General features: G+C 44.2%; 14 protein-coding genes, 1 long non-coding RNA gene and 6 pseudogenes across 15 annotated transcripts; all 21 read right to left on the bottom strand.

Moving 5' to 3' along the window:
- Nucleotides 1–16,273: 16,273 nt before the first annotated feature.
- Nucleotides 16,274–17,982, bottom strand: LOC117194820 (protein regulator of cytokinesis 1-like). The gene is made up of 2 exons (XM_033399302.1): nt 16,638–17,982; nt 16,274–16,287 (listed from the first exon to the last, which is right to left on the bottom strand). The coding sequence occupies exons 1-2, from the start codon at nt 17,980–17,982 to the stop codon at nt 16,274–16,276; spliced, it is 1,359 nt and encodes a 452-aa protein (XP_033255193.1).
- A 476-nt stretch (nt 17,983–18,458) lies between these two features.
- On the bottom strand, nt 18,459–19,571 carry LOC117194821 (probable cytochrome P450 12a5, mitochondrial). Its single transcript, XM_033399303.1, has 2 exons — nt 19,049–19,571; nt 18,459–18,478 (listed from the first exon to the last, which is right to left on the bottom strand). Exons 1-2 carry the CDS (start codon nt 19,569–19,571, stop codon nt 18,459–18,461), a joined length of 543 nt encoding a protein of 180 aa, XP_033255194.1.
- A 5,680-nt stretch (nt 19,572–25,251) lies between these two features.
- LOC117194822 (probable cytochrome P450 12a4, mitochondrial) lies at nt 25,252–26,246 on the bottom strand. Its single transcript, XM_033399304.1, has 3 exons — nt 26,120–26,246; nt 25,568–26,055; nt 25,252–25,507 (listed from the first exon to the last, which is right to left on the bottom strand). Exons 1-3 carry the CDS (start codon nt 26,189–26,191, stop codon nt 25,342–25,344), a joined length of 726 nt encoding a protein of 241 aa, XP_033255195.1. The 5' UTR covers nt 26,192–26,246; the 3' UTR covers nt 25,252–25,341.
- Nucleotides 26,247–26,433: 187 nt separating this feature from the next.
- On the bottom strand, nt 26,434–28,909 carry LOC117194823 (annotated as a pseudogene).
- A 362-nt stretch (nt 28,910–29,271) lies between these two features.
- LOC117194824 (probable cytochrome P450 12a5, mitochondrial) lies at nt 29,272–30,362 on the bottom strand. Its single transcript, XM_033399305.1, has 3 exons — nt 30,331–30,362; nt 29,823–30,270; nt 29,272–29,766 (listed from the first exon to the last, which is right to left on the bottom strand). The coding sequence occupies exons 1-3, from the start codon at nt 30,360–30,362 to the stop codon at nt 29,272–29,274; spliced, it is 975 nt and encodes a 324-aa protein (XP_033255196.1).
- A 31,933-nt stretch (nt 30,363–62,295) lies between these two features.
- Nucleotides 62,296–62,901, bottom strand: LOC117194483 (protein regulator of cytokinesis 1-like; the record flags this gene model as incomplete). Its single annotated transcript, XM_033399046.1, has 1 exon — nt 62,296–62,901. A coding segment is annotated over one exon (606 nt), but the record flags the coding sequence as incomplete, so codon positions are not given.
- A 1,163-nt stretch (nt 62,902–64,064) lies between these two features.
- Nucleotides 64,065–64,891, bottom strand: LOC117194825 (probable cytochrome P450 12a5, mitochondrial). Its single transcript, XM_033399306.1, has 2 exons — nt 64,484–64,891; nt 64,065–64,427 (listed from the first exon to the last, which is right to left on the bottom strand). Exons 1-2 carry the CDS (start codon nt 64,889–64,891, stop codon nt 64,065–64,067), a joined length of 771 nt encoding a protein of 256 aa, XP_033255197.1.
- Nucleotides 64,892–65,258: 367 nt separating this feature from the next.
- LOC117194484 lies at nt 65,259–65,468 on the bottom strand. Its single transcript, XR_004474839.1, has 2 exons — nt 65,377–65,468; nt 65,259–65,312 (listed from the first exon to the last, which is right to left on the bottom strand). It is a non-coding gene; the product is annotated as an uncharacterized LOC117194484 (long non-coding RNA).
- A 645-nt stretch (nt 65,469–66,113) lies between these two features.
- LOC117194826 lies at nt 66,114–66,802 on the bottom strand (the record flags this gene model as incomplete). Its single annotated transcript, XM_033399307.1, has 1 exon — nt 66,114–66,802. A coding segment is annotated over exon 1 (669 nt), but the record flags the coding sequence as incomplete, so codon positions are not given.
- A 709-nt stretch (nt 66,803–67,511) lies between these two features.
- LOC117194827 lies at nt 67,512–72,035 on the bottom strand (annotated as a pseudogene).
- Nucleotides 72,036–72,245: 210 nt separating this feature from the next.
- LOC117194828 lies at nt 72,246–77,074 on the bottom strand (annotated as a pseudogene).
- A 440-nt stretch (nt 77,075–77,514) lies between these two features.
- On the bottom strand, nt 77,515–78,159 carry LOC117194829 (probable cytochrome P450 12a4, mitochondrial). Its single transcript, XM_033399308.1, has 2 exons — nt 78,088–78,159; nt 77,515–78,023 (listed from the first exon to the last, which is right to left on the bottom strand). Exons 1-2 carry the CDS (start codon nt 78,157–78,159, stop codon nt 77,526–77,528), a joined length of 570 nt encoding a protein of 189 aa, XP_033255199.1. The 3' UTR covers nt 77,515–77,525.
- A 734-nt stretch (nt 78,160–78,893) lies between these two features.
- On the bottom strand, nt 78,894–82,330 carry LOC117194830 (annotated as a pseudogene).
- Nucleotides 82,331–122,209: 39,879 nt separating this feature from the next.
- Nucleotides 122,210–122,830, bottom strand: LOC117194831 (annotated as a pseudogene).
- LOC117194745 (probable cytochrome P450 12a4, mitochondrial) lies at nt 122,810–124,148 on the bottom strand. The gene is made up of 4 exons (XM_033399241.1): nt 124,027–124,148; nt 123,473–123,963; nt 122,967–123,414; nt 122,810–122,907 (listed from the first exon to the last, which is right to left on the bottom strand). Exons 1-4 carry the CDS (start codon nt 124,096–124,098, stop codon nt 122,830–122,832), a joined length of 1,089 nt encoding a protein of 362 aa, XP_033255132.1. The 5' UTR covers nt 124,099–124,148; the 3' UTR covers nt 122,810–122,829.
- A 4,055-nt stretch (nt 124,149–128,203) lies between these two features.
- On the bottom strand, nt 128,204–131,247 carry LOC117194832 (protein regulator of cytokinesis 1-like). The gene is made up of 2 exons (XM_033399309.1): nt 129,903–131,247; nt 128,204–128,223 (listed from the first exon to the last, which is right to left on the bottom strand). The coding sequence occupies exons 1-2, from the start codon at nt 131,245–131,247 to the stop codon at nt 128,204–128,206; spliced, it is 1,365 nt and encodes a 454-aa protein (XP_033255200.1).
- Nucleotides 131,248–131,408: 161 nt separating this feature from the next.
- Nucleotides 131,409–133,277, bottom strand: LOC117194833 (probable cytochrome P450 12a5, mitochondrial). The gene is made up of 3 exons (XM_033399310.1): nt 132,810–133,277; nt 132,128–132,753; nt 131,409–131,433 (listed from the first exon to the last, which is right to left on the bottom strand). The coding sequence occupies exons 1-3, from the start codon at nt 133,275–133,277 to the stop codon at nt 131,409–131,411; spliced, it is 1,119 nt and encodes a 372-aa protein (XP_033255201.1).
- Nucleotides 133,270–133,951, bottom strand: LOC117194796 (probable cytochrome P450 12a4, mitochondrial). Its single transcript, XM_033399283.1, has 2 exons — nt 133,870–133,951; nt 133,270–133,805 (listed from the first exon to the last, which is right to left on the bottom strand). Exons 1-2 carry the CDS (start codon nt 133,939–133,941, stop codon nt 133,308–133,310), a joined length of 570 nt encoding a protein of 189 aa, XP_033255174.1. The 5' UTR covers nt 133,942–133,951; the 3' UTR covers nt 133,270–133,307.
- Nucleotides 133,952–134,186: 235 nt separating this feature from the next.
- LOC117194834 lies at nt 134,187–135,219 on the bottom strand. Its single transcript, XM_033399311.1, has 2 exons — nt 134,589–135,219; nt 134,187–134,200 (listed from the first exon to the last, which is right to left on the bottom strand). The coding sequence occupies exons 1-2, from the start codon at nt 135,217–135,219 to the stop codon at nt 134,187–134,189; spliced, it is 645 nt and encodes a 214-aa protein (XP_033255202.1).
- A 1,715-nt stretch (nt 135,220–136,934) lies between these two features.
- On the bottom strand, nt 136,935–138,763 carry LOC117194835 (annotated as a pseudogene).
- On the bottom strand, nt 138,752–141,136 carry LOC117194836 (protein regulator of cytokinesis 1-like). Its single transcript, XM_033399312.1, has 2 exons — nt 139,036–141,136; nt 138,752–138,798 (listed from the first exon to the last, which is right to left on the bottom strand). The coding sequence occupies exons 1-2, from the start codon at nt 141,134–141,136 to the stop codon at nt 138,752–138,754; spliced, it is 2,148 nt and encodes a 715-aa protein (XP_033255203.1).
- Between the last annotated feature and the right edge of the window lie 541 nt (nt 141,137–141,677).

Genomic DNA, 141,677 nt, shown 5'->3' on the forward strand with positions numbered 1-141,677 from the left:
CTGGTTAAAACCCCCAAAAACTTTGCTCGTTGCAATTTTAAATTCCACATTAAAATTAATACTTCCCGTCCAACTACTGTAACGGAGGATATTGATGGAATTTTGGGTTTAAGATTCTGAGTTTCGGAATACCTAACCAAATAGAATCCGCCAGGTAGCAAGGGATGGAAACTGATATTTTTTTTTTGTTACCAGAATTAATTTGCGAATATACGACAGCTATTCACAAAGGCGGATAGGTCGGCCAAATTATAATAGGATAACCCCAAAAGAGTTTATGAGGAAAGAGTATCGATGGCTTTCGGAAGTCTAATTTTCTAGATATAGATTTGGAAATTAGCCATTGCCAAGGTTACTGACCACATAAACATACCATAGACCAAATTAGATTTCATTGAGGTTATATTCCGGCGACAAGAGAAAGCGTATATCGGACGGAGTCAAGCTCGAAAAGGACAAATATTGGGTATTTAGGAAAATTTTGTAGAATTTATTGAAGCTTTGGTCCTATAATTAGGGATTTCCACATTTAGTGATCAGAACTCGTATTACTGGGTTACCTTAACATGTCACCAGTACAACGTACCCCAGGGGGCAAGGCGTCGGGTGACGTGGACGCCCAGATCTGTGGTATATGTCAAGAAGCCATAAGAAGAAGTCAACTAATATGTACTGCATCTTGTGGGCACAGGTATCATGATACTTGCATGAAAGAATTCGTGAAAAATAACAGAAATTGCCCCGTATGTAGGGCGGAGTTGAATCCGGAGGAACTTTCGTTTGATGAGAATACTCTAGCAGCCGAATTACCACCCGACATGGGTTCGGGTATAGTGCCGTTAGAAGGGGGATCCAACCCGGAGTCAAACGCTTCAGAGAGAGGACTTCAAAAGTCAAGAGGGGCTAGGCCTAAACAGGGACGGGGAACTACATCTCAACAGTCTCAACAATTTCGGGATAATTCTTTGGGCAGTATCAGCCATAGGTCGGGCGAAGGAGATATGTCGGAAAGAACCCTTGAGGTTATACAAGCCCTGATAAAAGGTGAGCAGAAAGATATGATGGTGGAGCTAAGTTCATTCGTTAAGAATTTGATCGAAGAAAATCTACGCGGACAATTAGGTAGGATGACTATAGCTTCAGATAGCACGCCTGTGCAAGCGACAAGGCAAAATCACGAGCCTAATATAACAGGAAACTCGTTGTCTTCAGAAAATGGAAGGGAAAGGGGATTACCACATCCAAATGTCTCTAACAGGGCAATAGCTCCTGGGAAGGCCGCTAATATCTTAGCCAGTTGGCGACTAAAATTTGACGGATCCAAAGACGCTATGCACGTCGACGAATTCCTGTACAGGGTTCGTTCACTTACATCCTCCACTTTAAATAACGATTACGAATTACTCTGTGACAATATGCATCTGCTTTTCTCGTCTAAAGCCAGCGATTGGTTTTGGAACTTCCATAGAAAGAACCCACAGTTTTCTTGGCAAACTTTTTCTGCCTCGTTCAGACAACGATTCGATGATGCTAAAGATGATTTCGACTTGTGGGAGTTGATTAGAAAACGCCGTCAGAGAGAGGGTGAATCGTTTGACGATTACCAGACGGCCGTCGAAGAATTAGTGTCCAGGCTCTCACACGAGGTTAGCGAAAATAAGTTAGTAGACATTTTAAAACGTAACGCAAAAACGGCCCTCAGATATGAACTCTTGCATCTCAAAATCAGCGATCGAACTGGCCTGAGAGAAGAAGTTCGCAAGCATGAAAACTTCTGTAAAGACAACCATAACCCTTTTCCACGAGGTAAATTCAGCAAACCGAATGTAGCAGAAATACTTACGGACAATGAAGATATGGAGGAAGAAGACGTTTCGCAGATTTATCGTAAGAAACTAGTATGCTGGAACTACGACCAGGAAGGGCATCGTTTTGATGATTGTTTAGGAGAAAGGCGAATTTTCTGCTATGGGTGTGGTGCTAAGGATATTTATAAACCTCGAAGCGTCAAATGTAACCCAGCGAAAAACTTGAAACGGGATGTACCGACCGGAGCCCAGTCAGTACATCCGACCAAGCACAGCAACTAAACGAAAGTAAACCAACTACCTTTAGAGGGCTTTCCGAAGGGGTAGTTGACGTAAAACCGGATATGATACCACACCATATTTGTACAGGTATAGATGTAGCGACTCAAACGATGGAGAGCAAAGAGTTAGATTCAGAAAATGTGAATACGTGGTTTAAATTGATAGTTAAGCCCAAACGATCGACGGTCCGGAGACGAGCGTTCTGGAAAAAGGTCCAATCTGTTCGAAAACGTTTAGTCTCAGCAGTTATTCTGAGTTCAGATAACCGATTGTACACGGAGGTAATGATCGAAGGGCAAACTTATAAGGCTTTGCTGGATTCAGGAGCAACCATTAGTTGTTTGGGTGGGAGAGCAGCAACCTTTTTAGCACATCACCCACAGTCTCAGAAGTGTTTGGGAACCATACGCACTGCCAGCAACGAAGCTTGTACCGTAGTGTCCAAATTGGTGGTCCCGATTGAATTCCGTAAAATAGTTAAGGAAGTAGAGTTCTTTATCATACCAGATTTAAAGCAAGATGTTTATTTAGGAGTTGACTTTTGGAAAGATTTCGGTCTTCTATCCCAATTATTGACCCGAGAAGGAACTGTGAGCTGTTTGGAGAATAGAGACGACACGATTATGAACGAAACGCCTAAAATGCATTCCCTAAATGAAGAACAAAGGAACCAATTAGAGGCGGTAATAAGAACCTTCCCGTCATATGAATGCGACGGACTAGGTCGTACACACCTAATACAACATTCTATGGTAATCAATGCCGAAGTACCCGTCAAACAACGACATTGGCCCATTTCCCCCGCGAAAGAGAAAGTGATGTTCGAAAAAGTAGAGAAGATGATTAAGCTGGGCGTGATAGAACCTTCAAATAGTCCATGGAGTAGAAATTGCGTCCTAGTAAAGAAAGGGAGCAAGAATAGGTTATGCCTTGATTCTCGAGAGATCAACAAATATACCCGAAAAGATGCATACCCTCTTCCCCACATAGATGGGATACTCAGTCGATTGCCACCTGCCAAATACATAACGGGACTCGATATGAAGCATGCTTATTGGCAAATTCCCATAGAGGAGTCTTCACGCCAATACACCGCGTTTACCATACCTAACCGACCGCTGTATCAATACAGCAGGTAATACCTGCTAACTTGCGTACGAGAGTGTTTGTTTACCTCGATGACTTACTAATTTTATCAGACGATTTCGAATCCCATTTAATGTTACTGAGAGAAGTTGCAGTACACTTACGAAAGGCTAATCTTACGATAAACATTGCCAAATCGCACTTTTGCATGCGTGAGATTAAGTATCTGGGGTTCATCATTGGATACGGACAGGTAAAGACGGATCCGAGTAAAATTGAAGCTATTAAAGAATTCCCCGTTCCCAAGACGGTGAAACAATTGCGACGATTCCTTGGTCTTGCTGGGTGGTACCGTCGTTTCGTCGACAATTATGCAACGGTAAGTTGCGCCCTCACAGAAAGCGTATGCGTGGAACCCTTTGGCCAATCAGGCATTTGAAAAACTTAAACAGTGCTTGACGTCAGCTCCCATTTTGTCTACTCCTGATTTCTCAAAACCCGTTTTGCTGTTATGTGATGCTAGTACTGTAGGAATTGGTTGTGTGTTAGCTCAGAAAAACGAAGAAGGAGAAGAATTACCCGTAGCATTCATGTCCGAGAAGCTATCTAAAGCTCAGAAAAACTACTCAGTCACGGAATTAGAATGTTTAGCGGTGATAAAGGGAATTAAAAAGTTTCGTGCTTATGTAGAAGGTCAGGCATTCGAGGTGATAACCGATCATGCCTCATTACAATGGCTTATGCGTCAGAAGGAGTTGTCTGGTAGATTAGCTCGATGGGCCATAAAACTACAGGGATTCTCTTTTGAGATAACGCACCGGAAGGGCTCACTAAACGTGGTAGCGGATGCCCTATCGCGTAAAGAGGAAATTACTGTTTCTGAAATGGAAGAGCAGGGTCCGATAGTTGATCTATCTGCCGCAGAATTTAAATCACCAGAATATATGACCTTAATTGATAATATTCGCGCTAAGCAAGACAAATTACCAGACTTGAAGATTCTCAGTGATTTTGTCTACAAAAGAACCGAACCTGATCAGGGAAATAATGGTGTAGATAATCTATCTTGGAAATTGTGGATTCCTAGGGAACTCACCCAAGGTGTAATCTCACGGGCCCATGACCCGCCCAATGCCGCCTACAGTGGAGTAGGGAAAACCATCGAAAAGATTAAAAGATATTTGTTTTGGCCAAAAATGAACAAGCAAATACGTGAGTATGTAGCTCATTGGCAAAGACTATGAGTTGCTTCGCCACTTAAGACTCTTATCGGAGGATAGCCGCATTAGTTATCCGGAAGCACTACAATTTATTTGCGAATCGGCAAAGAAAAAGGTGAAAGAGTCACATGAACAAAATGCTAGGCGATATAATCTACGCTGTCGGAAAGTAGAGTTTAAGGTTGGAGAGCCAGTACTTGCCCGCAATTTCTGCCAAAGCAATGCTATTAAAAAGTTCAATGCAAAGTTAGCGCCGGTTTTTATTTCAGCCGTGGTATCTAGACGAGTTGGCTCATCCTATTATCAAAAGAAAGAACGAACAGGGTAAAAACTTAGGAATATTTCACCTCAAAGACATACAAGTGAAACACTAGGCAACTGTCCTTTTTCCGTTTAGGCTTCGCCAGTTAAAACTAGCGCTTCCTCAACTGTGGTGTAGTGGCCAGTTGTGACTCTAAAACTCCAGAGAACAGCTTGGGAAGTACGGCCCTCGCGCTTAACATTAACTCTGCTCTTTACAAAAACAAGATAAGAGATCAATTACAAGAGAGCAGTAGTTAAAGCTTCCATTGAAGAGCTTAATGTCTAATTTAGAGAAGCAGCGTGGATCTGTGGGAGTTATGTTTTAAAGCTTTACTAGAAATCATACGATTACTCCGTTAGTCGTGGAAGCTATGTGTAAGCTTTGCTTAGCATCGTACGATTACTCCGTTATCTAGGGAAGCAAGGTGTAAGCTTTGTCTAAAATCGTACGATTACCCCGTTGGTTGTGGAAGGTAAAGTTCCGATCGTAAGGGCTAATGCAAGTAATAGAACTTCTGGCTAGATCATTGCTATAGTGAAGCTGTGCGAATTCGGATGTGTCTTTTTATACAAATATATAGATCCAAGTGAATTTGAAAACGTTGTGCAATCAAACACGTGCCAAGTAAATTGAAGTTCTGGTGGACTACATTATTCCTTTTGGATTAAGAAAAAATAAGAGGTATTTGGACCTTACAATAGTGACACAGCTTTAACAGTCTCGTATCATAGGGCTGGAAATCTTACTACGTTCGACACTGGGAAAGAAAAACCAATTGACCCCCCCTCCAAGAACGAGGTCGTCAAAATCCATCGATTTCTTAGTAGATCTGGGAAAGACCTCGGATTTCCCAGGAACCAGCATCTACATAAACCAACGATAACTACAACCAAATAAACCAGAAAGAGCCGTCCGAAGATATACTAGAGTGAAACCCGAAGTTATGTGGAGGCATACTTGAGCTGAAGTACATTTTGGAGTAAGACGAGAAGAATGGTTTTCTTGCGAATTCGGAGAAACTAATATGCCGCGCTCGTCACCCTTCTCGCTTATGAATTAAGCGCGCGGCTAAGGCTTTCGCATGTAGTTCTTCGCAGTGTGTGGAGTGGTTCTCAAACTGTGAAAATAAAACATCATTCTGCGGCGATCCACACTGCCGTTTAATAGTCGTCGTGTGAAAATGTACCAAAGTATTAGTTTTGAGTCTCGTCATGAGATTTTCCATTTATTAAAGATTAGGCTACGCACTAACTATTTTTGTATTGTATAGATTTAAAAAGAAAAAAAAATCAATAATGTATATAATTACCCATAATTAGAAATTAGCGCAAATGAAAACCACATTTTTTTTAAGATCAGCCGTTGAGTGGCAAATCGTCGTCGTACGGGTATGGAAATGTAAAGAAAATCGGTGTTTCATCCGAATTAGAAGTGTATATTCATAATGTTTCTCCCTTCCTCAGAATATGTTCCTACGTCGCCCCTTGAGCTCAACGGACACGCCGGATAATTCGTATAAAGTATGAGTGAGTTACGAACTTCCTTTAACGGAATTCTCGAGTATTTTCGAAATGTATATCTGTCTTATAAAACTTCTATTCCGGTATATGAAACAACCATCTCCGTGCCATAATTTAAAGCGGCTACTAATTTTTCGTTCTCGTTTGCCTTCTAGTTATATAATTATCATATTTTTCTCTTCTTTCCAATTTAATTTCTTTTACGCCATATTCTCTACACATAAGTCCTATATACATATACACATATAACTAGGTATAACTGGATACTATTTCCTCCTTCTTTATTTAATTACTTTATGCTAAGTTTATACTTATCTGGAAAACCATGAAGTCCAAACCCTTAAATTTTGAATTATTAAATAATAATTAGTAGATAATAATGGAACATTAAACCTTTCGTGTTTGTCCTGAGTAGAGCATGAGGAAGTCCGATGATCAAATAGAGATGCGCTCGATTAGGGTTATGCTGTCGATTAAACGGCATACAAAGGTAGGGAGGGTAGAGAAGGGGTCAAAGTCATCTGAGTTCCCCAAGAGCGACGGAATATAGCCTGACTATTTGTCGGTAGTCGATTAACCAGTTAGTTAAAATTCACATTCTTTTCTTTTTGATTTCTTTTGTAGAGTTCCTTTTGAACATTAAATCAAGTGTACCTAAAACATCTTTGCGAATGTGTTCGTATAGCAGAGAGGAGAGTAGGAAAGATCCCACGACATTCCGGCGAGCTAGTTAGAGCATAGCTAAAGGTACACGTTCCGAAATCCTGCTATAATATTGGTGTCTGACCGTCAAAAAAAGTATGTACAACCTCCATCCGTACATACAATCTCACACCTCTACGAATATGAATTTCTGGCACATTACATAGATTGGCGCCCAACGTGGGGCCAGAGTACGAGTTACTACTGGTTAAAACCCCCAAAAACTTTGCTCGTTGCAATTTTAAATTCCACATTAAAATTAATACTTCCCGTCCAACTACTGTAACGGAGGATATTGATGGAATTTTGGGTTTAAGATTCTGAGTTTCGGAATACCTAACCAAATAGAATCCGCCAGGTAGCAAGGGATGGAAACTGATTTTTTTTTGTTACCAGAATTAATTTGCGAATATACGACAGCTATTCACAAAGGCGGATAGGTCGGCCAAATTATAATAGGATAACCCCAAAAGAGTTTATGAGGGAAGAGTATCGATGGCTTTCGGAAGTCTAATTTTCTAGATATAGATTTGGAAATTAGCCATTGCCAAGGTTACTGACCACATAAACATACCATAGACCAATTTAGATTTCATTGAGGTTATATTCCGGCGACAAGAGAAAGCGTATATCGGACGGAGTCAAGCTCGAAAAGGACAAATATTGGGTATTTAGGAAAATTTTGTAGAATTTATTGAAGCTTTGGTCCTATAATTAGGGATTTCCACATTTAGTGATCAGAACTCGTATTACTGGGTTACAACGTACCAGTACCAGTACACCAGTACAACGTACCCCAGGGGGCAAGTCGTCGGGTGACGTAGACGCCCAGATCTGTGGTATATGTCAAGAAGCCATAAGAAGAAGTCAACTAATATGTACTGCATCTTGTGGGCACAGGTATCATGATACTTGCATGAAAGAATTCGTGAAAAATAACAGAAATTGCCCCGTATGTAGGGCGGAGTTGAATCCGGAGGAACTTTCGTTTGATGAGAATACTCTAGCAGCCGAATTACCACCCGACATGGGTTCGGGTATAGTGCCGTTAGAAGGGGGATCCAACCCGGAGTCAAACGCTTCAGAGAGAGGACTTCAAAAGTCAAGAGGGGCTAGGCCTAAACAGGGACGGGGAACTAAATCGCGCAGAGGGATGCATACTAGGTTGCAGTCTCAACAATTTCGGGATAATTCTTTGGGCAGTATCAGCCATAGGTCGGGCGAAGGAGATATGTCGGAAAGAACCCTTGAGGTTATACAAGCCCTGATAAAAGGTGAGCAGAAAGATATGATGGTGGAGCTAAGTTCATTCGCTAAGAATTTGATCGAAGAAAATCTACGCGGACAATTAGTTAGGATGACTATAGCTTCAGATAGCACGCCTGTGCAAGCGACAAGGCAAAATCACGAGCCTAATATAACAGGAAACTCGTTGTCTTCAGAAAATGGAAGGGAAAGGGGATTACCACATCCAAATGTCTCTAACAGGGCAATAGCTCCTGGGAAGGCCGCTAATATCTTAGCCAGTTGGCGACTAAAGTTTGACGGATCCAAAGACGCTATGCACGTCGACGAATTCCTGTACAGGGTTCGTTCACTTACATCCTCCACTTTAAATAACGATTACGAATTACTCTGTGACAATATGCATCTGCTTTTCTCGTCTAAAGCCAGCGATTGGTTTTGGAACTTCCATAGAAAGAACCCACAGTTTTCTTGGCAAACTTTTTCTGCCTCGTTCAGACAACGATTCGATGATGCTAAAGATGATTTCGACTTGTGGGAGTTGATTAGAAAACGCCGTCAGAGAGAGGGTGAATCGTTTGACGATTACCAGACGGCCGTCGAAGAATTAGTGTCCAGGCTCTCACACGAGATTAGCGAAAATAAGTTAGTAGACATTTTAAAACGTAACGCAAAAACGGCCCTCAGATATGAACTCTTGCATCTCAAAATCAGCGATCGAACTGGCCTGAGAGAAGAAGTTCGCAAGCATGAAAACTTCTGTAAAGACAACCATAACCCTTTTCCACGAGGTAAATTCAGCAAATCGAATGTAGCAGAAATACTTACGGACAATGAAGATATGGAGGAAGAAGACGTTTCGCAGATTTATCGTAAGAAACTAGTATGCTGGAACTACGACCAGGAAGGGCATCGTTTTGATGATTGTTTAGGAGAAAGGCGAATTTTCTGCTATGGGTGTGGTGCTAAGGATATTTATAAACCTCGATGCGTCAAATGTAACCCAGCGAAAAACTTGAAACGGGATGTACCGACCGGAGCCCAGTCAGTACATCCGACCAAGAACAGCAACTAAACGAAAGTAAACTAACTACCTTAAGAGGGCTTTCCGAAGGGGTAGTTGACGTAAAACCGGATATGATACTACACCAAATTTGTACAGGTATAGATGTAGCGACTCAAACGATGGAGAGCAAAGAGTTAGTTTCAGAAAATGTGAATACGTGGTTTAAATTGATAGTTAAGCCCAAACGATCGACGGTCCGGAGACGAGCGTTCTGGAAAAAGGTCCAATCTGTTCGAAAACGTTTAGTCTCAGCAGTTATTCTGAGTTCAGATAACCGATTGTACACGGAGGTAATGATCGAAGGGCAAACTTATAAGGCTTTGCTGGATTCAGGAGCAACCATTAGTTGTTTGGGTGGGAGAGCAGCAACCTTTTTAGCACATCACCCACAGTCTCAGAAGTGTTTGGGAACCATACGCACTGCCAGCAACGAAGCTTGTACCGTAGTGTCCAAATTGGTGGTCCCGATTGAATTCCGTAAAATAGTTAAGGAAGTAGAGTTCTTTATCATACCAGATTTAAAGCAAGATGTTTATTTAGGAGTTGACTTTTGGAAAGATTTCGGTCTTCTATCCCAATTATTGACCCGAGAAGGAACTGTGAGCTGTTTGGAGAATAGAGACGACACGATTATGAAGGAAACGCCTAAAATGCATTCCCTAAATGAAGAACAACGGAACCAATTAGAGGCGGTAATAAGAACCTTCCCGTCATATGAATGCGACGGACTAGGTCGTACACACCTAATACAACATTCTATGGTAATCAATGCCGAAGTACCCGTCAAACAACGACATTGGCCCATTTCCCCCGCGAAAGAGAAAGTGATGTTCGAAAAAGTAGAGAAGATGATTAAGCTGGGCGTGATAGAACCTTCAAATAGTCCATGGAGTAGAAATTGCGTCCTAGTAAAGAAAGGGAGCAAGAATAGGTTATGCCTTGATTCTCGAGAGATCAACAAATATACCCGAAAAGATGCATACCCTCTTCCCCACATAGATGGGATACTCAGTCGATTGCCACCTGCCAAATACATAACGGGACTCGATATGAAGCATGCTTATTGGCAAATTCCCATAGAGGAGTCTTCACGCCAATACACCGCGTTTACCATACCTAACCGACCGCTGTATCAATACAAAGTTATGCCTTTTGGTCTAACCAATGCCTCACAAATCCTCTGTCGTTTAATGGATAAGGTAATACCTGCTAACTTGCGTACGAGAGTGTTTGTTTACCTCGATGACTTACTAATTTTATCAGACGATTTCGAATCCCATTTAATGTTACTGAGAGAAGTTGCAGTACACTTACGAAAGGCTAATCTTACGATAAACATTGCCAAGTCGCACTTTTGCATGCGTGAGATTAAGTATCTGGGGTTCATCATTGGATACGGACAGGTAAAGACGGATCCGAGTAAAATTGAAGCTATTAAAGAATTCCCCGTTCCCAAGAAGGTGAAACAATTGCGACGATTCCTTGGTCTTGCTGGGTGGTACCGTCGTTTCGTCGACAATTATGCAACGGTAAGTTGCGCCCTCACAGAACTATTAAAGAAACCGAAAGCGTATGCGTGGAACCCTTTGGCCAATCAGGCATTTGAAAAACTTAAACAGTGCTTGACGTCAGCTCCCATTTTGTCTACTCCTGATTTCTCAAAACCCTTTTTGCTGTTATGTGATGCTAGTACTGTAGGAATTGGTTGTGTGTTAGCTCAGAAAAACGAAGAAGGAGAAGAATTACCCGTAGCGTTCATGTCCGAGAAGCTATCTAAAGCTCAGAAAAACTACTCAGTCACGGAATTAGAATGTTTAGCGGTGATAAAGGGAATTAAAAAGTTTCGTGCTTATGTAGAAGGTCAGGCATTCGAGGTGATAACCGATCATGCCTCATTACCATGGCTTATGCGTCAGAAGTAGTTGTCTGGTAGATTAGCTCGATGGGCCATAAAACTACAGGGATTCTCTTTTGAGATAACGCACCGGAAGGGCTCACTAAACGTGGTAGCGGATGCCCTATCGCGTAAAGAGGAAATTACTGTTTCTGAAATGGAAGAGCAGGGTCCGATAGTTGATCTATCTGCCGCAGAATTTAAATCACCAGAATATATGACCTTAATTGATAATATTCGCGCTAAGCAAGACAAATTACCAGACTTGAAGATTCTCAATGATTTTGTCTACAAAAGAACCGAACCTGATCAGGGAAATAATGGTGTAGATAATCTATCTTGGAAATTGTGGATTCCTAGGGAACTCACCCAAGGTGTAATCTCACGGGCCCATGACCCGCCCAATGCCGCCCACAGTGGAGTAGGGAAAACCATCGAAAAGATTAAAAGATATTTGTTTTGGCCAAAAATGAACAAGCAAATACGTGAGTTTGTAGCTCATTGGCAAAGACTATGAGTTGCTTCGCCACTTAAGACTCTTATCGGAGGATAGCCGCATTAGTTATCCGGAAGCACTACAATTTATTTGCGAATCGGCAAAGAAAAAGGTGAAAGAGTCACATGAACAAAATGCTAGGCGATATAATCTACGCTGTCGGAAAGTAGAGTTTAAGGTTGGAGAGCCAGTACGGCCCTCGCGTTTAACATTAACTCTGCTCTTTACAAAAACAAGATAAGAGATCAATTACAAGAGAGCAGTAGTTAAAGCTTCCATTGAAGAGCTTAATGTCTAATTTAGAGAAGCAGCGTGGATCTGTGGGAGTTATGTTTTAAAGCTTTACTAGAAATCATACGATTACTCCGTTAGTCGTGGAAGCTATGTGTAAGCTTTGCTTAGCATCGTACGATTACTCCGTTATCTAGGGAAGCAAGGTGTAAGCTTTGTCTAAAATCGTACGATTACCCCGTTGGTTGTGGAAGGTAAAGTTCCGATCGTAAGGGCTAATGCAAGTAATAGAACTTCTGGCTAGATCATTGCTATAGTGAAGCTGTGCGAATTCGGATGTGTCTTTTTATACAAATATATAGATCCAAGTGAATTTGAAAACGTTGTGCAATCAAACAAGTGTACCTAAAACATCTTTGCGAATGTGTTCGTATAGCAGAGAGGAGAGTAGGAAAGATCCCACGACATTCCGGCGAGCTAGTCAGAGCATAGCTAAAGGTACACGTTCCGAAATCCTGCTATACTATTGGTGTCTGACCGTCAAAAAAAGTATGTACAACCTCCATCCGTACATACAATCTCACACCTCTACGAATATGAATTTCTGGCACATTACATATTGGGAGTGATCAGCTGGATTGTTGGGGTCTTGCGCAACGACATTGTCGAGGTCGACATTGAGGACATGCTCTTCAAAGTTCGTGGCGTGCGAGGGGCCGTTGAACCGGCAGTCGGCGGTGGCATCATTAATTTGCTGCTGCTGCCCGTCCTCGTGGTGGGCGGGGCGTTCTTGCGGGCCGAGCTCTGCTTGGCCTGCTGATAGTTCTCCCATTCGCCAGCCATCAGCTCCAGTATGTTCTCGCCATAAACCAGAAACGGGCCATGCGATTGCACCTCATAGGCGTGCACCAGATCAGTGATCTGCTGCTCAATCTTGGGCAGCTTCGAGGTGATGGCCTTGCGTTCCTTTTCCTCTTTAAGGAACTGGCCGCCACGATTGTTGAAACGATTCGGCTCGTTGGCCTTTGCGTCGAGCCTGCATGCGGGACCAAAGTTCTGCACGGCCCTCGTACAGATCGAAAATCTCCTTGTTGCACGTGTAGAAGCTCTTCAGATCATCCAGCTCAAGCTCGTGCAGCTCCAACAGGTCTTCGTTGTAATACTTATTGTAGTAGTTGGAGAAACGCTTGCGCTCCTGCTGGCTCTTGAGCGTTAGATCCCACCACTTGCTTATCTCGACGCGCAGCTGCTCGATGAACGTCTTGAGATTCTGGCTGCGCAGTGCCTGGCAGCGCTGCAGCTCCGAATGGAGGATGTCATAGGTGCGCTGCGTATTCTCGGTGCACTCGCGCACTCGTCGCATGGCGCTCTCGTCCGTCTCCTGGAGGCGATCCCACAGCACGTAGATCTTCTCGCGCATGTCATGGATTTTGGAGCGCAGCTCCTGGATCTGCTCGGCATAACTGTTGCGCATCTGCCGCAGCCGCTCTAGTGTCTCTGGTGTTAGATTGTGGCTCAGATCGTTCAGTAGGCGATCCTCTGCATCGGTCTGGGGCATCAGCTCGAGCATCTTCATGTCATGCTTGATGGCCTTGCGCAGCTGGTCCAGCTCCGTCTGGCGCACTGCGCGCTGAGAGCGCAGGTTGTCGAGATGGTCGCGAAAGCCGTCCATCTCATCGGGCAGGGGCAGCGGGTCCGCCAGTAGAGGGAGCGGCAGTGCGCCCAGCTCTTCGCAGAGCTGCTCCTGCTGGAGCAGCAGCTCCCCGATCTCCGTCCGACGTTTCGAGAGCTCCTCGCGCAGATGCTCAATGCTTTTGTCCAGCTTCAGCTGCAATGTGATCAGTGGCACATCGTCGGGCCTCTGACCAATGTCCACCGTCTCATGGAGGAGTCGGGTGAGGTCGCTGGCCTCGGCTCGGAGTGCGGCTATGTCATCCAGGATGGCCGCCTGCTTCTCCCGCGACTCGGTCAGCAGATCCGTATAGAAATTATCCGCGTGCGCCTTGAGTTTGTGCAGAAAGTCCTCGCATGTCTTCGGCTCGAGCATGAGGGACCACATTAAATGGAGCTGCTCCACATGCTCGCCAGTCATCTCAAGGATCTCTCCCTTGATGGAGGTTGGGTCAACCATAGCCAATAGGAATGGGTCTTGTATTCGCGAATGGAAGGAATTTATGTGATGTGTGCAGGATTTCGATTGCACAATGTGTTGCTCAAGGAAAATGCCTCCGCACAGATAAGTGACGCCTCTCGTGTTGGCACAAATTGCACAATGAAAATTTTGTGTGCTTGATTTGCCTCATGCCTCAAAGCACAAAACAAGTTGATTCTGATTGACGTGCGGCCAAAAAAACACCTACTTTATATTGCAAATAAGTTCCTTCAAGGTTTTCCAGTTGTAAAGATAATTTAGGATGAGAAATGTGTTTACTGTTGGGCAAATTGATCAGGGAGGAGCGGAAAGCGTTCTCCGTGGGATGATTGAACTCGATGCTAAAGTTCCGAATGAGTCGAGCGATGCCCAGCTCGAGCTCCATGTCCACGATGCGCTTTCCAACGCACATCCGGGGTCCAAATCCGAAGGGCAAGAACACAAACGGATTCTTCAGCTTCAAGTCATTTGCCGGGCATTGCCCGTTGGAGTCTGTGGCGTTACGAATCCAACGCTCTGGCAGGAACTCAGCAGCCTTGGGGAAGTGCTCCTCGCTTGATAGCAAGCTCAGGGGAACCATCGACACACAGGTACCAGCTGGCACTTGGTATCCGCTCAAAACGCTGTCCCGATTGAGAAATCGGCCATTGCCGATGACCAAAGGATAGATCCGTTGTGACTCTTTGATGCAGGCACGTAGATAGGGAACGTTCTTCATCGATGCCTCAGTGAATTCGGAGTCCTTCTCGGGTAGAACCTTCATCACCTCTTCTCGGAGTACGGCCTGCTTCTCCGGATTCTTGGCAAGGCACAGCAAGGCCGCTGTAAAGGTACTTGAGGTCTGGAAAAAAAGGATGTATGAGATAAGGGTAAGTATAAGAACAACAGACTATCACGGTATCCACTCCGGCCATTAGCATGTCCATGGCCATAACCGTCGCCACCTTTTTGTCGATCTTGAGCAGCTTTTCCAGTACACTCTGCTCGCTCTCAGGGCGGACAACACCCTCCTTGGCCTCTTTCTCTAGACGCTCTATAGCTTCGACTACATACGCTGAAGTTATTTCTTGAACGCCATCTAGGGACTTCATTAGCTTCATTAGCTTGGGTGTTTTAACGTAACTCCAGATGGGCTTCATCTCCAGATCGGCTGTTAATTCAAAAAAATCGTCCAGGTAGTTGAAAAGTAACACAGCCTGGTCGTTATCGCCCGACTCTTTGAGCAGTCCCAACTGCTTGTCCAGAGCCACCACAGAGACTGACTCGAGGGTCCTCCGATTTATAACGTTTAAGAAATCATCTGGAGCTTCCTGGGTATCGATATCACGGAGTGCTTTAATACTGTGAAGGGGGGAGAACATACTTGAGCGTAAACAGGGATTTATTATCAGTCATACGCACCGTTGCACAAACTCCTGGTTCACTTGGGACATCTTCTTATAGTAAAGCCGCACGTTCTTCGGCTGCATTAGGACAGGATTTACAGCCGATCGAAAGTCGCTCCAGGTTTTTCCTTGTGTGGGTAAAGCTCCCTCCACTCCCTGGCAGAAATCCTTTCTATGAGTCTTCCGATGATAGCGAAGAGTATCGCTGCCAGGCCGATGCGGCCACACTCCTTCGTTCCGGAACACGACCTCGAAGTCCTTGGGATTGTGAGTCATCAGGTATGACGTACCTCCCATCATACCTGGTAAATATAATATGTTTCCATAGTCGTCTTGCAAAGCTTTGAACAATTTCACAATGTCCGGTTTGCTATATTTTCCTCCAGGCATTAAATTCCGAACAGTAGACAGAAAAGTTGTACTAGGAATCTGATCAAAGGGACGAGCTTGTAGCCACTCTGCATCATTTCTGGGCTCTGCTACAGCTGCTGTGGTCTGCCAACGCTACAAGAGATTTAAAAACGTATATCACTGTGATATCGGATCTATATGTATACTATATATTTACCAGCGGACTGCTGACAGAGAGGGCTGCTTTTTGCGCCTGAATTATAGATAGACCGCTGCGCACTTTCAACATTTTGCTTGTTAGGAACTTAATTCATTCACTGCCAGAGCTATACTGCTAAATCATTCCATTAGCTAGCTATTTGAAAGGCCTGCGAGAGCTTTGTTGCAAAAAGAGCTGACCGATAACAGAGCACAAACAGAACAAGAGAGAGAGAGAGTGCCAAAACACGTTCGCGGGAGCGTGCGAATGCCAAACAGAAATAATTGTAAACATTTGCCATATTTTTTTAATATAGACTGCTATTTGATCGACTATGTTATACCTTCTACGGAATATTTAGGAATATAGTATTATGATTGATCTGACTCTCAATGAAATGAAACAAATAAATCGCCATAATTATGGCATCAGATTTTTTGGCCAAATTTAATTTATTGGGCATGGAATGGTCGGTAGACTGCCGAAAGTTTTGGGCCTGATAATAATATAAACAAGCTAATCTTTAGCGCTTTTTTATATCTTATTTTTTTTTTTGGTTCGGTTGTCCTTCTTGAAGGTAATTTAATTTTTATTGGGCCAACATCGAAAATAAATGAAACAGAGATAAACAGATAAAGGTACAAAAAATGAAATCAACCATAAAACGCAAATAAAAATTCCAATAATCTCATCGTGGATTCGGCCACATGCGACTTTCACGTGGCGATGGGAGCTTCAATTGATTGCCAAATCGAGGCCTCTCCTCCTGATTGACCGCCTGCTTTGACGGTGTGTTGGCGGCCAACGCCACCGAATTGTGGTTTACGAGGACATGGCGAATTCGTGGCATAGCCACGCGATTGCGCTGATGCTGAGCCCCGCCGACGGGCAGCACTGAGGAGCGACTCGTGGGCACCAATTCTTCATAGGAGATCCCGGCTTCGCGGTCATTTTCAGTGGTCTCATCGGTCATATACTCGGAATCGCTGGGCGATCTTGTATCCGGCACCGCTGATTTTGTGCGTGGCTTCTTGTTCGAGCGTGTGCCAATGCTGCGTCTGCCCAATCCCCCGCTGCAACGCAATGTGTTGTCCAGGACGCGGACCCGCTTTAGTGGCGACTTGGACGCCTTCAGCTGGCTGTTGGCCAGCCGCTGTGCGGTAGACGGCGACGGGCGTATCGAATTCAGAGAGCTCATGAGGCTGCGCTTGGCGTTGGGAGTCCGATACCCCGAAGTGCTGGCGGCTGCTGATGGATTCAGTCGCTTGTGCAGGTTCCCAGTGCTCTTGGTCATATTGGGAGTGATCAGCTGGATTGTTGGGGTCTTGCGCAACGACATTGTCGAGGTCGACATTGAGGACATGTTCTTCAAAGTTCGGGGCGTGCGAGGGGCCATTGAACCGGCAGTCGGCGGTGGCATCATCAATTTGCTGCTGCTGCCCGTCCTCGTGGTGGGCGGGGCCTTCTTGCGGGCCGAGCTCTGCTTGGCCTGCTGATAGTTCTCCCATTCGTCAGCCATCAGCTCCAGTATGTTCTCGCCATAAACCAGAAACGGGCCATGCGATTGCACCTCATAGGCGTGCACCAGTTCAGTGATCTGCTGCTCAATCTTGGGCAGCTTCGAGGTGATGGCCTTGCGTTCCTTTTCCTCTTTAAGGAACTGGCCGCCACGATTGTTGAAACGATTCGGCTCGTTGGCCTTTGCCTCTAGAGCCTGCATGCGGGACCAAAGTTCTGAACGGCTCTCGTACAGATCGAAAATCTCCTTGTTGCACGTGTAGAAGCTCTTCAGATCATCCAGCTCAAGCTCGTGCAGCTCCAACAGGTCTTCGTTGTAATACTTATTGTAGTAGTTGGAGAAACGCTTGCGCTCCTGCTGGCTCTTGAGCGTTAGATCCCACCACTTGCTTATCTCGACGCGCAGCTGCTCGATGAACGTCTTGAGGTTCTGGCTGCGCAGTGCCTGGCAGCGCTGCAGCTCTGAATGGAGGATGTCATAGGTGCGCTGCGTATTCTCGGTGAACTCGCGCACTCGTCGCATGGCGCTCTCGTCCGTCTCCTGGAGGCGATCCCACAGCACGTAGATCTTTTCGCGCATGTCATGGATTTTGGAGCGCAGCTCCTGGATCTGCTCGGCATAACTGTTGCGCATCTGCCGCAGCCGCTCTAGTGTCTCTGGTGTTAGATTGTGGCTCAGATCGTTCAGTAGGCGATCCTCTGCATCGGTCTGGGGCATCAGCTCGAGCATCTTCATGTCATGCTTGATGGCCTTGCGCAGCTGGTCCAGCTCCGTCTGGCGCACTGCGCGCTGAGAGCGCAGGTTGTCGAGATGGTCGCGAAAGCCGTCCATCTCATCGGGCAGGGGCAGCGGGTCCGCCAGTAGAGGGAGCGGCAGTGCGCCCAGCTCTTCGCAGAGCTGCTCCTGCTGGAGCAGCAGCTCCCCGATCTCCGCCCGACGTTTCGAGAGCTCCTCGCGCAGATGCTCAATGCTTTTGTCCAGCTTCAGCTGCAATATGATCATTGGCACATCGTCGGGCCTCTGACCAATGTCCACCGTCTCATGGAGGAGTCGGGTGAGGTCGTTGGCCTCGGCTCGGAGTGCGGCTGTCATCCAGGATGGCCGCCTGCTTCTCCCGCGACTCGGTCAGCAGATCCGTATAGAAATTATCCGCGTGCGCCTTGAGTTTGTGCAGAAAGTCCTCGCATGTCTTCGGCTCGAACATGAGGGACCACATTGAATGGAGCTGCTCCACATGCTCGACAGTCATCTCAAGGATCTCTCCCTTGATGGAGGTTGGGTCAACCATAGCCAATGGGAATGGGTCTTGTATTCGCGAATGGAAGGAATTTATGTGATGTGTGCAGGATTTCGATTGCACAATGTGTTGCTCAAGGAAAATGCCTCCGCACAGATAAGTGACGCCTCTCGTGTTGGCACAAATTGCACAATGAAAATTTTGTGTGCTTGATTTGCCTCATGCCTCAAAGCACAAAACAAGTTGATTCTGACTGACGTGCGGCCAAAAAAACACCTACTTTATATTGCAAATAAGTTCCTTCAAGGTTTTCCAGTTGTAAAGATAATTTAGGATGAGAAATGTGTTTACTGTTGGGCAAATTAATCAGGGAGGAGCGGAAAGCGTTCTCCGTGGGATGATTGAACTCGATGCTAAAGTTCCGAATGAGTCGAGCGATGCCCAGCTCGAGCTCCATGTCCACGATGCGCTTTCCAACGCACATCCGGGGTCCAAATCCGAAGGGCAAGAACACAAACGGATTCTTCAGCTTCAAGTCATTTGCCGGGCATTGCCCGTTGGAGTCTGTGGCGTTACGAATCCAACGTTCTGGCAGGAACTCAGCAGCCTTGGGGAAGTGCTCCTCGCTTGATAGCAAGCTCAGGGGAACCATCGACACACAGGTACCAGCTGGCACTTGGTATCCGCTCAAAACGCTGTCCCGATTGAGAAACCGGCCATTGCCGATGACCAAAGGATAGATCCGTTGTGACTCTTTGATGCAGGCACGTAGATAGGGAACGTTCTTCATCGATGAGGTCTGGAAAAAAAGGATGTATGAGAACAACAGACTACGTACGGTATCCACTCCGGCCATTAGCATGTCCATGGCCATAACCGTCGACACCTTTTTGTCGATCTTGAGCAGCTTTTCCAGTACACTCTGCTCGCTCTCAGGGCGGACAACACCCTCCTTGGCCTCTTTCTCTAGACGCTCTATAGCTTCGACTACATACGCTGAAGTTATTTCTTGAACGCCATCTAGGGACTTCATTAGCTTCATTAGCTTGGGTGTTTTAACGTAACGCCAGATGGAGGGCTTCATCTCCAGATCGGCTGTTAATTCAAAAAAATCGTCCAGCTACTTGAAAAGTGACACAGCCTGGTCGTTATCGCCCGACTCTTTGAGCAGTCCCAACTGCTTGTCCAGAGCCACCACAGAGACTGACTCGAGGGTCCACCGATTTATAACGTTTAAGAAATCATCTGGAGCTTCCTGGGTATCGATATCACGGAGTGCTTTAATAATGTGAAGGGGGGAGAACATACTTGAGCGTAAACAGGGATTTATTATCAGTCATACGCACCGTTGCACAAACTCCTGGTTCACTTGGGACATCTTCTTATAGTAAAGCCGCACGTTCTTCGGCTGCATTAGGATAGGATTTACAGCCGATCGAAAGTCGCTCCAGGTTTTTCCTTGTGTGGGTAAAGCTCCCTCCACTCCCTGGAAGAAATCCTTTCTATGAGTCTTCCGATGATAGCGAAGAGTATCGCTGCCAGGCCGATGCGGCCACACTCCTTCGTTCCGGAACACGACCTCGAAGTCCTTGGGATTGTGAGTCATCAGGTATGACGTACCTCCCATCATACCTGGTAAATATAATATGTTTCCATAGTCGTCTTGCAAAGCTTTGAACAATTTCACAATGTCCAGTTTGCTATATTTTCCTCCAGGCATAAAATTCCAAACAGTAGACAGAAAAGTTGTACTAGCATCATTTCTGGGCTCTGCTACAGCTGCTGTGGTCTGCCAACGCTACAAGAGATTTAAAAACGTATATCACTGTCATATCGGATCTATATGTATACTATATATTTACCAGCGGACTGTTGACAGAGAGGGCTGCTTTTTGCGCCTGAATTATAGATAGACCGCTGCGCACTTTCAACATTTTGCTTGTTAGGAACTTAATTCATTCACTGCCAGAGCTATACTGCTAAATCATTCCATTAGCTAGCTATTTGAAAGGCCTGCGAGAGCTTTGTTGCAAAAAGAGCTGACCGATAACAGAGCACAAACAGAACAAGAGAGAGAGAGAGTGCCAAAACACGTTCGCGGGAGCGTGCGAATGCCAAACAGAAATAATTGTAAACATTTGCCATATTTTTTTAATATAGACTGCTATTTGATCGACTATGTTATACCTTCTACGGAATATTTAGGAATATAGTATTATGATTGATCTGACTCTCAATGAAATGAAACAAATAAATCGCCATAATTATGGCATCAGATTTTTTGGCCAAATTTAATTTATTGGGCATGGAATGGTCGGTAGACTGCCGAAAGTCTTGGGCCTGATAATAATATAAACAAGCTAATCTTTAGCGCTTTTTTATATCTTGTTATTATACCCGATACTCAAAATGAGTATTGGGGTATATTAGATTTGTGGTAAAAGTGGATGTGTGTAACGTCCAGAAGGAATCGTTTCCGACCCCATAAAGTATATATATTCTTGATCAGCATCAATAGCCGAGTCGATTGAGCCATGTCTGTCTGTCCGTCTGTCCGTCTGTCCGTCCGTCCGTCTGTCCGTCTGTCCGTCCGTCAGTCTGTCCGTCCCCTTCAGCGCCTAGTGCTCAAAGACTATAAGAGCTAGAGCAACGATGTTTTGTATCCAGACTTCTGTGATATGTCACTGCTACAAAAATATTTCAAAACCCCACAAAGGACGAAAATCTGTGGCATCCACATTTTTAAAGATACGATAAAACCAAAAACGCAGAATCTTAGAGGATGACTATATGTTTTAGAATGTAAGATCTCAACCAGATCGTATAATTATTATAGCCAGAATCAAGAAAACAATTTCATTCTTACTCGCTCTGTCTCTCTCTAACACACAGGTTTCATGGTCGGTTTTGGCCAATTTCAAAATATGAGTTCAAAGATCTCAGAACCTATAAGAGCCAGAGCAACCAAATTTGGTATCCACACTCCTGTGATATCGGACCTTGACCGTTTCGTGTCCAAATTTCGCCACACCCCCTTCCGCCCCCGCAAAGGACGAAAATCTGGGGCATCCACAAATCTCAGAGACTATTAAGGCTGGAGTAACCAAATTTGGTATCCGCACTTCTGTTAGACCTCACTATAAAACGTATATCTCAGAATTTCGCCCCACCTCCTTCCGCCCCCACAAAGGAAGAAAATCTGTTGCATCCACAATATTGCACATTCGAGAAAACTAAAAACGCAGAATCATAGATAACGACCATATCTATCAGATTGCTGAATCTGGACCAGATTTTTATAGCCAAAAGGAACAAATCCATTTGCACTGGCTACGCAGCGCCCGACGTTACGCTCAGACTGATTTTCTGTCTCTCTCGCACGCACTCTTTGTCGTGTCGTTTAATATTAGCGGCGTCTGCCGGAGGAGAGCCATACTGACTTAGTATCGGGTATAACTGTAGAGTTGCGGTGTCCGCAGCAACTCACAACGTTCCACCTCGTTTTTTTTTGGTTCGGTTGTCCTTCTTGAAAGTAATTTTATTTTTATTGGGCCAACATCGAAAATAAATGAAACAGAGATAAACAGATAAAGGTACAAAAAATCAAATCAAACATAAAACGCAAATAAAAATTCCAATAATCTCATCGTGGATTCGGCCACATGCGACTTTCACGTGGCGATGGGAGCTTCAATTGATTGCCAAATCGAGGCCTCTCCTCCTGATTGACCGCCTGCTTTGACGGTGTGTTGGCGGCCGACGCCACCGAATTGTGGTTTACGAGCACATGGCGAATTCGTGGCATAGCCACGCGATTGCGCTGATGCTGAGCCCCGCCGACGGGCAGCACTGGGGAGCAATTCGAGCGTGTGCCAATGCTGCGTCTGCCCAATGTGTCTGCGACGCAATGTGTTGTCCAGGACGCGGACCCTGTTGGCCAGCCGCTGTGCGGTAGACGGCGACGGGCGTATCGAATTCAGGGAGCTCATGAGGCTGCGCTTGGCGTTGGGAGTCCGATACCCCGAAGAGCTGGCGGCTGCTGATGGATTCAGTCGCTTGTGCAGGTTCCCAGTGCTCTTGGTCATATTGGGAGTGATCAGCTGGATTGTTGGGGTCTTGCGCAACGACATTGTCGAGGTCGACATTGAGGACATGTTCTTCAAAGTTCGGGGCGTGCGAGGGGCCATTGAACCGGCAGTCGGCGGTGGCATCATCAATTTGCTGCTGCTGCCCGTCCTCGTGGTGGGCGGGGCCTTCTTGCGGGCCGAGCTCTGCTTGGCCTGCTGATAGTTCTCCCATTCGCCAGCCATCAGCTCCAGTATGTTCTCGCCATAAACCAGAAACGGGCCATGCGATTGCACCTCATAGGCGTGCACCAGTTCAGTGATCTGCTGCTCAATCTTGGGCAGCTTCGAGGTGATGGCCTTGCGTTCCTTTTCCTCTTTAAGGAACTGGCCGCCACGATTGTTGAAACGATTCGGCTCGTTGGCCTTTGCCTCTAGAGCCTGCATGCGGGACCAAAGTTCTGAACGGCTCTCGTACAGATCGAAAATCTCCTTGTTGCACGTGTAGAAGCTCTTCAGATCATCCAGCTCCAGCTCGTGCAGCTCCAACAGGTCTTCGTTGTAATACTTATTGTAGTAGTTGGAGAAACGCTTGCGCTCCTGCTGGCTCTTGAGCGTTAGATCCCACCACTTGCTTATCTCGACGCGCAGCTGCTCGATGAACGTCTTGAGGTTCTGGCTGCGCAGTGCCTGGCAGCGCTGCAGCTCTGAATGGAGGATGTCATAGGTGCGCTGCGTATTCTCGGTGCACTCGCGCACTCGTCGCATGGTGCTCTCGTCCGTCTCCTGGAGGCGATCCCACAGCACGTAGATCTTCTCGCGCATGTCATGGATCTTGGAGCGCAGCTCCCGGATCTGCGCGGCATAACTGTTGCGCATCTGCCGCAGCCGCTCTAGTGTCTCTGGTGTTAGATTGTGGCTCAGATCGTTCAGTAGGCGATCCTCTGCATCGGTCTGGGGCATCAGCTCGAGCATCTTCATGTCATGCTTGATGGCCTTGCGCAGCTGGTCCAGCTCCGTCTGGCGCACTGCGCGCTGAGAGCGCAGGTTGTCGAGATGGTCGCGAAAGCCGTCCATCTCATCGGGCAGGGGCAGCGGGTCCGCCAGTAGAGGGAGCGGCAGTGCGCCCAGCTCTTCGCAGAGCTGCTCCTGCTGGAGCAGCAGCTCCCCGATCTCCGCCCGACGTTTCGAGAGCTCCTCGCGCAGATGCTCAATGCTTTTGTCCAGCTTCAGCTGCAATATGATCATTGGCACATCGTCGGGCCTCTGACCAATGTCCACCGTCTCATGGAGGAGTCGGGTGAGGTCGCTGGCCTCGGCTCGGAGTGCGGCTTCTCCCGCGACTCGGTCAGCAGATCCGTATAGAAATTATCCGCGTGCGCCTTGAGTTTGTGCAGAAAGTCCTCGCATGTCTTCGGCTCGAACATGAGGGACCACATTGAATGGAGCTGCTCCACATGCTCGACAGTCATCTCAAGGATCTCTCCCTTTATGGAGGTTGGGTCAACCATAGCCAATGGGAATGGGTCTTGTATTCGCGAATGGAAGGAATTTATGTGATGTGTGCAGGATTTCGATTGCACAATGTGTTGCTCAAGGAAAATGCCTCCGCACAGATAAGTGACGCCTCTCGTGTTGGCACAAATTGCACAATGAAAATTTTGTGTGCTTGATTTGCCTCATGCCTCAAAGCACAAAACAAGTTGATTCTGACTGACGTGCGGCCAAAAAAACACCTACTTTATATTGCAAATAAGTTCCTTCAAGGTTTTCCAGTTGTAAAGATAATTTAGGATGAGAAATGTGTTTACTGTTGGGAAAATTGATCAGGGAGGAGCGGAAAGCGTTCTCCGTGGGATGATTGAACTCGATGCTAAAGTTCCGAATGAGTCGAGCGATGCCCAGCTCGAGCTCCATGTCCACGATGCGCTTTCCAACGCACATCCGGGGTCCAAATCCGAAGGGCAAGAACACAAACGGATTCTTCAGCTTCAAGTCATTTGCCGGGCATTGCCCGTTGGAGTCTGTGGCGTTACGAATCCAACGTTCTGGCAGGAACTCAGCAGCCTTGGGGAAGTGCTCCTCGCTTGATAGCAAGCTCAGGGGAACCATCGACACACAGGTACCAGCTGGCACTTGGTATCCGCTCAAAACGCTGTCCCGATTGAGAAACCGGCCATTGCCGATGACCAAAGGATAGATCCGTTGTGACTCTTTGATGCAGGCACGTAGATAGGGAACGTTCTTCATCGATGAGGTCTGGAAAAAAAGGATGTATGAGAACAACAGACTACGTACGGTATCCACTCCGGCCATTAGCATGTCCATGGCCATAACCGTCGACACCTTTTTGTCGATCTTGAGCAGCTTTTCCAGTACACTCTGCTCGCTCTCAGGGCGGACAACACCCTCCTTGGCCTCTTTCTCTAGACGCTCTATAGCTTCGACTACATACGCTGAAGTTATTTCTTGAACGCCATCTAGGGACTTCATTAGCTTCATTATCTTGGGTGTTTTAACGTAACGCCAGATGGAGGGCTTCATCTCCAGATCGGCTGTTAATTCAAAAAAATCGTCCAGCTACTTGAAAAGTAACACAGCCTGGTCGTTATCGCCCGACTCTTTGAGCAGTCCCAACTGCTTGTCCAGAGCCACCACAGAGACTGACTCGAGGGTCCACCGATATATAACGTTTAAGAAATCATCTGGAGCTTCCTGGGTATCGATATCACGGAGTGCTTTAATACTGTGAAGGGGGGAGAACATACTTGAGCGTAAACAGGGATTTATTATCAGTCATACGCACCGTTGCACAAACTCCTGGTTCACTTGGGACATCTTCTTATAGTAAAGCCGCACGTTCTTCGGCTGCATTAGGACAGGATTTACAGCCGATCGAAAGTCGCTCCAGGTTTTTCCTTGTGTGGGTAAAGCTCCCTCCACTCCCTGGCAGAAATCCTTTCTATGAGTCTTCCGATGATAGCGAAGAGTATCGCTGCCAGGCCGATGCGGCCACACTCCTTCGTTCCGGAACACGACCTCGAAGTCCTTGGGATTGTGAGTCATCAGGTATGACGTACCTCCCATCATACCTGGTAAATATAATATGTTTCCATAGTCGTCTTGCAAAGCTTTGAACAATTTCACAATGTCCAGTTTGCTATATTTTCCTCCAGGCATAAAATTCCGAACAGTAGACAGAAAAGTTGTACTAGGAATCTGATCAAAGGGACGAGCTTGTAGCCACTCTGCATCATTTCTGGGCTCTGCTACAGCTGCTGTGGTCTGCCAACGCTACAAGAGATTTAAAAACGTATATCACTGTGATATCGGATCTATATGTATACTATATATTTACCAGCGGACTGCTGACAGAGAGGGCTGCTTTTTGCGCCTGAATTATAGATAGACCGCTGCGCACTTTCAACATTTTGCTTGTTAGGAACTTAATTCATTCACTGCCAGAGCTATACTGCTAAATCATTCCATTAGCTAGCTATTTGAAAGGCCTGCGAGAGCTTTGTTGCAAAAAGAGCTGACCGATAACAGAGCACAAACAGAACAAGAGAGAGAGAGAGTGCCAAAACACGTTCGCGGGAGCGTGCGAATGCCAAACAGAAATAATTGTAAACATTTGCCATATTTTTTTAATATAGACTGCTATTTGATCGACTATGTTATACCTTCTACGGAATATTTAGGAATATAGTATTATGATTGATCTGACTCTCAATGAAATGAAACAAATAAATCGCCATAATTATGGCATCAGATTTTTTGGCCAAATTTAATTTATTGGGCATGGAATGGTCGGTAGACTGCCGAAAGTTTTGGGCCTGATAATAATATAAACAAGCTAATCTTTAGCGCTTTTTTATATCTTATTTTTTTTTTTGGTTCGGTTGTCCTTCTTGAAGGTAATTTAATTTTTATTGGGCCAACATCGAAAATAAATGAAACAGAGATAAACAGATAAAGGTACAAAAAATGAAATCAACCATAAAACGCAAATAAAAATTCCAATAATCTCATCGTGGATTCGGCCACATGCGACTTTCACGTGGCGATGGGAGCTTCAATTGATTGCCAAATCGAGGCCTCTCCTCCTGATTGACCGCCTGCTTTGACGGTGTGTTGGCGGCCAACGCCACCGAATTGTGGTTTACGAGGACATGGCGAATTCGTGGCATAGCCACGCGATTGCGCTGATGCTGAGCCCCGCCGACGGGCAGCACTGAGGAGCGACTCGTGGGCACCAATTCTTCATAGGAGATCCCGGCTTCGCGGTCATTTTCAGTGGTCTCATCGGTCATATACTCGGAATCGCTGGGCGATCTTGTATCCGGCACCGCTGATTTTGTGCGTGGCTTCTTGTTCGAGCGTGTGCCAATGCTGCGTCTGCCCAATCCCCGCTGCAACGCAATGTGTTGTCCAGGACGCGGACCCGCTTTAGTGGCGACTTGGACGCCTTCAGCTGGCTGTTGGCCAGCCGCTGTGCGGTAGACGGCGACGGGCGTATCGAATTCAGAGAGCTCATGAGGCTGCGCTTGGCGTTGGGAGTCCGATACCCCGAAGAGCTGGCGGCTGCTGATGGATTCAGTCGCTTGTGCAGGTTCCCAGTGCTCTTGGTCATATTGGGAGTGATCAGCTGGATTGTTGGGGTCTTGCGCAACGACATTGTCGAGGTCGACATTGAGGACATGTTCTTCAAAGTTCGGGGCGTGCGAGGGGCCATTGAACCGGCAGTCGGCGGTGGCATCATCAATTTGCTGCTGCTGCCCGTCCTCGTGGTGGGCGGGGCCTTCTTGCGGGCCGAGCTCTGCTTGGCCTGCTGATAGTTCTCCCATTCGCCAGCCATCAGCTCCAGTATGTTCTCGCCATAAACCAGAAACGGGCCATGCGATTGCACCTCATAGGCGTGCACCAGTTCAGTGATCTGCTGCTCAATCTTGGGCAGCTTCGAGGTGATGGCCTTGCGTTCCTTTTCCTCTTTAAGGAACTGGCCGCCACGATTGTTGAAACGATTCGGCTCGTTGGCCTTTGCCTCTAGAGCCTGCATGCGGGACCAAAGTTCTGAACGGCTCTCGTACAGATCGAAAATCTCCTTGTTGCACGTGTAGAAGCTCTTCAGATCATCCAGCTCAAGCTCGTGCAGCTCCAACAGGTCTTCGTTGTAATACTTATTGTAGTAGTTGGAGAAACGCTTGCGCTCCTGCTGGCTCTTGAGCGTTAGATCCCACCACTTGCTTATCTCGACGCGCAGCTGCTCGATGAACGTCTTGAGGTTCTGGCTGCGCAGTGCCTGGCAGCGCTGCAGCTCTGAATGGAGGATGTCATAGGTGCGCTGCGTATTCTCGGTGAACTCGCGCACTCGTCGCATGGCGCTCTCGTCCGTCTCCTGGAGGCGATCCCACAGCACGTAGATCTTTTCGCGCATGTCATGGATTTTGGAGCGCAGCTCCTGGATCTGCTCGGCATAACTGTTGCGCATCTGCCGCAGCCGCTCTAGTGTCTCTGGTGTTAGATTGTGGCTCAGATCGTTCAGTAGGCGATCCTCTGCATCGGTCTGGGGCATCAGCTCGAGCATCTTCATGTCATGCTTGATGGCCTTGCGCAGCTGGTCCAGCTCCGTCTGGCGCACTGCGCGCTGAGAGCGCAGGTTGTCGAGATGGTCGCGAAAGCCGTCCATCTCATCGGGCAGGGGCAGCGGGTCCGCCAGTATAGGGAGCGGCAGTGCGCCCAGCTCTTCGCAGAGCTGCTCCTGCTGGAGCAGCAGCTCCCCGATCTCCGCCCGACGTTTCGAGAGCTCCTCGCGCAGATGCTCAATGCTTTTGTCCAGCTTCAGCTGCAATATGATCATTGGAACATCGTCGGGCCTCTGACCAATGTCCACCGTCTCATGGAGGAGTCGGGTGAGGTCGCTGGCCTCGGCTCGGAGTGCGGCTATGTCATCCAGGATGGCCGCCTGCTTCTCCCGCGACTCGGTCAGCAGATCCGTATAGAAATTATCCGCGTGCGCCTTGAGTTTGTGCAGAAAGTCCTCGCATGTCTTCGGCTCAAACATGAGGGACCACATTGAATGGAGCTGCTCCACATGCTCGACAGTCATCTCAAGGATCTCTCCCTTGATGGAGGTTGGGTCAACCATAGCCAATAGGAATGGGTCTTGTATTCGCGAATGGAAGGAATTTATGTGATGTGTGCAGGATTTCGATTGCACAATGTGTTGCTCAAGGAAAATGCCTCCGCACAGATAAGTGACGCCTCTCGTATTGGCACAAATTGCACAATGAAAATTTTGTGTGCTTGATTTGCCTCATGCCTTAAAGCACAAAACAAGTTGATTCTGATTGACGTGCGGCCAAAAAAACACCTACTTTATATTGCAAATAAGTTCCTTCAAGGTTTTCCAGTTGTAAAGATAATTTAGGATGAGAAATGTGTTTACTGTTGGGCAAATTGATCAGGGAGGAGCGGAAAGCGTTCTCCGTGGGATGATTGAACTCGATGCTAAAGTTCCGAATGAGTCGAGCCCAGCTCGAGCTCCCTGTCCACGATGCGCTTTCCAACGCACATCCGGGGTCCAAATCCGAAGGGCAAGAACACAAACGGATTCTTCAGCTTCAAGTCATTTGCCGGGCATTGCCCGTTGGAGTCTGTGGCGTTACGAATCCAACGTTCTGGCAGGAACTCAGCAGCCTTGGGGAAGTTCTCCTCGCTTGATAGCAAGCTCAGGGGAACAATCGACACACAGGTACCAGCTGGCACTTGGTATCCGCTCAAAACGCTGTCCCGATTGAGAAATCGGCCATTGCCGATGACCAAAGGATAGATCCGTTGTGACTCTTTGATGCAGGCACGTAGATAGGGAACGTTCTTCATCGATGCCTCAGTGAATTCGGAGTCCTTCTCGGGTAGAACCTTCATCACCTCTTCTCGGAGTACGGCCTGCTTCTCCGGATTCTTGGCAAGGCACAGCAAGGCCGCTGTAAAGGTACTTGAGGTCTGGAAAAAAAGGATGTATGAGTTAAGGGTAAGTATGAGAACAACAGACTACGTACGGTATCCACTCCGGCCATTAGCATGTCCATGGCCATAACCGTCGCCACCTTTTTGTCGATCTTGAGCAGCTTTTCCAGTACACTCTGCTCGCTCTCAGGGCGGACAACACCCTCCTTGGCCTCTTTCTCTAGACGCTCTATAGCTTCATCTACATACGCTGAAGTTATTTCTTGAACGGCATTTAGGGACTTCATTAGCTTCATTAGCTTGGGTGTTTTAACGTAACGCCAGATGGAGGGCTTCATCTCCAGATCGGCTGTTAATTCAAAAAAATCGTCCAGGTACTTGAAAAGTAACACAGCCTGGTCGTTATCGCCCGACTCTTTGAGCAGTCCCAACTGCTTGTCCAGAGCCACCACAGAGACTGACTCAAGGGTCCACCGATTTATTACGTTTAAGAAATCAACTGGAGCTTCCTGGGTATCGATATCACGGAGTGCTTTAATACTGTGAAGGCGGGAGAACATACTTGAGCGTAAACAGGGATTTATTATCAGTCATACGCACCGTTGCACAAACTCCTGGTTCACTTGGGACATCTTCTTATAGTAAAGCCGCACCCTTTGGCCAATCAGGCATTTGAAAAACTTAAACAGTGCTTGACGTCAGCTCCCATTTTGTCTACTCCTGATTTCTCAAAACCCGTTTTGCTGTTATGTGATGCTAGTACTGTAGGAATTGGTTGTGTGTTAGCTCAGAAAAACGAAGAAGGAGAAGAATTACCCGTAGCATTCATGTCCGAGAAGCTATCTAAAGCTCAGAAAAACTACTCAGTCACGGAATTAGAATGTTTAGCGGTGATAAAGGGAATTAAAAAGTTTCGTGCTTATGTAGAAGGTCAGGCATTCGAGGTGATAACCGATCATGCCTCATTACAGTGGCTTATGCGTCAGAAGGAGTTGTCTGGTAGATTAGCTCGATGGGCCATAAAACTACAGGGATTCTCTTTTGAGATAACGCATCGGAAGGGCTCACTAAACGTGGTAGCGGATGCCCTATCGCGTAAAGAGGAAATTACTGTTTCTGAAATGGAAGAGCAGGGTCCGATAGTTGATCTATCTGCCGCAGAATTGAAATCACCAGAATATATGACCTTAATTGATAATATTCGCGCTAAGCAAGACAAATTACCAGACTTGAAGATTCTCAATGATTTTGTCTACAAAAGAACCGAACCTGATCAGGGAAATAATGGTGTAGATAATCTATCTTGGAAATTGTGGATTCCTAGGGAACTCACCCAAGGTGTAATCTCACGGGCCCATGACCCGCCCAATGCCGCCCACAGTGGAGTAGGGAAAACCATCGAAAAGATTAAAAGATATTTGTTTTGGCCAAAAATGAACAAGCAAATTCGTGAGTATATAGCTCATTGGCAAAGACTATGAGTTGCTTCGCCACTTAAGACTCTTATCGGAGGATAGCCGCATTAGTTATCCGGAAGCACTACAATTTATTTGCGAATCGGCAAAGAAAAAGGTGAAAGAGTCACATGAACAAAATGCTAGGCGATATAATCTACGCTGTCGGAAAGTAGAGTTTAAGGTTGGAGAGCCAGTACTTGCCCGCAATTTCTGCCAAAGCAATGCTATTAAAAAGTTCAATGCAAAGTTAGCGCCGGTTTTTATTTCAGCCGTGGTATCTAGACGAGTTGGCTCATCCTATTATCAAAAGAAAGAACGAACAGGGTAAAAACTTAGGAATATTTCACCTCAAAGACATACAAGTGAAACACTAGGCAACTGTCCTTTTTCCGTTTAGGCTTCGCCAGTTAAAACTAGCGCTTCATCAACTGTGGTGTAGTGGCCAGTTGTGACTCTGAAACTCCAGAGAACAGCTTGCGAAGTACGGCCCTCGCGTTTAACATTAACTCTGCTCTTTACAAAAACAAGATAAGAGATCAATTACAAGAGAGCAGTAGTTAAAGCTTCCATTGAAGAGCTTAATGTCTAATTTAGAGAAGCAGCGTGGATCTGTGGGAGTTATGTTTTAAAGCTTTACTAGAAATCATACGATTACTCCGTTAGTCGTGGAAGCTATGTGTAAGCTTTGCTTAGCATCGTACGATTACTCCGTTATCTAGAGAAGCAAGGTGTAAGCTTTGTCTAAAATCGTACGATTACCCCGTTGGTTGTGGAAGGTAAAGTTCCGATCGTAAGGGCTAATGCAAGTAATAGAACTTCTGGCTAGATCATTGCTATAGTGAAGCTGTGCGAATTCGGATGTGTCTTTTTATACAAATATATAGATCCAAGTGAATTTGAAAACGTTGTGCAATCAAACACGTGCCAAGTAAATTGAAGTTCTGGTGGACTACATTATTCCTTTTGGATTAAGAAAAAATAAAAGGTATTTGGACCTTACAATAGTGACACAGCTTTAACAGTCTCGTATCATAGGGCTGGAAATCTTACTACGTTCGACACTGGGAAAGAAAAACCAATTGACCCCCCCTCCAAGAACGAGGTCGTCAAAGTCCATCGATTTCTTAGTAGATCTGGGAAAGACCTCGGATTTCCCAGGAACCAGCATCTACATAAACCAACGAGCCGTCCGAAGATATACTAGAGTGAAACCCGAAGTTATGTGGAGGCATACTTGAGCTGAAGTACATTTTGGAGTAAGACGAGAAGAATGGTTTTCTTGCGAATTCGGAGAAACTAATACGCTCGTCACCCTTCTCGCTTATGAATTAAGCGCGCGGCTAAGGCTTTCGCATGTAGTTCTTCGCAGTGTGTGGAGTGGTTCTCAAACTGTGAAAATAAAACATCATTCTGCGGCGATCCACACTGCCGTTTAATAGTCGTCGTGTGAAAATGTACCAAAGTATTAGTTTTGAGTCTCGTCATGAGATTTTCCATTTATTAAAGATTAGGCTACGCACTAACTATTTTTGTATTGTATAGATTTAAAAAGAAAAAAAAACCAATAATGTATATAATTACCCATAATTAGAAATTAGCGCAAATGAAAACCACATTTTTTTTAAGATCAGCCGTTGAGTGGCAAATCGTCGTCGTACGGGTATGGAAATGTAAAGAAAATCGGTGTTTCATCCGAATTAGAAGTGAAGACCTGTATATTCATAATTTTTCTCCCTTCCTCAGAATATGTTCCTACGTCGCCCCTTGAGCTCAACGGACACGCCGGATAATTCGTATAAAGTATGAGTGAGTTACGAACTTCCTTTAACGGAATTCTCGAGTATTTTCGAAATGTATATCTGTCTTATAAAACTTCTATTCCGGTATATGAAACAACCATCTCCGTGCCATAATTTAAAGCGGATCGGCTACTAATTTTTCGTTCTCGTTTGCCTTCTAGTTATATAATTATCATATTTTTCTCTTTTTTCCAATTTAATTTCTTTTACGCCATATTCTCTACACATAAGTCCTATATACATATACACATATAACTAGGTATAACTGGATACTATTTCCTCCTTCTTTATTTAATTACTTTATGCTAAGTTTATACTTATCTGGAAAACCATGAAGTCCAAACCCTTAAATTTTGAATTATTAAATAATAATTAGTAGATAATAATGGAACATTAAACCTTTCGTGTTTGTCCTGAGTAGAGCATGAGGAAGTCCGATGATCAAATAGAGATGCGCTCGATTAGGGTTATGCTGTCGATTAAACGGCATACAAAGGTAGGGTGGGTAGAGAAGGGGTCAAAGTCATCTGAGTTCCCCAAGAGCGACGGAATATAGCCTGACTATTTGTCGGTAGTCGATTAACCAGTTAGTTAAAATTCACATTCTTTTCTTTTTGATTTCTTTTGTAGAGTTCCTTTTGAACATTAAATCAAGTGTACCTAAAACATCTTTGCGAATGTGTTCGTACAGCAGAGAGGAGAGTAGGAAAGATCCCACGACATTCCGGCGAGCTAGTTAGAGCATAGCTAAAGGTACACGTTCCGAAATCCTGCTATACTTTTGGTGTCTGACCGTCAAAAAAAGTATGTACAACCTCAATTCGTACATACAATCTCACACCTCTACGAATATGAATTTCTGGCACATTACATAGATTGGCGCCCAACGTGGGGCCAGAGTACGAGTTACTACTGGTTAAAACCCCCAAAAACTTTGCTCGTTGCAATTTTAAATTCCACATTAAAATTAATACTTCCCGTCCAACTACTGTAACGGAGGATATTGATGGAATTTTGGGTTTAAGATTCTGAGTTTCGGAATACCTAACCAAATAGAATCCGCCAGGTAGCAAGGGATGGAAACTGATATTTTTTTTTGTTACCAGAATTAATTTGCGAATATACGACAGCTATTCACAAAGGCGGATAGGTCGGCCAAATTATAGTAGGATAACCCCAAAAGAGTTTATGAGGGAAGAGTATCGATGGCTTTCGGAAGTCTAATTTTCTAGATATAGATTTGGAAATTAGCCATTGCCAAGGTTACTGACCACATAAACATACCATAGACCAAATTAGATTTCATTGAGGTTATATTCCGGCGACAAGAGAAAGCGTATATCGGACGGAGTCAAGCTCGAAAAGGACAAATATTGGGTATTTAGGAAAATTTTGTAGAATTTATTGAATCTTTGGTCCTATAATTAGGGATTTCCACATTTAGTGATCAGAACTCGTATTACTGGGTTACCTTAACATGTCACCAGTACAACGTACCCCAGGGGGCAAGGCGTCGGGTGACGTAGACGCCCAGATCTGTGGTATATGTCAAGAAGCCATAAGAAGAAGTCAACTAATATGTACTGCATCTTGTGGGCACAGGTATCATGATACTTGCATGAAAGAATTCGTGAAAATTAACAGAAATTGCCCCGTATGTAGGGCGGAGTTGAATCCGGAGGAACTTTCGTTTGATGAGAATACTCTAGCAGCCGAATTACCACCCGACATGGGTTCGTGTATAGTGCCGTTAGAAGGGGGATCCAACCCGGAGTCAAACGCTTCAGAGAGAGGACTTCAAAAGTCAAGAGGGGCTAGGCCTAAACAGGGACGGGGAACTACATCGCGCAGAGGGATGCATACTAGGTTGCAGTCTCAACAATTTCGGGATAATTCTTTGGGCAGTATCAGCCATAGGTCGGGCGAAGGAGATATGTCGGAAAGAACCCTTGAGGTTATACAAGCCCTGATAAAAGGTGAGCAGAAAGATATGATGGTGGAGCTAAGTTCATTCGCTAAGAATTTGATCGAAGAAAATCTACGCGGACAATTAGTTAGGATGACTATAGCTTCAGATAGCACGCCTGTGCAAGCGACAAGGCAAAATCACGAGCCTAATATAACAGGAAACTCGTTGTCTTCAGAAAATGGAAGGGAAAGGGGATTACCACATCCAAATGTCTCTAACAGGGCAATAGCTCCTGGGAAGGCCGCTAATATCTTAGCCAGTTGGCGACTAAAGTTTGACGGATCCAAAGACGCTATGCACGTCGACGAATTCCTGTACAGGGTTCGTTCACTTACATCCTCCACCTTAAATAACGATTACGAATTACTCTGTGACAATATGCATCTGCTTTTCTCGTCTAAAGCCAGCGATTGGTTTTGGAACTTCCATAGAAAGAACCCACAGTTTTCTTGGCAAACTTTTTCTGCCTCGTTCAGACAACGATTCGATGATGCTAAAGATGATTTCGACTTGTGGGAGTTGATTAGAAAACGCCGTCAGAGAGAGGGTGAATCGTTTGACGATTACCAGACGGCCGTCGAAGAATTAGTGTCCAGGCTCTCACACGAGGTTAGCGAAAATAAGTTAGTAGACATTTTAAAACGTAACGCAAAAACGGCCCTCAGATATGAACTCTTGCATCTCAAAATCAGCGATCGAACTGGCCTGAGAGAAGAAGTTCGCAAGCATGAAAACTTCTGTAAAGACAACCATAACCCTTTTCCACGAGGTAAATTCAGCAAACCGAATGTAGCAGAAATACTTACGGACAATGAAGATATGGAGGAAGAAGACGTTTCGCAGATTTATCGTAAGAAACTAGTATGCTGGAACTGCGACCAGGAAGGGCATCGTTTTGATGATTGTTTAGGAGAAAGGCGAATTTTCTGCTATGGGTGTGGTGCTAAGGATATTTATAAACCTCGATGCGTCAAATGTAACCCAGCGAAAAACTTGAAACGGGATGTACCGACCGGAGCCCAGTCAGTACATCCGACCAAGAACAGCAACTAAACGAAAGTAAACCAACTACCTTTAGAGGGCTTTCCGAAGGGGTAGTTGACGTAAAACCGGATATGATACTACACCAAATTTGTACAGGTATAGATGTAGCGACTCAAACGATGGAGAGCAAAGAGTTAGATTCAGAAAATGTGAATACGTGGTTTAAATTGATAGTTAAGCCCAAACGATCGACGGTCCGGAGACGAGCGTTCTGGAAAAAGGTCCAATCTGTTCGAAAACGTTTAGTCTCAGCAGTTATTCTGAGTTCAGATAACCGATTGTACACGGAGGTAATGATCGAAGGGCAAACTTATAAGGCTTTGCTGGATTCAGGAGCAACCATTAGTTGTTTGGGTGGGAGAGCAGCAACCTTTTTAGCACATCACCCACAGTCTCAGAAGTGTTTGGGAACCATACGCACTGCCAGCAACGAAGCTTGTACCGTAGTGTCCAAATTGGTGGTCCCGATTGAATTCCGTAAAATAGTTAAGGAAGTAGAGTTCTTTATCATACCAGATTTAAAGCAAGATGTTTATTTAGGAGTTGACTTTTGGAAAGATTTCGGTCTTCTATCCCAATTATTGACCCGAGAAGGAACTGTGAGCTGTTTGGAGAATAGAGACGACACGATTATGAAGGAAACGCCTAAAATGCATTCCCTAAATGAAGAACAAAGGAACCAATTAGAGGCGGTAATAAGAACCTTCCCGTCATATGAATGCGACGGACTAGGTCGTACACACCTAATACAACATTCTATGGTAATCAATGCCGAAGTACCCGTCAAACAACGACATTGGCCCATTTCCCCCGCGAAAGAGAAAGTGATGTTCGAAAAAGTAGAGAAGATGATTAAGCTGGGCGTGATAGAACCTTCAAATAGTCCATGGAGTAGAAATTGCGTCCTAGTAAAGAAAGGGAACAAGAATAGGTTATGCCTTGATTCTCGAGAGATCAACAAATATACCCGAAAAGATGCATACCCTCTTCCCCACATAGATGGGATACTCAGTCGATTGCCACCTGCCAAATACATAACGGGACTCGATATGAAGCATGCTTATTGGCAAATTCCCATAGAGGAGTCTTCACGCCAATACACCGCGTTTACCATACCTAACCGACCGCTGTATCAATACAAAGTTATGCCTTTTGGTCTAACCAATTCCTCACAAACCCTCTGTCGTTTAATGGATAAGGTAATACCTGCTAACTTGCGTACGAGAGTGTTTGTTTACCTCGATGACTTACTAATTTTATCAGACGATTTCGAATCCCATTTAATGTTACTGAGAGAAGTTGCAGTACACTTACGAAAGGCTAATCTTACGATAAACATTGCCAAATCGCACTTTTGCATGCGTGAGATTAAGTATCTGGCGTTCATCATTGGATACGGACAGGTAAAGACGGATCCGAGTAAAATTGAAGCTATTAAAGAATTACCCGTTCCCAAGACGGTGAAACAATTGCGACGATTCCTTGGTCTTGCTGGGTGGTACCGTCGTTTCGTCGACAATTATGCAACGGTAAGTTGCGCCCTCACAGAACTATTAAAGAAACCGAAAGCGTATGCGTGGAACCCTTTGGCCAATCAGGCATTTGAAAAACTTAAACAGTGCTTGACGTCAGCTCCCATTTTGTCTACTCCTGATTTCTCAAAACCCTTTTTGCTTTTATGTGATGCTAGTACTGTAGGAATTGGTAGTGTGTTAGCTCAGAAAAACGAAGAAGGAGAAGAATTACACGTAGCATTCATGTCCGAGAAGCTATCTAAAGCTCAGAAAAACTACTCAGTCACGGAATTAGAATGTTTAGCGGTGATAAAGGGAATTAAAAAGTTTCGTGCTTATGTAGAAGGTCAGGCATTCGAGGTGATAACCGATCATGCCTCATTACAATGGCTTATGCGTCAGAAGGAGTTGTCTGGTAGATTAGCTCGATGGGCCATAAAACTACAGGGATTCTCTTTTGAGATAACGCACCGGAAGGGCTCACTAAACGTGGTAGCGGATGCCCTATCGCGTAAAGAGGAAATTACTGTTTCTGAAATGGAAGAGCAGGGTCCGATAGTTGATCTATCTGCCGCAGAATTTAAATCACCAGAATATATGACCTTAATTGATAATATTCGCGCTAAGCAAGACAAATTACCAGACTTGAAGATTCTCAATGATTTTGTCTACAAAAGAACCGAACCTGATCAGGGAAATAATGGTGTAGATAATCTATCTTGGAAATTGTGGATTCCTAGGGAACTCACCCAAGGTGTAATCTCACGGGCCCATGACCCGCCCAATGCCGCCCACAGTGGAGTAGGGAAAACCATCGAAAAGATTAAAAGATATTTGTTTTGGCCAAAAATGAACCAGCAAATACGTGAGTATGTAGCTCATTGGCAAAGACTATGAGTTGCTTCGCCACTTAAGACTCTTATCGGAGGATAGCCGCATTAGTTATCCGGAAGCACTACAATTTATTTGCGAATCGGCAAAGAAAAAGGTGAAAGAGTCACATGAACAAAATGCTAGGCGATATAATCTACGCTGTCGGAAAGTAGAGTTTAAGGTTGGAGAGCCAGTACTTGCCCGCAATTTCTGCCAAAGCAATGCTATTAAAAAGTTCAATGCAAAGTTAGCGCCGGTTTTTATTTCAGCCGTGGTATCTAGACGAGTTGGCTCATCCTATTATCAAAAGAAAGAACGAACAGGGTAAAAACTTAGGAATATTTCACCTCAAAGACATACAAGTGAAACACTAGGCAACTGTCCTTTTTCCGTTTAGGCTTCGCCAGTTAAAACTAGCGCTTCCTCAACTGTGGTGTAGTGGCCAGTTGTGACTCTAAAACTCCAGAGAACAGCTTGGGAAGTACGGCCCTCGCGCTTAACATTAACTCTGCTCTTTACAAAAACAAGATAAGAGATCAATTACAAGAGAGCAGTAGTTAAAGCTTCCATTGAAGAGCTTAATGTCTAATTTAGAGAAGCAGCGTGGATCTGTGGGAGTTATGTTTTAAAGCTTTACTAGAAATCATACGATTACTCCGTTAGTCGTGGAAGCTATGTGTAAGCTTTGCTTAGCATCGTACGATTACTCCGTTATCTAGGGAAGCAAGGTGTAAGCTTTGTCTAAAATCGTACGATTACCCCGTTGGTTGTGGAAGGTAAAGTTCCGATCGTAAGGGCTAATGCAAGTAATAGAACTTCTGGCTAGATCATTGCTATAGTGAAGCTGTGCGAATTCGGATGTGTCTTTTTATACAAATATATAGATCCAAGTGAATTTGAAAACGTTGTGCAATCAAACACGTGCCAAGTAAATTGAAGTTCTGGTGGACTACATTATTCCTTTTGGATTAAGAAAAAATAAAAGGTATTTGGACCTTACAATAGTGACACAGCTTTAACAGTCTCGTATCATAGGGCTGGAAATCTTACTACGTTCGACACTGGGAAAGAAAAACCAATTGACCCCCCTCCAAGAACGAGGTCGTCAAAGTCCATCGATTTCTTAGTAGATCTGGGAAAGACCTCGGATTTCCCAGGAACCAGCATCTACATAAACCAACGAGCCGTCCGAAGATATACTAGAGTGAAACCCGAAGTTATGTGGAGGCATACTTGAGCTGAAGTACATTTTGGAGTAAGACGAGAAGAATGGTTTTCTTGCGAATTCGGAGAAACTAATATGCCGCGCTCGTCACCCTTCTCGCTTATGAATTAAGCGCGCGGCTAAGGCTTTCGCATGTAGTTCTTCGCAGTGTGTGGAGTGGTTCTCAAACTGTGAAAATAAAACATCATTCTGCGGCGATCCACACTGCCGTTTAATAGTCGTCGTGTGAAAATGTACCAAAGTATTAGTTTTGAGTCTCGTCATGAGATTTTCCATTTATTAAAGATTAGGCTACGCACTAACTATTTTTGTATTGTATAGATTTAAAAAGAAAAAAAAAAACAATAATGTATATAATTACCCATAATTAGAAATTAGCGCAAATGAAAACCACATTTTTTTTAAGATCAGATGTTGAGTGGCAAATCGTCGTCGTACGGGTATGGAAATGTAAAGAAAATCGGTGTTTCATCCGAATTAGAAGTGAAGACCTGTATATTCATAATTTTTCTCCCTTCCTCAGAATATGTTCCTACGTCGCCCCTTGAGCTCAACGGACACGCCGGATAATTCGTATAAAGTATGAGTGAGTTACGAAACTTCCTTAAGCGGAATTCTCGAGTATTTTCGAAATATATATCTGTCTTATAAAACTTCTATTCCGGTATATAAAACACCCATATCCGTGCCATAATTTAAAGCGGATCGGCTACTAATTTTTCTTTCACGTTTGCCTTCTAGTTATATAATTATCATATTTTTCTCTTCTTTCCAATTTAATTTCTTTTACGCCATATTCTCTACACATAAGTCCTATATACATATACACATATAACTAGGTATAACTGGATACTATTTCCTCCTTCTTTATTTAATTACTTTATGCTAAGTTTATACTTATCTGGAAAACCATGAAGTCCAAACCCTTAAATTTTGAATTATTAAATAATAATTAGTAGATAATAATGGAACATTAAACCTTTCGTGTTTGTCCTGAGTAGAGCCTGAGCAAGTCCGATGATCAAATAGAGATGCGCTCGATTAGGGTTATGCTGTCGATTAAACGGCATACAAAGGTAGGGAGGGTAGAGAAGGGGTCAAAGTCATCTGAGTTCCCCAAGAGCGACGGAATATAGCCTGACTATTTGTCGGTAGTCGATTAACCAGTTAGTTAAAATTCACATTCTTTTCTTTTTGATTTCTTTTGTAGAGTTCCTTTTGAACATTAAATCAAGTGTACCTAAAACATCGTTGCGAATGTGTTCGTATAGCAGAGAGGAGAGTAGGAAAGATCCCACGACATTCCGGCGAGCTAGTTAGAGCATAGCTAAAGGTACACGTTCCGAAATCCTGCTATACTATTGGTGTCTGACCGTCAAAAAAAGTATGTACAACCTCCATCCGTACATACAATCTCACACCTCTACGAATATGAATTTCTGGCACATTACATAGATTGGCGCCCAACGTGGGGCCAGAGTACGAGTTACTACTGGTTAAAACCCCCAAAAACTTTGCTCGTTGCAATTTTAAATTCCACATTAAAATTAATACTTCCCGTCCAACTACTGTAACGGAGGATATTGATGGAATTTTGGGTTTAAGATTCTGAGTTTCGGAATACCTAACCAAATAGAATCCGCCAGGTAGCAAGGGATGGAAACTGATATTTTTTTTTTGTTACCAGAATTAATTTGCGAATATAAGACAGCTATTCACAAAGGCGGATAGGTCGGCCAAATTATAATAGGATAACCCCAAAAGAGTTTATGAGGGAAGAGTATCGATGGCTTTCGGAAGTCTAATTTTCTAGATATAGATTTGGAAATTAGCCATTGCCAAGGTTACTGACCACATAAACATACCATAGACCAAATTAGATTTCATTGAGGTTATATTCCGGCGACAAGAGAAAGCGTATATCGGACGGAGTCAAGCTCGAAAAGGACAAATATTGGGTATTTAGGAAAATTTTGTAGAATTTGTTGAAGCTTTGGTCCTATAATTAGGGATTTCCACATTTAGTGATCAGAACTCGTATTACTGGGTTACCTTAACATGTCACCAGTACAACGTACCACAGGGGGCAAGGCGTCGGGTGACGTGGACGCCCAGATCTGTGGTATATGTCAAGAAGCCATAAGAAGAAGTCAACTAATATGTACTGCATCTTGTGGGCACAGGTATCATGATACTTGCATGAAAGAATTCGTGAAAAATAACAGAAATTGCCCCGTATGTAGGGCGGAGTTGAATCCGGAGGAACTTTCGTTTGATGAGAATACTCTAGCAGCCGAATTTCCACCCGACATGGGTTCGGGTATAGTGCCGTTAGAAGGGGGATCCAACCCGGACTCAAACGCTTCAGAGAGAGGACTTCAAAAGTCAAGAGGGGCTAGGCCTAAACAGGGACGGGGAACTACATCGCGCAGAGGGATGCATACTAGGTTGCAGTCTCAACAATTTCGGGATAATTCTTTGGGCAGTATCAGCCATAGGTCGGGCGACGGAGATATGTCGGAAAGAACCCTTGAGGTTATACAAGCCCTGATAAAAGGTGAGCAGAAAGATATGATGGTGGAGCTAAGTTCATTCGTTAAGAATTTGATCGAAGAAAATCTACGCGGACAATTAGGTAGGATGACTATAGCTTCAGATAGCACGCCTGTGCAAGCGACAAGGCAAAATCACGAGCCTAATATAACAGGAAACTCGTTGTCTTCAGAAAATGGAAGGGAAAGGGGATTACCACATCCAAATGTCTCTAACAGGGCAATAGCTCCTGGGAAGGCCGCTAATATCTTAGCCAGTTGGCGACTAAAATTTGACGGATCCAAAGACGCTATGCACGTCGACGAATTCCTGTACAGGGTTCGTTCACTTACATCCTCCACTTTAAATAACGATTACGAATTACTCTGTGACAATATGCATCTGCTTTTCTCGTCTAAAGCCAGCGATTGGTTTTGGAACTTCCATAGAAAGAACCCACAGTTTTCTTGGCAAACTTTTTCTGCCTCGTTCAGACAACGATTCGATGATGCTAAAGATGATTTCGACTTGTGGGAGTTGATTAGAAAACGCCGTCAGAGAGAGGGTGAATCGTTTGACGATTACCAGACGGCCGTCGAAGAATTAGTGTCCAGGCTCTCACACGAGGTTAGCGAAAATAAGTTAGTAGACATTTTAAAACGTAACGCAAAAACGGCCCTCAGATATGAACTCTTGCATCTCAAAATCAGCGATCGAACTGGCCTGAGAGAAGAAGTTCGCAAGCATGAAAACTTCTGTAAAGACAACCATAACCCTTTTCCACGAGGTAAATTCAGCAAACCGAATGTAGCAGAAATACTTACGGACAATGAAGATATGGAGGAAGAAGACGTTTCGCAGATTTATCGTAAGAAACTAGTATGCTGGAACTGCGACCAGGAAGGGCATCGTTTTGATGATTGTTTAGGAGAAAGGCGAATTTTCTGCTATGGGTGTGGTGCTAAGGATATTTATAAACCTCGATGCGTCAAATGTAACCCAGCGAAAAACTTGAAACGGGATGTACCGACCGGAGCCCAGTCAGTACATCCGACCAAGAACAGCAACTAAACGAAAGTAAACCAACTACCTTTAGAGGGCTTTCCGAAGGGGTAGTTGACGTAAAACCGGATATGATACTACACCAAATTTGTACAGGTATAGATGTAGCGACTCAAACGATGGAGAGCAAAGAGTTAGATTCAGAAAATGTGAATACGTGGTTTAAATTGATAGTTAAGCCCAAACGATCGACGGTCCGGAGACGAGCGTTCTGGAAAAAGGTCCAATCTGTTCGAAAACGTTTAGTCTCAGCAGTTATTCTGAGTTCAGATAACCGATTGTACACGGAGGTAATGATCGAAGGGCAAACTTATAAGGCTTTGCTGGATTCAGGAGCAACCATTAGTTGTTTGGGTGGGAGAGCAGCAACCTTTTTAGCACATCACCCACAGTCTCAGAAGTGTTTGGGAACCATACGCACTGCCAGCAACGAAGCTTGTACCGTAGTGTCCAAATTGGTGGTCCCGATTGAATTCCGTAAAATAGTTAAGGAAGTAGAGTTCTTTATCATACCAGATTTAAAGCAAGATGTTTATTTAGGAGTTGACTTTTGGAAAGATTTCGGTCTTCTATCCCAATTATTGACCCGAGAAGGAACTGTGAGCTGTTTGGAGAATAGAGACGACACGATTATGAACGAAACGCCTAAAATGCATTCCCTAAATGAAGAACAAAGGAACCAATTAGAGGCGGTAATAAGAACCTTCCCGTCATATGAATGCGACGGACTAGGTCGTACACACCTAATACAACATTCTATGGTAATCAATGCCGAAGTACCCGTCAAACAACGACATTGGCCATTTCCCCCGCGAAAGAGAAAGTGATGTTCGAAAAAGTAGAGAAGATGATTAAGCTGGGCGTGATAGAACCTTCAAATAGTCCATGGAGTAGCAATTGCGTCCTAGTAAAGAAAGGGAACAAGAATAGGTTATGCCTTGATTCTCGAGAGATCAACAAATATACCCGAAAAGATGCATACCCTCTTCCCCACATAGATGGGATACTCAGTCGATTGCCACCTGCCAAATACATAACGGGACTCGATATGAAGCATGCTTATTGGCAAATTCCCATAGAGGAGTCTTCACGCCAATACACCGCGTTTACCATACCTAACCGACCGCTGTATCAATACAAAGTTATGCCTTTTGGTCTAACCAATTCCTCACAAACCCTCTGTCGTTTAATGGATAAGGTAATACCTGCTAACTTGCGTACGAGAGTGTTTGTTTACCTCGATGACTTACTAATTTTATCAGACGATTTCGAATCCCATTTAATGTTACTGAGAGAAGTTGCAGTACACTTACGAAAGGCTAATCTTACGATAAACATTGCCAAATCGCACTTTTGCATGCGTGAGATTAAGTATCTGGGGTTCATCATTGGATACGGACAGGTAAAGACGGATCCGAGTAAAATTGAAGCTATTAAAGAATTCCCCGTTCCCAAGACGGTGAAACAATTGCGACGATTCCTTGGTCTTGCTGGGTGGTACCGTCGTTTCGTCGACAATTATGCAACGGTAAGTTGCGCCCTCACAGAACTATTAAAGAAACCGAAAGCGAATGCGTGGAACCCTTTGGCCAATCAGGCATTTGAAAAACTTAAACAGTGCTTGACGTCAGCTCCCATTTTGTCTACTCCTGATTTCTCAAAACCCTTTTTGCTTTTATGTGATGCTAGTACTGTAGGAATTGGTTGTGTGTTAGCTCAGAAAAACGAAGAAGGAGAAGAATTACCCGTAGCATTCATGTCCGAGAAGCTATCTAAAGCTCAGAAAAACTACTCAGTCACGGAATTAGAATGTTTAGCGGTGATAAAGGGAATTAAAAAGTTTCGTGCTTATGTAGAAGGTCAGGCATTCGAGGTGATAACCGATCATGCCTCATTACAATGGCTTATGCGTCAGAAGGAGTTGTCTGGTAGATTAGCTCGATGGGCCATAAAACTACAGGGATTCTCTTTTGAGATAACGCACCGGAAGGGCTCACTAAACGTGGTAGCGGATGCCCTATCGCGTAAAGAGGAAATTACTGTTTCTGAAATGGAAGAGCAGGGTCCGATAGTTGATCTATCTGCCGCAGAATTTAAATCACCAGAATATATGACCTTAATTGATAATATTCGCGCTAAGCAAGACAAATTACCAGACTTGAAGATTCTCAATGATTTTGTCTACAAAAGAACCGAACCTGATCAGGGAAATAATGGTGTAGATAATCTATCTTGGAAATTGTGGATTCCTAGGGAACTCACCCAAGGTGTAATCTCACGGGCCCATGACCCGCCCAATGCCGCCCACAGTGGAGTAGGGAAAACCATCGAAAAGATTAAAAGATATTTGTTTTGGCCAAAAATGAACAAGCAAATTCGTGAGTATGTAGCTCATTGGCAAAGACTATGAGTTGCTTCGCCACTTAAGACTCTTATCGGAGGATAGCCGCATTAGTTATCCGGAAGCACTACAATTTATTTGCGAATCGGCAAAGAAAAAGGTGAAAGAGTCACATGAACAAAATGCTAGGCGATATAATCTACGCTGTCGGAAAGTAGAGTTTAAGGTTGGAGAGCCAGTACTTGCCCGCAATTTCTGCCAAAGCAATGCTATTAAAAAGTTCAATGCAAAGTTAGCGCCGGTTTTTATTTCAGCCGTGGTATCTAGACGAGTTGGCTCATCCTATTATCAAAAGAAAGAACGAACAGGGTAAAAACTTAGGAATATTTCACCTCAAAGACATACAAGTGAAACACTAGGCAACTGTCCTTTTTCCGTTTAGGCTTCGCCAGTTAAAACTAGCGCTTCATCAACTGTGGTGTAGTGGCCAGTTGTGACTCTGAAACTCCAGAGAACAGCTTGGGAAGTACGGCCCTCGCGTTTAACATTAACTCTGCTCTTTACAAAAACAAGATAAGAGATCAATTACAAGAGAGCAGTAGTTAAAGCTTCCATTGAAGAGCTTAATGTCTAATTTAGAGAAGCAGCGTGGATCTGTGGGAGTTATGTTTTAAAGCTTTACTAGAAATCATACGATTACTCCGTTAGTCGTGGAAGCTATGTGTAAGCTTTGCTTAGCATCGTACGATTACTCCGTTATCTAGAGAAGCAAGGTGTAAGCTTTGTCTAAAATCGTACGATTACCCCGTTGGTTGTGGAAGGTAAAGTTCCGATCGTAAGGGCTAATGCAAGTAATAGAACTTCTGGCTAGATCATTGCTATAGTGAAGCTGTGCGAATTCGGATGTGTCTTTTTATACAAATATATAGATCCAAGTGAATTTGAAAACGTTGTGAAATCAAACACGTGCCAAGTAAATTGAAGTTCTGGTGGACTACATTATTCCTTTTGGATTAAGAAAAAATAAAAGGTATTTGGACCTTACAATAGTGACACAGCTTTAACAGTCTCGTATCATAGGGCTGGAAATCTTACTACGTTCGACACTGGGAAAGAAAAACCAATTGACCCCCCCTCCAAGAACGAGGTCGTCAAAGTCCATCGATTTCTTAGTAGATCTGGGAAAGACCTCGGATTTCCCAGGAACCAGCATCTACATAAACCAACGATAACTACAACCAAATAAACCAGAAAGAGCCGTCCGAAGATATACTAGAGTGAAACCCGAAGTTATGTGGAGGCATACTTGAGCTGAAGTACATTTTGGAGTAAGACGAGAAGAATTGGTTTCTTGCGAATTCGGAGAAACTAATACGCTCGTCACCCTTCTCGCTTATGAATTAAGCGCGCGGCTAAGGCTTTCGCATGTAGTTCTTCGCAGTGTGTGGAGTGGTTCTCAAACTGTGAAAATAAAACATCATTCTGCGGCGATCCACACTGCCGTTTAATAGTCGTCGTGTGAAAATGTACCAAAGTATTAGTTTTGAGTCTCGTCATGAGATTTTCCATTTATTAAAGATTAGGCTACGCACTAACTATTTTTGTATTGTATAGATTTAAAAAGAAAGAAAAACCAATAATGTATATAATTACCCATAATTAGAAATTAGCGCAAATGAAAACCACATTTTTTTTAAGATCAGCCGTTGAGTGGCAAATCGTCGTCGTACGGGTATGGAAATGTAAAGAAAATCGGTGTTTCATCCGAATTAGAAGTGAAGACCTGTATATTCATAATTTTTCTCCCTTCCTCAGAATATGTTCCTACGTCGCCCCTTGAGCTCAACGGACACGCCGGATAATTCGTATAAAGTATGAGTGAGTTACGAACTTCCTTTAACGGAATTCTCGAGTATTTTCGAAATGTATATCTGTCTTATAAAACTTCTATTCCGGTATATGAAACAACCATCTCCGTGCCATAATTTAAAGCGGATCGGCCACTAATTTTTCGTTCTCGTTTGCCTTCTAGTTATATAATTATCATATTTTTCTCTTTTTTCCAATTTAATTTCTTTTACGCCATATTCTCTACACATAAGTCCTATATACATATACACATATAACTAGGTATAACTGGATACTATTTCCTCCTTCTTTATTTAATTACTTTATGCTAAGTTTATACTTATCTGGAAAACCATGAAGTCCAAACCCTTAAATTTTGAATTATTAAATAATAATTAGTAGATAATAATGGAACATTAAACCTTTCGTGTTTGTCCTGAGTAGAGCATGAGGAAGTCCGATGATCAAATAGAGATGCGCTCGATTAGGGTTATGCTGTCGATTAAACGGCATACAAAGGTAGGGAGGGTAGAGAAGGGGTCAAAGTCATCTGAGTTCCCCAAGAGCGACGGAATATAGCCTGACTATTTGTCGGTAGTCGATTAACCAGTTAGTTAAAATTCACATTCTTTTCTTTTTGATTTCTTTTGTAGAGTTCCTTTTGAACATTAAATCAAGTGTACCTAAAACATCTTTGCGAATGTGTTCGTACAGCAGAGAGGAGAGTAGGAAAGATCCCACGACATTCCGGCGAGCTAGTTAGAGCATAGCTAAAGGTACACGTTCCGAAATCCTGCTATACTATTGGTGTCTGACCGTCAAAAAAAGTATGTACAACCTCAATTCGTACATACAATCTCACACCTCTACGAATATGAATTTCTGGCACATTACATAGATTGGCGCCCAACGTGGGGCCAGAGTACGAGTTACTACTGGTTAAAACCCCCAAAAACTTTGCTCGTTGCAATTTTAAATTCCACATTAAAATTAATACTTCCCGTCCAACTACTGTAACGGAGGATATTGATGGAATTTTGGGTTTAAGATTCTGAGTTTCGGAATACCTAACCAAATAGAATCCGCCAGGTAGCAAGGGATGGAAACTGATATTTTTTTTTGTTACCAGAATTAATTTGCGAATATACGACAGCTATTCACAAAGGCGGATAGGTCGGCCAAATTATAGTAGGATAACCCCAAAAGAGTTTATGAGGGAAGAGTATCGATGGCTTTCGGAAGTCTAATTTTCTAGATATAGATTTGGAAATTAGCCATTGCCAAGGTTACTGACCACATAAACATACCATAGACCAAATTAGATTTCATTGAGGTTATATTCCGGCGACAAGAGAAAGCGTATATCGGACGGAGTCAAGCTCAAAAAGGACAAATATTGGGTATTTAGGAAAATTTTGTAGAATTTATTGAATCTTTGGTCCTATAATTAGGGATTTCCACATTTAGTGATCAGAACTCGTATTACTGGGTTACCTTAACATGTCACCAGTACAACGTACCCCAGGGGGCAAGGCGTCGGGTGACGTAGACGCCCAGATCTGTGGTATATGTCAAGAAGCCATAAGAAGAAGTCAACTAATATGTACTGCATCTTGTGGGCACAGGTATCATGATACTTGCATGAAAGAATTCGTGAAAAATAACAGAAATTGCCCCGTATGTAGGGCGGAGTTGAATCCGGAGGAACTTTCGTTTGATGAGAATACTCTAGCAGCCGAATTACCACCCGACATGGGTTCGTGTATAGTGCCGTTAGAAGGGGGATCCAACCCGGAGTCAAACGCTTCAGAGAGAGGACTTCAAAAGTCAAGAGGGGCTAGGCCTAAACAGGGACGGGGAACTACATCGCGCAGAGGGATGCATACTAGGTTGCAGTCTCAACAATTTCGGGATAATTCTTTGGGCAGTATCAGCCATAGGTCGGGCGAAGGAGATATGTCGGAAAGAACCCTTGAGGTTATACAAGCCCTGATAAAAGGTGAGCAGAAAGATATGATGGTGGAGCTAAGTTCATTCGCTAAGAATTTGATCGAAGAAAATCTACGCGGACAATTAGTTAGGATGACTATAGCTTCAGATAGCACGCCTGTGCAAGCGACAAGGCAAAATCACGAGCCTAATATAACAGGAAACTCGTTGTCTTCAGAAAATGGAAGGGAAAGGGGATTACCACATCCAAATGTCTCTAACAGGGCAATAGCTCCTGGGAAGGCCGCTAATATCTTAGCCAGTTGGCGACTAAAGTTTGACGGATCCAAAGACGCTATGCACGTCGACGGCAAAAAACGGCCCTCAGATATGAACTCTTGCATCTCAAAATCAGCGATCGAACTGGCCTGAGAGAAGAAGTTCGCAAGCATGAAAACTTCTGTAAAGACAACCATAACCCTTTACCACGAGGTAAATTCAGCAAACCGAATGTAGCAGAAATATTTACGGACAATGAAGATATGGAGGAAGAAGACGTTTCGCAGATTTATCGTAAGAAACTAGTATGCTGGAACTGCGACCAGGAAGGGCATCGTTTTGATGATTGTTTAGGAGAAAGGCGAATTTTCTGCTATGGGTGTGGTGCTAAGGATATTTATAAACCTCGATGCGTCAAATGTAACCCAGCGAAAAACTTGAAACGGGATGTACCGACCGGAGCCCAGTCAGTACATCCGACCAAGAACAGCAACTAAACGAAAGTAAACCAACTACCTTTAGAGGGCTTTCCGAAGGGGTAGTTGACGTAAAACCGGATATGATACTACACCAAATTTGTACAGGTATAGATGTAGCGACTCAAACGATGGAGAGCAAAGAGTTAGATTCAGAAAATGTGAATACGTGGTTTAAATTGATAGTTAAGCCCAAACGATCGACGGTCCGGAGACGAGCGTTCTGGAAAAAGGTCCAATCTGTTCGAAAACGTTTAGTCTCAGCAGTTATTCTGAGTTCAGATAACCGATTGTACACGGAGGTAATGATCGAAGGGCAAACTTATAAGGCTTTGCTGGATTCAGGAGCAACCATTAGTTGTTTGGGTGGGAGAGCAGCAACCTTTTTAGCACATCACCCACAGTCTCAGAAGTGTTTGGGAACCATACGCACTGCCAGCAACGAAGCTTGTACCGTAGTGTCCAAATTGGTGGTCCCGATTGAATTCCGTAAAATAGTTAAGGAAGTAGAGTTCTTTATCATACCAGATTTAAAGCAAGATGTTTATTTAGGAGTTGACTTTTGGAAAGATCTCGGTCTTCTATCCCAATTATTGACCCGAGAAGGAACTGTGAGCTGTTTGGAGAATAGAGACGACACGATTATGAAGGAAACGCCTAAAATGCATTCCCTAAATGAAGAACAAAGGAACCAATTAGAGGCGGTAATAAGAACCTTCCCGTCATATGAATGCGACGGACTAGGTCGTACACACCTAATACAACATTCTATGGTAATCAATGCCGAAGTACCCGTCAAACAACGACATTGGCCCATTTCCCCCGCGAAAGAGAAAGTGATGTTCGAAAAAGTAGAGAAGATGATTAAGCTGGGCGTGATAGAACCTTCAAATAGTCCATGGAGTAGAAATTGCGTCCTAGTAAAGAAAGGGAACAAGAATAGGTTATGCCTTGATTCTCGAGAGATCAACAAATATACCCGAAAAGATGCATACCCTCTTCCCCACATAGATGGGATACTCAGTCGATTGCCACCTGCCAAATACATAACGGGACTCGATATGAAGCATGCTTATTGGCAAATTCCCATAGAAGAGTCTTCACGCCAATACACCGCGTTTACCATACCTAACCGACCGCTGTATCAATACAAAGTTATGCCTTTTGGTCTAACCAATTCCTCACAAACCCTCTGTCGTTTAATGGATAAGGTAATACCTGCTAACTTGCGTACGAGAGTGTTTGTTTACCTCGATGACTTACTAATTTTATCAGACGATTTCGAATCCCATTTAATGTTACTGAGAGAAGTTGCAGTACACTTACGAAAGGCTAATCTTACGATAAACATTGCCAAATCGCACTTTTGCATGCGTGAGATTAAGTATCTGGGGTTCATCATTGGATACGGACAGGTAAAGACGGATCCGAGTAAAATTGAAGCTATTAAAGAATTCCCCGTTCCCAAGACGGTGAAACAATTGCGACGATTCCTTGGTCTTGCTGGGTGGTACCGTCGTTTCGTCGACAATTATGCAACGGTAAGTTGCGCCCTCACAGAACTATTAAAGAAACCGAAAGCGTATGCGTGGAACCCTTTGGCCAATCAGGCATTTGAAAAACTTAAACAGTGCTTGACGTCAGCTCCCATTTTGTCTACTCCTGATTTCTCAAAACCCTTTTTGCTTTTATGTGATGCTAGTACTGTAGGAATTGGTTGTGTGTTAGCTCAGAAAAACGAAGAAGGCGAAGAATTACCCGTAGCATTCATGTCCGAGAAGCTATCTAAAGCTCAGAAAAACTACTCAGTCACGGAATTAGAATGTTTAGCGGTGATAAAGGGAATTAAAAAGTTTCGTGCTTATGTAGAAGGTCAGGCATTCGAGGTGATAACCGATCATGCCTCATTACAATGGCTTATGCGTCAGAAGGAGTTGTCTGGTAGATTAGCTCGATGGGCCATAAAACTACAGGGATTCTCTTTTGAGATAACGCACCGGAAGGGCTCACTAAACGTGGTAGCGGATGCCCTATCGCGTAAAGAGGAAATTACTGTTTCTGAAATGGAAGAGCAGGGTCCGATAGTTGATCTATCTGCCGCAGAATTTAAATCACCAGAATATATGACCTTAATTGATAATATTCGCGCTAAGCAAGACAAATTACCAGACTTGAAGATTCTCAATGATTTTGTCTACAAAAGAACCGAACCTGATCAGGGAAATAATGGTGTAGATAATCTATCTTGGAAATTGTGGATTCCTAGGGAACTCACCCAAGGTGTAATCTCACGGGCCCATGACCCGCCCAATGCCGCCCACAGTGGAGTAGGGAAAACCATCGAAAAGATTAAAAGATATTTGTTTTGGCCAAAAATGAACAAGCAAATTCGTGAGTATGTAGCTCATTGGCAAAGACTATGAGTTGCTTCGCCACTTAAGACTCTTATCGGAGGATAGCCGCATTAGTTATCCGGAAGCACTACAATTTATTTGCGAATCGGCAAAGAAAAAGGTGAAAGAGTCACATGAACAAAATGCTAGGCGATATAATCTACGCTGTCGGAAAGTAGAGTTTAAGGTTGGAGAGCCAGTACTTTCCCGCAATTTCTGCCAAAGCAATGCTATTAAAAAGTTCAATGCAAAGTTAGCGCCGGTTTTTATTTCAGCCGTGGTATCTAGACGAGTTGGCTCATCCTATTATCAAAAGAAAGAACGAACAGGGTAAGAACTTAGGAATATTTCACCTTAAAGACATACAAGTGAAACACTAGGCAACTGTCCTTTTTCCGTTTAGGCTTCGCCAGTTAAAACTAGCGCTTCATCAACTGTGGTGTAGTGGCCAGTTGTGACTCTGAAACTCCAGAGAACAGCTTGGGAAGTACGGCCCTCGCGTTTAACATTAACTCTGCTCTTTACAAAAACAAGATAAGAGATCAATTACAAGAGAGCAGTAGTTAAAGCTTCCATTGAAGAGCTTAATGTCTAATTTAGAGAAGCAGCGTGGATCTGTGGGAGTTATGTTTTAAAGCTTTACTAGAAATCATACGATTACTCCGTTAGTCGTGGAAGCTATGTGTAAGCTTTGCTTAGCATCGTACGATTACTCCGTTATCTAGAGAAGCAAGGTGTAAGCTTTGTCTAAAATCGTACGATTACCCCGTTGGTTGTGGAAGGTAAAGTTCCGATCGTAAGGGCTAATGCAAGTAATAGAACTTCTGGCTAGATCATTGCTATAGTGAAGCTGTGCGAATTCGGATGTGTCTTTTTATACAAATATATAGATCCAAGTGAATTTGAAAACGTTGTGAAATCAAACACGTGCCAAGTAAATTGAAGTTCTGGTGGACTACATTATTCCTTTTGGATTAAGAAAAAATAAAAGGTATTTGGACCTTACAATAGTGACACAGCTTTAACAGTCTCGTATCATAGGGCTGGAAATCTTACTACGTTCGACACTGGGAAAGAAAAACCAATTGACCCCCCCTCCAAGAACGAGGTCGTCAAAGTCCATCGATTTCTTAGTAGATCTGGGAAAGACCTCGGATTTCCCAGGAACCAGCATCTACATAAACCAACGATAACTACAACCAAATAAACCAGAAAGAGCCGTCCGAAGATATACTAGAGTGAAACCCGAAGTTATGTGGAGGCATACTTGAGCTGAAGTACATTTTGGAGTAAGACGAGAAGAATGGTTTTCTTGCGAATTCGGAGAAACTAATACGCTCGTCACCCTTCTCGCTTATGAATTAAGCGCGCGGCTAAGGCTTTCGCATGTAGTTCTTCGCAGTGTGTGGAGTGGTTCTCAAACTGTGAAAATAAAACATCATTCTGCGGCGATCCACACTGCCGTTTAATAGTCGTCGTGTGAAAATGTACCAAAGTATTAGTTTTGAGTCTCGTCATGAGATTTTCCATTTATTAAAGATTAGGCTACGCACTAACTATTTTTGTATTGTATAGATTTAAAAAGAAAAAAAAACCAATAATGTATATAATTACCCATAATTAGAAATTAGCGCAAATGAAAACCACATTTTTTTTAAGATCAGCCGTTGAGTGGCAAATCGTCGTCGTACGGGTATGGAAATGTAAAGAAAATCGGTGTTTCATCCGAATTAGAAGTGAAGACCTGTATATTCATAATTTTTCTCCCTTCCTCAGAATATGTTCCTACGTCGCCCCTTGAGCTCAACGGACACGCCGGATAATTCGTATAAAGTATGAGTGAGTTACGAACTTCCTTTAACGGAATTCTCGAGTATTTTCGAAATGTATATCTGTCTTATAAAACTTCTATTCCGGTATATGAAACAACCATCTCCGTGCCATAATTTAAAGCGGATCGGCTACTAATTTTTCGTTCTCGTTTGCCTTCTAGTTATATAATTATCATATTTTTCTCTTTTTTCCAATTTAATTTCTTTTACGCCATATTCTCTACACATAAGTCCTATATACATATACACATATAACTAGGTATAACTGGATACTATTTCCTCCTTCTTTATTTAATTACTTTATGCTAAGTTTATACTTATCTGGAAAACCATGAAGTCCAAACCCTTAAATTTTGAATTATTAAATAATAATTAGTTGATAATAATGGAACATTAAACCTTTCGTGTTTGTCCTGAGTAGAGCATGAGGAAGTCCGATGATCAAATAGAGATGCGCTCGATTAGGGTTATGCTGTCGATTAAACGGCATACAAAGGTAGGGAGGGTAGAGAAGGGGTCAAAGTCATCTGAGTTCCCCAAGAGCGACGGAATATAGCCTGACTATTTGTCGGTAGTCGATTAACCAGTTAGTTAAAATTCACATTCTTTTCTTTTTGATTTCTTTTGTAGAGTTCCTTTTGAACATTAAATCAAGTGTACCTAAAACATCTTTGCGAATGTGTTCGTACAGCAGAGAGGAGAGTAGGAAAGATCCCACGACATTCCGGCGAGCTAGTTAGAGCATAGCTAAAGGTACACGTTCCGAAATCCTGCTATACTATTGGTGTCTGACCGTCAAAAAAAGTATGTACAACCTCAATTCGTACATACAATCTCACACCTCTACGAATATGAATTTCTGGCACATTACATAGATTGGCGCCCAACGTGGGGCCAGAGTACGAGTTACTACTGGTTAAAACCCCCAAAAACTTTGCTCGTTGCAATTTTAAATTCCACATTAAAATTAATACTTCCCGTCCAACTACTGTAACGGAGGATATTGATGGAATTTTGGGTTTAAGATTCTGAGTTTCGGAATTCCTAACCAAATAGAATCCGCCAGGTAGCAAGGGATGGAAACTGATATTTTTTTTTGTTACCAGAATTAATTTGCGAATATACGACAGCTATTCACAAAGGCGGATAGGTCGGCCAAATTATAGTAGGATAACCCCAAAAGAGTTTATGAGGGAAGAGTATCGATGGCTTTCGGAAGTCTAATTTTCTAGATATAGATTTGGAAATTAGCCATTGCCAAGGTTACTGACCACATAAACATACCATAGACCAAATTAGATTTCATTGAGGTTATATTCCGGCGACAAGAGAAAGCGTATATCGGACGGAGTCAAGCTCAAAAAGGACAAATATTGGGTATTTAGGAAAATTTTGTAGAATTTATTGAATCTTTGGTCCTATAATTAGGGATTTCCACATTTAGTGATCAGAACTCGTATTACTGGGTTACCTTAACATGTCACCAGTACAACGTACCCCAGGGGGCAAGGCGTCGGGTGACGTAGACGCCCAGATCTGTGGTATATGTCAAGAAGCCATAAGAAGAAGTCAACTAATATGTACTGCATCTTGTGGGCACAGGTATCATGATACTTGCATGAAAGAATTCGTGAAAAATAACAGAAATTGCCCCGTATGTAGGGCGGAGTTGAATCCGGAGGAACTTTCGTTTGATGAGAATACTCTAGCAGCCGAATTACCACCCGACATGGGTTCGTGTATAGTGCCGTTAGAAGGGGGATCCAACCCGGAGTCAAACGCTTCAGAGAGAGGACTTCAAAAGTCAAGAGGGGCTAGGCCTAAACAGGGACGGGGAACTACATCGCGCAGAGGGATGCATACTAGGTTGCAGTCTCAACAATTTCGGGATAATTCTTTGGGCAGTATCAGCCATAGGTCGGGCGAAGGAGATATGTCGGAAAGAACCCTTGAGGTTATACAAGCCCTGATAAAAGGTGAGCAGAAAGATATGATGGTGGAGCTAAGTTCATTCGCTAAGAATTTGATCGAAGAAAATCTACGCGGACAATTAGTTAGGATGACTATAGCTTCAGATAGCACGCCTGTGCAAGCGACAAGGCAAAATCACGAGCCTAATATAACAGGAAACTCGTTGTCTTCAGAAAATGGAAGGGAAAGGGGATTACCACATCCAAATGTCTCTAACAGGGCAATAGCTCCTGGGAAGGCCGCTAATATCTTAGCCAGTTGGCGACTAAAGTTTGACGGATCCAAAGACGCTATGCACGTCGACGAATTCCTGTACAGGGTTCGTTCACTTACATCCTCCACCTTAAATAACGATTACGAATTACTCTGTGACAATATGCATCTGCTTTTCTCGTCTAAAGCCAGCGATTGGTTTTGGAACTTCCATAGAAAGAACCCACAGTTTTCTTGGCAAACTTTTTCTGCCTCGTTCAGACAACGATTCGATGATGCTAAAGATGATTTCGACTTGTGGGAGTTGATTAGAAAACGCCGTCAGAGAGAGGGTGAATCGTTTGACGATTACCAGACGGCCGTCGAAGAATTAGTGTCCAGGCTCTCACACGAGGTTAGCGAAAATAAGTTAGTAGACATTTTAAAACGTAACGCAAAAACGGCCCTCAGATATGAACTCTTGCATCTCAAAATCAGCGATCGAACTGGCCTGAGAGAAGAAGTTCGCAAGCATGAAAACTTCTGTAAAGACAACCATAACCCTTTTCCACGAGGTAAATTCAGCAAACCGAATGTAGCAGAAATACTTACGGACAATGAAGATATGGAGGAAGAAGACGTTTCGCAGATTTATCGTAAGAAACTAGTATGCTGGAACTGCGACCAGGAAGGGCATCGTTTTGATGATTGTTTAGGAGAAAGGCGAATTTTCTGCTATGGGTGTGGTGCTAAGGATATTTATAAACCTCGATGCGTCAAATGTAACCCAGCGAAAAACTTGAAACGGGATGTACCGACCGGAGCCCAGTCAGTACATCCGACCAAGAACAGCAACTAAACGAAAGTAAACCAACTACCTTTAGAGGGCTTTCCGAAGGGGTAGTTGACGTAAAACCGGATATGATACTACACCAAATTTGTACAGGTATAGATGTAGCGACTCAAACGATGGAGAGCAAAGAGTTAGATTCAGAAAATGTGAATACGTGGTTTAAATTGATAGTTAAGCCCAAACGATCGACGGTCCGGAGACGAGCGTTCTGGAAAAAGGTCCAATCTGTTCGAAAACGTTTAGTCTCAGCAGTTATTCTGAGTTCAGATAACCGATTGTACACGGAGGTAATGATCGAAGGGCAAACTTATAAGGCTTTGCTGGATTCAGGAGCAACCATTAGTTGTTTGGGTGGGAGAGCAGCAACCTTTTTAGCACATCACCCACAGTCTCAGAAGTGTTTGGGAACCATACGCACTGCCAGCAACGAAGCTTGTACCGTAGTGTCCAAATTGGTGGTCCCGATTGAATTCCGTAAAATAGTTAAGGAAGTAGAGTTCTTTATCATACCAGATTTAAAGCAAGATGTTTATTTAGGAGTTGACTTTTGGAAAGATTTCGGTCTTCTATCCCAATTATTGACCCGAGAAGGAACTGTGAGCTGTTTGGAGAATAGAGACGACACGATTATGAAGGAAACGCCTAAAATGCATTCCCTAAATGAAGAACAAAGGAACCAATTAGAGGCGGTAATAAGAACCTTCCCGTCATATGAATGCGACGGACTAGGTCGTACACACCTAATACAACATTCTATGGTAATCAATGCCGAAGTACCCGTCAAACAACGACATTGGCCCATTTCCCCCGCGAAAGAGAAAGTGATGTTCGAAAAAGTAGAGAAGATGATTAAGCTGGGCGTGATAGAACCTTCAAATAGTCCATGGAGTAGCAATTGCGTCCTAGTAAAGAAAGGGAACAAGAATAGGTTATGCCTTGATTCTCGAGAGATCAACAAATATACCCGAAAAGATGCATACCCTCTTCCCCACATAGATGGGATACTCAGTCGATTGCACCTGCCAAATACATAACGGGACTCGATATGAAGCATGCTTATTGGCAAATTCCCATAGAGGAGTCTTCACGCCAATACACCGCGTTTACCATACCTAACCGACCGCTGTATCAATACAAAGTTATGCCTTTTGGTCTAACCAATGCCTCACAAACCCTCTGTCGTTTAATGGATAAGGTAATACCTGCTAACTTGCGTACGAAAGTGTTTGTTTACCTCGATGACTTACTAATTTTATCAGACGATTTCGAATCCCATTTAATGTTACTGAGAGAAGTTGCAGTACACTTACGAAATGCTAATCTTACGATAAATATTGCCAAATCGCACTTTTGCATGCGTGAGATTAAGTATCTGGGGTTCATCATTGGATACGGACAGGTAAAGACGGATCCGATTAAAATTGAAGCTATTAAAGAATTACCCGTTCCCAAGACGGTGAAACAATTGCGACGATTCCTTGGTCTTGCTGGGTGGTACCGTCGTTTCGTCGACAATTATGCAACGGTAAGTTGCGCCCTCACAGAACTATTAAAGAAACCGAAAGCGTATGCGTGGAACCTTTTGGCCAATCAGGCATTTGAAAAACTTAAACAGTGCTTGACGTCAGCTCCCATTTTGTCTACTCCTGATTTCTCAAAACCCTTTTTGCTGTTATGTGATGCTAGTACTGTAGGAATTGGTTGTGTGTTAGCTCAGAAAAACGAAGAAGGAGAAGAATTACCCGTAGCATTCATGTCCGAGAAGCTATCTAAAGCTCAGAAAAACTACTCAGTCACGGAATTAGAATGTTTAGCGGTGATAAAGGGAATTAAAAAGTTTCGTGCTTATGTAGAAGGTCAGGCATTCGAGGTGATAACCGATCATGCCTCATTACAATGGCTTATGCGTCAGAAGGAGTTGTCTGGTAGATTAGCTAGATGGGCCATAAAACTACAGGGATTCTCTTTTGAGATAACGCACCGGAAGTGCTCACTAAACGTGGTAGCGGATGCCCTATCGCGTAAAGAGGAAATTACTGTTTCTGAAATGGAAGAGCAGGGTCCGATAGTTGATCTATCTGCCGCAGAATTTAAATCACCAGAATATATGACCTTAATTGATAATATTCGCGCTAAGCAAGACAAATTACCAGACTTGAAGATTCTCAATGATTTTGTCTACAAAAGAACCGAACCTGATCAGGGAAATAATGGTGTAGATAATCTATCTTGGAAATTGTGGATTCCTAGGGAACTCACCCAAGGTGTAATCTCACGGGCCCATGACCCGCCCAATGCCGCCCACAGTGGAGTAGGGAAAACCATCGAAAAGATTAAAAGATATTTGTTTTGGCCAAAAATGAACAAGCAAATACGTGAGTTTGTAGCTCATTGGCAAAGACTATGAGTTGCTTCGCCACTTAAGACTCTTATCGGAGGATAGCCGCATTAGTTATCCGGAAGCACTACAATTTATTTGCGAATCGGCAAAGAAAAAGGTGAAAGAGTCACATGAACAAAATGCTAGGCGATATAATCTACGCTGTCGGAAAGTAGAGTTTAAGGTTGGAGAGCCAGTACGGCCCTCGCGTTTAACATTAACTCTGCTCTTTACAAAAACAAGATAAGAGATCAATTACAAGAGAGCAGTAGTTAAAGCTTTCATTGAAGAGCTTAATGTCTAATTTAGAGAAGCAGCGTGGATCTGTGGGAGTTATGTTTTAAAGCTTTACTAGAAATCATACGATTACTCCGTTAGTCGTGGAAGCTATGTGTAAGCTTTGCTTAGCATCGTACGATTACTCCGTTATCTAGGGAAGCAAGGTGTAAGCTTTGTCTAAAATCGTACGATTACCCCGTTGGTTGTGGAAGGTAAAGTTCCGATCGTAAGGGCTAATGCAAGTAATAGAACTTCTGGCTAGATCATTGCTATAGTGAAGCTGTGCGAATTCGGATGTGTCTTTTTATACAAATATATAGATCCAAGTGAATTTGAAAACGTTGTGCAATCAAACACGTGCCAAGTAAATTGAAGTTCTGGTGGACTACATTATTCCTTTTGGATTAAGAAAAAATAAAAGGTATTTGGACCTTACAATAGTGACACAGCTTTAACAGTCTCGTATCATAGGGCTGGAAATCTTACTACGTTCGACACTGGGAAAGAAAAAACAATTGACCCCCCCTCCAAGAACGAGGTCGTCAAAGTCCATCGATTTCTTAGTAGATCTGGGAAAGACCTCGGATTTCCCAGGAACCAGCATCTACATAAACCAACGATAACTACAACCAAATAAACCAGAAAGAGCCGTCCGAAGATATACTAGAGTGAAACCCGAAGTTATGTGGAGGCATACTTGAGCTGAAGTACATTTTGGAGTAAGACGAGAAGAATGGTTTTCTTGCGAATTCGGAGAAACTAATATGCCGCGCTCGTCACCCTTCTCGCTTATGAATTAAGCGCGCGGCTAAGGCTTTCGCATGTAGTTCTTCGCAGTGTGTGGAGTGGTTCTCAAACTGTGAAAATAAAACATCATTCTGCGGCGATCCACACTGCCGTTTAATAGTCGTCGTGTGAAAATGTACCAAAGTATTAGTTTTGAGTCTCGTCATGAGATTTTCCATTTATTAAAGATTAGGCTACGCACTAACTATTTTTGTATTGTATAGATTTAAAAAGAAAAAAAAACCAATAATGTATATAATTACCCATAATTAGAAATTAGCGCAAATGAAAACCACATTTTTTTTAAGATCAGCCTTTGAGCGGCAAATCGTCGTCGTACGGGTATGGAAATGTAAAGAAAATCGGTGTTTCATCCGAATTAGAAGTGAAGACCTGTATATTCATAATTTTTCTCCCTTCCTCAGAATATGTTCCTACGTCGCCCCTTGAGCTCAACGGACACGCCGGATAATTCGTATAAAGTATGAGTGAGTTACGAACTTCCTTAAACGGAATTCTCGAGTATTTTCGAAATGTATATCTGTCTTATAAAACTTCTATTCCGGTATATGAAACAACCATCTCCGTGCCATAATTTAAAGCGGATCGGCTACTAATTTTTCTTTCACGTTTGCCTTCTAGTTATATAATTATCATATTTTTCTCTTCTTTCCAATTTAATTTCTTTTACGCCATATTCTCTACACATAAGTCCTATATACATATACACATATAACTAGGTATAACTGGATACTATTTCCTCCTTCTTTATTTAATTACTTTATGCTAAGTTTATACTTATCTGGAAAACCATGAAGTCCAAACCCTTAAATTTTGAATTATTAACTAATAATTAGTAGATAATAATGGAACATTAAACCTTTCGTGCTTGTCCTGAGTAGAGCCTGAGGAAGTCCGATGATCAAATAGAGATGCGCTCGATTAGGGTTATGCTGTCGATTAAACGGCATACAAAGGTAGGGAGGGTAGAGAAGGGGTCAAAGTCATCTGAGTTCCCAAAGAGCGACGGAATATAGCCTGACTATTTGTCGGTAGTCGATTAACCAGTTAGTTAAAATTCACATTCTTTTCTTTTTGATTTCTTTTGTAGAGTTCCTTTTGAACATTAAATCAAGTGTACCTAAAACATCTTTGCGAATGTGTTCGTATAGCAGAGAGGAGAGTAGGAAAGATCCCACGACATTCCGGCGAGCTAGTTAGAGCATAGCTAAAGGTACACGTTCCGAAATCCTGCTATACTATTGGTGTCTGACCGTCAAAAAAAGTATGTACAACCTCCATCCGTACATACAATCTCACACCTCTACGAATATGAATTTCTGGCACATTACATATTGGGAGTGATCAGCTGGATTGTTGGGGTCTTGCGCAACGACATTGTCGAGGTCGACATTGAGGACATGTTCTTCAAAGTTCGTGGCGTGCGAGGGGCCGTTGAACCGGCAGTCGGCGGTGGCATCATTAATTTGCTGCTGCTGCCCGTCCTCGTGGTGGGCGGGGCGTTCTTGCGGGCCGAGCTCTGCTTGGCCTGCCGATAGTTCTCCCATTCGCCAGCCATCAGCTCCAGTATGTTCTCGCCATAAACCAGAAACGGGCCATGCGATTGCACCTCATAGGCGTGCACCAGATCAGTGATCTGCTGCTCAATCTTGGGCAGCTTCGAGGTGATGGCCTTGCGTTCCTTTTCCTCTTTAAGGAACTGGCCGCCACGATTGTTGAAACGATTCGGCTCGTTGGCCTTTGCCTCTAGAGCCTGCATGCGGGACCAAAGTTCTGCACGGCTCTCGTACAGATCGAAAATCTCCTTGTTGCACGTGTAGAAGCTTTTCAGATCATCCAGCTCCAGCTCGTGCAGCTCCAACAGGTCTTCGTTGTAATACTTATTGTAGTAGTTGGAGAAACGCTTGCGCTCCTGCTGGCTCTTGAGCGTTAGATCCCACCACTTGCTTATCTCGACGCGCAGCTGCTCGATGAACGTCTTGAGGTTCTGGCTGCGCAGTGCCTGGCAGCGCTGCAGCTCCGAATGGAGGATGTCATAGGTGCGCTGCGTATTCTCGGTGCACTCGCGCACTCGTCGCATGGCGCTCTTGTCCGTCTCCTGGAGGCGATCCCACAGCACGTAGATCTTCTCGCGCATGTCATGGATTTTGGAGCGCAGCTCCTGGATCTGCTCGGCATAACTGTTGCGCATCTGCCGCAGCCGCTCTAGTGTCTCTGGTGTTAGATTGTGGCTCAGATCGTTCAGTAGGCGATCCTCTGCATCGGTCTGGGGCATCAGCTCGAGCATCTTCATGTCATGCTTGATGGCCTTGCGCAGCTGGTCCAGTTCCGACTGGCGCACTGCGCGCTGAGAGCGCAGGTTGTCGAGATGGTCGCGAAAGCCGTCCATCTCATCGGGCAGGGGCAGCGGGTCCGCCAGTAGAGGGAGCGGCAGTGTGCCCAGCTCTTCGCAGAGCTGCTCCTGCTGGAGCAGCAGCTCCCCGATCTCCGCCCGACGTTTCGAGAGCTCCTCGCGCAGATGCTCAATGCTTTTGTCCAGCTTCAGCTGCCATATGATCAGTGGCACATCGTCGGGCCTCTGACCAATGTCCATCATTTCATGGAGGAGTCGGGTGAGGTCGCTGGCCTCGGCTCGGAGTGCGGCTATGTCATCCAGGATGGCCGCCTGCTTCTCCCGCGACTCGGTCAGCAGATCCGTATAGAAATTATCCGCGTGCGCCTTGAGTTTGTGCAGAAAGTCCTCGCATTTCTTCGGCTCGAACATGAGGGACCACACTGAATGGAGCTGCTCCACATGCTCGCCAGGCATCTCAAGGATCTCTCCCTTGATGGAGGTTGGGTCAACCATAGCCAATTGGAAGGGGTCTTGTATTCGCGAATGGAAGGAATTTATGTGATGTATGCAGGATTTCGATTGCACAATGTGTTGCTCAAGGAAAATGCCTCCGCACAGATAAGTGACGCCTCTCGTGTTGGCACAAATTGCACAATGAAAATTTTGTGTGCTTGATTTGCCTCATGCCTCAAAGCACAAAACAAGTTGATTCTGATTGACGTGCGGCCAAAAAAAACACCTACTTTATATTGCAAATAAGTTCCTTCAAGGTTTTCCAGTTGTAAAGATAATTTAGGATGAGAAATGTGTTTACTGTTGGGCAAATTGATCAGGGAGGAGCGGAAAGCGTTCTCCGTGGGATGATTTAACTCGATGCTAAAGTTCCGAATGAGTCGAGCGATGCCCAGCTCGAGCTTCTTCAGCTTCAAGTCATTTCCCGGGCATTACCCGTTGGAGTCTGTGGCGTTACGAATCCAACGTTCTGGCAGGAACTCAGCAGCCTTGGGGAAGTGCTCCTCGCTTGATAGCAACCTCAGGGGAACCATCGACACACAGGTACCAGCTGGCACTTGGTATCCGCTCAAAACGCTGTCCCGATTGAGAAATCGGCCATTGCCGATGACCAAAGGATAGATCCGTTGTGACTCTTTGATGCAGGCACGTAGATAGGGAACGTTCTTCATCGATGCCTCAGTGAATTCGGAGTCCTTCTCGTGTAGAACCTTCATCACCTCTTTTCGGAGTACGGCCTGCTTCTCCGGATTCTTGGCAAGGCACAGCAAGGCCGCTGTAAAGGTACTTGAGGTCTGGAAAAAAAGGATTTATGAGATAAGGGTAAGTATGAGAACAACAGACTACGTACGGTATCCACTCCGGCCATTAGCATGTCCATGGCCATAACCGTCGCCACCTTTTTGTCGATCTTGAGCAGCTTTTTCAGTACACTCTGCTCGCTCTCAGGGCGGACAACACCCTCCTTGGCCTCTTTCTCTAGACGCTCTATAGCTTCGTCTACATACGCTGAAGTTATTTCTTGAACGCCATCTAGGGACTTCATTAGCTTCATTAGCTTGGGTGTTTTAACGTAACGCCAGATGGAGGGCTTCATCTCCAGATCGGCTGTTAATTCAAAAAAATCGTCCAGGTACTTGAAAAGTAACACAGCCTGGTCGTTATCGCCCGACTCTTTGAGCAGTCTCAACTGCTTGTCCAGAGCCACCACAGAGACTGACTCGAGGGTCCTCCGATTTATAACGTTTAAGAGCTTCATCTGGAGCTTCCTGGGTATCGATATCACGGAGTGCTTTAATACTGTGAAGGGGGGAGAACATACTTGAGCGTAAACAGGGATTTATTATCAGTCATACGCACCGTTGCACAAACTCCTGGTTCACTTGGGACATCTTCTTATAGTAAAGCCGCACGTTCTTCGGCTGCATTAGGACAGGATTTACAGCCGTCATCAGGTATGACGTACCTCCCATCATACCTGGTAAATATAATATGTTTCCATAGTCGTCTTGCAAAGCTTTGAACAATTTCACAATGTCCAGTTTGCTATATTTTCCTCCAGGCATAAAATTCCGAACAGTAGACAGAAAAGTTGTACTAGGAATCTGATCAAAGGGACGAGCTGGTAGCCACTCTGCATCATTTCTGGGCTCTGCTACAGCTGCTGTGGTCTGCCAACGCTACAAGAGATTTAAAAACGTATATCACTGTAATATCGGATCTACATGTATACTATATAATTACCAGCGGACTGCTGACAGAGAGGGCTGCTTTTTGCGCCTGAATTATAGATAGACCGCTGCGCACTTTCAACATTTTGCTTGTTAGGAACTTAACTCATTCACTGCCAGAGCTATACTGCTAAATCATTCCATTAGCTAACTATTTGAAAGGCCTGCGAGAGCTTTGTTGCAAAAAGAGCTGACCGATAACAGAGCACAAACAGAACAAGAGAGAGAGAGAGTGCCAAAACACGTTCGCGGGAGCGTGCGAATGCCAAACAGAAATAATTGTAAGCATTTGCCATATTTTTTTAATATAGACTGCTATTTGATCGACTATGTTATACCTTCTACGGAATATTAAGGAATATAGTATTATGATTGATCTGACTCTCAATGAAATGAAACAAATAAATCGCCATAGTTATGGCATCAGTTTTTTTGTCCAAATTTAATTTATTGGGCATGGAATGGTCGGTAGACTGCCGAAAGTTTTGGGCCTGATAATAATATAAACAAGCTAATCTTTAGCGCTTTTTTATATCTTGTTATTTTTTTTTTGGTTCGGTTGTCCTTCTTGAAGGTAATTTAATTTTTATTGGGCCAACATCGAAAATAAATGAAACAGAGATAAACAGATAAAGGTACAAAAATGAAATCAAACATAAAACGCAAATAAAAATTCCAATAATCTCATCGTGGATTCGGCCACATGCGACTTTCACGTGGCGATGGGAGCTTCAATTGATTGCCTAATCGAGGCCTCTCCTCCTGATTGACCGCCTGCTTTGACGGTGTGTTGGCGGCCGACGCCACCGAATTGTGTTTTACGAGGACATGGCGAATTCGTGGCACAGCCACGCGATTGCGCTGATGCTGAGCCCCGCCGACGGGCAGCACTGAGGAGCGACTCGTGGGCACCAATTCTTCATAGGAGATCCCGGCTTCGCGGTCATTTTCAGTGGTCTCATCGGTCATATACTCGGAATCGCTGGGCGATCTTGTATCCGGCACCGCTGATTTTGTGCGTGGCTTCTTGTTCGAGCGTGTGCCAATGCTGCGTCTGCCCAATCCTCCGCTGCGACGCAATGTGTTGTCCAGGACGCGGACCCGCTTTAGTGGCGACTTGGACGCCTTCAGCTGGCTGTTGGCCAGCCGCTGTGCGGTATACGGCGACGGGCGTATCGAATTCAGAGAGCTCATGAGGCTGCGCTTGGCGTTGGGAGTCCGATACCCCGAAGAGCTGGCGGCTGCTGATGGATTCAGTCGCTTGTGCAGATTCCCAGTGCTCTTGGTCATATTGGGAGTGATCAGCTGGATTGTTGGGGTCTTGCGCAACGACATTGTCGAGGTCGACATTGAGGACATGTTCTTCAAAGTTCGGGGCGTGCGAGGGGTCGTTGAACCGGCAGTCGGCGGTGGCATCATCAATTTGCTGCTGCTGCCCGTCCTCGTGGTGGGCGGGGTCTTCTTGCGGGCCGAGCTCTGCTTGGCCTGCCGATAGTTCTCCCATTCGCCAGCCATCAGCTCCAGTATGTTCTCGCCATAAACCAGAAACGGGCCATGCGATTGCACCTCATAGGCGTGCACCAGTTCAGTGATCTGCTGCTCAATCTTGGGCAGCTTCGAGGTGATGGCCTTGTGTTCCTTTTCCTCTTTAAGGAGCTGGCCGCCACGATTGTTGAAACGATTCGGCTCGTTGGCCTTTGCCTCTAGAGCCTGCATGCGGGACCAAAGTTCTGCACGGCTCTCGTACAGATCGAAACAGCAGCTCCAACAGGTCTTCGTTGTAATACTTATTGTAGTAGTTGGAGAAACGCTTGCGCTCCTGCTGGCTCTTGAGCGTTAGATCCCACCACTTGCTTATCTCGACGCGCAGCTGCTCGATGAACGTCTTGAGGTTCTGGCTGCGCAGTGCCTGGCAGCGCTGCAGCTCCGAATGGAGGATGTCATAGGTGCGCTGCGTATTCTCGGTGCACTCGCGCACTCGTCGCATGGCGCTCTCGTCCGTCTCCTGGAGGCGATCCCACAGCACGTAGATCTTCTCGCGCATGTCATGGATTTTGGAGCGCAGCTCCTGGATCTGCTCGGCATAACTGTTGCGCATCTGCCGCAGCCGCTCTAGTGTCTCTGGTGTTAGATTGTGGTTCAGCTCGTTCAGTAGGCGATCCTCTGCACCGGTCTGGGGCATCAGCTCGAGCATCTTCATGTCATGCTTGATGGCCTTGCGCAGCTGGTCCAGCTCCGTCTGGCGCAGGTTGTCGAGATGGTCGCGAAAGCGGGCCCGCTAGTAGAGGGAGCGGCAGTGCGCCCAGCTCTTCGCAGAGCTGGTCCTGCTGGAGCAGCAGCTCCCCGATCTCCGCCCGACGTTTCGAGAGCTCCTCGCGCAGATGCTCAATGCTTTTGTCCAGCTTCAGCTGCCATATGATCAGTGGCACATCGTCGGGCCTCTGACCAATGTCCACCGTCTCATGGAGGAGTCGGGGGAGGTCGCTGGCCTCGGCTCGGAGTGCGGCTATGTCATCCAGGATGGCCGACTGCTTCTCCCGCGACTCGGTCAGCAGATCCGTATAGAAATTATCCGCGTGCGCCTTGAGTTTGTGCAGAAAGTCCTCGCATGTCTTCGGCTCGAACATGAGGGACCACATTGAATGGAGCTGCTCCACATGTATAACGTTACGGCTACGGGCTGGTTAAATCTTGTTGGCAATGCAGCCTCAGCAGGAAAGGGAATCGGGGTTAGTGCACTATACTGCGCTCTGGGCCCAGCTCGCCGGATGGGGTCGGGGTCTTTCCTATCCCTATACTTCCTGGTTCTCGCCATATTATAAAAATTTAAGTGCACTGACACAGAATCTACTTTGATCAAAACAAAAAAAAAACAAATGTAATCAATCCCCGGTCGGCATAGATGGCAAGAAGGAATCCGGTAGTCGCGTATTTAATTTAGTGATCCTAGGTGTAGGAGATCACTAGTTCCTCTAGCCCCTCCCCACCTTCGGCAATGCGTGGAACGATGTTGGCATGGCCCCTAACGTAACTACCGCTGCATTATTACACTCGATGCATCATTGGCATTATGTACTTAGACAGAATGGTTGTTATTTATTCCAAATTTATGTTAATTCAAAATAGTTCTATTAATCAAGATTCAAAAGATTCATATATAACAAAAGGTTCATTAACTTAAGAATGTAAAATACAATTCATAGCAAAACTGAGCCTTTTTACTCACGAAGGTCAACATTTCCATTCAATACAAAATTAATGATCATTACCAAATTCAAACACTTTCCTTGACGAGCTCGTTGGGCCCAATGAACTGCTTCGGTAGCTGTGGAACAATACTAGTTATATAAAAATAGTAAAGAATTTTGGCCGACATTGCCAGAGTGAATCAAGGCTTAACATTGAGTTGATTAGGAAAGGACTTAAGACATATGATAAAGAAATTAATTCTATAGGAAAGATATTCCTTAATATAACTGTATATGTTTATATGATTTTACATTTAAGGTCAAATTTAATTGAAGTGCAAACACAAGAATGCAAGCAAAAGAAAAGAACAAGACAAAGCAAAGAGAATGTCGATGATCAAATTAATGCACGTTTATATGTGTGTGCATACGCACGCATATGTCCGAATTCTCTTCGAACGAAAGCTCGCTCTTGGCGTGTGAGCTATCACGCTCTCCCTTTCATTACGCTGCACCGCTGCTATACCCTGCTATTTCGCGGGTATGTTCGTTCTCACGAATCGATGATCACATGTTGTCCACGACACAGGTCACCCTAGATTCCGATTCCTGATCTGGTATTCACATCTTCTGCACAATTTTAGCTGACATAAATTTCCACTTTAATTCCTAGGCGTTGTCGATTCCGCATCAAGGATGTTGAGTTGCATCTCGCAAGATACGATTAGAGGGCATTCAAAAGTCGATACAGATCGTCCGTACAACGGAAACGCTGGTAATTCGAAGCGGCCAAAAATAAGACACTGGAGGTTGCGTGGGGGGTTAGGCGTGAGAGCGCCAAAGCACGGCAGACCTCCAGTGACCAAGAGATTCTGTAATAGATTCGGAATTCAGTGAATGTACCAAAATTGCTTTCCTCTATAATCACCTTCTTTTTCTCTACGTAGCACTTTGCACTTTCACCACACAATATAGCTTGATCTTGCTTTTTAGTCGATTCTCCGCCGACTTGCAGTTATGTAATTTGGTATGTATTATGTAATACAGGGACACGTGAACTTCCACTAGAGTTTGGCACTATTGGCACAGGCACAACCGAAGTGTTTTGGGAGAAAAATGGAATTGATCCGCGTGTTCACCGTCGCTGTCGGCTTAAGCGGCACCCTTCCATGGAATTCGGTCTCGAGAGACGAAAAAGAACATTCGAGCAATTAAAGCTCCATATTCGAAGAAGCTGTATTTAAAGCCTTGGTGTTCGAACTAATCAAGTTGGCGCGTGATTTGAATCTGCTTTATATCTGGGAATTTATTAGGGAATTTAATCTGGGTTTGTTTCACTGGCCACTACACATGCTCGCCAGTCATCTCAAGGATCTCTCCCTTGATGGAGGTTGGGTCAACCATAGCCAATAGGAATGGGTCTTGTATTCGCGAATGGAAGGAATTTATGTGATGTGTGCAGGATTTCGATTGCACAATGTGTTGCTCAAGGAAAATGCCTCCGCACAGATAAGTGACGCCTCTCGTGTTGGCACAAATTGCACAATGAAAATTTTGTGTGCTTGATTTGCCTCATGCCTCAAAGCACAAAAAAAGTTGATTCTGATTGACGTGCGGCCAAAAAAACACCTACTTTATATTGCAAATAAGTTCCTTCAAGGTTTTCCAGTTGTAAAGATAATTTAGGATGAGAAATGTGTTTACTGTTGGGCAAATTGATCAGGGAGGAGCGGAAAGCGTTCTCCGTGGGATGATTGAACTCGATGCTAAAGTTCCGAATGAGTCGAGCCCAGCTCGAGCTCCATGTCCACGATGCGCTTTCCAACGCACATCCGGGGTCCAAATCCGAAGGGCAAGAACACAAACGGATTCTTCAGCTTCAAGTCATTTGCCGGGCATTGCCCGTTGGAGTCTGTGGCGTTACGAATCCAACGTTCTGGCAGGAACTCAGCAGCCTTGGGGAAGTTCTCCTCGCTTGATAGCAAGCTCAGGGGAACAATCGACACACAGGTACCAGCTGGCACTTGGTATCCGCTCAAAACGCTGTCCCGATTGAGAAATCGGCCATTGCCGATGACCAAAGGATAGATCCGTTGTGACTCTTTGATGCAGGCACGTAGATAGGGAACGTTCTTCATCGATGCCTCAGTGAATTCGGAGTCCTTCTCGGGTAGAACCTTCATCACCTCTTCTCGGAGTACGGCCTGCTTCTCCGGATTCTTGGCAAGGCACAGCAAGGCCGCTGTAAAGGTACTTGAGGTCTGGAAAAAAAGGATGTATGAGTTAAGGGTAAGTATGAGAACAACAGACTACGTACGGTATCCACTCCGGCCATTAGCATGTCCATGGCCATAACCGTCGCCACCTTTTTGTCGATCTTGAGCAGCTTTTCCAGTACACTCTGCTCGCTCTCAGGGCGGACAACACCCTCCTTGGCCTCTTTCTCTAGACGCTCTATAGCTTCGTCTACGTACGCTGAAGTTATTTCTTGAACGCCATCTAGGGACTTCATTAGCTTCATTAGCTTGGGTGTTTTAACGTAACGCCAGATGGAGGGCTTCATCTTTAGATCGGCTGTTAATTCAAAAAAATCGTCCAGGTACTTGAAAAGTAACACAGCCTGGTCGTTATCGCCCGACTCTTTGAGCAGTCCCAACTGCTTGTCCAGAGCCACCACAGAGACGGACTCGAGGGTCCACCGATTTATAACGTTTAAGAAATCATCTGGAGCTTCCTGGGTATCGATATCACGGAGTGCTTTAATACTGTGAAGGGGGGGAGAACATACTTGAGCGTAAACAGGGATTTATTATCAGTCATACGCACCGTTGCACAAACTCCTGGTTCACTTGGGACATCTTCTTATAGTAAAGCCGCACGTTCTTCGGCTACATTAGGACAGGATTTACAGCCGATCGAAAGTCGCTCCAGGTTTTTCCTTATTTGGGTAAAGCTCCCTCAACTCCCTGGAAGAAATCCTTTCTATGAGTCTTCCGATGATAGCGAAGAGTATCGCTGCCAGGCCGATGCGGCCACACTCCTTCGTTCCGGAACACGACCTCAAAGTCCTTGGGATTGTGAGTCATCAGGTATGACGTACCTCCCATCATACCTGGTAAATATAATATGTTTCCATAGTCGTCTTGCAAAGCTTTGAACAATTTCACAATGTCCAGTTTGCTATATTTTCCTCCAGGCATAAAATTCCGAACAGTAGACAGAAAAGTTGTACTAGGAATCTGATCAAAGGGACGAGCTTGTAGCCACTCTGCATCATTTCTGGGCTCTGCTACAGCTGCTGTGGTCTGCCAACGCTACAAGAGATTTAAAAACGTATATCACTGTGATATCGGATCTATATGTATACTATATATTTACCAGCGGACTGCTGACAGAGAGTGCTGCTTTTTGCGCCTGAATTATAGATAGACCGCTGCGCACTTTCAACATTTTGCTTGTTAGGAACTTAATTCATTCACTGCCAGAGCTATACTGCTAAATCATTCCATTAGCTATCTATTTGAAAGGCCTGCGAGAGCTTTGTTGCAAAAAGAGCTGACCGATAACAGAGCACAAACAGAACACAAGAGAGAGAGAGAGTGCCAAAACACGTTCGCGGGAGCGTGCGAATGCCAAACAGAAATAATTGTAAACACTTGCCATATTTTTTTAATATAGACTGCTATTTGATCGACTATGTTATACCTTCTACGGAATATTTAGGAATATAGTATTATGATTGATCTGACTCTCAATGAAATGAAACAAATAAATCGCCATAATTATGGCATCAGATTTTTTGGCCAAATTTAATTTATTGGGCATGGAATGGTCGGTAGACTGCCGAAAGTCTTGGGCCTGATAATAATATAAACAAGCTAATCTTTAGCGCTTTTTTATATCTTGTTATTATACCCGATACTCAAAATGAGTATTGGGGTATATTAGATTTGTGGTAAAAGTGGATGTGTGTAACGTCCAGAAGGAATCGTTTCCGACCCCATAAAGTATATATATTCTTGATCAGCATCAATAGCCGAGTCGATTGAGCCCTGTCTGTCTGTCCGTCTGTCCGTCCGTCCGTCCGTCCGTCCGTCCGTCCGTCCGTCCGTCCTCTTCAGCGCCTAGTGCTCAAAGACTATAAGAGCTAGAGCAACGATGTTTTGTATCCAGACTTCTGTGATATGTCACTACTACAAAAATATTTCAAAACTTCGCCCCGCCCACTTCCGCCCCCACAAAGGACGAAAGTCTGTGGCATCTACATTTTTAAAGATACGATAAAGCCAAAAGCGCAGAATCGTAGGGGATGACTATATGTTCTAGAGCGTAAAATCTCAACCAGATCGTATAATTATTATAGCCAGAATCAAGAAAACAATTTCATTCTTTCTCGCTCTGTCTCTCTCTAACACACAGGTTTCAGGGTCGGCTTTGCCAATTGCAAAATATGAGTTCAAGGATCTCAGAACCTATAAAAGCCAGAGCAACCAAATTTGGTATCCACACTCCTGTGATATCGGACCTTGACCGTTTCGTGTCCAAATTTCGCCACACCCCCTTCCGCCCCCGCAAAGGACGAAAATCTGGGGCATCCACAAATCTCAGAGACTATTAAGGATAGAGTAACCAAATTTGGTATCCGCACTTCTGTTAGATCTCACTATAAAACGTATATCTCAGAATTTTGCCCCACCCCCTTCCGCCCCCACAAAGAACGAAAATCTGTTGCATCCACAATATTGCACATTCGAGAAAACTAATAAAAACGCAGAATCATAGATAACGACCATATCTATCAGATTGCTGAATCTGGACCAGATCAGATAATTTTTATAGCCAAAAGGAACAAATCCATTTGCACTGGCTACGCAGCGCCCGACGTTACGCTCAGACTGATTTTCTGTCTCTCTCGCACGCACTCTTTGTCGTGTCGTTTAATATTAGCGGCTTCTGCCGGAGGAGAGCCATACTGACTTAGTATCGGGTATAACTGTAGAGTTGCGGTGTCGATCTCACAGCGCAGCAACTCACAACGTTCCCCCTCGTTTTTTTTGGTTCGGTTGTCCTTCTTGAAGGTAATTTAATTTTTATTGGGCCAACATCGAAAATAAATGAAACAGAGATAAACAGATAAAGGTACAAAAAATGAAATCAAACATAAAACGCAAATAAAAATTCCAATAATCTCATCGTGGATTCGGCCACATGCGACTTTCACGTGGCGATGGGAGCTTCAATTGATTGCCAAATCGAGGCCTCTCCTCCTGATTGACCGCCTGCTTTGACGGTGTGTTGGCGGCCGACGCCACCGAATTGTGGTTTACGAGGACATGGCGAATTCGTGGCATAGCCACGCGATTGCGCTGATGCTGAGCCCCGCCGACGGGCAGCACTGAGGAGCGACTCGTGGGCACCAATTCTTCATAGGAGATCCCGGCTTCGCGGTCATTTTCAGTGGTCTCATCGGTCATATACTCGGAATCGCTGGGCGATCTTGTATCCGGCACCGCTGATTTTGTGCGTGGCTTCTTGTTCGAGCGTGTGCCAATGCTGCGTCTGCCCAATCCCCCGCTGCAACGCAATGTGTTGTCCAGGACGCGGACCCGCTTTAGTGGCGACTTGGACGCCTTCATCTGGCTGTTGGCCAGCCGCTGTGCGGTAGACGGCGACGGGCGTATCGAATTCAGAGAGCTCATGAGGCTGCGCTTGGCGTTGGGAGTCCGATACCCCGAAGAGCTGGCGGCTGCTGATGGATTCAGTCGCTTGTGCAGATTCCCAGTGCTCTTGGTCATATTGGGAGTGATCAGCTGGATTGTTGGGGTCTTGCGCAACGACATTGTCGAGGTCGACATTGAGGACATGTTCTTTAAAGTTCGGGGCGTGCGAGGGGCCGTTGAACCGGCAGTCGGCGGTGGCATCATCAATTTGCTGCTGCTGCCCGTCCTCCTGGTGGGCGGGGCCTTCTTGCGGGCCGAGCTCTGCTTGGCCTGCCGATAGTTCTCCCATTCGCCAGCCATCAGCTCCAGTATGTTCTCGCCATAAACCAGAAACGGGCCATGCGATTGCACCTCATAGGCGTGCACCAGTTCAGTGATCTGCTGCTCAATCTTGGGCAGCTTCGAGTTGATGGCCTTGCGTTCCTTTTCCTCTTTAAGGAACTGGCCGCCACGATTGTTGAAACGATTCGGCTCGTTGGCCTTTGCGTCGAGCCTGCATGCGGGACCAAAGTTCTGCACGGCCCTCGTACAGATCGAAAATCTCCTTGTTGCACGTGTAGAAGCTCTTCAGATCATCCAGCTCCAGCTCGTGCAGCTCCAACAGGTCTTCGTTGTAATACTTATTGTAGTAGTTGGAGAAACGCTTGCGCTCCTGCTGGCTCTTGAGCGTTAGATCCCACCACTTGCTTATCTCGACGCGCAGCTGCTCGATGAACGTCTTGAGGTTCTGGCTGCGCAGTGCCTGGCAGCGCTGCAGCTCCGAATGGGGGATGTCATAGGTGCGCTGTGTATTCTCGGTGCACTCGCGCACTCGTCGCATGGCGCTCTCGTCCGTCTCCTGGAGGCGATCCCACAGCACGTAGATCTTCTCGCGCATGTCATGGATTTTGGAGCGCAGCTCCTGGATCTGCTCGGCATAACTGTTGCGCATCTGCCGCAGCCGCTCTAGTGTCTCTGGTGTTAGATTGTGGCTCAGATCGTTCAGTAGGCTATCCTCTGCATCGGTCTGGGGCATCAGCTCGAGCATCTTCATGTCATACTTGATGGCCTTGCGCAGCTGGTCCAGCTCCGTCTGGCGCACTGCGCGCTGAGAGCGCAGGTTGTCGAGCTGCCCACAGCACGTAGATCTTCTCGCGCATGTCATGGATTTTGGAGCGCAGCTCCTGGATCTGCTCGGCATAACTGTTGCGCATCTGCCGCAGCCGCTTTAGTGTCTCTGGTGTTAGATTGTGGCTCAGATCGTTCAGTAGGCGATCCTCTGCATCGGTCTGGGGCATCAGCTCGAGCATCTTCATGTCATGCTTGATGGCCTTGCGCAGCTGGTCCAGCTCCGTCTGGCGCACTGCGCGCTGAGAGCGCAGGTTGTCGAGATGGTCGCGAAAGCCGTCCATCTCATCGGGCAGGGGCAGCGGGTCCGCCAGTAGAGGGAGCGGCAGTGCGCCCAGCTCTTCGCAGAGCTGCTCCTGCTGGAGCAGCAGCTCCCCGATCTCCGCCCGACGTTTCTAGAGCTCCTCGCGCAGATGCTCAATGCTTTTGTCCAGCTTCAGCTGCAATGTGATCAGTGGCACATCGTCGGGCCTCTGACCAATGTCCACCGTCTCATGGAGGACTCGGGTGAGGTCGCTGGCCTCGGCTCGGAGTGCGGCTATGTCATCCAGGATGGCCGCCTGCTTCTCCCGCGACTCGGTCAGCAGATCCGTATAGAAATTATCCGCGTGCGCCTTGAGTTTGTGCAGAAAGTCCTCGCATGTCTTCGGCTCGAACATGAGGGACCACATTAAATGGAGCTGCTCCACATGCTCGCCAGTCATCTCAAGGATCTCTCCCTTGATGGAGGTTGGGTCAACCATAGCCAATACGAATGGGTCTTGTATTCGCGAATGGAAGGAATTTATGTGATGTGTGCAGGATTTCGATTGCACAATGTGTTGCTCAAGGAAAATGCCTCCGCACAGATAAGTGACGCCTCTCGTGTTGGCACAAATTGCACAATGAAAATTTTGTGTGCTTGATTTGCCTCATGCCTCAAAGCACAAAACAAGTTGATTCTGATTGACGTGCGGCCAAAAAAACACCTACTTTATATTGCAAATAAGTTCCTTCAAGGTTTTCCAGTTGTAAAGATAATTTAGGATGAGAAATGTGTTTACTGTTGGGCAAATTGATCAGGGAGGAGCGGAAAGCGTTCTCCGTGGGATGATTGAACTCGATGCTAAAGTTCCGAATGAGTCGAGCGATGCCCAGCTCGAGCTCCATGTCCACGATGCGCTTTCCAACGCACATCCGGGGTCCAAATCCGAAGGGCAAGAACACAAACGGATTCTTCAGCTTCAAGTCATTTGCCGGGCATTGCCCGTTGGAGTCTGTGGCGTTACGAATCCAACGCTCTGGCAGGAACTCAGCAGCCTTGGGGAAGTGCTCCTCGCTTGATAGCAAGCTCAGGGGAACCATCGACACACAGGTACCAGCTGGCACTTGGTATCCGCTCAAAACGCTGTCCCGATTGAGAAATCGGCCATTGCCGATGACCAAAGGATAGATCCGTTGTGACTCTTTGATGCAGGCACGTAGATAGGGAACGTTCTTCATCGATGCCTCAGTGAATTCGGAGTCCTTCTCGGGTAGAACCTTCATCACCTCTTCTCGGAGTACGGCCTGCTTCTCCGGATTCTTGGCAAGGCACAGCAAGGCCGCTGTAAAGGTACTTGAGGTCTGGAAAAAAAGGATGTATGAGATAAGGGTAAGTATGAGAACAACAGACTATCACGGTATCCACTCCGGCCATTAGCATGTCCATGGCCATAACCGTCGCCACCTTTTTGTCGATCTTGAGCAGCTTTCCAGTACACTCTGCTCGCTCTCAGGGCGGACAACACCCTCCTTGGCCTCTTTCTCTAGACGCTCTATAGCTTCGTCTACATACGCTGAAGTTATTTCTTGAACGCCATCTAGGGACTTCATTAGCTTCATTAGCTTGGGTGTTTTAACGTAACTCCAGATGGAGGGCTTCATCTCCAGATCGGCTGTTAATTCAAAAAAATCGTCCAGGTAGTTGAAAAGTAACACAGCCTGGTCGTTATCGCCCGACTCTTTGAGCAGTCCCAACTGCTTGTCCAGAGCCACCACAGAGACTGACTCGAGGGTCCACCGATTTATAACGCTTAAGAAATCATCTGGAGCCTCCTGGGTATCGATATCACGGAGTGCTTTAATACTGTGAACATACTTGAGCGTAAACAGGGATTTATTATCAGTCATACGCACCGTTGCACAAACTCCTGGTTCACTTGGGACATCTTCTTATAGTAAAGCCGCACGTTCTTCGGCTGCATTAGGACAGGATTTACAGCCGATCGAAAGTCGCTCCAGGCTTTTCCTTGTGTGGGTAAAGCTCCCTCCACTCCCTGGAAGAAATCCTTTCTATGAGTCTTCCGATGATAGCGAAGAGTATCGCTGCCAGGCCGATGCGGCCACACTCCTTCGTTCCGGAACACGACCTCAAAGTCCTTGGGATTGTGAGTCATCAGGTATGACGTACCTCCCATCATACCTGGTAAATATAATATGTTTCCATAGTCGTCTTGCAAAGCTTTGAACAATTTCACAATGTCCAGTTTGCTATATTTTCCTCCAGGCATAAAATTCCGAACAGTAGACAGAAAAGTTGTACTAGGAATCTGATCAAAGGGACGAGCTTGTAGCCACTCTGCATCATTTCTGGGCTCTGCTACAGCTGCTGTGGTCTGCCAACGCTACAAGAGATTTAAAAACGTATATCACTGTGTTATCGAATCTATATGTATACTATATATTTACCAGCGAACTGCTGACAGAGAGGGCTGCTTTTTGCGCCTGAATTATAGATAGACCGCTGCGCACTTTCAACATTTTGCTTCTTAGGAACTTAATTCATTCACTGCCAGAGCTATACTGCTAAATCATTCCATTAGCTAGCTATTTGAAAGGCCTGCGAGAGCTTTGTTGCAAAAAGAGCTGACCGATAACAGAGCACAAACAGAACAAGAGAGAGAGAGAGTGCCAAAACACGTTCGCGGGAGCGTGCGAATGCCAAACAGAAATAATTGTAAACATTTGTCATATTTTTTTAATATAGACTGCTATTTGATCGACTATGTTATACCTTCTAAGGAATATTTAGGAATATAGTATTATGATTGATCTGACTCTCAATGAAATGAAACAAATAAATCGCCATAATTATGGCATCAGATTTTTTGGCCAAATTTAATTTATTGGGCATGAAATGGTCGGTAGACTGCCGAAAGTTTTGGGCCTAATAATAATTTAAACAAGCTAATCTTTAGCGCTTTTTTATATCTTGTTATTTTTTTTTTGGTTCGGTTGTCCTTCTTGAAGGTAATTTAATTTTTATTGGGCCAACATCGAAAATAAATGAAACAGAGATAAACAGATAAAGGTACAAAAAGTGAAATCAAACATAAAACGCAAATAAAAATTCCAATATTCTCATCGTGGATTCGGCCACATGCGACTTTCACGTGGCGATGGGAGCTTCAATTGATTGCCAAATCGAGGCCTCTCCTCCTGATTGACCGCCTGCTTTGACGGTGTGTTGGCGGCCGACGCCACCGAATTGTGGTTTACGAGGACATGGCGAATTCGTGGCATAGCCACGCGATTGCGCTGATGCTGAGCCCGCCGACGGGCAGCACTGAGGAGCGACTCGGGGGCACCAATTCTTCATAGGAGATCCCGGCTTCGCGGTCATTTTCAGTGGTCTCATCGGTCATATACTCGGAATCGCTGGGCGATCTTGTATCCGGCACCGCTGATTTTGTGCGTGGCTTCTTGTTCGAGCGTGTGCCAATGCTGCGTCTGCCCAATCCCCCGCTGCAACGCAATGTGTTGTCCAGGACGCGGACCCGCTTTAGTGGCGACTTGGACGCCTTCAGCTGGCTGTTGGCCAGCCGCTGTGCGGTAGACGGCGACGGGCGTATCGAATTCAGAGAGCTCATGAGGCTGCGCTTGGCGTTGGGAGTCCGATACCCGAAGAGCTGGCGGCTGCTCATGGATTCAGTCGCTTGTGCAGATTCCCAGTGCTCTTGGTCATATTGGGAGTGATCAGCTGGATTGTTGGGGTCTTGCGCAACGACATTGTCGAGGTCGACATTGAGGACATGTTCTTCAAAGTTCGGGGCGTGCGAGGGCCGTTGAACCGGCAGTCGGCGGTGGCATCATCAATTTGCTGCTGCTGCCCGTCCTCGTGGTGGGCGGGGCCTTCTTGCGGGCCGAGCTCTGCTTGGCCTGCCGATAGTTCTCCCATTCGCCAGCCATCAGCTCCAGTATGTTCTCGCCATAAACCAGAACCGGGCCATGCGATTGCACCGCATAGGCGTGCACCAGTTCAGTGATCTGCTGCTCAATCTTGGGCAGCTTCGAGGTGATGGCCTTGCGTTCCTTTTCCTCTTTAAGGAACTGGCCGCCACGATTGTTGAAACGATTCGGCTCGTTGGCCTTTGCCTCTAGAGCCTGCATGCGGGACCAAAGTTCTGAACGGCTCTCGTACAGATCGAAAATCTCCTTGTTGCACGTGTAGAAGCTCTTCAGATCATCCAGCTCCAGCTCGTGCAGCTCCAACAGGTCTTCGTTGTAATACTTATTGTAGTAGTTGGAGAAACGCTTGCGCTCCTGCTGGCTCTTGAGCGTTAGATCCCACCACTTGCTTATCTCGACGCGCAGCTGCTCGATGAACGTCTTGAGGTTCTGGCTGCGCAGTGCCTGGCAGCGCTGCAGCTCCGAATGGAGGATGTCATAGGTGCGCTGCGTATTCTCGGTGCACTCGCGCACTCGTCGCATGGCGCTCTCGTCCGTCTCCTGGAGGCGATCCCACAGCACGTAGATCTTCTCGCGCATGTCATGGATTTTGGAGCGCAGCTCCTGGATCTGCTCGGCATAACTGTTGCGCATCTGCCGCAGCCGCTCTAGTGTCTCTCGTGTTAGATTGTGGCTCAGATCGTTCAGTAGGCGATCCTCTGCATCGGTCTGGGGCATCAGCTCGAGCATCTTCATGTCATGCTTGATGGCCTTGCGCAGCTGGTCCAGCTCCGTCTGGCGCACTGCGCGCTGAGAGCGCAGGTTGTCGAGATGGTCGCGAAAGCCAGTGCCAGTGCGCCCAGCTCTTCGCAGAGCTGCTCCTGCTGGAGCAGCAGCTCCCCGATCTCCGCCCGACGTTTCGAGAGCTCCTCGCGCAGATGCTCAATGCTTTTGTCCAGCTACAGCTGCAATATGATCATTGGCACATCGTCGGGCCTCTGACCAATGTCCACCGTCTCATGGAGGGGTCGGGTGAGGTCGCTGGCCTCGGCTCGGAGTGCGTCTATGTCATCCAGGATGGCCGCCTGCTTCTCCCGCGACTCGGTCAGCAGATCCGTATAGAAATTATCCGCGTGCGCCTTGAGTTTGTGCAGAAAGTCCTCGCATGTCTTCGGCTCGAACATGAGGGACCACATTGAATGGAGCTGCTCCACATGCTCGCCAGTCATCTCAAGGATCTCTCCCTTGATGGAGGTTGGGTCAACCATAGCCAATAGGAATGGGTCTTGCATTCGCGAATGGAAGGAATTTATGTGATGTGTGCAGGATTTCGATTGCACAATGTGTTGCTCAAGGAAAATGCCTCCGCACAGATAAGTGACGCCTCTCGTGTTGGCACAAATTGCACAATGAAAATTTTGTGTGCTTGATTTGCCTCATGCCTCAAAGCACAAAACAAGTTGATTCTGATTGACGTGCGGCCAAAAAAACACCTACTTTATATTGCAAATAAGTTCCTTCAAGGTTTTCCAGTTGTAAAGATAATTTAGGATGAGAAATGTGTTTACTGTTGGGCAAATTGATCAGGGAGGAGCGGAAAGCGTTCTCCGTGGGATGATTGAACTCGATGCTAAAGTTCCGAATGAGTCGAGCGATGCCCAGCTCGAGCTCCATGTCCACGATGCGCTTTCCAACGCACATCCGGGGTCCAAATCCGAAGGGCAAGAACACAAACGGATTCTTCAGCTTCAAGTCATTTGCCGGGCATTGCCCGTTGGAGTCTGTGGCGTTACGAATCCAACGTTCTGGCAGGAACTCAGCAGCCTTGGGGAAGTGCTCCTCGCTTGATAGCAAGCTCAGGGGAACCATCGACACACAGGTACCAGCTGGCACTTGGTATCCGCTCAAAACGCTGTCCCGATTGAGAAATCGGCCATTGCCGATGACCAAAGGATAGATCCGTTGTGACTCTTTGATGCAGGCACGTAGATAGGGAACGTTCTTCATCGATGCCTCAGTGAATTCGGAGTCCTTCTCGGGTAGAACCTTCATCACCTCTTCTCGGACTACGGCCTGCTTCTCCGGATTCTTGGCAAGGCACAGCAAGGCCGCTGTAAAGGTACTTGAGGTCTGGAAAAAAAGGATGTATGAGATAAGGGTAAGTATGAGAACAACAGACTACGTACGGTATCCACTCAGGCCATTAGCATGTCCATGGCCATAACCGTTGCCACCTTTTTGTCGATCTTGAGCAGCTTTTCCAGTACACTCTGCTCGCTCTCAGGGCGGACAACACCCTCCTTGGCCTCTTTCTCTAGACGCTCTATAGCTTCGTCTACATACGCTGAAGTTATTTCTTGAACGCCATCTAGGGACTTCATTAGCTTCATTAGCTTGGGTGTTTTAACGTAACGCCAGATGGAGGCTTCATCTCCAGATCGGCTGTTAATTCAAAAAAATCGTCCAGGTACTTGAAAAGTAACACAGCCTGGTCGTTATCGCCCGACTCTTTGAGCAGTCCCAACTGCTTGTCCAGAGCCACCACAGAGACTGACTCGAGGGTCCACCGATTTATAACGTTTAAGAAATCATCTGGAGCTTCCTGGGTATCGATATCACGGAGTGCTTTAATACTGTGAAGGGGGGAGAACATACTTGAGCGTAAACAGGGATTTATTATCAGTCATACGCACCGTTGCACAAACTCCTGGTTCACTTGGGACATCTTCTTATAGTAAAGCCGCACGTTCTTCGGCTGCATTAGGACAGATTTACAGCCGATCGAAAGTCGCTCCAGGTTTTTCCTTGTGTGGGTAAAGCTCCCTCCACTCCCTGGAAGAAATCCTTTCTATGAGTCTTCCGATGATAGCGAAGAGTATCGCTGCCAGGCCGATGCGGCCACACTCCTTCGTTCCGGAACACGACCTCGAAGTCCTTGGGATTGTGAGTCATCAGGTATGATGTACCTCCCATCATACCTGGTAAATATAATATGTTTCCATAGTCGTCTTGCAAGGCTTTGAACAATTTCACAATGTCCAGTTTGCTATATTTTCCTCCAGGCATAAAATTCCAAACAGTAGACAGAAAAGTTGTACTAGCATCATTTCTGGGCTCTGCTACAGCTGCTGTGGTCTGCCAACGCTACAAGAGATTTAAAAACGTATATCACTGTCATATCGGATCTATATGTATACTATATATTTACCAGCGGACTGCTGACAGAGAGGGCTGCTTTTTTTGCGCCTGAATTATAGATAGACCGCTGCGCACTTTCAACATTTTGCTTGTTAGGAACTTAATTCATTCACTGCCAGAGCTATACTGCTAAATCATTCCATTAGCTAGCTATTTGAAAGGCCTGCGAGAGCTTTGTTGCAAAAAGAGCTGACCGATAACAGAGCACAAACAGAACAAGAGAGAGAGAGAGTGCCAAAACACGTTCGCGGAGCGTGCGAATGTCAAACAGAAATAATTGTAAACATTTGCCATATTTTTTTAATATAGACTGCTATTTGATCGACTATGTTATACCTTCTACGGAATATTTAGGAATATAGTATTATGATTGCTCTGACTCTCAATGAAATGAAACAAATAAATCGCCATAATTATGGCATCAGATTTTTTGGCCAAATTTAATTTATTGGGCATGGAATGATCGGTAGACTGCCGAAAGTTTTGGGCCTGATAATAATATAAACAAGCTAATCTTAAGCGCTTTTTATATCTTGTTATTATACCCGATACTCAAAATAAGTATTGGGTATATTAGATTTGTGGTAAAAGTGGATGTGTGTAACGTCCAGAAGGAATCGTTTCCGACCCCATAAAGTATATATATTCTTGATCAGCATCAATAGCCGAGTCGATTGAGCCATGTCTGTCTGTCCGTCTGTCCGTCTGTCCGTCCGTCCGTCTGTCCGTCTGTCCGTCCGTCCGTCTGTCCGTCCCTTCAGCGCCTAGTGCTCAAAGACTATAAGAGCTAGAGCAACGATGTTTTGTATCCAGACTTCTGTGATATGTCACTGCTACAAAAATATTTCAAAACCCCACAAAGGACGAAAATCTTTGGCATCCACATTTTTAAAGATACGATAAAACCAAAAACGCAGAATCGTAGAGGATGACTATATGTTTTAGAATGTAAGATCTCAACCAGATCGTATAATTATTATAGCCAGAATCAAGAAAACAAGTTCATTCTTACTCGCTCTGTCTCTCTCTAACACACAGGTTTCATGGTCGGTTTTGCCAATTTCAATATATGAGTTCAAAGATTTTAGAACCTATAAGAGCCAGAGCAACCAAATTTGGTATCCACACTCCTGTGATATCGGACCTTGACCGTTTTGTGTCAAAATTTCGCCACACCCCCTTCCGCCCCCGCAAAGGACGAAAATCTGGGGCATCCACAAATCTCAGAGACTATTAAGGCTAGAGTAACCAAATTTGGTATCCGCACTTCTGTTAGATCTCACTATAAAACGTATATCTCAGAATTTCGCCCCACCCCTTCCGCCCCCACAAAGGACGAAAATCTGTTGCATCCACAATATTGCACATTCGAGAAAACTAAAAACGCAGAATCATAGATAACGACCATATCTATCAGATTGCTGAATCTGGACCAGATCAGATAATTTTTATAGCCAAAAGGAACAAATCCATTTGCACTGGCTACGCAGCGCCCGACGTTACGCTCAGACTGATTTTCTGTCTCTCTCGCACGCACTCTTTGTCGTGTCGTTTAATATTAGCGGCTTCTGCCGGAGGAGAGCCATACTGACTTAGTATCGGGTATAACTGTAGAGTTGCGGTGTCGATCTCACAGCGCAGCAACTCACAACGTTCCCCTCGTTTTTTTTGGTTCGGTTGTCCTTCTTGAAGGTAATTTAATTTTTATTGGGCCAACATCGAAAATAAATGAAACAGAGATAAACAGATAAAGGTACAAAAAATCAAATCAAACATAAAACGCAATAAAAATTCCAATAATCTCATCGTGGATTCGGCCACATGCGACTTTCACGTGGCGATGGGAAGCTTTCAATTGATTGCCAAATCGAGGCCTCTCCTCCTGATTGACCGCCTGCTTTAACGGTGTGTTGGCGGCCGACGCACCGAATTGTGGTTTACGAGCACATGGCGAATTCGCGGCACAGCCACGCGATTGCGCTGATGCTGAGCCCCGCCGACGGGCAGCACTGGGGAGCGATTCGAGCGTGTGCCAATGCGCGTCTGCCCAATCCCCCGCTGCGACGCAATGTGTTGTCCAGGACGCGGACCCGCTTTAGTGGCGACTTGGACGCCTTCAGCTGGCTGTTGGCCAGCCGCTGTGCGGTAGACGGCGACGGGCGTATCGAATTCAGAGAGCTCATGAGCTGCGCTTGGCGTTGGGAGTCCGATACCCCGAAGAGCTGGCGGCTGCTGATGGATTCAGTCGCTTGTGCAGATTCCCAGTGCTCTTGGTCATATTTGTAGTGGCCAGTTGTGACTCTAAAACTCCAGAGAACAGCTTGGGAAGTACGACCCTCGCGTTTAACATTAACTCTGCTCTTTACAAAAACAAGATAAGAGATCAATTACAAGAGAGCAGTAGTTAAAGCTTCTATTGAAGAGCTTAAGGTCTAATTTAGAGAAGCAGCGTGGATCTGTGGGAGTTATGTTTTAAAGCTTTACTAGAAATCATACGATTACTCCGTTAGTCGTGGAAGCTATGTGTAAGCTTTGCTTAGCATCGTACGATTACTCCGTTATCTAGGGAAGAAAGTGTAAGCTTTGTCTAAAATCGTACGATTACCCCGTTGGTTGTGGAAGGTAAAGTTCCGATCGTAAGGCTAATGCAAGTAATAGAACTTCTGGCTAGATCATTGCTATAGTGAAGCTGTGCGAATTCGGATGTGTCTTTTTATACAAATATATAGATCCAAGTGAATTTGAAAACGTTGTGCAATCAAACACGTGCCAAGTAAATTGAAGTTCTGGTGGACTACATTATTCCTTTTGGATTAAGAAAAAATAAAAGGTATTTGGACCTTACAATAGTGACACAGCTTTAACAGTCTCGTATCATAGGGCTGGAAATCTTACTACGTTCGACACTGGGAAAGAAAAACCAATTGACCCCCCCTCCAAGAACGAGGTCGTCAAAGTCCATCGATTTCTTAGTAGATCTGGGAAAGACCTCGGATTTCCCAGGAACCAGCATCTACATAAACCAACGAGCCGTCCGAAGATATACTAGAGTGAAACCCGAAGTTATGTGGAGGCATACTTGAGCTGAAGTACATTTTGGAGTAAGACGAGAAGAATGGTTTTCTTGCGAATTCGGAGAAACTAATATTCCGCGCTCGTCACCCTTCTCGCTTATGAATTAAGCGCGCGGCTAGGCTTTCGCATGTAGTTCTTCGCAGTGTGTGGAGTGGTTCTCAAACTGTGAAAATAAAACATCATTCTGCGGCGATCCACACTGCCGTTTAATAGTCGTCGTGTGAAAATGTACCAAAGTATTAGTTTTGAGTCTCGTCATGAGATTTTCCATTTATTAAAGATTAGGCTACGCACTAAACTATTTTTGTATTGTATAGATTTAAAAGAAAAAAAAAACAAATAATGTATATAATTACCCATAATTAGAAATTAGCGCAAATGAAAACCACATTTTTTTTTAAATCAGCCGTTGAGTGGCAAATCGTCGTCGTACGGGTATGGAAATGTAAAGAAAATCGGTGTTTCATCCGAATTAGAAGTGAAGACCTGTATATTCATAATTTTCTCCCTTCCTCAGAATATGTTTCTACGTCGCCCCTTGAGCTCAACGACACGCGGATAATTCGTATAAAGTATGAGTGAGTTACGAACTTCCTTAAACGGAATTCTCGAGTATTTTCGAAATGTATATCTGTCTTATAAAACTTCTATTCCGGTATATGGAAACAACCATCTCCGTGCCATAATTTAAAGCGGATCGGCTACTAATTTTTCTTTCACGTTTGCCTTCTAGTTATATAATTATCATATTTTTCTCTTCTTTCCAATTTAATTTCTTTTACGCCATATTCTCTACACATAAGTCCTATATACATATACACATATAACTAGGTATAACTGGATACTATTTCCTCCTTCTTTATTTAATTACTTTATGCTAAGTTTATACTTATCTGGAAAACCATGAAGTCCAAACCCTTAAATTTTGAATTATTAAATAATAATTAGTAGATAATAGTGGAACATTAAACCTTTCGTGTTTGTCCTGAGTAGAGCATGAGGAAGTCCGATGATCAAATAGAGATGCGCTCGATTAGGGTTATGCTGTCGATTAAACGGCATACAAAGGTAGGGAGGGTAGAGAAGGGGTCAAAGTCATCTGAGTTCCCCAAGAGCGACGGAATATAGCCTGACTATTTGTCGGTAGTCGATTAACCAGTTAGTTAAAATTCACATTCTTTTCTTTTTGATTTCTTTTGTAGAGTTCCTTTTGAACATTAAATCAAGTGTACCTAAAACATCTTTGCGAATGTGTTCGTATAGCAGAGAGGAGAGTAGGAAAGATCCCACGACATAGAGCATAGCTAAAGGTACACGTTCCGAAATCCTGCTATACTACTGGTTCTGACCGTCAAAAAAAGTATGTACAACCTCCATCCGTACATACAATCTCACACCTCTACGAATATGAATTTCTGGCACATTACATAGATTGGCGCCCAACGTGGGGCCAGAGTACGAGTTACTACTGGTTAAAACCCCCAAAAACTTTGCTCGCTGCAATTTTAAATTCCACATTAAAATTAATACTTTCCGTCCAACTACTGTAACGGAGGATATTGATGGAATTTTGGGTTTAAGATTCTGAGTTTCGGAATACCTAACCAAATAGAATCCGCAGGTAGCAAGGATGGAAACTGATATTTTTTTTTGTTACCAGAATTAATTTGCGAATATACGACAGCTATTCACAAAGGCGGATAGGTCGGCCAAATTATAATAGGATAACCCCAAAAGAGTTTATGAGGAAGAGTATCGATGGCTTTCGGAAGTCTAATTTTCTAGATATAGATTTGGAAATTAGCCATTGCCAAGGTTACCGACCACATAAACATACCATAGACCAAATTAGATTTCATTGAGGTTATATTCCGGCGACAAGAGAAAGCGTATATCGGACGGAGTCAAGCTCGAAAAGGACAAATATTGGGTATTTAGGAAAATTTTGTAGAATTTATTGAAGCTTTGGTCCTATAATTAGGGATTTCCACATTTAGTGATCAGAACTCGTATTACTGGGTTACCTTAACATGTCACCAGTACAACGTACCCCAGGGGGCAAGGCGTCGGGTGACGTGGACGCCCAGATCTGTGGTATATGTCAAGAAGCCATAAGAAGAAGTCAACTAATATGTACTGCATCTTGTGGGCACAGGTATCATGATACTTGCATGAAAGAATTCGTGAAAAATTACAGAAATTGCCCCGTATGTAGGGCGGAGTTGAATCCGGAGGAACTTTCGTTTGATGAGAATACTCTAGCAGCCGAATTACCACCCGACATGGGTTCGGGTATAGTGCCGTTAGAAGGGGGATCCAACCGGAGTCAAACGCTTCAGAGAGAGGACTTCAAAAGTCAAGAGGGGCTAGGCCTAAACAGGACGGGGAACTACATCGCGCAGAGGGATGCATACTAGGTTGCAGTCTCAACAATTTCGGGATAATTCTTTGGGCAGTATCAGCCATAGGTCGGGCGAAGGAGATATGTCGAAAGAACCCTTGAGGTTATACAAGCCCTGATAAAAGGTGAGCAGAAAGATATGATGGTGGAGCTAAGTTCATTCGTTAAGAATTTGATCGAAGAAAATCTACGCGGACAATTAGTTAAGGATGACTATAGCTTCAGATAGCACGCCTGTGCAAGCGGACAAGGCAAAATCACGAGCCTAATATAACAGGAAACTCGTTGTCTTCAGAAAATGGAAGGGAAAGGGGATTACCACATCCAAATGTCTCTAACAGGGCAATAGCTCCTGGGAAGGCCGCTAATATCTTAGCCAGTTGGCGACTAAAATTTGACGGATCCAAAGACGCTATGCACGTCGACGAATTCCTGTACAGGGTTCGTTCACTTACATCCTCCACTTTAAATAACGATTACGAATTACTCTGTGTGCATTCTGCTTTTCTCGTCTAAAGCCAGCGATTGGGTTTTGGAACTTCCATAGAAAGAACCCACAGTTTTCTTGGCAAACTTTTTCTGCCTCGTTCAGACAACGATTCGATGATGCTAAAGATGATTTCGACTTGTGGGAGTTGATTAGAAAACGCCGTCAGAGAGAGGTTGAATCGTTTGACGATTACCAGACGGCCGTCGAAGAATTAGTGTCCAGGCTCTCACACGAGGTTAGCGAAAATAAGTTAGTAGACATTTTTAAAAACGTAACGCAAAAACGGCCCTCAGATATGAACTCTTGCATCTCAAAATCAGCGATCGAACTGGCCTGAGAGAAGAAGTTTCGCAAGCATGAAAAACTTCTGTAAAAGACAACCATAACCCTTTTCCACGAGGTAAATTCAGCAAATCGAATGTAGCAGAAATACTTACGGACAATGAAGATATGGAGGAAGAAGACGTTTCGCAGATTTATCGTAAGAACTAGTATGCTGGAACTACGACCAGGAAGGGCATCGTTTTGATGAATTGTTTAGGAGAAAGGCGAATTTTCTGCTATGGGTGTGGTGCTAAGGATATTTATAAACCTCGATGCGTCAAATGTAACCCAGCGAAAAACTTGAAACGGGATGTACCGACCGGAGCCCAGTCAGTACATCCGACCAAGAACAGCAACTAAACGAAAGTAAACTAACTACCTTAAGAGGGCTTTCCGAAGGGGTAGTTGACGTAAAACCGGATATGATACTACACCAAATTTGTACAGGTATAGATGTAGCGACTCAAACGATGGAGAGCAAAGAGTTAGATTCAGAAAATGTGAATACGTGGTTTAAATTGATAGTTAAGCCCAAACGATCGACGGTCCGGAGACGAGCGTTCTGGAAAAAGGTCCAATCTGTTCGAAAACGTTTAGTCTCAGCAGTTATTCTGAGTTCAGATAACCGATTGTACACGGAGGTAATGATCGAAGGGCAAACTTATAAGGCTTTGCTGGATTCAGGAGCAACCATTAGTTGTTTGGGTGGGAGAGCAGCAACCTTTTTAGCACATCACCCACAGTCTCAGAAGTGTTTGGGAACCATACGCACTGCCAGCAACGAAGCTTATACCGTAGTGTCCAAATGGTGGTCCCGATTGAATTCCGTAAAATAGTTAAGGAAGTATAGTTCTTTATCATACCAGATTTAAAGCAAGATGTTTATTTAGGAGTTGACTTTTGGAAAGATTTCGGTCTTCTATCCCAATTATTGACCCGAGAAGGAACTGTGAGCTGTTTGGAGAATAGAGACGACACGATTATGAAGGAAACGCCTAAAATGCATTCCCTAAATGAAGAACAAAGGAACCAATTAGAGGCGGTAATAAGAACCTTCCCGTCATATGAATGCGACGGACTAGGTCGTACACACCTAATACAACATTCTATGGTAATCAATGCCGAAGTACCCGTCAAACAACGACATTGGCCCATTTCCCCCGCGAAAGAGCAAGTGATGTTCGAAAAAGTAGAGAAGATGATTAAGCTGGGCGTATAGAACCTTCAAATAGTCCATGGAGTAGCAATTGCGTCCTAGTAAAGAAAGGGAACAAGAATAGGTTATGCCTTGATTCTCGAGAGATCAACAAATATACCCGAAAAGATGCATACCCTCTTCCCCACATAGATGGGATACTCAGTCGATTGCACCTGCCAAATACATAACGGGACTCGATATGAAGCATGCTTATTGGCCAATTCCCCTAGAGGAGTCTTCACGCCAATACACCGCGTTTACCATACCTAACCGACCGCTGTATCAATACAAAGTTATGCCTTTTGGTCTAACCAATGCCTCACAAACCCTCTGTCGTTTAATGGATAAGGTAATACCTGCTAACTTGCGTACGAGAGTGTTTGTTTACCTCGATGACTTACTAATTTTATCAGACGATTTCGAATCCCATTTAATGTTACTGAGAGAAGTTGCAGTACACTTACGAAAGGCTAATCTTACGATAAACATTGCCAAGTCGCACTTTTGCATGCGTGAGATTAAGTATCTGGGGTTCATCATTGGATACGGACTGGTAAAGACGGATCCGAGTAAAATTGAAGCTATTAAAGAATTACCCGTTCCCAAGACGGTGAAACAATTGCGACGATTCCTTGGTCTTGCTGGGTGGTACCGTCGTTTCGTCGACAATTATGCAACGGTAAGTTGCGCCCTCACAGAACTATTAAAGAAACCGAAAGCGTATGCGTGGAACCCTTTGGCCAATCAGGCATTTGAAAAACTTAAACAGTGCTTGACGTCAGCTCCCATTTTGTCTACTCCTGATTTCTCAAAACCCTTTTTGCTGTTATGTGATGCTAGTACTGTAGGAATTGGTTGTGTGTTAGCTCAGAAAAACGAAGAAGGAGAAGAATTACCCGTAGCATTCATGTCCGAGAAGCTATCTAAAGCTCAGAAAAACTACTCAGTCACGGAATTAGAATGTTTAGCGGTGATAAAGGGAATTAAAAAGTTTCGTGCTTATGTAGAAGGTCAGGCATTCGAGGTGATAACCGATCATGCCTCATTACAATGGCTTATGCGTCAGAAGGAGTTGTCTGGTAGATTAGCTCGATGGGCCATAAAACTACAGGGATTCTCTTTTGAGATAACGCACCGGAAGGGCTCACTAAACGTGGTAGCGGATGCCCTATCGCGTAAAGAGGAAATTACTGTTTCTGAAATGGAAGAGCAGGGTCCGATAGTTGATCTATCTGCCGCAGAATTTAAATCACCAGAATATATGACCTTAATTGATAATATTCGCGCTAAGCAAGACAAATTACCAGACTTGAAGATTCTCAATGATTTTGTCTACAAAAGAACCGAACCTGATCAGGGAAATAATGGTGTAGATAATCTATCTTGGAAATTGTGGATTCCTAGGGAACTCACCCAAGGTGTAATCTCACGGGCCCATGACCCGCCCAATGCCGCCCACAGTGGAGTAGGGAAAACCATCGAAAAGATTAAAAGATATTTGTTTTGGCCAAAAATGAACAAGCAAATACGTGAGTATGTAGCTCATTGGCAAAGACTATGAGTTGCTTCGCCACTTAAGACTCTTATCGGAGGATAGCCGCATTAGTTATCCGGAAGCACTACAATTTATTTGCGAATCGGCAAAGAAAAAGGTGAAAGAGTCACATGAACAAAATGCTAGGCGATATAATCTACGCTGTCGGAAAGTAGAGTTTAAGGTTGGAGAGCCAGTACTTGCCCGCAATTTCTGCCAAAGCAATGCTATTAAAAAGTTCAATGCAAAGTTAGCGCAGGTTTTTATTTCAGCCGTGGTATCTAGACGAGTTGGCTCATCCTATTATCAAAAGAAAGAACGAACAGGGTAAAAACTTAGGAATATTTCACCTCAAAGACATACAAGTGAAACACTAGGCAACTGTCCTTTTTCCGTTTAGGCTTCGCCAGTTAAAACTAGCGCTTCCTCAACTGTGGTGTAGTGGCCAGTTGTGATCTCTAAAACTCCAGAGAACAGCTTGGGAAGTACGGCCCTCGCGCTTAACATTAACTCTGCTCTTTACAAAAACAAGATAAGAGATCAATTACAAGAGAGCAGTAGTTAAAGCTTCCATTGAAGAGCTTAATGTCTAATTTAGAGAAGCAGCGTGGATCTGTGGGAGTTATGTTTTAAAGCTTTACTAGAAATCATACGATTACTCCGTTAGTCGTGGAAGCTATGTGTAAGCTTTGCTTAGCATCGTACGATTACTCCGTTATCTAGGAAAGCAAGGTGTAAGCTTTGTCTAAAATCGTACGATTACCCCGTTGGTTGTGGAAGGTAAAGTTCCGATCGTAAGGGCTAATGCAAGTAATAGAACTTCTGGCTAGATCATTGCTATAGTGAAGCTGTGAGAATTCGGATGTCTTTTTATACAAATATATAGATCCAAGTGAATTTGAAAACGTTGTGCAATCAAACACGTGCCAAGTAAATTGAAGTTCTGGTGGACTACATTATTCCTTTTGGATTAAGAAAAAATAAAAGGTATTTGGACCTTACAATAGTGACACAGCTTTAACAGTCTCGTATCATAGGGCTGGAAATCTTACTACGTTCGACACTGGGAAAGAAAAACCAATTGACCCCCTCCAAGAACGAGGTCGTCAAAGTCATCGATTTTTAGTAGATCTGGGAAAGACCTCGGATTTCCAGGAACCAGCATCTACATAAACAACGATAACTACAACCAAATAAACCAGAAAGAGCCGTCGAAGATATACTAGAGTGAAACCCGAAGTTATGTGGAGGCATACTTGAGCTGAAGTACATTTTGGAGTAAGACGAGAAGAATGGTTTTCTTGCGAATTCGGAGAAACTAATACGCTCGTCACCTTCTCGCTATGAATTAAGCGCGCGGCTAAGGCTTTCGCATGTAGTTCTTCGCAGTGTGTGGAGTGGTTCTCAAACTGTGAAAATAAAACATCATTCTGCGGCGATCCACACTGCGTTTAATAGTCGTCGTGTGAAAATGTACCAAAGTATTAGTTTTTGAGTCTCGTCATGAGATTTTCCATTTATTAAAGATTAGCTACGCACTAACTATTTTTGTATTGTATAGATTTAAAAAGAAAAAAACCAATAATGTATATAATTACCCATAATTAGAAATTAGCGCAAATGAAAACACATTTTTTTTAAGATCAGCCGTTGAGTGGCCAAATCGTCGTCGTACGGGTATGGAAATGTAAAGAAAATCGGTGTTTCATCCGAATTAGAAGTGAAGACCTGTATATTCTAATTTTTCTCCCTTCCTCAGAATATGTTCTACGTCCGCCCTTGAGCTCAACGGACACGCCGAATAATTCGTATAAAGTATGAGTGAGTTACGAACTTCCTTAAACGGAATTCTCGAGTATTTTCGAAATGTATATCTGTCTTATAAAACTTCTATTCCGGTATATGAAACAACCATCTCCGTGCCATAATTTAAAGCGGATCGGCTACTAATTTTTCTTTCACGTTTGCCTTCTAGTTATATTAACTATCATATTTTTCTCTGCTTTCCAATTTAATTTCTTTTACGCCATATTCTCTACACATAAGTCCTATATACATATACACATATAACTAGGTATAACTGGATACTATTTCCTCCTTCTTTATTTAATTACTTTATGCTTAGTTTATACTTATCTGGAAAACCATGAAGTCCAAACCCTTAAATTTTGAATTATTAAATAATAATTAGTAGATAATAATGGAACATTAACCTTTCGTGTTTGTCCTGAGTAGAGCCTGAGCAAGTCCGATGATCAAATAGAGATGCGCTCGATTAGGGTTATGCTGTCGATTAAACGGCATACAAAGGTAGGGAGGGTAGAGAAGGGGTCAAAGTCATCTGAGTTCCCCAAGAGCGACGGAATATAGCCTGACTATTTGTCGGTAGTCGATTAACCAGTTAGTTAAAATTCACATTCTTTTCTTTTTGATTTCTTTGTAGAGTTCCTTTTGAACATTAAATCAAGTGTACCTTAAACATCTTTGCGAATGTGTTCGTATAGCAGAGAGGAGAGTAGGAAAGATCCCACGACATTCCGGCGAGCTAGTTAGAGCATAGCTAAAGGTACACGTTCCGAAATCCTGCTATACTATTGGTGTCTGACCGTCAAAAAAAAGTATGTACAACCTCCATCCGTACATACAATCTCACACCTCTACGAATATGAATTTCTGGCACATTACATAGATTGGCGCCCAACGTGGGGCCAGAGTACGAGTTACTACTGGTTAAAACCCCAAAACTTTGCTCGTTGCAATTTTAAATTCCACATTAAAATTAATACTTTCCGTCCAACTACTGTAACGGAGGATATTTGATGGAATTTTGGGTTTAAGATTCTGAGTTTCGGAATACCTAACAAATAGAATCGCCAGGTAGCAAGGATGGAAACTGATATTTTTTTTGTTACCAGAATTAATTTGCGAATATACGACAGCTATTCACAAAGGCGGATAGGTCGGCAAATTATAATAGGATAACCAAAAGAGTTTATGAGGAAGAGTATCGATGGCTTTCGGAAGTCTAATTTTCTAGATATAGATTGGAAATTAGCCATTGCCAAGGTTACTGACCACATAAACATACCATAGACAAATTAGATTTCATTGAGGTTATATTCCGGCGACAAGAGAAAGCGTATATCGGACGAGTCAAGCTCGAAAAGGAAAATATTGGGTATTTAGGAAAATTTGTAGAATTTATTGAAGCTTTGTCCTATAATTAGGGATTTCCACATTAATGATCAGAACTCGTATTACTGGTTACCTTAACATGTCACCAGTACAACGTACCCCAGGGGGCAAGCGTCGGGTGACGTGACGCCCAGATCTGTGGTATATGTCAAGAAAGCCATAAGAAGAAGTCAACTAATATGTACTGCATCTTGTGGCACAGGTATCATGATACTGCATGAAAGAATTCGTGAAAATAACAGAAATTGCCCCGTATGTAGGGCGGAGTGAATCCGGAGGAACTTTCGTTTGATGAGAATACTCTAGCAGCCGAATTACCACCCGACATGGTTCGGTATAGTGCCGTTAGAAGGGGATCCAACCCGGAGTCAAACGCTTCAGAGAGAGACTTCAAAATCAAGAGGGCTAGCCTAAACAGGGACGGGAAACTACATCGCGCAGAGGGATGCATACTAGGTTGCAGTCTCAACAATTTCGGGATAATTCTTTGGGCAGTATCAGCCATAGGTCGGGCGAAGGAGATATGTCGGAAAGAACCTTGAGGTTATACAAGCCCTGATAAAAGGTGAGCAGAAAGATATGATGGTGGAGCTAAGTTCATTCGTTAAGAATTTGATCGAAGAAAATCTACGCGGACAATTAGTTAGGATGACTATAGCTTCAGATAGCACGCCTGTGCAAGCGACAGGCAAAATCACGAGCCTAATATAACAGGAAACTCGTTGTCTTCAGAAAATGGAAGGAAAGGGATTACCACATCCAAATGTCTCTAACAGGGCAATAGCTCCTGGAAGGCCGCTAATATCTTAGCCAGTTGGCGACTAAAGTTTGACGGATCCAAAGACGCTATGCACGTCGACGAATTCCTGTACAGGGTTCGTTCACTTACATCCTCCACTTTAAATAACGATTACGAATTACTCTGTGACAATATGCATCTGCTTTTCTCGTCTAAAGCCAGCGATTGGTTTTGGAACTTCCAAAGAAAGAACCCACATTTCTTGGCAAACTTTTTCTGCCTCGTTCAGACAACGATTCGATGATGCTAAAGATGATTTCGACTTGTGGAAGTTGATTAGAAAACGCCGTCAGAGAGAGGGTGAATCGTTTGACGATTACCAGACGGCCGTCGAAGAATTAGTGTCCAGGCTCTCACACGAGGTTAGCGAAAATAAGTTAGTAGACATTTTAAAACGTAACGCAAAAAACGGCCCTCAGATATGAACTCTTGCATCTTAAAATCAGCGATCGAACTGGCCTGAGAGAAGAAGTTCGCAAGCATGAAAACTTCTGTAAAGACAACCATAACCCTTTTCCACGAGGTAAATTCAGCAACCGAATGTAGCAGAAATACTTACGGACAATGAAGATATGGAGGAAGAAGACGTTTCGCAGATTTATCGTAAGAAACTAGTATGCTGGAACTACGACCAGGAAGGGCATCGTTTTGATGATTGTTTAGGAGAAAGGCGAATTTTCTGCTATGGTGTGGTGCTAAGGATATTTATAAACCTCGATGCGTCAAATGTAACCCAGCGAAAAACTTGAAACGGGATGTACCGACCGGAGCCCAGTCAGTACATCCGACCAAGAACAGCAACTAAACGAAAGTAAACCAACTACCTTAAGAGGCTTTCCGAAGGGTAGTTGACGTAAAACCGGATATGATACTACACCAAATTTGTACAGTATAGATGTAGCGACTCAAACGATGGAGAGCAAAGAGTTAGATTCAGAAAATGTGAATACGTGGTTTAAATTGATAGTTAAGCCCAAACGATCGACGGTCCGGAGACGAGCGTTCTGGAAAAGGTCCAATCTGTTCGAAAACGTTTAGTCTCAGCAGTTATTCTGAGTTCAGATAACCGAGTGTACACGGAGGTAATGATCGAAGGGCAAACTTATAAGGCTTTGCTGGATTCAGGAGCAACCATTAGTTGTTTGGGTGGGAGAGCAGCAGTCTCAGAAGTGTTTGGGAACCATACGCACTGCCAGCAACGAAGCTTGTACCGTAGTGTCCAAATTGGTGGTCCCGATTGAATTCCGTAAAATAGTTAAGGAAGTATAGTTCTTTATCATACCAGATTTAAAGCAAGATGTTTATTTAGGAGTTGACTTTTGGAAAGATTTCGGTCTTCTATCCCAATTATTGACCGAGAAGAACTGTGAGCTGTTTGGAGAATAGAGACGACACGATTATGAAGGAAACGCCTAAAATGCATTCCCTAAATGAAGAACAAAGGAACCAATTAGAGGCGGTATAAGAACCTTCCGTCATATGAATGCGACGGACTAGGTCGTACACACCTAATACAACATTCTATGGTAATCAATGCGAAGTACCGTCAAACAACGACATTGGCCCATTTCCCCGCGAAAGAGAAAGTGATGTTCGAAAAAGTAGAGAAGATGATTAAGCTGGCGTGATAGAACCTTCAAATAGTCCATGGAGTAGAAATTGCGTCCTAGTAAAGAAAGGTTATGCCTTGAATCTCGAGAGATCAACAAATATACCCGAAAAGATGCATACCCTCTTCTCCACATAGATGGGATACTCAGTCGATTGCCACCTGCCAAATACATAACGGACTCGATATGAAGCATGCTTATTGGCAAATTCCCATAGAGGAGTCTTCACGCAATACACCGCGTTTACCATACCTAACCGACCGCTGTATCAATACAAAGTTATGCCTTTTGGTCTAACCAATGCCTCACAAACCCTCTGTCGTTTAATGGATAAGGTAATACCTGCTAACTTGCGTACGAGAGTGTTTGTTTACCTCGATGACTTACTAATTTTATCAGACGATTTCGAATCCCATTTAATGTTACTGAGAGAAGTTGCAGTACACTTACGAAAGGCTAATCTTACGATAAACATTGCCAAGTCGCACTTTTGCATGCGTGAGATTAAGTATATGGGGTTCATCATTGGATACGGACAGGTAAAGACGGATCCGAGTAAAATTGAAGCTATTAAAGAATTACCCGTTCCCAAGACGGTGAAACAATTGCGACGATTCCTTGGTCTTGCTGGTGGTACCGTCGTTTCGTCGACAATTATGCAACGGTAAGTTGCGCCCTCACAGGACTATTAAAGAAACCGAAAGCGTATGCGTGGAACCCTTTGGCCAATCAGGCATTTGAAAAACTTAAACAGTGCTTGACGTCAGCTCCCATTTTGTCTACTCCTGATTTCTCAAAACCCTTTTTGCTGTTATGTGATGCTAGTACTGTAGGAATTGGTTGTGTGTTAGCTCAGAAAAACGAAGAAGGAGAAGAATTACCCGTAGCATTCATGTCCGAGAAGCTATCTAAAGCTCAGAAAAACTACTCAGTCACGGAATTAGAATGTTTAGCGGTGATAAAGGGTGTACGATTTCAACGAAAGTACAAAATTGTACGATTAGACCTAGACAAATAGCTAACCATAAATAGGTTAAGATTTCCCAGCCACCTAAAGAAATAAACGATAATATGCTCTAAATATAAATATGTGACATGCACTACTGACCTAAATAAATATACAACGGACAGCTGCATGCATTTGTGTACATACACTGTTAAGATATTTACGGCACTATCATAAAACACATTCTGGATGACCTGCATGTGGTCAAATCACACACCATCTGCATGATAACCATTGTGACCGTCATAAATATGACCCTTGGAATATTCCACTGTTGGATTTGTAGTAATTGCTTAGTCCTAAATAGAGATAACACATTTCCCTAGCAATATGATACTCAGAGCTAATTAACCTTACCTAAGATCCTAAGTAAACAATCATACTCATAGAAATTGTATATAAACCTTGCATTTTACCAAATAAAATCAGTACGAAAGAAAACTCTGACGTATTCACATCTCCGAAGCCCAATTTGTTCAAGTACCGATTGCGGCGACCATTTGTTACTGGTACATGAACCGGTGGCATACATACATAACATTTTCAGCATACGATTGTCATATTGACAATCACCAGAATCAAGTGAATCTACATCAACAGATTCATTTGATTTGTTCATTTGGTGACCCCGACGTGATGAATTGACATTCACCACAAAATCAAGTGAATCTACATCAACAGATTCATTTGATTTACTCATTTGGTGACCCCCGACTTTTGGACACTTAACCGTTCATCTGGATTTTGTTCCCGATTTGGAACTTGGATTTAGTTGGAAAATCCTACATAATTGGTCAACTTGGCGGCCAATTTACATACATACAACAACACTCACAGTTGTGATTTAAAACCTTCGGTGAAGGAAAACTTAATTGGAGTTATTTGGATCTAACTCAACCATCACAGTCAACTTGGCGACTAAGGTTGAATTGGAAATAAGAATTCCAGTGTCATAAATATTTACTGAGATACTTTGACCATCTTCGTGGTTGTGAGTAGAGGCACAACCAGTCATAGTGACAAACAAATTACCTCCATCGGGTCAAAGTATTAAAATAAATAAAATAAAATGGCATCATCAAGCATTAATGTTATGCTAGACAGGCAGCTTGCCACAGGCGAAGAGATTCAGAGCCTGGTACGAAATTATAAAAAGGATTCTGCTGAAAGGAAGCAGAAACCAGAATATTTTAAATCCCGCATTGAGAACATATCAAAGCTCTGGGACGCATTTTCAATGGAGGAATGTAATATCAAAAAAATAACTCAAAACTCAAAAATTGAGCACAGTTATTTCTCTAACGAATATTTCAAACACACAAAAGAGTTGGTCGTCAGATATAAAGACGAATTTACAAAGCAGTTAGCTGCACTAGAAATGGATATAGATACAGGATCCATTACATCTATGGAGAGTGAGCCTGAAATAGAGCCATGATCCGAGAACAAAAGGTGCTGCTTGAAAGTCTAGAGCGCATCATGAACAGAATGACGAATGAGACGCGAAAGGACTTCAAACCAATAATAATCAAATATTGGGATGAGATTAGAGCGATCCATATTCAAATTTATAAAAAATGCATTGATCCTGTGAAAATGGGATATAACATTAACAATTACATTGCAGCTGAAGATGCAGTATTAACAGTCCAAACAATGACTGAAGCAGACGCTGTTCAACAAATTATCGCTGCTCCACATATGCATAATACATTACCCCTGCCTAAGGTTGCTATCCCTAAATTTGATGGTGACTACTTAAAATGGCAACAATTTCATGACATTTTTAAGCAAATGATTCATGAAGCATCGGTACCCGTCATTCAGAAGATGTGGTATTTAAAAACCAATGTTACGGGAGAAGCGGAAAATTTAATACGCCATCTTTCGCTAACAGAAAATAATTACACAACGGCATGGAACATGCTTCAAGAGCGTTTCAGCAACAAAAGAGTGCTTAGTAACGCATTAATTCAAAAATTATTGGATCAACCAAGCACTTCCAATGATGCAAAGTCCATTAAGGCTTTGCACGATAATGTAAAGGAAACATTATTAGCACTCAATAACATAAATATAGAGACAGCTGGATGGGATCGATTCTTCTATGTATTTTGACAAAAAAGTTAGATCGTCAGACTCACACTTTGTATGAACAATCCATACAAAGTACAAAGAAATTACAGCCTTTGAGCGAATTAATGAAATTTCTCGAACAAAGGTTCCTTACCTTGGAAGCCATTGGATGGGAAAAAACAAAGAAACCCATCACATGTGCCTCAGCAGGAACTGAAAGTCAGTATGTCTGCTATTTTTGTGAAAAGCCAAATCACGCTATTTACAAATGCACGCAGTTTTTAAAAAAAACTGTCGCAGAGAGGTTAAATTGGGTTGAAAAGAACCAACTTTGCGTCAAATGTTTCAAACGCGATCACACTGCAAAGAATTGCCAAAGAAGAGATTGTGTTAAGTGCAATAAAGGACACAACACTCTACTACATTTGGAAATCAAGTCTGAAGCCAAAACTGCAGCATCAGCAAATAGTAGTCAAAACACTTATGTATTACTAGCTACTGCTCTTGTTACAATAAAAGGCAACAATGGACAAATGGGTGAATTTAGAGCCCTACTTGATTCAGGCTCTCAAGTCAATGTGATTTCTGAAAGAGCATTGAAAATATAAGATCTGAATGTCACAAAATCAGAACTACAAATAAATGGAATTGGCGGACGAACACAAACGTCAAAAGCAAGAGTCAATGTTATGCTTACTTCACAAGATAACAAGTTTAATACAAGACTAGAAGCAATAGTATTGACACACATAGTGGCAGATCAACCAGCACAGTCAATTGATACGTCTCGTTGGAAGCTTCCGAAAAATATCACTTTGGCGGATCCCAACTTTGACAAGACTGGAAGAATAGACATACTATTGGGAGCAGAACATTACTTCGAAATCATGCAAGACAAGCATGTATCAATTGGAAAAGGATTGCCCAGGCTACAGGAAACGAAACTAGGCTGGATAGTGGCTGGCAAGCTAAGACAGGAGTCAAAGAGCCAAAGCACGTGTGCAGTTTTGACTGAGGAGGACAAGGTGGATTAGCAAATCTCCAAGTTTTGGGAATTGGATTCATTCCCGAGCAACACACCATGCTTATCCCCTCTAGAGAAGCGATGTGAGCAATATTTTTCTCAAAATATTCAAATGGCATGTGACAAGAAATTCATTGTCAGACTTCCATTTTTGGAAGATGCTTCTTCCCTAGGGGAGAGCCGTGATTTGGCTACACGTCGACTTTTTTGCCTGGAAAAACGACTGTCACGAGATCCGGAAACCAAGGCAAGCTATGTACAATTCATGAAAGAATATGAGGCACTTGGGCATATGAAGGAAATGCACACTAAAGGAAATAGCACGATCACGTTATTTTATTCCACATCACTGTGTGATGAAACCTGACAGCTCTACAACAAAATTGAGAGTTGTCTTTGATGCTTCTGCTGTTACGTCGTCCGGCAAATCACTCAACGATTTGATGCATAAAGGTCCGACTGTGCAAAGTTCGATATTTTCAATATTGCTTCGATTCCGGATGCACAAATATGTATTTACGGCAGACATCGAAAAAATGTATCGTCAGATCTGGGTCAATCCTGAGGACCAGTACTATCAAACAATTGTATGGCGAAATGATCCATCAGAAGATCTGAGATATTACAGACTCAAAACTGTAACATACGGAACTAAGGCAGCTCCATATTTAGCCACAAAATGCCTACAATATCTTGCTCAAAAGGGCAAGAGAGAATACCCGGCTGGAGCTGATGCACTAGAAAAGGATTTCTATGTGGATGATTGCTTAACAGGAGCAGATTCCATACCAGAGGCCCTCCAGAAACAGAAGGAACTTAACCAACTCCTACAAAATTCTGGATTTAAGCTGAGAAATCGATGGCAAGCAGTGTCAAAGTTGAAGCACTCATTCTGGACACAATGGTCCAATGAATATCTTCAGCAGTTGCAACAGCGTCAAAAGTGGAGGAAGTCTTCGGCTAACATTAAGGAAGGAACATTAGTAATACTAAAGGAAGACAATACACCAGTATTACAATGGCCACTAGGAAGAATCATTCGATTGTTTCATGGCAAGGACAATTTTGTACGAGTGGTGGAAGTAAAAACGGCAAAGGGGATTTTCAAACGAGAGATCCAACATGTAGCTCCACTATTCAACGAAGAGGAACCCACACATAAACATCCGATAGATGATCCATCAGAAAACGAAGAATCATCGAGGACAGACAGCCTAGGAAAAGAAAACAGCCGAATAAATTGTCGTTAACCATGACAATGTTTGTAATGTTGTTGCTGGTACCGTTAGCGATGGCACAGTCAATCAACATAACCCAGTTTGGATCAAAACCGGTATATACTTTGAAAGAGTAGGAACCAGCCAACTTGCGACAACTGATTGGACCATCATTGTCTATTACAATTTAAAGCCCTATTGGAAAGACATGAACACATTCACCATGGGACTACAAAAATTGGACATCTATGCACACAACTTCAACTAGTAGACGCATGCACCAGTATGTATCAGCACTTCAAACATATAGAAGAGGACCTGCAAGCTGAAAATACACTAATAGCAAGAACACGGAGGCAAAGGGCACCGCTGGACATCATTGGAAACATCGCAAGCAGTCTATTTGGCGTATTAGATTCAACATATGCCGAGAAATGTCGGAAACTATAGCAAAGGTTAAGGATAACGAAGATCACCTATTAACCTTGCTTAAAAATCAAACATCATTGATTGACTCTACAATCAATGTGATAAAACGGGATGAAATCTCAAATTCCAAACGATTAAGTCGAATTGAGGATTTCATCACCGAGTCAAAGGAAGGGCTGATCATTTTAGCGCCTTTCAATGGTACACTACGTTGTCTACTCAGTTGACTCTATTATCTTCAAATCTTCAACGAATGCAAGCAGAGATCATCAATGTCTTGACAGATATCCGACACAATACAATTAGCCCTATGCTAATATCCCCCGACAACTTAAGGAACAACTGGAGCAGATACGGGATCATTTAAGGCCAGGACAAGCACTTCCAGTAACTCCCGACAATATGCTCATGGTGTACCAGATGATGAAAGCAGAAGGCACTATAATAGAGGATCATGCAATTATCAAGGTTACATTTCCATTAGTCTCAGTAAACGAACTGGAAATATACAAATTGACAGCGATTCCGGTGCCAAATAAAAATGGGATAAGCATGTTTGAAATAAAAACACCATATATGGCAATCAATAGTCACCGAGACGAATTCGTTGAACTATCAGAGACTGAATTCAAAACCTGTCATCAAAGAGCAAACAATGACTTTGTTTGCTATAATAAACAAACAATGTTCTCAGCCGAAACAAGTTGTGAATTACAAATGTTTCACAACAAAACGGACTCATCATGTCACCTAGTCAACACAAAAAAATCATTTTTATGGTTGAGCATGCATAAAAGAAATCGATGGATTTTTGCAACAAAGTCATCATTAAAGCTATCAGCGGTATGTGCAGATGGCATTTCGGATATTAAGCTACAACACTCAGGAATATTGATCGCCGAACCTGGATGCATCATTCGGAATTCGCTAATGACTGTCACAAGTCAGAGCACATTGGAAACTACTCTGCAGTTATCATACGCTCGGTTTGGAGATAGTGATCTCAACGAAACATCAACTGAACGTTCTACAAAGAAGGTTTCAAGGAACAATGAAAAACTGAACTACGAGGAGCTGTATCAAATGGAAACGAATCTGCTACCACCTAAAAGTTTCAAGTTACCCCACAATCTTGAAACCATTGATCATCATCATATTGCCATCTACATTGCACTGCTCTTCATCATGATCATTGTAATGGTTAAAAGGTGGTACACAACAAGACTCTCTTCTCAGCAGAGACATACACTTAGCTCATCAGCTAGTGAAGAAAACGCACCAAGGCATCCGTTCACAATCAATATTGATGATGGTTGAGCATACTATGTTCAACGGCCGGGAGGATGTACGATTTCAACGAAAGTACAAAATTGTACGATTAGACCTAGACAAATAGCTAACCATAAATAGGTTAAGATTTCCCAGCCACCTAAAGAAATAAACGATAATATGCTCTAAATATAAATATGTGACATGCACTACTGACCTAAATAAATATACAACGGACAGCTGCATGCATTTGTGTACATACACTGTTAAGATATTTACGGCACTATCATAAAACACATTCTGGATGACCTGCATGTGGTCAAATCACACACCATCTGCATGATAACCATTGTGACCGTCATAAATATGACCCTTGGAATATTCCACTGTTGGATTTGTAGTAATTGCTTAGTCCTAAATAGAGATAACACATTTCCCTAGCAATATGATACTCAGAGCTAATTAACCTTACCTAAGATCCTAAGTAAACAATCATACTCATAGAAATTGTATATAAACCTTGCATTTTACCAAATAAAATCAGTACGAAAGAAAACTCTGACGTATTCACATCTCCGAAGCCCAATTTGTTCAAGTACCGATTGCGGCGACCATTTGTTACTGGTACATGAACCGGTGGCATACATACATAACATTTTCAGCATACGATTGTCATATTGACAATCACCAGAATCAAGTGAATCTACATCAACAGATTCATTTGATTTACTCAAAGGGAATTAAAAAGTTTCGTGCTTATGTAGAAGGTCAGGCATTCGAGGTGATAACCGATCATGCCTCATTACAATGGCTTATGCGTCAGAAGGAGTTGTCTGGTAGATTAGCTCGATGGGCCATAAAACTACAGGGATTCTCTTTTGAGATAACGCACCGGAAGGGCTCACTAAACGTGGTAGCGGATGCCCTATCGCGTAAAGAGGAAATTACTGTTTCTGAAATGGAAGAGCAGGGTCCGATAGTTGATCTATCTGCCGGAGAATTTAAATCACCAGAATATATGACCTTAATTGATAATATTCGCGCTAAGCAAGACAAATTACCAGACTTGAATATTCTCAATGATTTTGTCTACAAAAGAACCGAACCTGATCAGGGAAATAATGGTGTAGATAATCTATCTTGGAAATTGTGGATTCCTAGGGAACTCACCCAAGGTGTAATCTCACGGGCCCATGACCCGCCCAATGCCGCCCACAGTGGAGTAGGGAAAACCATCGAAAAGATTAAAAGATATTTGTTTTGGCCAAAAATGAACAAGCAAATACGTGAGTATGTAGCTCATTGGCAAAGACTATGAGTTGCTTCGCCACTTAAGACTCTTATCGGAGGATAGCCGCATTAGTTATCCGGAAGCACTACAATTTATTTGCGAATCGGCAAAGAAAAAGGTGAAAGAGTCACATGAACAAAATGCTAGGCGATATAATCTACGCTGTCGGAAAGTAGAGTTTAAGGTTGGAGAGCCAGTACTTGCCCGCAATTTCTGCCAAAGCAATGCTATTAAAAAGTTCAATGCAAAGTTAGCGCCGGTTTTTATTTCAGCCGTGGTATCTAGACGAGTTGGCTCATCCTATTATCAAAAGAAAGAACGAACAGGGTAAAAACTTAGGAATATTTCACCTCAAAGACATACAAGTGAAACACTAGGCAACTGTCCTTTTTCCGTTTAGGCTTCGCCAGTTAAAACTAGCGCTTCCTCAACTGTGGTGTAGTGGCCAGTTGTGACTCTAAAACTCCAGAGAACAGCTTGGGAAGTACGGCCCTCGCGCTTAACATTAACTCTACTCTTTACAAAAACAAGATAAGAGATCAATTACAAGAGAGCAGTAGTTAAAGCTTCCATTGAAGAGCTTAATGTCTAATTTAGAGAAGCAGCGTGGATCTGTGGGAGTTATGTTTTAAAGCTTTACTAGAAATCATACGATTACTCCGTTAGTCGTGGAAGCTATGTGTAAGCTTTGATTAGCATCGTACGATTACTCCGTTATCTAGGAAAGCAAGGTGTAAGCTTTGTCTAAAATCGTACGATTACCCCGTTGGTTGTGGAAGGTAAAGTTCCGATCGTAAGGGCTAATGCAAGTAATAGAACTTCTGGCTAGATCATTGCTATAGTGAAGCTGTGCGAATTCGGATGTGTCTTTTTATACAAATATATAGATCCAAGTGAATTTGAAAACGTTGTGCAATCAAACACGGGCCAAGTAAATTGAAGTTCTGGTGGACTACCTTATTCCTTTTGGATTAAGAAAAAATAAAAGGTATTTGGACCTTACAATAGTGACACAGCTTTAACAGTCTCGTATCATAGGGCAGGAAATCTTACTACGTTCGACACCGGGAAAGAAAAACCAATTGACCCCCCCTCCAAGAACGAGGTCGTCAAAGTCCATCGATTTCTTAGTAGATCTGGAAAAGACCTCGGATTTCCCAGGAACCAGCATCTACATAAACCAACGATAACTACAACCAAATAAACCAGAAAGAGCCGTCCGAAGATATACTAGAGTGAAACCCGAAGTTATGTGGAGGCATACTTGAGCTGAAGTACATTTTGGAGTAAGACGAGAAGAATGGTTTTCTTGCGAATTCGGAGAAACTAATATGCCGCGCTCGTCACCCTTCTCGCTTATGAATTAAGCGCGCGGCTAAGGCTTTCGCATGTAGTTCTTCGCAGTGTGTGGAGTGGTTCTCAAACTGTGAAAATAAAACATCATTCTGCGGCGATCCACACTGCCGTTTAATAGTCGTCGTGTGAAAATGTACCAAAGTATTAGTTTTGAGTCTCGTCATGAGATTTTCCATTTATTAAAGATTAGGCTACGCACTAACTATTTTTGTATTGTATAGATTTAAAAGGAAAAAAAAACCAATAATGTATATAATTACCCATAATTAGAAATTAGCGCAAATGAAAACCACATTTTTTTTAAGATCAGCCGTTGAGTGGCAAATCGTCGTCGTACGGGTATGGAAATGTAAAGAAAATCGGTGTTTCATCCGAATTAGAAGTGAAGACCTGTATATTCATAATTTTTCTCCCTTCCTCAGAATATGTTCCTACGTCGCCCCTTGAGCTCAACGGACACGCCGGATAATTCGTATAAAGTATGAGTGAGTTACCAACTTCCTTAAACGGAATTCTCGAGTATTTTCGAAATGTATATCTGTCTTATAAAACTTCTATTCCGGTATATGAAACAACCATCTCCGTGCCATAATTTAAAGCGGATCGGCTACTAATTTTTCTTTCACGTTTGCCTTCTAGTTATATAATTATCATATTTTTCTCTTCTTTCCAATTTAATTTCTTTTACGCCATATTCTCTACACATAAGTCCTATATACATATACACATATAACTAGGTATAACTGGATACTATTTCCTCCTTCTTTATTTAATTACTTTATGCTAAGTTTATACTTATCTGGAAAACCATGAAGTCCAAACCCTTAAATTTTGAATTATTAAATGATAATTAGTAGATAATAATGGAACATTAAACCTTTCGTGTTTGTCCTGAGTAGAGCCTGAGGAAGTCCGATGATCAAATAGAGATGCGCTCGATTAGGGTTATGCTGTCGATTAAACGGCATACAAAGGTAGGGAGGGGAGAGAAGGGGTCAAAGTCATCTGAGTTCCCCAAGAGCGACGGAATATAGCCTGACTATTTGTCGGTAGTCGATTAACCAGTTAGTTAAAATTCACATTCTTTTCTTTTTGATTTCTTTTGTAGAGTTCCTTTTGAACATTAAATCAAGTCTACCTAAAACATCTTTGCGAATGTGTTCGTATAGCAGAGAGGAGAGTAGGAAAGATCCCACGACATTCCGGCGAGCTAGTTAGAGCATAGCTAAAGGTACACGTTCCGAAATCCTGCTATACTATTGGTGTCTGACCGTCAAAAAAAGTATGTACAACCTCCATCCGTACATACAATCTCACACCTCTACGAATATGAATTTCTGGCACATTACATATTGGGAGTGATCAGCTGGATTGTTGGGGTCTTGCGCAACGACATTGTCGAGGTCGACATTGAGGACATGTTCTTCAAAGTTCGTGGCGTGCGAGGGGCCGTTGAACCGGCAGTCGGCGGTGGCATCATCAATTTGCTGCTGCTGCCCGTCCTCGTGGTGGGCGGGGCGTTCTTGCGGGCCGAGCGCTGCTTGGCCTGCCGATAGTTCTCCCATTCGCCAGCCATCAGCTCCAGTATGTTCTCGCCATAAACCAGAAACGGGCCATGCGATTGCACCTCATAGGCGGGCACCAGATCAGTGATCTGCTGCTCAATCTTGGTCAGCTTGGAGGTGATGGCCTTGCGTTCCTTTTCCTCTTTAAGGAACTGGCCGCCACGATTGTTGAAACGATTCGGCTCGTTGGCCTTTGCCTCTAGAGCCTGCATGCGGGACCAAAGTTCTGCACGGCTCTCGTACAGATCGAAAATCTCCTTGTTGCACGTGTAGAAGCTCTTCAGATCATCCAGCTCCAGCTCGTGCAGCTCCAACAGGTCTTCGTTGTAGTAGTTGGAGAAACGCTTGCGCTCCTGCTGGCTCTTGAGCGTTAGTTCCCACCACTTGCTTATCTCGACGCGCAGCTGCTCGATGAACGTCTTGAGGTTCTGGCTGCGCAGTGCCTGGCAGCGCTGCAGCTCCGAATGGAGGATGTCATAGGTGCGCTGCGTATTCTCGGTGCACTCGCGCACTCGTCGCATGGCGCTCTCGTCCGTCTCCTGGAGGCGATCCCACAGCACGTAGGTCTTCTCGCGCATGTCATGGATTTTGGAGCGCAGCTCCTGGATCTGCTCGGCATAACTGTTGCGCATCTGCCGCAGCCGCTCTAGTGTCTCTGGTGTTAGATTGTGGCTCAGATCGTTCAGTAGGCGATCCTCTGCATCGGTCTGGGGCATCAGCTCGAGCATCTTCATGTCATGCTTGATGGCCTTGCGCAGCTGGTCCAGCTCCGTCTGGCGCACTGCGCGCTGAGAGCGCAGGTTGTCGAGATGGTCGCGAAAGCCGTCCATCTCATCGGGCAGGGGCAGCGGGTCCGCCAGTAGAGGGAGCGGCACTGCGCCCAGCTCTTCGCAGAGCTGCTCCTGCTGGAGCAGCAGCTCCCCGATCTCCGCCCGACGTTTCTAGAGCTCCTCGCGCAGATGCTCAATGCTTTTGTCCAGCTTCAGCTGCAATGTGATCAGTGGCACATCGTCGGGCCTCTGACCAATGTCCACCGTCTCATATAGGAGTCGGGTGAGGTCGCTGGCCTCGGCTCGGAGTGCGGCTATGTCATCCAGGATGGCCGCCTGCTTCTCCCGCGACTCGGTCAGCAGATCCGTATAGAAATTATCCGCGTGCGCCTTGAGTTTGTGCAGAAAGTCCTCGCATGTCTTCGGCTCGAACATGAGGGACCACATTGAATGGAGCTGCTCCACATGCTCGCCAGTCATCTCAAGGATCTCTCCTTGATGGAGGTTGGGTCAACCATAGCCAATAGGAATGGGTCTTGTATTCGCGAATGGAAGGAATTTATGTGATGTGTGCAGGATTTCGATTGCACAATGTGTTGCTCAAGGAAAATGCCTCCGCACAGATAAGTGACGCCTCTCGTATTGGCACAAATTGCACAATGAAAATTTTGTGTGCTTGATTTGCCTCATGCCTTAAAGCACAAAACAAGTTGATTCTGATTGACGTGCGGCCAAAAAAACACCTACTTTATATTGCAAATAAGTTCCTTCAAGGTTTTCCAGTTGTAAAGATAATTTAGGATGAGAAATGTGTTTACTGCCCGCAAACAAAGGGAAACATTCATACATCTAGTGACATATCTATAGTCCATGCTCCGCATACCCTTGTCTATGTCTATTACCCTGCACCCACAATACTATAAACAATACGACACCCTCAGCTTCGAACCCTCATAAACAATCTCACGCTCGAAATGGACCACGCGTAGCCGATTGCAGGCAATGTAAACAAACACCCTAAACTGGATGTTGAACATAAAACAATAGATGCCGCCTAGAATCCAGCCGCACTAGAATCCAGCCGCACCAGAATCACGCCACTCTTCAGAGATCAATTACGAATCGATTCTCAAGAATCACACCATCCTAGCTGACCAATCAGAGGCCCTATTCTCAGCCACCCCCAAGTAATGCAACACCGATCATACGCAGCGGAAGCCTTTCATCAAAAGCCGCCTTTCCCACATATCGATCGAGTCACGTACTCCATCTCCGAAGCCGAAGTCGAAGCCAACGCCTCCGAATCCAAATCCAAATCCCAAACCGAGCATCATAATAGTAATAGTCTGCATCTAAGAAGCCAACTCAGTTCTGTTCAAGACAAACGTCAATCGCGACACCGTCGGAGAATTCAACCAAAGTTAATTCCGTTCAAGACTTCAGACCTCAGTCATCGTCGGGGAAATAACTAATGTACGCTAAGTTTAGGTGAAAGAATAAAACCTTTTTTAAAACGTAAGCTGAAGTGTCGCATATTTAATTGGCGCAGCCGGTAGGATCTCAGTTAAAAGTGAATCCCTTTTTTAAGACGATCAATTGGCGTAGTGACAGTTACAGTGCGTAATAACCTACAGTGATCAGAGAAAAAGTAACGCTAATACTAAAGAGATCCGCCAAAAAATCTACACACGATTGAACTCAATTAATATTAGGAAAAAAGTAAATAAATAAAAAGAAATCAACATGCCGCTAACAGAAATACACCTGAACCAAGCCTTGAAGTCAATCAGGCAAATTCCACCATACGACGGATGCCAAGAACGCCTAAGCTCGTTCATAAGTAGGATCGAGTACATCTCCGAATTGTACTCAACAGAAGACATCCGGCAACAAAGCATCATGTACGGAGCCACTATAATGCCGTAAATAATAAAGGATTATTTAACGAATTTAGAAATTCCTTAAACCAGGGCAGAGTCCAGAATCACACAAACTATCAAATCAATCAGACTCAGGCAGGTAGCAGTGCACCTAATCAGCCAGTCAAACGATCTAGGGAAAGCCAAAGCGGACAAATGAAAATGGATGTAAATTTTCAGCAGAGTGCCTCGGAAGAAATCGAGGAAGACCATATATAGAAATAATCGTAAATAATAAAAAATTAAGAGGTATCGCGGACTCGGGATCGTCAATAAATATAATAAAAGAAAACTACACAGATTCCAGAGTCGATAGCGACAACCTCACCGTCCACTGAGTCCGTCTGACTCAGAGCATTACACGTGATGCAACCAAAAACTGTCCGACAAAACAAAAATTTTATATTCATAATTTTTCTGAAAATTATGACATACTCTTAGGCAGAGAATATTTGATGGCATTTTTTACAAATTCTTTGAAAAAGAAAACATCAGCGCGTACCAAACACTAATTGACTTCATCGACGAAATTGATGTAAGTAACTAAAACTATCTACGGACATCAGTCACAAAACTACTCTCATAGAGATCGAACGTGCCTACGCTAACTAAAAGCTCATCGAAAAACCTTGCACAAAGCAGAATCACCAACAACTACCAACAATTATAACTAGAACAGTAACAAACACAAATATTCAATTAAGTGACAACCTAACGGAATCTAAACCAGAGGCGCCGTAATGGGGGACCCCCCAGATCGAGGGCCTAGACTCTCTCCCCAAATTGAAACCCTTCTACAAACACCTGGACCGAAATTCGTCAACATCTCGAGAACAGATCCAACAAAGACCTCAACCTGGTATCCCCCTTTCTCATAAAAAAACAAGTTGACTACACCTGTGGAGGTGAAGTCGAAATCTGCAAAAAAATAAGAAACGGAACAATTTTGATAAAGACGAAAACAAACATACAAGCGAAAAAACTAATACACGACATCAACGTCAACGTCACAATACACAACTCTCTTAACTACTCAAAGGGCGTCGTTTACTCTAACGATTTAAGAGGCATTGAAGAAGACGAAATCCAATTAGAACTTGCGCACGAACAGGTGTCCGAAGTAAAGAAAATCTTGAAAAGAGAAAACGGATCTCTTAAAGAGAATGGCGTCTGCATATTAACATTCAACCTACTAACCCTACCGGAGTACATAATGATTGGATACCAAAGAGCCCAAGTCAGGCAATATATACCACTTCCAATGAAATGCAACAATTGCTTCCAGTTTGGACACCTCCAAAAATTCTGCAAAAACAAACAACTTTGCTTCAATTGCGGAGAGGACTTTCACATTGACACGACCACACAAGAGAAATGTAACAAAACCCAGCACTGCATTAACTGCAATAACGACCAGCACTCTTCGAACCCACATAACTCCACCAGCAAAAAATGCCCTATCTTTATCACTCAATACGAACTCCAAGCAATTAAAACCACAAACAAATGCGACAACAAAACAGCCCTCTCAATACTACGGACACGGAACACAGATAATACACCCCACTTATTCTCTTCGGTCACCAAAACCACACAGGCCTCTACGCATTCCCAACAACAATACACAGCATCACAGCATCAACACACAACACCACAACAACAACAACACACAGCATCACAAAAACAACAACACCCCCAGCAAGCATCCACATCCAAACGCCAAACTGTATCGTACTCTGATATCGACTCAGTAAGATAAACACCCTATCAAATTCCCATAAAAACAGCACAACCTCTAACAATGTAAAAATTATACCACTAACTACCACTAAGCGCAGATTAACAGCAATTAAGGCTGCTGAAAAACTAAAAAGCTCAAGCAGCAAAAAAACAAGAGAGAAGAACCCCAATACTGACGCCTTGAGTAGCAACAACTGCTCAATGAAAATATAATCCGACTAAAACTAACAGATCAAGTAAAAACAACCCAAATAATCAGCACTCAAGAGATAAAAACTTACAAAAATGACTCTGACAATAATCCAATGGAACCTTCGAGGCTACATAAACAACTATAATGAATTACAAATTATTATTAAACAATACCAACCGCATATAATTGCATTACAAGAAACACATTTATTTAATATTCACAATATACCCATTCCCATCAACTTCTCACTTTACGCTAAAAACTACTCACCCAATTTTGGGGGAGCAGCAGTCATCATACACAACTCAATCCAATCGAATGAAATACATTTACAAACTGACTTCGATGCAACTGCTATTGAAGTTGAATCGAAGAAAAAATTTAAAATAATTTCTGCATACATATCGCCAAGCCAAAATTTTAACGAAAGTAACCTACACAATGTTCTCAGCAACAACTCAAGCTCACTTATTTTAGGTGATTTCAACAGTTGGAGCAAACTTTGGGGCTCACCAAAAAATAACGCAAGAGGCAATACAGTAGCCAAATTCCTAAATAACACCAACTTTATACTCTTAAACGACAAATCCCCCACACACTTTACCACACACAATACATACACACATATTGACCTATCATTTTGCTCTCCAGACTTATTCCAATACGCTAACTGGAAAATCATCGACGACCTTCACGGAAGTGACCATTTCCCTATCCTCATTACACTCTTTAACAATAACAAACAGAATAAAACACAAAACAACCCAATCTTCAAAATAAACTCAGCCAACTGGGATGCATTTAAGGACAAAACTGATTACTTTAATACAAGAAATTTGCCCTCAAACAATATCAATAAAGAATCATCGTGTCTAAATAAAATTCTACTACAAAGCGCCCATCTTACCATCCCACAAACATCAATTAAAACCCATCCCAGAAACGTTCCCTGGTGGAACAATGGACTGCAAACTCTCAACAACGAAAGAAAACAAGCATGGAACAAACTAAAAAAACACATTACAACTACAAACATAATTAGATTTCGAAAAGCAGCGGCAAAACTTAAAAAAGAAATTAAATCTGCCAAAAATAAGTCACTCTCCTCTTTTACTTCAGAAATCCAACCACAAACAAAGACAAGTCAAACCTGGTCAAATATAAGACGCTTTTGTGGACTGAATAATATGAAAAACATCCATACAATTATCCATCCGACCACTTTACAGCCAACTTCAGATGATCCCTCCATTGCCAATTCATTTGCTGAATACTGGTCTGATCAGTCCAAAGATTCCAACTTCTCACCCATGTTCACTAACAACAAATATTCAATTTCAACATATCAAAGCTCTCCTCCATCGCAATCTGCTCAGAAAATAGAATCAGATATCACTTCCATAGAACTTTCCTCCGCACTCTCAAGCTTAAAGGGCCATACACCAGGTATTGATCGAATCTCCTACCCAATGATTGCAAATACATCCCCAGCAGTTAAGGATAGAATTTTAAAACACTACAATAATATACTTAATAACTATATACCCCAAACTTACAAAATAGGTCTTGTTATACCAATAGCTAAACCCGGCTGCATCAAAACATCAATAACCTCATACCGCCCGATTTCTCTAAACTCTTTCTTCGCAAAAGTTCTAGACAAAATCATAGCCAAGAGGTTGTGGTGGTTTATTACTACAAACAAACATATACACACAAATCAAATTGGTTTCAAACGTGGAAAATCAGTTACAGACAATCTAGCGTACTTAGATCATCTGATAACTGATGCATTATCCCACAAACAACATTTGTCAATAGTGTCATTAGATTTCAATAAAGCCTTTGACAAAATTGGACTACATGCAATAACTACGCAACTCCAAGAATGGAATATCGGCCCAAAAATACTTAACTATATAATTAATTTTATGAGCAAGAGAAAAATCAAATGTCGCGTAGCAAACAACCTATCGAGCACTTTTCCTCTGCATAACGGAATCCCCCAGGGATCACCGATATCAGTTATTATATTCTTAATAGCATATAATAAACTAGCAAACCTCATTACTATCCAACGAAATCTCACATTCACAGCCTATGCAGACGATTTTCATATTATTGTCAAATTTAAAAAAAAACCAAACCCAAGAAAATTTAAATCTCGATGATCTATTCCAAAAAATCGACGAATGGTGTTCGTTTTCAGGCTCATCCTTATCATTTGATAAATGCAAACACTTACATATATGCCGTAAACATAACTGTAAATGCACAATAACAACAAGAAACCTAAACATTCCGAGCGTAGACCACTTAAAAATATTAGGACTCACATTCGATTCAAAATATAGATGGACTAGACACATAGAAGACTTAGCTAGCTCTCTCTCAAACAAAATTAATATAATAAAATGTCTCTCCAGTAACAAGTTCAATTGCAATACGCATACACTAATATCAATCACAAAAGCAATAATAGTTTCTTAAATTGACTACGGACTAGTATTTTACGGCAATTCCTCAATAACTTGGCTTAAAAAAATTCAAACCATCCTAAACTGTGCAGTAAGGATAGCTTTGGGAGCATTCAGGACAACCCCGGTTACAAATCTTTTAATGGAAGCTAACATAAACACAGTTGCAGATCGACGTGACTTTCTACAAGCCAAACTAATAAAAAACCTTTATTTTCCAAACAACTCACCTCTTCACAAAATCTCAAAGTCCCTCCAAAGCAGAATCCACTTCAACAACAAAATACCTTCAGCAATAACTTACTCACTACAACATTGCAAAAAACAAAACATAAGCCTTCTCATAAAACCCGAGATAAAAACTAAGCTACCTTTCTGGAAATTCCAACCAAATACCATAAATACCGAACTTGAAAAACTAGACAAAAATAATACACACTACTCTATATACCAACAACACTTTCTTACCATCAAAAACCAATTTAATGATCACACTTTTCTGTTTACGGATGGATCTAAAACCATAAGTACCACATCATTTGCAATCACAACGGAAAAAAACACCTTAAAAGTGGGCTTACTACAAAATTTTTCTTCAATTTACTCTACCGAAATCATAGCCATATTCGAGGCAATACAAATTGTTAAAGCTATGCGCGGGAAATATATGATATGTTCAGACTCTCTATCCTCTCTTCAAGCCATAGGCAACCCCGATAACTTCAACTATTATGAATCTAAAATTAGATCTCTTCTAATGCAACTACATCCAAAAATAAAACTACTCTGGATCCCAGGTCATAAAAACATAAAAGGAAATGAACTAGCAGACCAAAAAGCGAAATCAGCTTCAATAATGCCCCTTACATACACACACAATAACAATATATCAGACATTAATAAACACCTTAAGACAAAAATGCTTAAAAACAAACTTATAAAACTAGAACAAACATCGAACTGGTATCAATTTATCAATCCCAACCAAATAACAGCCGACAAATTCACCAAAAGACTAGACCAAAACACCACATCAAGGATAAAACAAACAAAAATAATTAGACTAAGACTAGGACATACAAGAATAACTCACCAACATTACCTAGACCCTACCAAAATAAATACTTGTACGCATTGCCTGAACAACGTTCCAGTAACTTTAGAACACCTACTCAAAGACTGCCCATCCTCACAACTCACAGACATACGTTTTAAAATCTTCGCTAACAATAATCCGCTGACATTCCTCTCTAACCCAACTAAAACTGAAATAGACCTAATCATAAAATATCTAAAAGAATCCAACTTATATCCATTAATCTAACTCTAATATAAAATCCATGGAATACATCTCACATATAATAAATATAATATAATAAACATAACATAATAACAACATAGCCGAAGGTCATAGTAACCAGTGCTATCACTAATAAGCTAGGTTAATAGTTTTAACTCTAACCTCGCTGTAAATAAATAAATAAATAAAATATTTGATGGCCAGCAAAGCCGTCATCGATTACCGAAATGAAACGGTAACGTTAGGAGAAAGGTCATACCCAATCATCCAAAGTGGAGAAGCAATTGCCGTCGGCAAGACCGCACACAAAGGTGATAAGCCATCTTCAAAGGAAGATATAACTACACCTAAGTGCCTTGACCCATCTCCTGAAGGAGAGCAATACTTCGCTTCCGCATTAGAGAATGAATTAAGGGAATGCAACCAGCTAAGGTTGGAACATTTAAATGACGAAGAAAAGGAGAAACTAAAGAAAGTTCTCTATGAATTTAAGGACGTGCAGTATAAAGAAGGTGACATTTTGACCTTCACTAGTACTATAAAGCACGAAATTAAAACCCATAACGAAGATCCTGTATATCGCCGACCATATAAATATGCTCAAATACACGATCAAGAAGTGACTCAACAAATCAAAGATATGATTAGACAGGGAATCATTCGTAAGTCGAACTCTCCCTATTGTGCACCCATCGCTATGATACCAAAGAAAATAGATGCTTCAGGAAAGCAAAAATATCGTATGGTAGTAGATTATAGAAGTCTAAACGAAGTGACAATCAAGGATAAATATCCTACACCCAGAATGGACGAAATACTAGATAAACTAGGTAGGTGCCAATATTTCACAACAATCGATTTAGCTAAGGGATTCCATCAAATTCCTATGGAACCTAGCTCAATCCCAAAAACAGCTTTCTCCACGAAGCATGGTCATTACGAGCTCACTCGTAAGCCCTTTGGGCTAACCACTGCCCCGCTACCTTCCAAAGATGTATGAACAATCTGCTAGAAGAGTTAATCTTCAAAGATTGCCTCGTATACTTAGACGACATCATTATATTTTCCACTTCATTGGAAGAACACCTGTTGTCACTAAGGAGAGTATTTGGAAAGTTGAGAGACGCCAACTTAAAGCTACAAATGGATAAGTGTGAATTCCTGAAGAAAGAAACGGAACTCCTAGGCCATGTAGTAACAACTAACGGCATAGTTCCTAATCCAAAGAAAATATCTGCCATAATAAACTTCCCAATACCCAATACAACCACAAAAATAAAATCATTCATAGGTTTATGTGGATTCTATAGGAAATTCATTCCCAACTTCGCTAATATAGCAAAACCTATGACACTCAAATTAAAGAAACGAGCAGTCATAGACCCAACAGAGGAAAAATACGTCGAGGCCTTCGAAAAATTTAAAGTACTTATCACCTCAGACCCCATCCTCGCATTCCCAGATTTCAAAAAAATGTTCGCGGTAACAACCGATGCAAGTAACATTGCATTAGGAGCAGTGTTGTCGCAAGACCACAAACCAATCTGCTATGCAAGTAGAACCTTAAACGAACACGAAATCAATTATTCACCAATAGAAAAGGAATTACTAGCTATAGTTTGGGCAACTAAGTATTTCAGATCATACCTGTTTGGTAGAACGTTTGAGATATTAAGTGATTACAAACCCTTGATTTGGTTGAATAACCTCAAGGAACCAAATACGAAGCTACAACGATGGAAGATCAAATTAAATGAATTTGACTTCAAACTAAAATATTTACCCGGAAAGGAGAACCATGTAGCCGATGCACTTACAGAGAGACCAATCAATTACTATAATAGGCAAATAGAACTGATTAAAGGTAATGAGGATAAGGTAGAAACATCCCACTATTTCCACAAGATACTGATAAAAATCACATATACCGAAATGACAGAATCATTAGCAAAAGATTTAATAAAGGAATATGTGTGTACCAAAATGAGTGCACTATATTTCCATAACGAAGTAGACTTCCCACTGTTCCAAAGGGCATTCCTGGAGATAATCAGTCCAAATCACTTCACTAAACTGATTAAATCCAGTACCAAACTCATAAATATTCCGAACTACTCCGAATTCAAAGAACAAATATTGAAGAATCATAAAGAGCTACTTCACCCAGGTATCGAAAAGACCACTAATTGGTTTAAAGGAAAATTCTACTACCCCGATTATCAAAAGTTAATCCAAAATATTATCAATGAATGTCCTACGTGCAACGTTGCTAAAACTGAGCATCGTAACACCAAACTAACCTTCGAAATCCCCCCTGAAATACAAAATATCAGAGAAAAGTATGTCATGGATTTCTATTTGGTAGGCAATCAACAATTCCTATCATGCATTGATGTATATTCTAAATTCGCTACCCTTGTAGAAGTTAAGAGTCGTGACTGGTTAGAAACCAAGAGAGCCATTATAAAAGTCTTTAACGAAATGGGCAAGCCACAGGGAATTAAAGCCGACAAAGATTCAGCCTTTATGTGTGCAGCATTGCAAGCATGGTTGAATGCGGAAAATGTGAAAATCGAAATCACCACCAGTAAAAACGGAGTTTCCGATGTAGAACAACTACATAAAACGATCAATGAAAAATTAAGAATCATTTCAAGTGAGGATAACATAGAAAACAAGCTCACAAAATTCGAGTTAATTCTATACACTTATAACTATAAAACGGTTCATAATACTTCCTGTACGCCGGACTACCAGATTATAACACTCAACTGAGTAAAGTTAGGAAGATCAATCGTTTGAATAACGATAGAATCGACTTTGAAGTAGACACACGCTACAAGAATGCACCCCTAGTTAAAACAAAAACAACCAACCCGTTCAAAAGAACAGGGGAAATTAGGCAGGTAGACGAAAAGCACTTTGAAGAGAAAAATAGAGGGAGGAAAATCACCCACTATAAAACGAAATTCAAAAGAAAGAAAAAAATCTAATAAAAGTAAATACGATAATTGCAGAGTACCCGAAGAGAGTACTGGGAATCCGGAGCTACAACATGATTAAGATTATAATCTTACTAATGTTCACCGTCCTACAGTCTTCCGGACAGAATATAGAGATAGATCCAATCAACTCAAGGAATGGATATCTCATATTCAAAACAAATACCATTAACATACCCATTAATTACGAATACCATTATCTAACAATTAATATAACAAGAACAGATGAAACATATCAGAGTTTACTAGAACAGGCAACCCAATTTAATAACGAAATCCAAGTTCAATGTTTAGTCGAGAAATTGCAACGTGAATTCAACGGCATCAAAATAGCCAAAAGAAACAAAAGAGGCCTTATAAATGCAGTAGGCACAGTATATAAATATCTATTTGGAACATTAGATCAAGATGATAAAGTCGAATTAGAAGGGAAAATAAACAATCTGGCTAGCCACAGTGTTCAAGCTAACGAATTAAACTTAGTAATTCAAGCAGTAAATTCTGGCATAGAAGTTGTCAATAAATTAAACAAGGATAATGATAGAAATAAGCAACTAGAGATATTAATATTTAACCTCCAACATTTTACAGAGTACATAGAGGATATTGAATTAGGCATGCAGCTAACAAGATTAGGGATCTTTAATCCAAAATTATTGAGGCAGGATTACCTGAAACACATCGATTCAGAGAAATTATTAAATATCAAAACATCTACCTGGTTGAAATCAGACACTAACGAAATACTAATAATTTCCAACATCCCACGAGAGATCAGAAATATTCCTATACTTAAAATTGTCCCATATCCAGATGAAGATAATAACATCCTCACTGACCTAACGCAAAACAATTATTACGTTCTAGAAAACGAGGTATATGAAAAATAAATGACGAATGTATTTCAGGAATAGTCAAACAAGTAGAAACAAAATTTCCATACACCAAAGCACACCAAAACTTTAAAATAAGTTTCATAGAACCCAATATATTGTTAACTTGGAAATTACCAAAAACCATATTAAACCAAGATTGCCTAAACCAAGAAATAAAAGTAGAAGGTAACGCATTAATAAAAATACATAATTGCAGTATACAGTTAAATGAATTCTTAATATCCAACTCCATACCAGAATTGGCACAAAGCATCTACATCAACAATAACGTAACAAAAATTAAACCATTGTCTTATTTACAAACCAAAGAAATCGTAATAGAAAATACGCGATTAAATAATGTATTACATGTAAGCTTAATACTACTAATTGTCATAATCATAATAGGATTAAGCTACAAATTGTTTAATCTAAGTAAAAGCAATAAGCCTAAAACCGACCCGCACATAGAAACACCTTCAGACGAATACGAGGAATACCCAGCAGGCACAGTTTTAGACGCACCTGAACTATATCCAAGGATAATCGCCTGAGGACAGGCTTAAATCTAACAATGGGGGAGTGACATATCTATAGTCCATGCTCCGCATACCCTTGTCTATGCCTATTACCCTGCACCCACAATACTATAAACAGTACGACACCCTCAGCTTCGAACCCTCATAAACAATCTCACGCTCGAAATGGACCACGCGTAGCCGATTGCAGGCAATGTAAACAAACACCCTAAACTGGATGTTGAACATAAAACAATAGATGCCGCCTAGAATCCAGCCGCACTAGAATCCAGCCGCACCAGAATCACGCCACTCTTCAGAGATCAATTACGAATCGATTCTCAAGAATCACACCATCCTAGCTGACCAATCAGAGGCCCTATTCTCAGCCACCCCCAAGTAATGCAACACCGATCATACGCAGCGGAATCCTTTCATCAAAAGCCGCCTTTCCCACATATCGATCGAGTCACGTACTCCATCTCCGAAGCCGAAGTCGAAGCCAACGCCTCCGAATCCAAATCCAAATCCCAAACCGAGCATCATAATAGTAATAGTCTGCATCTAAGAAGCCAACTCAGTTCTGTTCAAGACAAACGTCAATCGCGACACCGTCGGAGAATTCAACCAAAGTTAATTCCGTTCAAGACTTCAGACCTCAGTCATCGTCGGGGAAATAACTAATGTACGCTAAGTTTAAGTGAAAGAATAAAACCTTTTTTAAAACGTAAGCTGAAGTGTCGCATATTTAATTATATACAACCTCGTATGCATATACATCAAATGTATTCTATTGTATATAGAAGATAGGAAAGTAGAACGTGAATATGAGTATATCGAACACATTCGCTACGATGAAGACACCCGTCTAATATTGAATATTTGAACGGCTCAGTTGGCCAAATCCGTGAACTTGAACTTGAGCGGTATGTTGGGAAAGCTGATCAGTTCACTGCGGAAGGCTTTTTCCGTGGAGTGATTGAACTCGATGTTGAAGTTCCGAAGGAGCCGGGCGATGCCCAGCTCCAGCTCCATGTCCACGATGCGCTTTCCAACGCACATCCGGGGTCCAAATCCGAAGGGCAAGAACACAAACGGATTCTTCAGCTTCAAGTCATTTGCTGGGCATTGCCCGGTGGAGTCTGTGGCGTTACGAATTCAACTTTCTGGCAGGAACTCAGCAGCCTTGGGGAAGTGCTCCTCGCTTGATAGCAAGCTCAGGGGAACCATCGACACACAGGTACCAGCTGACACTTGGTATCCGCTCAAAACGCTGTCCCGATTGAGAACTCGGGCATTCATAACAGCCAGCGGATACATCCGATGCGACTCTTTGATGCTGGCACGCAAATAGGGAACGTTCCTCATGGATTCCTCCGTGAAATCCGAGTCCTTGTGGGGCAGTACCTTCATCACCTCCTCTCGGAGTATGGCCTGCTTTTCGGGATTCTTGGCAAGGCAGAGCATGACCGTGTAAATGTGCTAGAGGTCTGAAAAAATATCGAATTATATCAATCTCTGATTATTACGTGATCTGCAGAGTACGTACGGTATCAACTCCGGCCATTAGCATGTCCATGGCCATGATTGTGGCCACCTTCTTGTCGACCTTGAGGAGCTTTTCCAGTACACTCTGCTCGTTCTCAGGACGGACAACACCCTCTTTGGCTTCCTTCTCCAATCGCTCTACCGCCTCATCAATATATGCCGATATAATGTACAGAATGGTGTCGAGAATGTTCATCATTTTCATCAGTTTGGGCGATTTGAACATGCGCCAGGCGGAGGGCTTCAGCTCCAGATCAGCAGATACTTTAAAGAAATCTTTCAAGAGGTGGAAAAGCTTTGTGGCTTCGATCTTTTTGTTCGACTCCTTCAGCAGTCCCAACTGCCTGTCCAATGCCACGACGGAGACTGACTCCAGGGTCCAGCGATTGATGGTGTCTATGAAGTTATCAGGAACCTCTAGAGTGCTGGCATCTCGGATAACTTTAATGCTTTAAATGGAAAATAGTTTTTAAGTATTTAAAGAAACACATTTGTGGAATGGCCTACCGCTGCACAAATTCCTGATTGACCTGGGACATTTTCTTGTAGTAAAGCCTCGCGTTCTTGGGCTGCATGAGGACTGGATTTACAGCCGATCGAAAGTCGCCCCACGCCTTTCCTTGGGTTGGTGCGACGCCCTCGACGCCCTGAAAGAAATCCTTTCTGTGCGTCTGCCGATGGTACAAAAGAGCGTCGGCGCCAGGCCTGTCTGGCCACGTGCCCTCGTGCCGGAATACTACCTCGAAGTCCTTGGGATTGTGTGTACTCAACATGGGAGGTCCTCCCATGATGCCTGGCACAACATGAATGATGCCATTGTCTTCGCGCATGGCCATTATCAACTCCGCAAGGTCCTTGTTCTCATATTTACCCCCTGGCATGAACATTTTGGGAATCAGAGATATCGAATTGGCCCGAGGCACCTGCCTGAAGGGACGCGCCTGCTGCCACTCTGCATCGTCTCGGGTTAGAGCTGCAGCAGCTGTGGTCTGCCGGCGCTGGATATGATCGGTATTGAGGCATTTTACATACCAAATCATTGCCAGCTTCTATCCTCTAACCTGCTGTCCACTGAAAGAGACGGCCGCCACTTGCTTGTGAGCTACGGCAATTCCACTACGGATTTTCAACATATTTTTGCCTTTTCTATGATCTTAACTCGTCCGCAACAAAAACTCAACTGAGGCGCAGTAAAGGCGATTTGGTAATTTGAATTGTTTGTCAAAAATTTATATTTGTCCTCGAAACTATGCGTATAAATGTATCGAGCTTTGGATACTCTTTATTTTGGGTTGGGCTATCAATTGTGCATAATTTTGAAGCTCTAATGGTAGGAAAGTTCGCATAAATATTACGCAATGAAATCTGTGGAGATAATGTTTTTTATCCCCAATCGGCCGACTAATTATTTCGAATTAAATAAAACTCGGAGCAGAAATAAAATTACGATATGTTCTTTAATGCGTGACATCCAAATTGCAAGTGTGGCTTGCCTGCCCTTTACATTGCCGCTCCGATCGCTAAGCGCAGCTTCGCTCGGCCGACGTCGGTAGGCAGACGCAAAGCGGAGATAGCGAAGAGCGAGCTGGCAGAGAGCGTTTAGCAGGGCAAGCAAGCGCAGAGCTTTAACAAGCAAATGAGTGACATAGACATAAGTAGCAAAATAAGCGGCTGAGGGCCAAGAATTAGGTGCTATTTGGCAAGCAGCTAATCGGCTGGGTTCTGCTCCGAACATTCACCCCCCGTTGGAAGGCAAAGGCTTTCAACAGATCCATCCTGAAGGGGCAGAACCGCTATTTTTCCTCTTGAAGATGCTTGCTTGGGCGCAGCTGGCGGCTACGCTGGGATGATCGTCGAACGCAGCAATCGGCGCTTCTTTACGAAGGCGGCTTGTCGTGACTACGTCTTGATCATCGGGAACCTCTGTAATTGCATAGAATGGCAGGAAATTTGGCAATGTAGAAACTGTTGAAAGTTGAATTTCATTTGGCGTGGATATGTAGGTTTTTAATATATGGAAAAGTTCGCGCTGCAGTTCCTGATTCTCCGATCGCAGTTTTTCCACTTGCACCTGGCACTCGAGCAGCTGCTTCCTGCATTGCTGCTCTAAGTTTTGGTACTCCAGCGTTGTGGGTCGAAAATCGTCAATAGAGATGCACGAGGAATTTTCAAAAGCGGTTAAAGCTGCACGCTTATTCTCCGAGCTATCAATGCTTCCTGATACTATCCAACCAAGTTTTGTCTCCTGCAATGTTGGTAATTGGGCTGATAGTCGAATCTGTCCGACGCACATTAAATCGAAGAACAAACCAGAACCTATCAACAGATCGATACGTTGGGGCTTGGAGAAATTAGGATCAGCTAGTTTTAGATTATTCGGCATTGGCCAATCCTTTGCGTCTACGCCGAAGTTAGGCTGCATTTCCGTAATTGAGTTGGTGACAATTGCAGCGAAGGAAGCTCGATAGCTTGCGTCCTGGGATTGTACAACTATATGTACAGACTTGCTCGAAGGTAGAATGGAATCTCCGATTCCAGAGATGTGAACATAAGACGAGCGATGATCCAACTGCAACTGATCAGCAAGTCTAGATGTTACAAAGTTTGCCTGTGATGCAGAATCCAAAATGGCACGACATGGGATAAGTGCTCCATAACGATCTGTTACATGGACGAGGGCAGTAGGTAGCAACACGTTCTGGCTAGGCTGAGATTTCTGGATCGAGGGGGGAGGGCTAGAACACCCGCTTGCTAGAAGCACAGTCGCGGCCTCTTGCTGGATCGATTCCTCGGCCGGTGAAGAGGAAGATGAAGCACCAGTTCCCGATGGAATGTGGAGTAGCGTGTGATGTTTGGCCTGGCAATGCCTGCAAGGTCCTGACCTGCACCTCTGCAATTCATGGCCTTGTTGAGGCAGTTCAAACACAAGCGGCTCTTCTTTGCTTCTTTGTATCGTTCAAACGCAGAGAGATTCAGGAATGCCTGACATCTAGATATGTAATGCTCGGAGGAATTGCAATGGTTACATATGGGGTTAGGATGGTCGTTACTGGAGGTGATAAGGGTGACAGGTTTGTCTTCTCCCACCTGTTGACTAGGGGTTGTTGCCATGGCTGATCCCAAATTCTCCAGCATCCGACATCTCGCTTCCAATAATGAGGCCATGCTTGACCACCGAGGCAATCCTGACGTCGGCAAGTTCTCTTCCCATTTCTCCTTTGTTTTGTGGTCCAGTTTCGTGCCTATGATGAAAATCAGCAACCCATCCGAAATCTCCTGCGGGGTCGCCAAGGTCTGAAGTGCACGCAAGTGCGAATTGATTTTGTCGCTGAGCGCGCGCAAGCCGATAGCTGAGCCCTTCTCCACCCCTTGCAGCCCGAAAATGGCCTTGACGTGTGCCTGAAAATGTAACAGTTTATTATCGAATCGCAACATTAGCAAATTCAACGCCTTGTCGTAATTCTCCTTAGAAAGTTCCAAGGAACGAATCGTATCCAGCGCAGCACCATCTAGACATCCACGAAGATATTGGAATTTTTCGATGATTGGTATACGATGGTCTTTGTGCACCATTGTCGAGAACATCGAGTGGAATTCTGGCCAATCCATGTAGTTCCCCCCGAATCGCGGAAGCTGCAACTCGGGCATTCGAGAACGGCCTATACTATTATAGGCGAACAACGACGAATTCCCCTCGAGAGTATGCCGAGCCGTTGAATTGGCAACATTTACCGTGCGAGCAGCCATCAACTCCCGCGACAGCCTGGACCTAACCTTCACATAAACATTCGAAAAGTCCAGTCGGGCATCATGGGCTAACTGCAGGAAATCCAGCCTTTCAAGGCTTGTTTGAGCGGCATCGAAATCCGCATTCATTCGCTCGATTTGCTCTAAGCGAGCTTGAAGTTCTGCCTCATCTAACTCGGCAAGCTCTTCCTTGGTGAGAAAGCGATCCATGGCCTCTAGTTGGCGCGCGATGGACTCGGCCTTGTGCTTGTAGAAATCTACATCACTCGGCATTGCTGCGTTCGCGACATTGGTAGGCTCAGGTGCTGCCATGTTGAGGTTTTAAAAGAGTCACTCAGCACGACCGAAAAGGACACCCTGTATACGTATAAACGTGGGAACCGAAAGCAAAGGGATTGCAGCTAATGCCTTTAGCTGTGCGGCTGTGCGAGCTGTCCGATTCCGCTTTGTACTCCGCTTGTGTGTATTAGTGAGTTCGCTGCACTGCCTACCGCACTGCACTGACCGAATTGGCGCGACAGAGAAATTAATAGCCAGCAATGCGTGTATGTAGGTGTATGTAAGTGTGTTTTAGCACCGAATTGTGCTTAACCGCCGAAAATTTGCTAAGGCTAACGAATGTCGATCGCGAATGATTATTAATTGACACTGCAACTCAGAGATCACGTCGGGGTCACCAAATTTTATGTGGAGATAATGTTTTTTATCCCCAATCGGCCGACTAATTATTTCGAATTAAATAAAACTCGGCGCAGAAATAAAATTACGATATGTTCTTTAATGCGTGACATCCAAATTGCAAGTGTGGCTTGCCTGCCCTTTACATTGCCGCTCCGATCGCTAAGCGCAGCTTCGCTCGGCCGACGTCGGTAGGCAGACGCAAAGCGGAGATAGCGAAGAGCGAGCTGGCAGAGAGCGTTTAGCAGGGCAAGCAAGCGCAGAGCTTTAACAAACAAATGAGTGACATAGACATAAGTAACAAACAAAATAAGCGGCTGAGGGCCAAGAATTAGGTGCTATTTGGCAAGCAGCTAATCGGCTGGGTTCTGCTCCGAACAAAATCATTGCAGGAATTGATTAAAGAGATGAAAAATCATTCGTATAATCATAATATAAGTAATATGGAATTACTTTTGATGTGCAGGAATTAAAGTTCAGTTTATCGATATTTTAATAGCTATTCCATCGCCATGTTTAACGCACAAATGATTGTAACTTTTAAGGGAATCAATTTTCTATAGGATTTTTTCCATTTTTTAAACGAAGTCAAATAATATATACCCCACCATTCCCTAGAAAATGTTTGAGTATCATGATGACTTGCAAATATGATATCTAATCAGTTGCACAACTGATTAGAAATTCGCTGGTAAACAATTATATACAGGTTCTACAGCACTTACCAAGAGATATGAACACTTCGATTGTTGGGAAAGGTAAGCTTTCCATGTCAACAATTCAGAGCCTTATTGATGTTTATGTTTGTAGGTTTTACATGTTTAAAGGTAGGTCTGAAACAGGACCAATATCAAAACGTCGTTCATATGATAGCTATATAATGTGGTTCCTTATTGATTTTTATGTTTGTAGGTTCTACATGTTCAAAGGTAGATCCTCTTCCATGCCATTATCAATACATCGTTCTCTATGACAGCTATTGATATTGTCGTTCCTTATATATGTTTATATTTGTAGGTTCTATCGATACTTCGTTTATATGTCATTCGATGTGATCTGTTTCGACGAATGATCTGGGTATTCATGAAACTTAATGAGCTTCAAAACTGAGAGACTAGTTTGAACAGAAACAGGTTTAAGATGGATAGACGGACATGGCTAAATCGACTTGCATATTCATCTAGGAATATAGTATTATGATTGATCTGACTCTCAATGAAATGAAACAAATAAATCGCCATAATTATGGCATCAGATTTTTTGGCCAAATTTAATTTATTGGTCATGGAATGGTCGGTAGACTGCCGAAAGTTTTGGGCCTGATAATAATATAAACAAGCTAATCTTTAGCGATTTTTTATATCTTGTTATTATACCCGATACTCAAAATGAGTATTGGGGTATATTAGATTTGTGGTAAAAGTGGATGTGTGTAACGTCCAGAAGGAATCGTTTCCGACCCCATAAAGTATATATATTCTTGATCAGCATCAATAGCCGAGTCGATTGGGCCCTGTCTGTCTGTCTGTCTGTCCGTCTGTCCGTCTGTCCGTCTGGCCGTCCGTCCGTCTGTCCGTCCCCTTCAGCGCCTAGTGCTCAAAGACTATAAGAGCTAGAGCAACGATGTTTTGGATCCAGACTTCTGTGATATGTCACTGCCACAAAAATATTTCAAAACTTCGCCCCGCCCACTTCCGCCCCCACAAAGGACGAAAATCTGTGGCATTCACAATTTTAAAGATATGAGAAAACCAAAAACGTAGAAGTGTAGAGAATGACCATATCTTTAGGACTGCGGAATCTGAATTGGATCGTATTATTATTATAGCCCGCATCAAGAAAACAATTTCATTTTTTCTCGCCCTGTCTCTCTCTAACACACACGTAGCATAGGCGGCTTTGCTTAGAGTAAAACATTAGCGCCTAGATCTCAGAGACTATAAAAGCTAGAGCAACCAAATTTGGTATCCACACTCCTAATATATCGGACCGAGACGAGTTTGTTTCCAAATTTCGCCCCACCCCCTTCCGCCCACACAAAGGACGAAAATCTGTTGCATCCACAATATTGCACATTCGAGAAAACTAAAAACGCAGAATCATAGATAATGACCATATCTATCAGATTGCTGAATCTGGATCAGATCAGATCATTTTAATAGCCAATAGGAACAAATCAATTTGCAGTGGCTACGCAGCGCCCGACGTCACGCTCAGACTGATTTTCTGTCTCTCTCGCACGCACTCTTTGTCGTGTCGTTTAATATTAGCGGCGTCTGCCGGAGGAGAGCCATACTGACTTAGTATCGGGTATAACCGTACAGTTGCGGTGTCCGCAGCAACTCACAACGTTCCCCCTCGTTTTTTTTTTGGTTCGGTTGTCCTTCTTGAAGGTAATTTAATTTTTATTGGGCCAACATCGAAAATAAATGAAACAGAGATAAACAGATAAAGGTACAAAAATTGAAATCAAACATAAAACGCAAATAAAAATTCCAATAATCTCATCGTGGATTCGGCCACATGCGACTTTCACGTGGCGATGGGAGCTTCAATTGATTGCCAAATCGAGGCCTCTCCTCCTGATTGACCGCCTGCTTTGACGGTGTGTTGGCGGCCGACGCCACCGAATTGTGGTTTACGAGGACATGGCGAATTCGTGGCACAGCCACGCGATTGCGCTGATGCTGAGCCCCGCCGACGGGCAGCACTGAGGAGCGACTCGTGGGCACCAATTCTTCATAGGAGATCCCGGCTTCGCGGTCATTTTCAGTGGTCTCATCGGTCATATACTCGGAATCGCTGGGCGATCTTGTATCCGGCACCGCTGATTTTGTGCGTGGCTTCTTGTTCGAGCGTGTGCCAATGCTGCGTCTGCCCAATCCCCCGCTGCGACGCAATGTGTTGTCCAGGACGCGGACCCGCTTTAGTGGCGACTTGGACGCCTTCAGCTGGCTGTTGGCCAGCCGCTGTGCGGTACACGGCGACGGGCGTATCGAATTCAGAGAGCTCATGAGGCTGCGCTTGGCGTTGGGAGTCCGATACCCCGAAGAGCTGGCGGCTGCTGATGGATTCAGTCGCTTGTGCAGATTCCCAGTGCTCTTGGTCATATTGGGAGTGATCAGCTGGATTGTTGGGGTCTTGCGCAACGACATTGTCGAGGTCGACATTGAGGACATGTTCTTCAAAGTTCGGGGCGTGCGAGGGGCCGTTGAACCGGCAGTCGGCGGTGGCATCATCAATTTGCTGCTGCTGCCCGTCCTCGTGGTGGGCGGGGCCTTCTTGCGGGCCGAGCTCTGCTTGGCCTGCCGATAGTTCTCCCATTCGCCAGCCATCAGCTCCAGTATGTTCTCGCCATAAACCAGAAACGGGCCATGCGATTGCACCTCATAGGCGTGCACCAGTTCAGTGATCTGCTGCTCAATCTTGGGCAGCTTCGAAGTGATGGCCTTGCGTTCCTTTTCCTCTTTAAGGAACTGGCCGCCACGATTGTTCAAACGATTCGGCTCGTTGGCCTTTGCCTCTAGAGCCTGCATGCGGGACCAAAGTTCTGCACGGCTCTCGTACAGATCGAAAATCTCCTTGTTGCACGTGTAGAAGTTCTTCAGATCATCCAGCTCCAGCTCGTGCAGCTCCAACAGGTCTTCGTTGTAATACTTATTGTAGTAGTTGGAGAAACGCTTGCGCTCCTGCTGGCTCTTGAGCGTTAGATCCCACCACTTGCTTATCTCGACGCGCAGCTGCTCGATGAACGTCTTGAGGTTCTGTCTGCGCAGTGCCTGGCAGCGCTGCAGCTCCGAATGGAGGATGTCATAGGTGCGCTGCGTATTCTCGGTGCACTCGTGCACTCGTCGCATGGCGCTCTCGTCCGTCTCCTGGAGGCGATCCCACAGCACGTAGATCTTCTCGCGCATGTCATGGATTTTGGAGCGCAGCTCCTGGATCTGCTCGGCATAACTGTTGCGCATCTGCCGCAGCCGCTCTAGTATCTCTGGTGTTAGATTGTGGCTCAGATCGTTCAGTAGGCGATCCTCTGCATCGGTCTGGGGCATCAGCTGGAGCATATTCATGTCATGCTTGATGGCCTTGCGCAGCTGGTCCAGCTCCGTCTGGCGCACTGCGCGCTGAGAGCGCAGGTTGTCGAGATGGTCGCGAAAGCCGTCCATCTCATCGGGCAGGGGCAGCGGGTCCGCCAGTAGAGGGAGCGGCAGTGCGCCCAGCTCTTCGCAGAGCTGCTCCTGCTGGAGCAGCAGCTCCCGATCTCCGCCCGACGTTTCGAGAGCTCCTCGCGCAGATGCTCAATGCTTTTGTCCAGCTTCAGCTGCCATATGATCAGTGGCACATCGTCGGGCCTCTAACCAATGTCCACCGTCTCATGGAGGAGTCGGGTGAGGTCGCTGGTCTTCGGCTCGAACATGAGGGACCACATTGAATGGAGCTGCTCCACATGCTCGCCAGTCATCCCAAGGATCTCTCCCTTGATGGAGGTTGGGTCAACCATAGCCAATAGGAATGGGTCTTGTATTCGCGAATGGAAGGAATTTATGTGATGTGTGCAGGATTTCGATTGCACAATGTGTTGCTCAAGGAAAATGCCTCCGCACCGATAAGTGACGCCTCTCGTGTTGGCACAAATTGCACAATGAAAATTTTGTGTGCTTGATTTGCCTCATGCCTCAAAGCACAAAACAAGTTGATTCTGATTGACGTGCGGCCAAAAAAACACCTACTTTATATTGCAAATAAGTTCCTTCAAGGTTTTCCAGTTGTAAAGATAATTTAGGATGAGAAATGTGTTTACTGTTGGGCAAATTGATCAGGGAGGAGCGGAAAGCGTTCTCCGTGGGATGATTGAAATCGATGCTAAAGTTCCGAATGAGTCGAGCGAGGCCCAGCTCGAGCTCCATGTCCACGATGCGCTTTCCAACGCACATCCGGGGTCCAAATCCGAAGGGCAAGAACACAAACGGATTCTTCAGCTTCAAGTCATTTGCCGGGCATTGCCCGTTGGAGTCTGTGGCGTTACGAATCCAACGTTCTGGCAGGAACTCAGCAGCCTTGGGGAAGTGCTCCTCGCTTGATAGCAAGCTCAGGGGAACCATCGACACACAGGTACCAGCTGGCACTTGGTATCTGCTCAAAACGCTGTCCCAATTGAGAAATCGGCCATTGCCGATGACCAAAGGATAGATCCGTTGTGACTCTTTGATGCAGGCACGTAGATAGGGAACGTTCTTCATCGATGCCTCAGTGAATTCGGAGTCCTTCTCGGGTAGAACCTTTATCACCTCTTCTCGGAGTACGGCCTGCTTCTCCGGATTCTTGGCAAGGCACAGCAAGGCCGCTGTAAAGGTACTTGAGGTCTGGAAAAAAAGGATGTATGAGATAAGGGTAAGTATGAGAACAACAGACTACGTACGGTATCCACTCCGGCCATTAGCATGTCCATGGCCATAACCGTCGCCACCTTTTTGTCGATCTTGAGCAGCTTTTCCAGTACACTCTGCTCGCTCTCAGGGCGGACAACACCCTCCTTGGCCTCTTTCTCTAGACGCTCTATAGCTTCGTCTACATACGCTGAAGTTATTTCTTGAACGCCATCTAGGGACTTCATTAGCTTCATTAGCTTGGGTGTTTTAACGTAACGCCAGATGGAGGGCTTCATCTCCAGATCGGCTGTTAATTCAAAAAAATCGTCCAGGTACTTGAAAAGTAACACAGCCTGGTCGTTATCGCCCGACTCTTTGAGCAGTGCCAACTGCTTGTCCAGAGCCACCACAGAGACTGACTCGAGGGTCCACCGATTTATAACGTTTAAGAAATCATCTGGAGCTTCCTGGGTATCGATATCCCGGAGTGCTTTAATACTGTGAAGGGGGGAGAACATACTTGAGCGTAAACAGGGATTTATTATCAGTCATACGCACCGTTGCACAAACTCCTGGTTCACTTGGGACATCTTCTTATAGTAAAGCCGCACGTTCTTCGGCTGCATTAGGACAGTATTTACAGCCGATCGAAAGTCGCTCCAGGTTTTTCCTTGTGTGGGTAAAGCTCCCTCCACTCCCTGGAAGAAATCCTTTCTATGAGTCTTCCGATGATAGCGAAGAGTATCGCTGCCAGGCCGATGCGGCCACACTCCTTCGTTCCGGAACACGACCTCGAAGTCCTTGGGATTGTGAGTCATCAGGTATGACGTACCTCCCATCATACCTTGTAAATATAATATGTTTCCATAGTCGTCTTGCAAAGCTTTGAACAATTTCACAATGTCCAGTTTGCTATATTTTCCTCCAGGCATAAAATTCCGAACAGTAGACAGAAAAGTTGTACTAGGAATCTGATCAAAGGGACGAGCTTGTAGCCACCCTGCATCATTTCTGGGCTCTGCTACAGCTGCTGTGGTCTGCCAACGCTACAAGAGATTTAAAAACGTATATCACTGTGATATCGGATCTATATGTATACTATATATTTACCAGCGGACTGCTGACAGAGAGGGCTGCTTTGTGCGCCTGAATTATAGATAGACCGCTGCGCACTTTCAACATTTTGCTTGTTAGGAACTTCATTCATTCACTGCCAGAGCTATACTGCTAAATCATTCATTCCATTAGCTAGCTATTTGAAAGGCCTGCGAGAGCTTTGTTGAAAAAAGAGCTGACCGATAACAGAGCACAAACAGAACAAGAGAGAGAGAGAGTGCCAAAACACGTTCGCGGGAGCGTGCGAATGCCAACAGAAATAATTGTAAACATTTGCCATATTTTTTTAATATAGACTGCTATTTGATCGACTATGTTATACCTTCTACGGAATATTTAGGAATATAGTATAATGATTGATCTGACTCTCAATGAAATGAAACAAATAAATCGCCATAATTATGGCATCAGATTTTTTGGCCAAATTTAATTTATTGGGCATGGAATGGTCGGTAGACTGCCGAAAGTTTTGGGCCTGATAATAATATAAACAAGCTAATCTTTAGCGCTTTTTTATATCTTGTTATTTTTTTTTTGGTTCGGTTGTCCTTCTTGAAGGTAATTTAATTTTTATTGGGCCAACATCGAAAATAAATGAAACAGAGATAAACAGATAAAGGTACAAAAAATAAAATCAAACATAAAACGCAAATAAAAATTCCAATAATCTCATCGTGGATTCGGCCACATGCGACTTTCACGTGGCCATGGGAGCTTCAATTGATTGCCAAATCGAGGCCTCTCCTCCTGATTGACCGCCTGCTTTGACGGTGTGTTGGCGGCCGACGCCACCGAATTGTGGTTTACGAGGACATGGCGAATTCGTGGCACAGCCACGCGATTGCGCTGATGCTGAGCCCCGCCGACGGGCAGCACTGAGGAGCGACTCGTGGGCACCAATTCTTCATAGGAGATCCCGGCTTCGCGGTCATTTTCAGTGCTCTCATCGGTCATATACTCGGAATCGCTGGGCGATCTTGTATCCGGCACCGCTGATTTTGTGCGTGGCTTCTTGTTCGAGCGTGTGCCAATGCTGCGTCTGCCCAATCCCCCGCTGCGACGCAATGTGTTGTCCAGGACGCGGACCCGCTTTAGTGGCGCCTTGGACGCCTTCAGCTGGCTGTTGGCCAGCAGCTGTGCGGTAGACGGCGACGGGCGTATCGAATTCAGAGAGCTCATGAGGCTGCGCTTGGCGTTGGGAGTCCGATACCCCGAAGAGCTGGCGGCTGCTGATGGATTCAGTCGCTTGTGCAGATTCCCAGTGCTCTTGGTCATATTGGGAGTGATCAGCTGGATTGTTGGGGTCTTGCGCAACGACATTGTCGAGGTCGACATTGAGGACATGTTCTTCAAAGTTCGGGGCGTGCGAGGGGCCGTTGAACCGGCAGTCGGCGGTGGCATCATCAATTTGCTGCTGCTGCCCGTCCTCGTGGTGGGCGGGGCCTTCTTGCGGGCCGAGCTCTGCTTGGCCTGCCGATAGTTCTCCCATTCGCCAGCCATCAGCTCCAGTATGTTCTTGCCATAAACCAGAAACGGGCCATGCGATTGCACCTCATAGGCGTGCACCAGTTCAGTGATCTGCTGCTCAATCTTGGGCAGCTTCGAGGTGATAGCCTTGCGTTCCTTTTCCTCTTTAAGGAACTGGCCGCCACGATTGTTGAAACGATTCGGCTCGTTGGCCTTTGGACCAAAGTTCTGCACGGCTCTCGTACAGATCGAAAATCTCCTTGTTGCACGTGTAGAAGCTCTTCAGATCATCCAGCTCCAGCTCGTGCAGCTCCAACAGGTCTTCGTTGTAATACTTATTGTAGTAGTTGGAGAAACGCTTGCGCTCCTGCTGGCTCTTGAGCGTTAGATCCCACCACTTGCTTATCTCGACGCGCAGCTGCTCGATGAACGTCTTGAGGTTCTGTCTGCGCAGTGCCTGGCAGCGCTGCAGCTCCGAATGGAGGATGTCATAGGTGCGCTGCGTATTCTCGGTGCACTCGTGCACTCGTCGCATGGCGCTCTCGTCCGTCTCCTGGAGGCGATCCCACAGCACGTAGATCTTCTCGCGCATGTCATGGATTTTGGAGCGCAGCTCCTGGATCTGCTCGGCATAACTGTTGCGCATCTGCCGCAGCCGCTCTAGTGTCTCTGGTGTTAGATTGTGGCTCAGTTCGTTCAGTAGGCGATCCTCTGCATCGGTCTGGGGCATCAGCTCGAGCATCTTCATGTCATGCTTGATGGCCTTGCGCAGCTGGTCCAGCTCCGTCTGGCGCACTGCGCGCTGAGAGCGCAGGTTGTCGAGATGGTCGCGAACGCCGTCCATCTCATCGGGCAGGGGCAGCGGCTCTGCCAGTAGAGGGAGCGGCAGTGCGCCCAGCTCTTCGCAGAGCTGCTCCTGCTGGAGCAGCAGCTCCCCGATCTCCGCCCGACGTTTCGAGAGCTCCTCGCGCAGATGCTCAATGCTTTTGTCCAGCTTCAGCTGCAATGTGATCAGTGGCACATCGTAGGGCCTCTGACCAATGTCCACCGTCTCATGGAGGAGTCGGGTGAGGTCGCTGGCCTCGGCTCGGAGTGCGGCTATGTCATCCAGGATGGCCGCCTGCTTCTCCCACGACTCGGTCAGCAGATCCGTATAGAAATTATCCGCGTGCGCCTTGAGTTTGTGAAGAAAGTCCTCGCATGTCTTCGGCCCGAACATGAGGGACCACATTGAATGGAGCTGCTCCACATGCTCGCCAGTCATCTCAAGGATCTCTCCCTTGATGGAGGTTGGGTCAACCATAGCCAATAGGAATGGGTCTTGTATTCGCGAATGGAAGGAATTTATGTGATGTGTGCAGGATTTCGATTGCACAATGTGTTGCTCAAGGAAAATGCCTCCGCACAGATAAGTGACGCCTCTCGTGTTGGCACAAATTGCACAATGGAAATTTTGTGTGCTTGATTTGCCTCATGCCTCAAAGCACAAAACAAGTTGATTCTGATTGACGTGCGGCCAAAAAAACACCTACTTTATATTGCAAATAAGTTCCTTCAAGGTTTTCCAGTTGTAAAGATAATTTAGTATGAGAAATGTGTTTACTGTTGGGCAAATTGATCAGGGAGGAGCGGAAAGCGTTCTCCGTGGGATGATTGAACTCGATGCTAAAGTTCCGAATGAGTCGAGCGATGCCCAGCTCGAGCTCCATGTCCACGATGCGCTTTCCAACGCACATCCGGGGTCCAAATCCGAAGGGCAAGAACACAAACGGATTCTTCAGCTTCAAGTCATTTGCCGGCATTGCCCGTTGGAGTCTGTGGCGTTACGAATCCAACGTTCTGGCAGGAACTCAGCAGCCTTGGGGAAGTGCTCCTCGCTTGATAGCAAGCTCAGGGAACCATCGACACACAGGTACCAGCTGGCACTTGGTATCCGCTCAAAACGCTGTCCCGATTGAGAAATCGGCCATTGCCGATGACCAAAGGATAGATCCGTTGTGACTCTTTGATGCAGGCACGTAGATAGGGAACGTTCTTCATCGATGCCTCAGTGAATTCGGAGTCCTTCTCGGGTAGAACCTTCATCACCTCTTCTCGGAGTACGGCCTGCTTCTTCGGATTCTTGGCAAGGCACAGCAAGGCCGCTGTAAAGGTACTTGAGGTCTGGAAAAAAAGGATGTATGAGATAAGGGTAAGTATGAGAACAACAGACTATGTAAGGTATCCACTCCGGCCATTAGCATGTCCATGGCCATAACCGTCGCCACCTTTTTGTCGATCTTGAGCAGCTTTTCCAGTACACTCTGCTCGCTCTCAGGGCGGACAACACCCTCCTTGGCCTCTTTCTCTAGACGCTCTATAGCTTCGTCTACATACGCTGAAGTTATTTCTTGAACGCCATCTAGGGACTTCATTAGCTTCATTAGCTTGGGTGTTTTAACGTAACGCCAGATGGAGGGCTTCATCTCCAGATCGGCTGTTAATTCAAAAAAATCGTCCAGGTACTTGAAAAGTAACACAGCCTGGTCGTTATCGCCCGACTCTTTGAGCAGTGCCAACTGCTTGTCCAGAGCCACCACAGAGACTGACTCGAGGGTCCACCGACTTATAACGTTTAAGAAATCATCTGGAGCTTCCTGGATATCGATATCACGGAGTGCTTTAATACTGTGAAGGGGGGAGAACATACTTGAGCGTAAACAGGGATTTATTATCAGTCATACGCACCGTTGCACAAACTCCTGGTTCACTTGGGACATCTTCTTATAGTAAAGCCGCACGTTCTTCGGCTGCATTAGGACAGGATTTACAGCCGATCGAAAGTCGCTCCAGGTTTTTCCTTGTGTGGGTAAAGCTCCCTCCACTCCCTGGAAGAAATCCTTTCTATGAGTCTTCCGATGATAGCGAAGAGTATCGCTGCCAGGCCGATGCGGCCACACTCCTTCGTTCCGGAACACGACCTCGAAGTCCTTGGGATTGTGAGTCATCAGGTATGACGTACCTCCCATCATACCTGGTAAATATAATATGTTTCCATAGTCGTCTTGCAAAGCTTTGAACAATTTCACAATGTCCAGTTTGCTATATTTTCCTCCAGGCATAAAATTCCGAACAGTAGACAGAAAAGTTGTACTAGGAATCTGATTAAAGCGACGAGCTTGTAGCCACTGTGCATCATTTCTGGGCTCTGCTACAGCTGCTGTGGTCTGCCAACGCTACAAGAGATTTAAAAACGTATATCACTGTGATATCGGATCTATATGTATACTATATATTTACCAGCGGACTGCTGACAGAGAGGGCTGCTTTTTGCGCCTGAATTATAGATAGACCGCTGCGCACTTTCAACATTTTGCTTGTTAGGAACTTAATTCATTCACTGCCAGAGCTATACTGCTAAATCATTCCATTAGCTAGCTATTTGAAAGGCCTGCGAGAGCTTTGTTGCAAAAAGAGCTGACCGATAACAGAGCACAAACAGAACAAGAGAGAGAGAGAGTGCCAAAACACGTTAGCGGGAGCGTGCGAATGCCAAACAGAAATAATTGTAAACATTCGTTTGTCCTTCTTGAAGGTAATTTAATTTTTATTGGGCCAACATCGAAAATAAATGAAACAGAGATAAACAGATAAAGGTACAAAAAATGAAATCAAACATAAAACGCAAATAAAAATTCCAATAATCTCATCGTGGATTCGGCCACATGCGACTTTCACGTGGCGATGGGAGCTTCAATTGATTGCCAAATCGAGGCCTCTCCTCCTGATTGACCGCCTGCTTTGACGGTGTGTTGGCGGCCGACGCCACCGAATTGTGGTTTACGAGGACATGGCGAATTCGTGGCACAGCCACGCGATTGCGCTGATGCTGAGCCCCGCCGACGGGCAGCACTGAGGAGCGACTCGTGGGCACCAATTCTTCATAGGAGATCCCGGCTTCGCGGTCATTTTCAGTGCTCTCATCGGTCATATACTCGGAATCGCTGGGCGATCTTGTATCCGGCACCGCTGATTTTGTGCGTGGCTTTTTGTTCGAGCGTGTGCCAATGCTGCGTCTGCCCAATCCCCCGCTGCGACGCAATGTGTTGTCCAGGACGCGGACCCGCTTTAGTGGCGACTTGGACGCCTTCAGCTGGCTGTTGGCCAGCCGCTGTGCGGTAGACGGCGACGGGCGTATCGAATTCAGAGAGCTCATGAGGCTGCGCTTGGCGTTGGGAGTCCGATACCCCGAAGAGCTGGCGGCTGCTGATGGATTCAGTCGCTTGTGCAGATTCCCAGTGCTCTTGGTCATATTGGGAGTGATCAGCTGGATTGTTGGGGTCTTGCGCAACGACATTGTCGAGGTCGACATTGAGGACATGTTCTTCAAAGTTCGGGGCGTGCGAGGGGCCGTTGAACCGGCAGTCGGCGGTGGCATCATCAATATGCTGCTGCTGCCCGTCCTCGTGGTGGGCGGGGCCTTCTTGCGGGCCGAGCTCTGCTTGGCCTGCCGATAGTTCTCCCATTCGCCAGCCATCAGCTCCAGTATGTTCTCGCCATAAACCAGAAACGGGCCATGCGATTGCACCTCATAGGCGTGCACCAGTTCAGTGATCTGCTGCTCAATCTTAGGCAGCTTCGAGGTGATGGCCTTGCGTTCCTTTTCCTCTTTAAGGAACTGGCCGCCACGATTGTTGAAACGATTCGGCTCGTTGGCCTTTGCCTCTAGAGCCTGCATGCGGGACCAAAGTTCTGCACGGCTCTCGTACAAATCGAAAATCTCCTTGTTGCACGTGTAGAAGCTCTTCAGATCATCCAGCTGCAGCTCGTGCAGCTCCAACAGGTCTTCGTTGTAGTAGTTGGAGAAACGCTTGCGCTCCTGCTGGCTCTTGAGCGTTAGATCCCACCACTTGCTTATCTCGACGCGCAGCTGCTCGATGAACGTCTTGAGGTTCTGGCTGCGCAGTGCCTGGCAGCGCTGCAGCTCCGAATGGAGGATGTCATAGGTGCGCTGCGTATTCTCGGTGCACTCGCGCACTCGTCGCATTGCGCTCTCGTCCGTCTCCTGGAGGCGATCCCACAGCACGTAGATCTTCTCGCGCATGTCATGGATTTTGGAGCGCAGCTCCTGGATCTGCTCGGCATAACTGTTGCGCATCTGCCGCAGCCGCTCTAGTGTCTCTGGTGTTAGATTGTGGCTCAGTTCGTTCAGTAGGCGATCCTCTGCATCGGTCTGGGGCATCAGCTCGAGCATCTTCATGTCATGCTTGATGGCCTTGCGCAGCTGGTCCAGCTCCGTCTGGCGCACTGCGCGCTGAGAGCGCAGGTTGTCGAGATGGTCGCGAAAGCCGTCCATCTCATCGGGCAGGGGCAGCGGCTCTGCCAGTAGAGGGAGCGGCAGTGCGCCCAGCTCTTCGCAGAGCTGCTCCTGCTGGAGCAGCAGCTCCCCGATCTCCGCCCGACGTTTCGAGAGCTCCTCGCGCAGATGCTCAATGCTTTTGTCCAGCTTCAGCTGCCATATGATCAGTGGCACATCGTCGGGCCTCTGACCAATGTCCACCGTCTCATGGAGGAGTCGGGTGAGGTCGCTGGCCTCGGCTCGGAGTGCGGCTATGTCATCCAGGATGGCCACCTGCTTCTCCCGCGACTCGGTCAGCAGATCCGTATAGAAATTATCCGCGTGCGCCTTGAGTTTGTGCAGAAAGTCCTCGCATGTCTTCGGCTCGAACATGAGGGACCACATTGAATGGAGCTGCTCCACATGCTCGCCAGTCATCTCAAGGATCTCTCCCTTGATGGAGGTTGGGTCAACCATAGCCAATAGGAATGGGTCTTGTATTCGCGAATGGAAGGAATTTATGTGATGTGTGCAGGATTTCGATTGCACAATGTGTTGCTCAAGGAAAATGCCTCCGCACAGATAAGTGACGCCTCTCGTGTTGGCACAAATTGCACAATGAAAATTTTGTGTGCTTGATTTGCCTCATGCCTCAAAGCACAAAACAAGTTGATTCTGATTGACGTGCGGCCAAAAAAACACCTACTTTATATTGCAAATAAGTTCCTTCAAGGTTTTCCAGTTGTAAAGATAATTTAGTATGAGAAATGTGTTTACTGTTGGGCAAATTGATCAGGGAGGAGCGGAAAGCGTTCTCCGTGGGATGATTGAACTCGATGCTAAAGTTCCGAATGAGTCGAGCGATGCCCAGCTCGAGCTCCATGTCCACGATGCGCTTTCCAACGCACATCCGGGGTCCAAATCCGAAGGGCAAGAACACAAACGGATTCTTCAGCTTCAAGTCATTTGCCGGGCATTGCCCGTTGGAGTCTGTGGCGTTACGAATCCAACGTTCTGG

The sequence above is a fragment of the Drosophila miranda genome, assembly GCF_003369915.1.
Source record: "Drosophila miranda strain MSH22 chromosome Y unlocalized genomic scaffold, D.miranda_PacBio2.1 Contig_Y3_pilon, whole genome shotgun sequence".
NCBI lineage: Eukaryota > Metazoa > Arthropoda > Insecta > Diptera > Drosophilidae > Drosophila > Drosophila miranda.

Coding starts and splice junctions, on each gene's coding strand:
- LOC117194820 (XM_033399302.1), bottom strand. CDS start 17,982: ATGCGACGAGTGCGCGAGTTCACCGAGAATACGCAGCGCACCTATGAC.
- LOC117194821 (XM_033399303.1), bottom strand. CDS start 19,571: ATGGCCATGGACATGCTAATGGCCGGAGTGGATACCGTACGTAGTCTG. Junction 18,479..19,048: donor CCTGATTAATTTGCCCAACA/GTAAACACATTT, acceptor CATTGGTCAGAG/GCCCGACGATGTGCCAATGA.
- LOC117194822 (XM_033399304.1), bottom strand. CDS start 26,191: ATGTTGAAAGTGCGCAGCGGTCTATCTATAATTCAGGCGCAAAAAGCA. Junction 26,056..26,119: donor TCTCTGTCAGCAGTCCGCTG/GTAAATATATAG, acceptor AATCTCTTGTAG/CGTTGGCAGACCACAGCAGC. Junction 25,508..25,567: donor AACCAGGAGTTTGTGCAACG/GTGCGTATGACT, acceptor CCCCCTTCACAG/TATTAAAGCACTCCGTGATA.
- LOC117194824 (XM_033399305.1), bottom strand. CDS start 30,362: ATGTCCCAAGTGAACCAGGAGTTTGTGCAACG. Junction 30,271..30,330: donor AACCAGGAGTTTGTGCAACG/GTGCGTATGACT, acceptor CCGCCTTCACAG/TATTAAAGCACTCCGTGATA. Junction 29,767..29,822: donor TAATGGCCGGAGTGGATACC/GTACGTAGTCTG, acceptor CTTTTTTTCCAG/ACCTCAAGTACCTTTACAGC.
- LOC117194825 (XM_033399306.1), bottom strand. CDS start 64,891: ATGAAGCTCTTAAACGTTATAAATCGGAGGACCCTCGAGTCAGTCTCT. Junction 64,428..64,483: donor TAATGGCCGGAGTGGATACC/GTACGTAGTCTG, acceptor CTTTTTTTCCAG/ACCTCAAGTACCTTTACAGC.
- LOC117194829 (XM_033399308.1), bottom strand. CDS start 78,159: ATGTTGAAAGTGCGCAGCGGTCTATCTATAATTCAGGCGCAAAAAGCA. Junction 78,024..78,087: donor TCTCTGTCAGCAGTTCGCTG/GTAAATATATAG, acceptor AATCTCTTGTAG/CGTTGGCAGACCACAGCAGC.
- LOC117194745 (XM_033399241.1), bottom strand. CDS start 124,098: ATGTTGAAAATCCGTAGTGGAATTGCCGTAGCTCACAAGCAAGTGGCG. Junction 123,415..123,472: donor AATCAGGAATTTGTGCAGCG/GTAGGCCATTCC, acceptor TTCCATTTAAAG/CATTAAAGTTATCCGAGATG. Junction 122,908..122,966: donor TAATGGCCGGAGTTGATACC/GTACGTACTCTG, acceptor ATATTTTTTCAG/ACCTCTAGCACATTTACACG.
- LOC117194832 (XM_033399309.1), bottom strand. CDS start 131,247: ATGCGACGAGTGCACGAGTGCACCGAGAATACGCAGCGCACCTATGAC. Junction 128,224..129,902: donor AAGTCGCATGTGGCCGAATC/CACGATGAGATT, acceptor GTCCTGTTTCAG/ACCTACCTTTAAACATGTAA.
- LOC117194833 (XM_033399310.1), bottom strand. CDS start 133,277: ATGTTCTCCCCCCTTCACAGTATTAAAGCACTCCGGGATATCGATACC. Junction 132,754..132,809: donor TAATGGCCGGAGTGGATACC/GTACGTAGTCTG, acceptor CTTTTTTTCCAG/ACCTCAAGTACCTTTACAGC. Junction 131,434..132,127: donor CTTGAAGGAACTTATTTGCA/ATATAAAGTAGG, acceptor CTGATGCCCCAG/ACCGATGCAGAGGATCGCCT.
- LOC117194796 (XM_033399283.1), bottom strand. CDS start 133,941: ATGTTGAAAGTGCGCAGCGGTCTATCTATAATTCAGGCGCACAAAGCA. Junction 133,806..133,869: donor TCTCTGTCAGCAGTCCGCTG/GTAAATATATAG, acceptor AATCTCTTGTAG/CGTTGGCAGACCACAGCAGC.
- LOC117194834 (XM_033399311.1), bottom strand. CDS start 135,219: ATGTCCTCAATGTCGACCTCGACAATGTCGTTGCGCAAGACCCCAACA.
- LOC117194836 (XM_033399312.1), bottom strand. CDS start 141,136: ATGGTTGACCCAACCTCCATCAAGGGAGAGATCCTTGAGATGACTGGC. Junction 138,799..139,035: donor AAGTCGCATGTGGCCGAATC/CACGATGAGATT, acceptor GTTATCGGTCAG/CTCTTTTTGCAACAAAGCTC.